Source organism: Lampetra fluviatilis, chromosome 44, assembly GCF_964198595.1.
Source record: "Lampetra fluviatilis chromosome 44, kcLamFluv1.1, whole genome shotgun sequence".
NCBI lineage: Eukaryota > Metazoa > Chordata > Hyperoartia > Petromyzontiformes > Petromyzontidae > Lampetra > Lampetra fluviatilis.
In genome coordinates, this window is record NC_136318.1 from 8769107 (window position 1) to 8913285 (window position 144179).

A 144179-nucleotide genomic window follows, 5' to 3' on the forward strand; every position below is an offset into this window, starting at 1 on the left:
CACTCATCAATCTAGTTGCTCGCTCTCAACTCGCCCATCTGCACCACTCATCTCTGCGCACTTGCCAAGCTCACAACTTGCGTGGAGGCAGGAAATCGTGGAGTGGCTCCTTCACAACCTCAGCTCCGGTTTGGGACTCGGGAGTGTACCGAGTGACCCCAGCTGAGCGAGAATGACCCCAGCTCCACTCCAGTTGTAAAAACTCCACTTGCACCTCCAGGGCATCGGAGTCAGAGCTGGAATCTGTCTGCCCATCCCAAATGTGAACCAATTAGATACAAACAACGTACACGAATAGAAATAAGACTAGATTCTGACACGCAAAATGTGATGCATTTATCGTGAACGAGAAGAATCTGTGTTGATGAAGAATCGACGCTAATGTTATGCGGTACGGTACAAAACTGAGAGACTGGGTTTTTTCCCATCAAGAAATAAAATAGAGAACATCGTGTCTTCTTGGTTCTTTCGGTAAAGTCACGTAGAAGGGAAATAATAAAATAATAATAAACATAATAAAATACAATTCTCACGACGTTTCGGCCACAATGCAAGCAGCCGTCCTCAGGTGAAGAACAGGGCTGTTGGAAAGACAGCGTCCGAATGAGACGGACGCTGTCTTTCCGACAGCCCTGTTCCGAATTAGACGGACGCTGTCTTTCCGACAGCCCTGTTCTTCACCTGAGGACGGCTGCTTGCGTTGTGGCCGAAACGTCGTGAGAATTGTATTTTATTATGTTTTATTTTTATTATTTTATTATTTCCCTTCTACGTGACTTTACCGAAAGAACCAAAAAGATGAATCCCTGCAGTTACAAAAGCTTTAAATCAAAATCGTGTCTTCTCTAAATGTGGAGTCGTGTTTTGACAACACTGGGCAACTATCATTTTCAAAGTCATTACACGTATCAAATTCACATCGCAACGGAAAAGAATAATGTTCCAGACAAACGTGGAGTTAAATCGAATGTGACAACCCGTAACCTCGTTTAGCAGTCCATTACATTTGTATTATTGTCATTGTATTACACATTTATATATTACACATACTTTTAATATCGTTGAATGGTCGGTGTGAAATCTTTCCACTAACAGCCAAAATCCGGGTATCGGATCTCAGCGCCTGGAAGCGTTAACGATAATATTTGCAGTGGCATTGAACACTCGTCCTGTGCAAGCAAAGAAGCCAACCCTTGGTCATTTGCCGACTTAAGTTTTTGGCCAGACGGTGACTGAGCCTTCGTTTAAATTAAACGCTCCCAAGTAATATGTACTAAACATACACCAAACGTAATAATGTGCTGCTTTACCACGAGACTTTCTTACGTGTTTTTTTAAATTTTGCTCTTACTTTAACCGCTCACTCTCTTGTCCTAAACACGAGTGAGCCTATTCCATCGTCGTGTTATAGCTTTGCCTCTGAGCAAGTCGCCTTGTCAGCGCCCCATCTTGTCAGACCTCAGAAGCGAATCAGGATTTTTGAGCTCGCCTCGTGCTTGGATGGGCGACCACTACGCGTGGACAGGCGTGATGGGCTGTTGCCCCGTGGATCGAAGAGGAAGGACCGTGGAACAAAACACGTTGCAATGCACATCTATGTTCCCACATCTGCACCGGCCCACCTTTACCAACCTGCATTGGCCAGCACGGTGAAATATGGTCAAACAGCCCTCCAGACCAGCAAGGTGTACGGGGAGGGGGGTCAAAGGGCTGAACTGTACACTGTTTAAACCTTTAAGCAAGTGTGTCCTCCATCTACTTTGAAGAGTGCACCTTTATATTGACGCGATCTAACCCAACAAAAACCTATTATGGATAACACTTGCCCGCTTCACATACAGTCTCTGTTATTTATATTTCTCCGTGAAATCCCCGCTATAGACGTGGTTAAAAAAAATAAAGGCAGCTCTGAAGAAATCAGTCACCAGTGTCAGGATGATTTTTTTGTTGAAGTCAAATTGCGTCGTGAATGCGAGTAATGGCCCTGCTACTCGTGTACAATATTTATTTTCCTGAATTTGCCACAACGACGTATCGCAGTTCGTATCCTATGAACAATTGTGACAACTTTACGAATCTAAGTAACGTTCACAAATGGGTGGAAATTGCTCTGGCGTGTTATACGCAGCCGGTGCTAAGTGGTCACGTGTTGCGAAGGCTCTCGGGTTGAGCCCAGAGGCCGCCCCGATTAATGCTGCGACCGAATTAACCGTGAATAGACTACACGCCGTCTGCTCCACGACGGATGTTAACGATCATGTGGCGTTATTTGAAAAGGAGTAGGCCGTCTGTTTGCTGAGTCATCGTCTAAAATCAGTGGTTCTTAACCTTTACTGCAGCTTTGCGCCAGTTTGGTTCACAATCTTTAAAAAAAGATGTATAATGTTGTTAAATACATAGGTTTGATGAAACAAAGTAGTTGTACTTACGTGCTTAATTTGTCTTTCGATGATTTACCTTCAAAAAAAATCTGGCATTTCTGCGTGATGCACCCCAGGTTAAGAACCAGTGATCTAAATTTACCAAATTAAACAGCAATATATATGCAATAAATTGGGTGAAAATACGAAGCAATTTCGTTCCCGAGCCAACATTGTACTCATCTGTGAAACATATCATCTTCGTGATAGCCCCCTGCGCTAAGAATGGCACGAATACCAAATATGTGAATCACAATAAACGTCTCTTCTTGTACCAGGCCACCTTGCAAATTCCAGAGGCTTGAAATGAAATTGCATTCGAAACTTTATAATTGCAGATTTTATTGCATTCGACTTTTTTTACAAACAGTCTGCGCTGACCGCTACAGAAGCCTTCTCACAATAGAGCCATTCATATACTACATTTAGAAGCATTAAATAGGCAAATTGTATTTCACGCAGAACATCGACCATTGACATCCCTGCACAAAGGGAACCAATTTTTCCCCCGGTAGCGATAATCATCGGTGGCTTCTCTTAGTCGAGACTGTCAGCCCGTGTTCCCATCACCATGCACAGGATATATGATGGACTTTGACGGGATAATTGCATATTCGCTGAGGAGCCGTGACTGTTCTTCACTCGGCCGTGAGTGGCACTGACTGAGCTCAATAAAAAAAATATACATTTTACGGTAACTTAATAGGAATGTAGTTACTCGAAGCCAGAATCTGTTGTGGCAACATTGAGTTTCATTCCTTTGCCCAGGTTTTTTTTTGCGGTTGTGCGGCGCAGTTCTCCGATGTGTTGACGCCGGCGTCGTACGGCACGGTGTGTGTGTGTCACGTGTGGCAGCAGCGCGTGTTGGGAGCTTCTTCAGGAACTGACATTAAAAACCGACACTCGAGAGACTCCCTCTCAGAAGGTGCAGCAGCAAAAACGTCGGACATTGTGCCAACCGAACCCGGTCCAACCGGAATACACATCGGAAAGCGATTGAGTTTCATTCAGCAGTGGACGGAACATGACCCGTGATCAATAAAATACAAGTGACCTCGGATAGTGTCTGTAGCACGAAGCTACACGTGTACCAATATGTGGATATAGATGTCTCCCGGCCATATGAATGTGGAATTTTCACCCAACGGGTTCAGGGCTGCCAAGAGAGAGAGAGATCAGCGCTGCCCCGTTGCTCACCTCGGCAAGGCAAGGCTCTTCGACTTATTCAAATTGGCTGTTGGAAACAAAAACAAACGCGAAACGAAAGAATACATTCAGCGACGCTTGGAGGAAGCGACAATGCCTGCAGATGTTTGGTTAATGCACGGCAATGCAAGGGCTCTTGCGGCTGAGTGCTGGTCACCTGATCCAAAAACAACTCTGCTGAGAATCCAGTGTCGACAAACTCATCACAGATTGCGGGGGGGGGGGGGGTAGCGGTTAGCGCGCTGCGCTACAACCCCGGAGACCCGAGTTCGATTCCCGCTCACGGCCAAACCAGTGACGATTATCTGAACCGGTCCTGGGCCTCCCCTAGGTCTACTCAGCCTCAAATGAAAACCTGGTGCGGTGTGTAAAAACATCGCCACTGGGGAGACAAAGGCGGCCGGGCGTGGTGCTGGCCACCCACCCCCTCGTGTGCAGCTCCGGCCTTCATAGGTGCTCGCAAACAGCACTTGACCCAACAGTCTGTGAAAGCTACACAGGGGATCTTTGTCTTTTGGGTGCACTTACATGGGACACTACACAAAGTCATCTTCACCGACATCTAATAATTATAATAATAATTATTATTATTGTTTAACGCATTCCATTATTAGTTGTAGCAATGCAAATCGGCCCGTGCAGAGATCGATGCTCAAGGTGAATTGTTTCACTGCAGGATCGCGAGAAATCGCTTCGCCTTAAGTCGGCCTTCATTCAGCAGTGGATTGACCAGAGCTGCTGCTGCTGATGATGATGACGATGATTATTAATCATTGGAATTTTTACAAAGTCATACATATAGTGCGTAAATACCTAAAGCATCTCGAGGCAATCTTATTAAGCAAATATCGCGTTCAGGGCAAAATTAAACAATCCAAAATATCGATAAAAAAAAGGAGTTGGGCAGATTTTGCAGCGGCACGATTCTGGGACACAAGTCAAAATCGGCTATCGGCAACCCCACCGAGACGATGATGACATTAAATATATTGGCCGGATGAAGAGCAACGTTTCAGTCTGTATCCAGATTCATTTAGCAAGAAAAATGGCTTCGGTTGTGCGGTGGATTGCTTCAATGCCTTCGTTGATTTTTTTCGAGTTCAGAGCAGTTCATTGCCATTCATGCGGTGGATGGTCCGCTCAGTGTTTCCACAATCCGTTGTGGTCCGTATGAATGCACTGTGATGTGTGTGTATGTATGCTGAACCTCTCTCGTACCGTACGAAGCCAACCGTGCTAAGACATGAACTTTCAATATAGATCATGTAAAAGTGCACGTAGCTCCAGTGGCTTCCTAATATCGGAAGGGGAGAGCGTTCCAGACGGCCGCAGAAGCGCATCTGGAAGCAGTGACCGCGTCTTTGTTCGATGGCCAGCCACAAGCCGCTGCTGCGAGGATGACCGGAGTTCACGTGATGGTCGATGCTCCTTGACGTGATCATCGAGGGGTGCAACAACGGAGGCAACAACGCCTCTAAGTTATGTAGCCAGGGTGAGAGTAACGGTGGGGGGGGGGGTGCGTTGGACGGAGACGGAAGGGCAAAGGCTTGGGGTGAAACTCGGGAGCTATTGATAGCTAACTACTCAACAACGGCGGAAGAGGAGACAATGGAAGGAGGCCTTGGGTCTGGTTGTGGAGAGGAGAAAAGATTCAGCGTTGGGGATAACCAGGAACTGGGGGGGGGGGGGGTGCATTCCATGCATCATGGGCAGCAGAGGACGTAGTTCAGGCTCGGTAAATACACATTTATACTTACGCGATCTAACCTAAAACCCTTTATAATGAACTAGCGGCAAGTACCCGACTTACACACAGACATCGACCCACACACATAGAAACACATCGACTTACACGTACACACGCACATCTGGACTCACACAGACAGACATATAATGAATAGGTAAATACATAACGCCTTTCATAGTTGTTCATGATATTCTACGCACATATCAACACGGCCAGTTAACTTTGAGCTGATGCGGCAGTCTCTGTGCATGCTTTTAACTTAACTCGTCCAGAACATGCCCCCCCGATCTCATCAGATCGCAGAAGCTAAGCAGAGTTGAGCCTGGATAGAGCTTGGATGGGAAACCGCCGTGCATGGAACAGGAATAAGAGGCTGCGGTGGAACTACATCGTGGGGAGCAGAGGAAAGTTCGGTGACACGTGTTGTTGTGTCGTACTTATATGCTCCGGTGGCTCCATATGCTCTATATCTTTAGCGTGGAGAAGTTTGGTCCAATAAATTCATGTCACCGGCGTGGAGTGGGGAGGCCCTCATCCAGCAGTGGATTGACATCCCTGTATAGATATAAATATTGTTCTTGGTCCTGAATTGTAATCGAGAAAACCCCATCGTAACAGAAGGTGAGTGCCGCTGCTGCGGCTGGAAGTTCATGGACTCAGCTGCCTCGGCTACAGAGGCAGGATGAGGATCAGGAGGCGGTCCCGGTGACGATGAACATCAGGTGCAGATCCAAGCGATTGAGAACAAAACGAAGGAGCATGGCGAGGAATACGACTCCTAGGCCGCAATCATTTCGACACCATACGCTCGACCAGGACTCGCCAACACGCGGTTCCGGAGGCGAGGCGGCTCTTTCAGGGATTGCTTCGTGACGTTCATTAAGGACCCATCGTCTCGTATTCATCGCATGCATTGGAGCTTTTGAAATATTGAGGGGTTGTTTTTTTTTTTTACCGAATTCGGAAGTCAAATGGCTCTGATTGTTATTTTTGTTGCCGAGCCCTGCGCTAGACAGACACGTAGCAATATAGACACGGCAGACAGCAGATATACATATATATATATAAAAACAATATGAAGTAATTTAAAACCCTGTGGTTTCTTTGAGGACCTCGGTTCTGGCCACCACGTGTGTGTGTTACCGAGAAGCTTTTGGCGCAGACCGTAGATTAAAGTGGGAAATCGATGACCCCAGGATGGAAGGGGGATCCGTCCCAGCATCGCGCGCACACGGATGAAGGATTGCCACGGTGTGTGTGCGTTAAGGATTAAAAACTCATTACGCGCATAATCACGGCTTAGGCACGTGGAGTCTGCGGTAGGGGGAGAGTCGGGGGGGGTGGTGTGGAGACGGAAGCACGGGTGAACATTTAAGGAAAAGTAGAGAATAAATTTGATGGTCCGATTAAGGCCAGACATTTTTAGAAATTTAAAACGGCGCGTGGAAGCTTCTGAGAGACGTGTTACTCGTTAGGGAGCGGTGCGCGTGTGCTTAGATGAGTGGACGAGGCCCTCTCGGTCATAGATTGTTACGTTTCATTTGTGCTCGAAAAGTCGCACTCAGTAGCATCACGTAACCTCGAGTGGAGGAAAACTGAGACGTGAGTGGTATCGGGATATAAAAAAATGAATGGCATTTCGCCTTTTAAAATGTAAACTGTTAGCAGCATTGGCACGCCGTGATTGTTGCCGCACTCGGCTTGCAATCCAGAGGTTGCTGGTTCGAATTTCTGCATGCATGTTGAACTTCTTTCGCGCCGTACGCAGACGACCGCGCTAAATTCTCCGCCCACCCAGCAGTAAGAAATGGGTGGGTGCACCGCAGTCGATGGGCAGAGCGCATGAGTGGGTATAGTACTCTCACCTCTTACAAGACGTCTGGCCTGGCTGGAAACGTCGGCCAATTGTTTGTACGTATGTATGTTGAACTTCTTTTGCACCGTACGTTGCCAACGGTGCTAATGGGTTTGTCCGAAATACCGTCTAGATCAGGGGTGGGGAACCTTTTTTCTGCCAAGGGCCATTTGAATATTTATAACATCATTCGCGGGCCATACAAAATTATCAACTTAAAAATGTGCCTGTTATATTTTGTCAAACATTTAATTAACTCACCCCTAATATGATGGCTGGAACTGCTTCTCTTTGGTGATGTGTGTGATGTTAGCTGGTATTGATGATGTTGCTACTCGAAACTGCTTTTCCAGGTTTGCTCCTAGATTTATTAAATTTCGAGTCCCGCCTGCGGTTGCTTTGGCAGGGCCACACCAAATGATTTCGCGGGCCTCATACGGCCCGCGGGCCGGACGTTCCCCACCCCTGGTTTAGATAGAGGGGGTCTCTTCGACCTCCCCCTAATGGGGGACCATCGCACCAGCAGTGGCGTGAGCAGGGAATTGCAGGGGCTGCGCCTTTACCTCGTAGGTGACAAGATCATTATGGGCCCTCGCCCCCTTCCAAACTAACACACCATCCCCCACCCACCCGCGCCCATCCGGCGGCGTGCTTTGTAAACATCTCGCAGCATTCATTAACAGATGGCAGTGGCATCCGATCCTCCAAACCCCCCTTTGTAATCTGCCACCTCGGCGATAAAACGGCGTGACCCTTCAGGGCCCCAGACAAACCCCCCACCCCCCTTCTACCGTGGCTGTCGTCTTTTCAGGTGATGGAGACGACGATGGGGGTGGAGAGAATCCCACAAGACAATGGCATGAGCTCATTTCTTTTCTCATAAAATACCCAGATGTCAACGTTCGATCTTAAGCCTCCGCTTTAAAAAAAAAACCTAAAAAATCTAAAACACACAGCAATCACGTTTCGTCGGCTTGACCTCCTGTGTTTTGATTTAGTGTGCTGATCTTAAAGGTGCATTGAAAAATTATAATACTCCGATTGATGCTCCTGCTGTTGTGGAGTGACTCATGCAGCCAGCTATGGCTGCAGGGTTTGGTGGTACATGTTGTTTATATCGTTTAATGTGAAAATTCCGTCACAGTTCCTATGATCACTGTTTCATTGCTTTCATGGCTTTATTTTGGTGATTTCGAAAAGTTTATTCGTTTAGCCATGTTTGTTTGTTGTAGTATGGAGTAAGACTGATGGCCTTAATCTAAGTTGTCTTGTGGTTGTTGTTGTTGTTTGACTTGCATCCCACTGGGATTTTTGCACACAGCGTTGGTGTACAGTGCTTTTTCTGCAATATGTTGCTGTCTTTTCTTGTATTTTCTGTTTGCACTTAGTCACAAATTCACTTTAAGATGTTTTCTTTTTCATGTTTTTTTTTGTTTGTTGCGGTTGCACCCGATTCAAGAGCCGAATGGCTCACAGGGCTATACCTAATACATGAACTTGAACTTGAACCTCAAACGTCGCAACGCAGCGTCAGCTCGGACGCGAGTCGAACGGCGGCTGCAAATTTGCTCCAAATTTCGCGGTCGTCAGTCGGGGTGGATCCCTGTGCCCGCCGAAGCGACGGGCATCAAATGTCACGTGGAGTGGGGCCCGCGGTGGAGAGAGCGTCGGGTTTACCGGCCCCGTCGAAATGCGGCTCAACAGAGGTGCTGCCCCCATTCTGCCAGTGATGGCGGAACACGCGTGAAGCAGTAGGTCACGTGGGTTCGTAACAAGGCTGTAATTAATATATATTGGGGACATCCTCCCCCAATATATTGCTATAAAATAAATGTCTGTTTATATGATTGTGGTTATGGTTGTACTTTATTAATCCCTAATCTCTGCCATTACATATGTAGTGGTGATACGCGCTGGGTGTGTACGTCATGTGCCAGCGCGTATGTACGTGTGTGTGTGGTGACGCGCGCTGACGGGGAGGAGCAGGCGTCAGTGCGCGGGTGGGGGTAGTGCTGCTGATTGGCTGTGTGCCGGTGACGCGCTGAGAGGGAGTGATCGGGTGGCAGCGCGGTGTGATTGGTCGGGGAGTGGAAACACGCGCTGGGCGGAACCGGATCGGAGGGATAGCGCGTGGGGATTGGGTAACTGGGGAGCGGTGCCGACGTTGAGGTCCGCATCCGCTCCGTCTCCCGGGAAGAAGAGGTATATAAGGTGATGCACAGAGGAGCAGGGGGCAGAAGTGGAACCATCTAAGAATGAAGACGAAGGTGCAGAGATAGAGCCCGGAGAGGAGAGTAATGGAGAGTAGAGGAGAGTAAGGTATAAGTGTGTAGCCAGCGAGAGAGAACGGTCTACACGAGCTGAGTAATGTATAGTGTGTAGCCAGCGAGAGAGAACGGTCTACACGAGCTGAGTAATGTATAGTGTGTAGCCAGCGAGAGAGAACGGTCTACACAAGCTGAGTAATGTATAGTGTGTAGCCAGCGAGAGAGAACGGTCTACACGAGCCGAGTATGCATACGGTGTAGCCAGCGAGAGAGGAAGGTCTACACGAGCCGAGTATGCATACGGTGTAGCCAGAGAGAGAGATGCAAAGTCTACACGAGGCGAGTGGAGAGTGTAGCAGAGGCGCAGAGTCTACACGAGGCGAGAGAGGAGTGTAGCCGAGGCGCGGAGTCTACACGAGGCACAGAGAGCCGGCAGCACAGAATCCAGAGTCAAGAGAAGCGCATTGTGAAGAAGAGAGGCCACGCGTTGTATTGTTACAAGTCAAGATTTAATAAAAGAAGTGTGTTCCCGTCAAGGAGTTTCCTGCCGTCATTTTCCAATACTTCATCTGGCGTCAGAAGTGAAACGGGCTTCCAAGTATGGAGACGAGGAAGACCCGTAGGACCCACGGGATTGACCGCGAGGAAGACCTGGACGACTCGGGGCCGCTGGTGGCGGGGGGTGAGGAAGAGGACTTGCCCACGCTGCAGGGTCCGTCGACGGCGCCGGCCGAGCGACCGGGGACAGACGCCGGGCTTCGTGAGGCGCACTCCCGACTGGCGGAGCTGCTGCTCGCCGCCGCGTCCATCTTGGCGGAGATCAGCTCGTCGGGAGGAGCGGGGACGGTGGGGGACATTTTACAAGGTCGCCCCGCAGATTCCCGCCAAAACGAATGGGGGATTCCCGCCATTGCGCCTGGGCCTACTTTTGGCGGGAACGGCGAGCGCCACGTGGTGGTGGGTTCCCAAGCGCGCGCATCGACGTCATCAGCGCGCGAGGGGGTCCGCCATCTTACGTCTGCTGCTGGAGCCGCCATCTTAGACACCGACGGACAGGCGGAGAGGAACCACGAGGCGGATGACTTCATTTTTCAGCAGCGTCTGCCCACGTTGTCAGCCTTCAAGGCGGAAGGCGGAGACTGGGGCAAATTTCAGCGAAGGTTTTTGGCGCATCAAGAGATGTCAGCGTGGTCCGATGCTACGGCGCTGCGGGCGTTGCCTGCCCTGCTGGACGACGATGCGCTCGCGGCCTTCAGGTCTGCACGGAAGTCGGACCGCTCCACGCTGAAGGATGCGCTGGGTTTGTTGGCCAGGGTCTACGGACCTCCCTCGGCGTGACGCCATCATTTCTACGCAAGACGGAAAGCGGCCATGGAGACCGCGCTGGCCTATCGCACGGCGTTGCTGGCTCTTGCTGATGCTGCGTTCCCTCGGATGGACGAGGAGGGCCAAGACGCGATGGTTTTGGAGCAGCTGCTTAAGTTGGCGCAGGACCTGGGGGTCCCTATCAACACAGCTGACGAGATTGATATTTCTTCTTTGAGAGTCGCCACGAGTATTCAAGCGCACGAGGCCCTACAACGGAAACAAGGAGTTGGTTGCAACGCTGCTGTCGTCGCAGCTCCGGGTTCGGTGGTCACCGAACCCCAAGTCGTCAGCCCACGAGAGGAGGCGTTCGCCACGGGACGACCAGGGGACTGGAGGCCGGGGGCTCGGTCGCCTCTGCGATCGGGCCGAAAGTCGGAGCAACCAAGATCTACTCCGACCCTCGTCACGTGCTATAACTGCGGCCTCCGGGGCCACGTGGCGTCCGGGTGCCGCGCTCCGCGTCGGCGCGCCATGGGTGCTCGGCTGGACGACGACCGAGATCCCAAGTCATCTCTACAATCCCCGGCAAGTCGCGGCACCTCACACGCTCGGCCTGTTTATTCGGCACACATGGGACGCCGCGTTGCGGCGGAGGAGGGCCGGTTAAGGTTCGGGGATTCGGTTCGGCGAGGGGGGTTCGGCCGGGACCAGGGAGACATTGAATGGGCGGAATTGGGGCATAGAATTGTGGCTGCTTCGGCGGGTTCGTCCGTTGTTACGGGATCTATTGATGGGGTCGAGATTAGGGTGTTAGTGGACATGGGGGCATCGGCAACTATTATATCGGACCTCATTTATGATATTCTCCCAGTCCAATGTCGTCCGCTGCTTCCAGTGGATGTGCCATTTTACGCCGCTAATGGGGGATCGTTGGGCATTATCGGTCAGATTAGGGCGTCCATTTGCATTGGAAATATCAAATTGTCGGGACCCGTTTTTATTTCGTCTTCTTTGGCGGTTCCGTGTCTTTTGGGCACTGATTTTTTGGCTAAAATGCCCATTAAAATTCTTATCGATCAACGATGCATTGAACTGCCATCGGGTCGCCGGATTGCATTTTTGACGAGCCCTACTGACATTCGGACGGCGTGCGCTACGATACAAGCGGTGGCGACACAGACCGTGCATGTGCCCCCGGGTTCACAGATGTTGATTCCCCTCCGGTTGCGGAAACCATGGGTGAGGGAGGCTTCGGAACAAAGTATGCTTTTGGGTCCTTCTAACAAGGCTGTCGGGGGTCTTGATTTATCGGTGGCTCACACTTTGGTGCGGGCTGACAGGGATCCGTTTGTGATGGTTTTGAACGCGGGGTCGCGGCCAGCTGTCATTCCACAGGGCACCGTGCTGGCTCACGCGGCGCGGGTCCCTGTGGATGATGGGTTGGTTGCGCAGGTGGGCTCGAGCCCCGCGCGGAACGTTGAGCCAAGGGAAGACCTTGAGTGGGTCCATTCGCTATGCGCCGCCTCGGACGATTTGTCGGCGGCGCAGTTGGGTGCGCTGCGCGAGTTGCTCATAGAATTCTCTGATGTGTTCAGTAAACATGAGTATGACATTGGGTGCACGGATTTGTTGCACCACCACATTGAAACGGGCGATGCGGCGCCGGTCAAGCTAAATCCCTTCCGACTGAGTCCCGTGGAGAAGGAACATGTTCAGTCGGCTGTTAACGAAATGCTAGAAGCCGATATTATTTCGCCCTCCTCTAGCCCGTGGGGAGCGCCTATTGTGCTGGTTAAGAAGCAGGACGGGTCCCTGCGATTCTGCGTTGATTTCCGTCGCCTGAATAAGATCTCTGTGGCTGACGCGTATCCGCTCCCCAGGATGGATGAGTCCCTCGATGCATTGTCTGGTGCGCGATATTTTTCGACTCTTGATTTGTTATCGGGGTTTTGGCAGTTGCCGCTCGACGAAGAGTCGAAACCTAAGACAGCATTTCGGACTTCAGGGGGGCTGTTCCAGTTTAACCGGTTACCCATGGGACTTCACTCTTCTCCAGCGACGTTTCAGCGACTTATGGAGTTGGTTTTGTCGGGCTTGCAGTGGGATACATGCTTGATTTATATGGACGATGTCATTGTTTTCAGTAAAACGTTTGAAGAACACCTCCAGCGATTGAGAGGGGTGTTCTTGCGAATGCGATCGGCTAAGCTGAAATTTAAACCGGCCAAATGTCACCTCCTTCGGAAGTCGGTTAGATACTTGGGTCACATTGTCGATTCTTCGGGGATCTCCACCGATCCCGCGAAGACGGATTGTGTCGGTTCGTGGCCGACACCTACGTCCGTTTCCGACGTGCGTAGTTTCATCGGGTTTGCTTCTTATTATCGGCGGTTCGTTGAGCACTTCGCCACTATTGCAAAACCCTTGCACGCTCTAACGGCGAAGGGAGTGAAGTTCAAATGGGGACCGGAGGAGGAGGCCGCGTTTCGCTCCCTCCGGGACGCCTTGGTGGGTGCCCCACCCTTGTGTTATCCCGATTTTGCCAGTCCCTTTTTGCTGGACACGGATGCTAGCAACACGGGCATTGGGGGGGTGCTATCCCAAGTCGTTGGGGGGGTCGAAAGAGTTGTCGCCTACGGTAGTAGGGTGTTGTCTCCGGCGGAGCAACGCTACTGTGTCACCCGTCGCGAGCTGCTTGCCATTGTTTTTTTTGTGCAGCAGTTTAGGCCATATCTCTATGGTCGTCACTTTACAGTCCGAACGGACCACGCGGCGCTACAGTATTCATTGAGGGTCGCCCAGCCCTCGGGCCAGTTGTCGCGTTGGTTGGAAGTCCTCCAGGACTATCAGTTTACGACTACGTACCGTAAGGGGTTGCGACACACGAATGCCGATTGCTTGTCGCGGTTGTTGCCTTGTGATGAATGCGCGTGTTTGTCGGGATCGGCGCGCTGTAAACCGACGCTTGCGGGGAAGATGGGGGCACTGGCTGCGACAGCGGGCGCACCGATCGGGGATGATTCCACTGCCTCTCAGGGTCGGGACTCGCTGCTCTCGCTGTCGCTCAGCGAATGGGGCCGCCTCCAGATGGCGGACAGCTCGCTGCTAGCATTGCGCCGCAAGGTTGGGGGTCCCGAGGGGGACCAGGAGCGTACCGGCTCCTATGTACTTGAGCAGGGCGTGTTATTGAGAGGGGACAGATTGTCCCGGCGGAACGCACTAGTGGTGCCTTCCGCTGTGAGGGGGAGGGTTGTCTTGGCGGCACACGAACGCCTCTTGCACTTGGGAGTTAACAAGACGCTTGCCCTGCTTCAGCGTGACTATTACTGGTCGGGAATGGGAAGTGATGTGGTACATATTCTGAAGGGGTGCGTTGAGTGCGCCAGGCGTAAACCACCGGCCGTGGCAGCTAATCCACCGCTGCAATCTATTCAGGTCTCGCGTACCAACGAGCTCGTTGCACTCGATATTTTGGGGCCCTTCCCAGTCACGCCGAGAGGGAATAAATATTTGTTAGTGGGGGTCGAATACTTTACCCGATGGCCTATGGCGTGGCCTCTCGCTAACCAGTCGGCAGCGGCTGTGACGGATGCCTTCGTCCAGGGCTATGTCCTGGACAAGGGGGCTCCCGAACGCCTGCTGACCGACCAAGGTAAAAATTTTTCGAGTAAATTGTTGCAAGAGGTGTGCGATCTGTTGGGTACCAAGAAGGTGCGTACCTCCCCGTACCACCCGCAGACAGACGGGATGGTGGAGAGACTCCACAAAACTTTGACTTCCATGCTGTGCCAGCAGGTGTGCGAGGCACATGTAGATTGGGACCTGCAGGTCCCGGGAGTCCTTGCCGCGTATAGAATGGCCCCCCATGCAGCTACGGGGTTTTCCCCATTCTATTTGATGTACGGTCGGGAAGCTGACCCGCCAATGGAAACGCAACTTGGCCTGTCCGCTCCACGAACTAATTCTAAATTGGCAGAACATATTAAGTTTAATATTCACAAGCTGACAGAGGCGAGGGAGGCCGCACGGCTTAATTCCCGGGCTCGCCAAATTGCTAATGAACGGTTGCGGGCACGGAAGGTGTCCGGGCACGATTGGAAACCAGGTGACAGGGCCTGGCTGCATTGCCCTCAGGCACCCTTGGCTACGTCGCCTAAATTGTTGAGACCGTGGAGGGGACCCGTGGAGGTCGTGCGCGTTGCACGACCCCAGTGCGTTCAGATAAAGTGGGGAAAGCGCCGTTGGTACGTTCACCCCTCCCGACTGAAACCGTTCTCGCCTCCATATGGCCTCCCCTTGTGTCGTCATGGCCGAGCGTGTGACGTGACCGGCGACCCACAGGGGGAAATGTCTCTGCCTGATCCACGCGTATTTTCGCCTGATCTGCTCCCAGGTGTCTCGGATCTGACAGCTGCCGACCACCGGCGGCCGGATCTCCGCGGCGGGGCCGGCCCTTTCAGGCCCGTTCCGCGCCGTCTGGAGCAGCCGGAACCGTCGGACGGTCGTCAGTGTCCCGCCCCATACGACGGACCAGCCAGACGGACCCGCGCCAAGTCGTGCTACTTTGCGCGACCCGCCTCGTGAGGAGTCGGGGCTGTTGGTGCGCCTCGTCACTGCGTGTAGTCGCAGGGACGTGGGGCGCGTTCGTTTTTTGGAATTTGCTCGTATCGTGTTATTGTTGACTTTTCGTGTTCATTGTCAATCTGTACATAGTTATTCTTGTTGTTGTTGTTGTTGTTGTTATGTTACGGGGCACACTCGGGGGGTTACGGGTTTTTTTTTTTTGTTGGTTGTCGTTTTATCGTCGCGGTTGGTTGTTGTTAGCAGCCGGGCCGGCTGCGAGCTATGTGGGAGGGGGTGATGTAGTGGTGATACGCGCTGGGTGTGTACGTCATGTGCCAGCGCGTATGTACGTGTGTGTGTGGTGACGCGCGCTGACGGGGAGGAGCAGGCGTCAGTGCGCGGGTGGGGGTAGTGCTGCTGATTGGCTGTGTGCCGGTGACGCGCTGAGAGGGAGTGATCGGGTGGCAGCGCGGTGTGATTGGTCGGGGAGTGGAAACACGCGCTGGGCGGAACCGGATCGGAGGGATAGCGCGTGGGGATTGGGTAACTGGGGAGCGGTGCCGACGTTGAGGTCCGCATCCGCTCCGTCTCCCGGGAAGAAGAGGTATATAAGGTGATGCACAGAGGAGCAGGGGGCAGAAGTGGAACCATCTAAGAATGAAGACGAAGGTGCAGAGATAGAGCCCGGAGAGGAGAGTAATGGAGAGTAGAGGAGAGTAAGGTATAAGTGTGTAGCCAGCGAGAGAGAACGGTCTACACGAGCTGAGTAATGTATAGTGTGTAGCCAGCGAGAGAGAACGGTCTACACGAGCTGAGTAATGTATAGTGTGTAGCCAGCGAGAGAGAACGGTCTACACGAGCTGAGTAATGTATAGTGTGTAGCCAGCGAGAGAGAACGGTCTACACGAGCCGAGTATGCATACGGTGTAGCCAGCGAGAGAGGAAGGTCTACACGAGCCGAGTATGCATACGGTGTAGCCAGAGAGAGAGATGCAAAGTCTACACGAGGCGAGTGGAGAGTGTAGCAGAGGCGCAGAGTCTACACGAGGCGAGAGAGGAGTGTAGCCGAGGCGCGGAGTCTACACGAGGCACAGAGAGCCGGCAGCACAGAATCCAGAGTCAAGAGAAGCGCATTGTGAAGAAGAGAGGCCACGCGTTGTATTGTTACAAGTCAAGATTTAATAAAAGAAGTGTGTTCCCGTCAAGGAGTTTCCTGCCGTCATTTTCCAATACTTCACATACAATGAAACAAGAAAAGGTAAAAAAAGAATAAACAGAGCAATGTAATACAATACACTATTAGACATTGTTGTAAAAAATTAAAATTAAGTCCATCCTATGTGTTAGTTATTTTTTTAATATTTTAGGTAGGAAATGGCAGGAAATTCGTTTTCAAATTTAGATTATTTTCTGGGGGGGGACCCCCACACCCCCTGGAACAATTGGTCCCTCCCAATGTTGACTCCAAGGCTCCGGCCTTGGTTCGTAACGTGTCTGTTTGGCGGACCTTCTGCAGCGTGTGTGTATGTACCTATGCTGAACTTCTTTCGCACCGTACGTAGCCAACCGTGCTACTTGGAGCCTGGCATCACCTCTGCGCGCACGGGATCTGTTTGCACCGCGTACGCGCGAGCGAGGGAGCTTGAACGCGAATCGACGACGTCTGCACAACACACTCTTCATCGAACGCCAGCAGCAGCGGCAGCAGCATGCGGGCAACCTCGCACGGTCGAGGGAGAACGTGAGCTGCTCCATTCTCAGATCCTGAAGTGGCTCCTAGCGTGTGGAGAGCGAAACGTCGGACCTCGTGCCCAACGGCAGGCGGTCACCATCATCATGATCACGACCCATGGACAGAAAGCCCGTAGGTGTTTACTGCACACTTCGTCATTTTCTTGGTTCTTTCGGTAAAGTCACGTAGAAGGGAAATAAGAAAGCAATATTTATTTATTTGTTTTATTTCATTATGTTTTATTTTTATTATTTCATTATTTCCCTTTTATGTGACTTTACCGAAAGAACCAAGAAGATGAATCCCTGCAGTCACGAAAGCTTTAAATCGAAACTTAGTCATTTGTTTTCACTTTCTTCTCCGTCTTGTGTCAAAACGCTCAAGTAGCGGCCACATCTTTCTGGCCCCAATCTCTCACGTCGTCCTCAAGCCATTCTCTGTTAGGTCTTCCTCTCCTCCCGGTCCCTTCCATGTTTTCTTTTTCCCCAAACAACACTTTGAACATTTTCCAGTCGTGGCCCATCCTAAAGCACGTGGCCAAACGGCGACGACACGCGGCACAACACGAAAACGCATCAGGAGAGTCCATTTTTGTTTTTGCCTTGAATTCATCTGCCGCACATCTTGCGGGGTTCCTGTGAAGTCAGCGACAGCAGCACCCCCTGGGGGCCACGTGGGGGCCACGTGGAGGCCTCGTGGGCCACGTGGGCCCCCACGTGCCCAGCGGAGCGGCGGTGGCCTCCACGAGACGCAGCGGCTGCATTTCTCTCGTGCCCGCTGCTGGATTGATGGGTCCCACGTCACCGAGACGAGGCCAACATCTCGACCGGGCTAATGGGATGGTGAAAATAAAATAGACCAAAGTCAACTAGAAAACGATATTTTATTTTATCAGGTAATGTCGGCTGAGCTGCTGGATGGCTCTCTTTCAGAAGCGACCTGGCTTTCACAAATGATTGCCCAGCGAGGTGGCTTATCACGTGGAAATTTAGAGCAGCCAAAATCCTCGAGACGCGTGTTTCATGAGGTCAAACGCGCATTCATTCAGTTGGTCAAACATCCCGATGCATGGCCAACCAGAAACAAGGTTCTTGAGATTAATTCGACGAGTCTTTCCTGGTTAAAGAAATACAAATAAGGATAGCCCACCATCCTACGCAGTTAGATATGTGTTCTCCTCACTCCTATAACGTTTATCCGCAAACGCTGGTAGCGAGGAGTTGAAAAAGATCCTAAATGGCAAAGGTCAAAGCTGGAACTCCTTCATTCCAACGAACGCTTAGGACCTTACATTGAATTACAGCAGCTAGAAAGGGAGCTGGGGGAAGCAGAGAGCCACGCACACACACACGTGCGCCCCTGTTGTACGTGTATACACCTACTACAAAGATCCCCCGTATAGCCTTAGCATGCTGTTGGGGCAAGTGCTGTTAGCGAATACCTATGAAGGCCGGCACGGCACACGAGAGGGTGGGTGGTCAGCACCACGCCCGACCGCTTTTGTCTCCCCAGTGGTACTCATTTGAGGCTGAGGCGACCTAGAGAACGCCCACGACCGGTTCATAAAAATCGTCGCTGGTGTTGCCCGTGAGCGGGAATCGAACTCGGGTGATCGGGTTCGTAGTGCAGCGTGCAAACCACTACACTACGGCTCCCCACACACGCACACACGTGTACACATGCTGTATGTGAACACACACACACATTACACGTGTACACATGCTGTATGTGAACACACACACAACACGTGTGCCCATGCTGTATGTGAACACACACACACGTGTACCCATGCTGTATGTGAACACACACACACATTACATGTGCACCCATGTTGTATGTGAACACACACACACATTACACGTGTACACATGCTGTATGTGAACACACACACACACATTACACGTGCACCCATGCTGTATGTGAACACACACACACACACACGTGTACCCATGCTGTATGTGAACACACACACACACGTGCTCCCATGCTGTATGTGAACACACACACACATTACACGTGCACCCATGCTGTATGTGAACACACACACACACACACGTGTACACATGCTGTATGTGAACACACACACGTGCACCCATGCTGTATGTGAACACACACACACACGTGCTCCCATGCTGTATGCTAACACACACACACAACACGTGTGCCCATGCTGTATGTGAACACACACACGTGCACCCATGCTGTATGTGAACACACACACACACGTGCACCCATGCTGTATGTGAACACACACACACACGTGCTCCCATGCTGTATGTTAACACACACACACAACACGTGTGCCCATGCTGTATGTGAACACACACACACACACACACGTGCACCCATGCTGTATGTGAACACACACACACACACACGTGTACCCATGCTGTATGTGAACACACACACACACACACGTGTACCCATGCTGTATGTGAACACACAACACACGTGTCTCCCGTGTGGGTGAGTCCTGCACCGTGAATGCGAGCCAGTGTTTAACCAGTGCGAGGAGGTGGTGGCGGCGACTGGTTTCCAACACGTTTAATTGAGGTGGATGCCGCCTGCACGGAGGGCTGTACGTCTGCACGATGACTCGATCCCACGTGTATAATTACCCCGAGCCGTGCCGCTCGAGTTATTAACGATCGCTGGAGAGCGGCGATGCAACGGGGGGGGTAGAAAATAAAATCCAAACGAAACCTCCGTCCCAGCGATTTCCCAGCCTGATTGTACGAACGATTAAAATATTTTACTTTTGCACGATGAAACGTTTGCATCATTATTACAAAAAGAAATATTAATAACACAAAATAGGTTGATTGATTTGGGAGCAACTGCAAACCTCTTTTTTACATTTGAAATTGACATTTCACGCACATTTGGCTGCACAAGAAAGACATTTTTCGTAAAGAAAATGCTATTTTTTTTGTAACTGCGAGTTTCAAAACTCAGCACTCGGTAATGCTTCATTCAACACAATGGGTCTCACGGAGCGCCAAGGGAGTTTCTCTCCATCAGCAGTGGTAATGAATTTTTTTTGCTAATTTGCTGAATGCCACGGATAAAGCGTAACAGGTAATGATATATCCAGAAAAGCCTCAACCAATCCTCAAGGCTTTTTATTGCCAGGAGGCTCTTGCTTGCGGCATTTGGTCAATACCTTACTCATGAAGCATCTTTACACGTGGACATCGACACCACAGCGCCGAATTTACAAAGGCAACGAGCCCCCCTTATAGCCTTAACAACCCTTTGGGGCAAGTGCTTTTAGCGAGACTCGAAGACTCACACTCTAGACCGGGCTACAGGAGTACTGCTAAGTTATTGGCAAAAACCCTCCATCTAAACGACGGGGCTCTATCCAACGCGCGCAGAAATATTGGATGGAAAAAAAATAATCTTGGTTTTTGTGGAGAGATGTGGGTAAAAGCCGATCGAGTGTGAGCAGATACCCACACTTTACCCCACACTGCAAGGTAATGGTGAAATGTGTCCCGTATTACAGCCACCACGAGTGCATGGGCGATAGCAGGAATTGGTACTATCAGCACAACTTTCATAGTATCACTTGTACTAACTGTATAGGACAAGGAAGAGTTAACTCTTTGACAACCTCACTCATTCCAAACGATCAACACACAATTCACAATTCTTGGCCACGTAAGGAAATTGAAACCGCTAAAGTTGGATCATCTCAGGTGGTACCGGGACGAGTCGAATGCCCCGGCTCTGGGCTCATCGACTCCATATGGTGGGATGTTGAATCCAGTGGCTCAGTGCGGTGTTTGCACCGCGGACACAATGACCTCGGTGTTTGGTGCAGTGAGACGGCTATCGTTCTTTGCAAACGCGTCCGCAGACGCCTGGCATCTTGGTGCCACTGCGAATGGACAATGAGGTGGACTGGGGTCCCGTGAGGACACGGGGCAGGCGGGGTTAAAGGTCGAAGGGCAGAGAGCAGGGAGCAGTGGGCAGAGGTGAAGGAATGGAGTAGAGCCAGGGGTAGTCTGTATCTTCTGGAATTTTTGGAAAATATGTTGAACGTTACTTTTATTATTGTTGTTGTGACTAAAAAAGACTGCCACGGACTAGAATGAATGTCTAGCGCAAACCAGACCCGTACGTTTCACAAATCACTGAAACAATCAAACATTGTATCTATAACAACAATAAAATATTAATAAAGAAAACTCACTTTTTTAAGACACACCTACACAAAGATCCCCCGTATAGTTTAAGCAGAACGTTGGGGCAAGTGCTGTTAGCGAGCACCTATGAAGGCCGGCACGGCACTCGAGGGGATGGGTGGCCAGCACCACGCCCGACCGCCTTTATCTCCCTAGTGGCAATGTTTACACACTGCACTAAATACTCATTTGAGGCTGAGTCGACCGAGGGGAGGCCTGGGACCAGTTCAGAAAAATTGTCACTGGTGTTGGCCGTGAGCGGGAATCGAACTCGGGTCACCGGGTTTGTAGCGCAGCGCGCTAACCGCTACACTACCGCTCCCTCCACGCACACATACACACACACGCACACCGGATGAATCAAATCTGTAAATGATGAGAAATCCCGTCACAACGGAAAAATCTACGCAGGCCGGAAAACCACAAGTCAATCGGTGTCATCATTTGCCAAAATTTATTGTTATGCTGTTCTTCAGAAACTGCTGATTGTCTATTGTATAAAGTAGCTAAGGCTGAGTGCTTTTCGTACACGTTTCTGTGAGTTGTTTGAAACCTACCGGATTAAGAAACGCGCCCCCTTGTCAAACAGTTTGCATTCATAGGCAGTGGGGGGCGTGGGGGGGGGGGGCAGGGGGGGATGCGTCTTATAACGGCAGAGAATAAGATAATCAGTTTGATTCAAATTCTTCCACCTGAACAGAAACACATGCGACGAAAGAACTTCAGCCATTTGTGAAACAAAAGCGAAGGGCCGCCCCCATGGGCCACGCGAAAATGTTAAATCCCTTCGGGGACCTTAAATGATTTCTTTGATACACACATAGGATTTAATTTAATTTCATCAGCGGTGTTTTTTTAAGTGGAATGTCCTGCAGGAGTGAGTCTCCTCCCATCGTAAAAGAAGCAGACGACTTCACAAGAAAGAAAACACTGCGGGGAAAAAGGCTCCACCGTTGCTTCCACCGAACATTGTCGAGGTTTTGGAATTGCAAATATGCTTCCGTTCAACAAAACAAAAAGACCTGCGAAAGAAAAATATCATTCGTAGGTCAGTAATCAATCATCATTATCAACCATCAATCATTATCCAGTTCAAATGCCGTTCAGGGAATCCCACTTTCGGTGTGGGCGCGACCGGCAGGGCACGTGTTTGTGTAGCTGATTTTGTTCTGAGCGAGCCCAAATATCAAATTACATTTGCCCTGCGAGTTAACCGCATGTCAAACCACAGGCTAGAGATAACTTATCACGCGTACTGACATCTGCGTGCCTGACCAGGGCGCAGGGCTCCCGTCTTGCTCTGTGGCACGAGGTGGTCTGCCACAGCACCGCCAACACCACACGGCATGAGATCGGACAGTTTTTAAAATGTTTATGAAATAACAACAATTAAAGTTGACAATCGTTGTTGCCAGGCTCACGGCTACTGCTGTTGACAATCTAAATGGCTGTTGGGGTTTTTTTTCGGCGCAACAAAATGTTCGTGACCTTTATTGCCAGGGTGTGCAGATTATTATTTATTTTGATCACGGAAAGGTCACGAAATAAGGTGGGAGCATTGCCACGCCGACAAATCAGCTTAATTTATTTAAAGAAAAAAACATTTGGAAAATCCGTTTCATAACCGTTTTGTACGTAAATATTTAAATTAGTACAAACATAGAGAACAAGCAGATGGGTTCTTATACTTTTTTGCCATTTCGAATCGACTTGGATAGAACCGATTAAAAAATAATCTACAACGTAGGCGCCTTCCTCCCCGCCCACCTCATAGCCTCACACCACACGTGGAATATTACAAGTCTGTATTTTCAGCGCATTGTTTAACGAAACTAACTAAAGTAAATACCTCATCGAATGTGTTTCACCAGCCGTGTCCAAGATTTCACGGACCCCGTTCCAACTCTCGCTTTGTGTGACCGTTGTGGCCTCGCTGCCGACATCGCAGCCTTGCCTGCCTCTGTCACCGTGAAGAGAAGCTAAGGGCCCCCCCCCCCGTGTTTCCACTCAATCGTCCATCGGCGCCAGACGAGATACTTCTCTTTGGCGGTTCCAATGTCTTGATGTGGTGGCCAATAACGTATGTACTGTAAGCATGTATGTATGTATGTTGAACCTCCTTCGCACAGTGCGTAGCCAAGGGGTGTATGATGGCAGTGAATTACGTGATGAGTGAGTTCTCAAGTAATTCACTCTGATTAGCCGTATAAATATATGGGCGCCACTAAAGTGGTCGACCAATTTCTGCTCTGGCCCATGGATGATAGGCAGGTCTGGCTTTGTGCCCTCTAAAATGCCAGGCCATCCGTCGAGAAACGCTGCTCCGTGTGTGCCTGTCTCAAATCACTCGGCGCGTACGGGGGTGGTTCTGTTCGAGGTGCTGCGTTATGGTGGAACCCGGCAGACGTGGTGGAAAATTAAGACGATTGGACATTGCTACTGCACGCTGCTACTCGTCGAGCGGGAGGGGGGGCTAGCTGTGGGGTGGAAGGTGGAGGGGGTGGCCCTGGGAATTGAAACTCAGCACCGTATGAGCCCGCTGTGACTCTCCCTCTGCAGAAGAAAGCATCTGTGGCCTTGTTCAGCGGTTCGGGACTTTAAAGTCGTTGCTAGGCGGCAGTCCGACAGCATTGGCATCCAAAAAAACAAAGCGTTCGTTTAGGAGCAGAAAAAAATGTCCCGCTCGTGTTTAATCAGCTGCTGCTGCTGCAGCAAGCCGAGCGAATTTATCAGCCTTTGGGGGCCCTAAGCAGAACACTCATTTTGGGCCCTACGCTTCCCTCTTTTACGAGATGCGAGTAGATGGCAGAAGAGATATCTACAAGAGACAGAGGTCTGATTAGATGAGTGAAGGGACATTCATACGAGACAGAGGCAAGGGAGAATTTAATCTTGATTTGAAGCTTTCGTAACTGCAGGAATCCATACTCTTTGGTTCTTTCGGTAAAGTCACGTAGGTAGAAAAATAATCAAAGATCACGACGTTTCGATCGCAACACAACGTCGTGATCTTTTAATTATGTTTTCTACTTACGTGACTACTTTACCGAAAAAACCAAAGAGCAAGGGAGAATGTTTATTTTATTTTAATTGGCCTGCTATGTTTATTGAAATCTTCGGTCAGTTTCTTTTTTTGGGGCGAGGACCATTGAGCCAAGATGCGTGCACGTTTCTCAATTCGAGTCGACATTCGGTGCATCCTCATTACTATCCATGATTCTGGAGGGGGCCTTGAGCCCTCTTTCGGTCCTAATCTAATCTTGGCTCGTGCCCTGCTGCCACCACTGCCGCCACATCCGCCGCGAGATGTAAAGGAACCAGGGACCCGCAAGTTGGAGGCAGAGGACGGCAGAGAGGGTTTGGGGCTGCGTTAATCCCCAAACTCTCTCTCAGCAGCTCCCCTTTCCCAGCAGCCGCTGTTGAATTCACACACGTGTCGGGTAGTCCGCCCCCCCCCCCCCACGAGCAACCCGATAGGCGGCTGGGGATTTTTTTCTTCCAGCAGATGTCTTCTCGTGCCGCCGCGAACAGACGAGTCGAGGCTTCCACAACCCGCTCCGGGGCGTGTACGATCGACCGCGACCCCGCGGCCTACGCGGCTTAGCTCGGGGCATGTGTTGCCGGAGTTGTTTTTTTTCACTACAAGCCATCTTACACGCCTTCCCATAACTCCCGTGGCAAAGGTGGGACACCTTTTATGTGGCGGTTCGGGGGGAGGCTCCCGGGGTCTTTCCCCGGGGAGGCCACGGTACCACCGCCCCGCTGCGGCTTCACGTCTTCGGAGGTCAGGTGAAGCAGCGTCCGACCCCGGCTGATGTTCGCCACCGATGGCTGCCGGGGATGAAGCGAGTTGAGGTGGCCGCGGTGGCTCAGAGGTCAGAGCGCTCAGCCTGGTTTCGAATCTGAGCTTGAAGCTGCCCAGCCGTGGTTAAACCGGGGTTTCAAGACCAGCGAGTTGACGGTTTCTAATGACCACACAAACAAGGCATCACAGTATATAGATTTTTTCTCTGAATGTGGCGAAATTGCAGCGCTGAGAATTAAGAATAATGGGTTGACTGCCGCGCAACAAACAATCTCATAGCAGAGTGCGTTTGTGTGGGTGTGTACACGAGTGTGTGTACACGTGTGTGTGTGTAGTCAATGTGTGTGTGTGTGTGGGGGGAGCGGTAGTGTAGCGGTTAGCGCGCAGCGCTACGAACCCGGCCACCCGAGTTCGACTCCCGCTCACGGCTAGCACCAGTGACGAATACCTGAATTGGTCCTGGGCTTCCCCTAGGTCGACTCAACCTTAAATGAGTACCTGGAGCGGTGTGTAAACATCACCACTGCGGGGAGACAAAGGCGGCCGGAGCATGGTGTTGGCCACCCACCCCCTCGTGTGCCGTGCCGTGCCTCGCTAACAGCACTTGCCCCTACAGTCTGCTAAGGCTATACGGGGGAATCTTTGTCTTTGATCTTGGTGACACAAGATGAAACCGCTAACACCCCGGTCTCACTCGTGAATCGATGCATCGTTGCTCGCCTTACTCACGAGGCGCGCGCGCTCTCTCCTGTGTAAGGAGCAATGCGAATTAAAGGACACCGCTACATCGATACATCAATTAATCCCACAACAGCGCGAGAGAGGGCACGGAGCCGTGAAAGCTTCCAGCTTGTTCACAGCCGCGGTGTCAAGCCGACGTTCAGGCTGCTGTCCGAACAGTTGTTAAGATCCCATCCCACGTCTGTCTTCGGTAACAGGAGAGGACGTTCATTGTTGAGTTTCAGATGAAATTCCACTTCAGCTCAGTGAGATCTCTGGCGTGGAACAGCCAATTCATGAACATGTTGTCTTCTCTGTCGGGGTTGGATGTGCCTGTAAATGATATGCATGCGCCTCCATGGGTATTTCCAGTGCAGTTTGTGTTTTGATTCCAGTAATGAGCTCCATGCGGCTTTACACTCATTACCCCCCACCCCCCAACCCGCTTTGTTAGAATTCGATTACTCCTCGTGGGTTTAGCTACTGGAAAATCCTGCAGGGCAGCCCCTGTCTCATCGCTTCTCGGAAACTTGGCAGGATTGAGCCCTCGGATGGGTGACCTCCAGAACGTACCATCTGTAATCGGCGCGGGGCTGCAAGGTGGCCAGCAGATGGCAGCACAACAATGGATCATTAAATGTATCTGTGCGACGTTTTTCGAGTGTTATCCCATCTTTAGCATGCGATGCGATTGCAACGGTCAGCCCACCGGACTTGCAACCCAGAGGTCACCGGTTCAATCGCTCTGGCGCGGTAGTTGAAGAAACGGGTGGAAGTCTTTTTTTTTTTAATCCTTTATATTAAGTTCGCTTGCTTGCTTAGGACCGTGCAAATCTTTCGGTCGTTTTTTAACCCACTTCCCGTGATCCAATCGAGCTGACATTTTCCACACAGACTCGTTGTGCGTGACAATTAATGTTCGTAAAAATGTTTTTCCAAAATTTTACACTTTTTAGGACAAAAATATTATATTTAATTACCAATTGCTTAATGGTGCTATGCAATCATCTGACCCATAGGTGGCAGTCATCTCAAGTCAGAGGACGAGAGGACTCTAGCCGCCACGCATATAAAGGATTTATAGTGAAAAACTTTGTTTTTACGGGTTATACTTGTTAAACCTCCCTGACTCTTTATCCGGCCAGCAGCGTACGTGGGTAACATCACAGTCAGTCGATTGCGAGGCCGCGCGTGGTGGGGAAAAGTGTGGGTCCTGTGGCCTCTTCCATCTGGGCCAGTGGAAAAGTAGGCCAAAATTACCCTTCAGAGGGACATCTTATCGATCCCACTAGAGCAGTGGTTCTCAAACTCGTTTGTCTACTTACCAAGTTGTTGAATTTTGTTTCAACCGAGTAACCCCCCCTTCTTGCCTTGCCTAATCCAACATGGCTCTGAGAAATAAATGTATGAAAAATGAACGTCAATATTTGAACCAATTGTCCATTTTTGTGAGGTATCATCCTAACTAGCTAAATACATAACGTCAAGCGAATAAAACTAAAATCAACGGAAGCACTGCAAGCATCACGTGATGTGTTCGCGCTCGCTGGTTACCCTTGTAAACCAACATTGTTGACGATCAATGACTTTAGAAAGGTCTTTTACATTGTTATCGGTTACCACACGGATTTAAATATGATCCTCGTCATTTTATATTGGCAGATGCATACGCGATTATTCACAAACGACTCTCTCGCGTACGAAATAATTTCAAACATTCTATAAATCACCTCGTGTAACCACCCCCCTGGGACATTGCCCCCACGTGGAATATCCCCCGGGGGTCCAGGTACCCCCGGTTGAGACCCACTGCTCTAGAGACTGTGTGGATTTACTTTAGAACACTGACTTAATATGTGCCTAGTGCGGCATTGTGTGTGTGTGGCGGTTACATCGTCCTCGGGCCACCGTACGGATTTACATCGTATCGTAGTTATTTTATATTGGCAGATTCATGCAGGACGTGATTATTCACCAGCGTCTCTCTCGTGCACGATATAATTTCACACGTTTATAAATCAGCTCGCGTAACCCTCCCTGGGACATTGCCCACGTGTACCCGCGCCTACCCCCGGCTGAGTTCCACCTCGAACACCCCTCCCGCTCCTAGTCGGGTGAGCGAATAATCGCGGCTCTGCAGATTTTACCTTCAAAAGTATTCTATAAATCATTTTCTACAGAACGTATATAATGTTCTTGCCGAGGCTGCAATAGTTCAACGAACAAAAGAGAGAGAGAGAGAAAAAAAGACAAACGGTGATAATAATTTCAAGATGAGCGCGAGAGATTTACAGTTCTCAGCGCGAACTTTATTTTCCACGAGCCCCACATATGTACACACAGTTGAAGAGTGAAGGGGAGAGATAATAAATAATTGGGCACATCTGCTGCAAAGCGTATCCTGCAGTGGGAAAACCCCCACATCATTCAATCCGCCGCAAGCCACAGCCTCTGTTGTACAGCAGCAGCACCCCCTTTGCCTTACGCACAGCGACAGAGAATATCCCGTACAAGCGCTAATCCAACATGAGAAGTCGTGTCTTTATTTTTTAAACGATATGTGAGACACGCGATGAGTTGTTTGGTGATACTCCGTTGGCAGGGGTGCACAAGTTATACAAATAAACTCAACACATTCGTCAATAACGCTGCCTTAGACGATGATAGCAATGCCCCTTCGGCTAGAACGGCAAAAACACAAAAGACAAAGACCCCCCCATTCCCCCGTGTAGCCTTAACAGACAATTCGGGCAAGTGCTGTCAGCGAGCAGCACCTATGAATGCCGGCACGGTGGCGCACGAGGTGGTCGGTGGGCAGCACCACGCCCGGCCGCCTTTGTCTCCCCGCAGTGGTGATGTTTACACACCGCACCAGGTACTCATTTGAGGCCGAGTCGACCTAGGGGAAGCCCAGGACCAATTCAGGTGTTCGTCACTGGTGCTGGCCGTGAGCGGGAGTCGAACTCGGGTGGCCGAGTTCGTAGCGCGGCACGCTAACCATGACACTACCACCGTGGCGGCATCCACTTGCATCAACATGCTCGAGAAAGTCAATGGCCTTATGAGAATGTAACACCGTTATACATATAGATGTATTCATCTTTTAACGCCACAATGTTATCGACGAATGCGTTGCGTTTTTTTTAGATGCTGTATACACTGCGAGTGAGCAATGCGGGCGAGTTGTAACGCACGGCCACGGACACCGGGATCTCGAGTTCGACTCACAGCCACGCCGAGTGACGAGTCACGAGCGATGATGACTCATTCAGCAGCCTGATGAAGTGTGGTCAAACAACCTTCCACGACCCACAGAGGCGCGGGGCAGGCCTTCAGCCAGCAGCGGATTGACAAAGCGCTGTCAATTATTCGCTCTTGTTCAGCTGCGGTTGGGGGGATTTGATGGACCCTTGCCCGTTAACTGGGTAACTTCTTCGTCCTGTGGAAATCTTTTGCACAAGGACGGGCCTCTGTGAAGCGTTACAAGCGGGGACGCCTGTCACGAGATAATCTAATAATAAAGCGCGCGGATGGATTTCTTCAAATTTCGAATTAGAGTCAAAATCTTGCAGGGGAACCAAGAATTCATTCACGAACGTTGAACAGACACCCGGCGATACAATAAAGACGTTACACAACGAGGGCTATTCATTCATTCACACGTTCCAGACCGGCCCCGGGTTTAATCCAGGTCTCCTCCTCATGCGTGGCTGCCTGTAGAATCAACACCACATCTTGTACTCCAGAGTCGGACCCCCCCCCCCAACTGGGCAAGGTTTTGTTCTCAAGCCAAGCTCAAGGAGCAGTATCGGCGGAACCCCTCTGCCAAAGTCTACAGCGGCGTTAACCGGCTGTGTGTGTGTGAGGGGGATTAAAAGTCAAAACCATGGGGGTGGAGTGGTGGTGCAGCAGAATCGTGCGCTGTGTTATGAACCTCATGACCTGAGTTGGGTTCCTCCTGGCCATGAGTAACGTGAAGTTGACCGGCGTGGTGAAGTATGGTCAAACAACCCCCCCCCCCCATGACAGAAAGGTGTCCAGAGGCCTAAGCCATGCATTGATAAATGCCCGCAAAATTGAATTAATGAGGAAAATGGTCAGTACACAGGACTTGAAATCCAGACAGCACAAGTTCAATATCCTGGCACGGCAAGTTTCTTAAATCCCCCCCCCCCCCCCACTTCTATCCAGTCCACCCAGCCGTATACATTGGATGCACCATAGTATGATGATCGGCAAGTCGTGTGCGGCGGGGTAAAGTGTGGGTAATTCCAACTCCAAGATGTCTGGCCAGCGTGCAAGTGTGGGTCACGTGACCTCTCTTAGAGAGGACCGTCTAGAGCTCCCTTTCACGAAGGCCGTTCCGCCAGCAGGAGCGTGAGCGAGCAGTTGCAGGGCTGCGCCTTGACCTTTTATATAAGTTATCTTGTGATCAGCTTAAGCCACGGTGCGTTCAATGCAGACAATACGTCATCATGTTTCGTACCATTTGTGACATTTTCCAGCGTGACGCTTCGATGTCTTGCGTTTGATTGAGAGCTGAACGATTAATCAGTAAAACAATAATAATCATGTAAAACGGGTTTAAAATAGATCAGCAACAGTACCAATTTTAAATAATAATAAAAATTAATAGCAACAACTCCCATTTAAGAAATGTCTAATCTACTGGTAGCATTTAAATAAAGTTTTAAGCATATACAAATGAGAAATAAATGCATAATGCGTACAATTTAGTTTTTTTTCAGTTTCAAAGGTCGCAGCAATTAGTAAATATGCTTGTACGTGCAATTATCTGTAATTATTTCACAATAAACTAGACGAACCCTAACAACTACGCCAGACATTCTTCTACAAAACACGAATGCTTATCTTTCAAAGTGATTTTTGTTTAGTTTTTATGACTTTCATATTCTAATAATATTATAATTGCTCTTAATTACATCCGGCTGTTTCTATTATTTTAGCCGGAAAGCAATGTCTCTAGACTCGATAGCTATCATTACTTTTAAGTTACTAGCAGACTAATGCTGGCTCTGCAGGCCTGGGGTGCTTAGCCACTTTGTGTCACCACAGGGACAGATGCCACTGGGGATGCCCGTTTGGATGTTTTGAAATGCGACGTGAGGCGCTTGTTGAAAGTAAAGCACTCCCCTTCTCTCTCTGAGACTCATCAGCTCTATCAAAACGAATCGTTCTTATCCATAAATGCACACTTACAAATTTATTTTTTTCTGTGAGCTTCAAATAACATAGTAATATTATACCGTGTGTTTCCCCCGGAATTCTGTTTTAATAAAGTAAAAAAAAAACTCCCCCATTAAAGTACGGGTAAAATATGAAACGTAAATTCAATAATCCAAGAGGCTTGGTGAATCGCAAAAAATATTGCGAAAATCCTTTCCTGAGAGCATCGAGGTGCCATACCCTGGCTCTCCAGGGGCAGGAGGTACAGCAAAATGCAGACGAAAATAATATGCGTGGAATAGTGTTCTCAATTCACTCTGAGGAGTGGGGGTTTTCTCCAGGTGCTCCGGCTTCTTTCCCACACGCATTCATTGGCCGAACGCACATCTTAACACATTCCTGCGGAGCGAGCTGGTAGGAACGTTGGGTTGCTCGGTCAATGGCCAGGGTCAACGGCGGCGTGGTGTATTCCGCAAATATGGTCGACTGTGAGGGAGGGGCACAAGCCGGCGTGAGTAGGTTAAACGTTGAGTTTTATAAGGACACCACGGGGTGACCAGCCCCTCCCCACCCAGCCCCTCCCCACCCAGCCCCAACCCTCCCATTTTTGGATGCACGACGGACGGACACAATAATCCCCTGTGGGCTGGTGTAACCAGGAGGTTCCTACCAGTATAAGACTGCAGACCTTGGACAATTGTTGTTGGCACTGGCTCACTATCTGACGACTGCCTTGCAGCTTGTCGATGCTTCCTCAGCGATCGCCAGATGCGATGTGCACAAATGACGGCGCTACATATAAAACGAAACATTGTTGCGATTGTGAACCAAATCCAAAACACTGACGGGGGAAACTTTTTTCCAGAGGATGTTTTGGTGGTTGGGCATCACTGCTCATGGGCACCGAGTCCATCGCGAGCAGGCAGAGAAACGTCGGAGAAAACGAGGGGGACGCATGGAGCCGCACGCTCGATGAATATTGCCATGGCTTTTGCAGTTCAATCACGTGGCGCCTTATCTGCACCGCAAATGACCCACAACACCCCTTACAAGACACCCCTTCACCCCCCCCAACCCCTGTGCACCGACTCTCAATGGGTTGAGTGTGAGCCGCTCCGGCAATGCGCCTCGGGGCTTCGCGAGTGAACCTTTGCGAGTTCACGCAACTTATCGCGTCGCCGGTCGCGCGCGTAACGCGAGGCCGCTCACGAGGGAGGACGACATCGCTTAAGCACTCACAATTGGCTGCAGGATTTTAAGCCTAAGACGTTGGCTGCAGAGAATCATTAGTTGCTCTCTGAGATTATCTTTTGACCAACAGCCCCCTCGCCCTCTCCCCCCCACCCTGGCGCCACTTTGTGGTGGGTCAACAACAGTCGCACACATGTAGAAAATAGCCCCAGCCATGGGAACGTGGAATTTCCACCGCGAGCTCGAGGCTGCCGGCGGAGCTAAGCGCGAGCCCACGGCTCGTTGGAGTGAGCCGGCGGACGCTGCCCTGAACAACCATCAACTCGTGCTGGCTCTGTCAGGGGCCAAGCTCACGCTGCCGCTGGCTACACTCGACTGCCGGTCAGCCACGAGGATGCCACGCGGCTGACGACGCCGCCGCTTACCGCACTGCTCGAGGTGATGCGACTGGCATAGCTTACCTCACCGACTTATCCCGTCACCAAATCGTCTCGAAGTGCCCGATCTCATCCGATCGGGCAAACCAAACAGGGTTTTAGCTTGGAGAGTGATTATATTATTCGTCATCACGAAGCATGAGACGATAGCCCGTGGGTGTCGACTGCACGTCTCGTCATTTGTTTACACTTTCTTCTCTGCCTTGTGCCAATATGTTCAAGTAGTGGCCACGTCTTTCTGGCACCAATCGCTCATGACGTCATCAAGCCATTCTCTGTGAGGTCTTCCTCTCTTTCCGGTTCCTTACATTTTTTCTGAACAACAACAACACTTTAAATGTTCCTATTGTTGTCCATCCTACATGCGTCATTATTGATGATTAATGGATTCCTGCGAACCCAATATTACAATGCTCATCTATTCCATGGTGATGTATGGAACCAATATATCCGATTATCCACATTATCACCCACGATTTTTCTCCCGTTATCCGTGGGGGCGAATTTTTCTTACAAATTGCGGATAATAGGAAGAATGGGATTGCTGGTATTTAGGAGGTTTCTCGGACTTTATAGCTTCGGCGGATAGCCGGAGTCACGGGTAATAGGGTCGTGGATTGGAGGAGCTCTGAAGAATATCTACTCAGGAGTGCAGATTTATTACAGCAAGTTAAAGGTGAAACAATAACTTTTTGAATGCTACCAATACGTCACGATGAAATGAAGAGTTAATAGAAGGTAAATGTCTAACTCGTGAGGCTGTGTATACATACAATACTATTTTTTAATGTATTAGCCTATAGCGTGCGTGCAGTGTAACACACCGAGCTGTAGCACCGGCAAGTGAACATGCAGGCATGACATCTGTATAATCAGAAGTCTACGTTTCACCAGTCACCTTTTGCAAAGGCGTCCAATTATACGCAAAGTAGATTACAAACACACAAAACATAACCGCTCGCTTATCGTAATCCCTTCATATTCCAGTTGATAGAAACTTAACGCAAGGTTGAGGCACGTGGAATGTCTTTGGCCAAATCTGATTCTTGTGCGTATTTGGCATTTAAACATGAATATTATTCGGTTATTAACTTAAAACGAATAGTTAATCAGTACTAGTGTATCACTGTTGCTCACTTTCGTGAGTCTCCTTTAAAAGGATAGCGTATAGAATATATATTGTGTCCCGTGGTCAATGACGGAATTACACTTTAACTTTTGTGCATAGAACACACGTAAAAAAATATGTTGTCATGCTTAGAAATATGTTTTTGTTCAGACACAAAAATAAAACGTGCAATTCACGAGCGTTATAAATTGAGGAGGGCCATTTCCGACCTCGTCTGAATTATCCATCAGCCTCAACAACAAACATCCTGTTGCTTACATTTAGTTTCGAAAGCACATATTGAGAGTTGACACGTGAAAGATGGGTTTGATAAGAAAAAAAACATTCCTTTTCAAATATATTGCCCAAAAGTGGCCATTTTAATTGATCTCTTTTGTTATTTATTCTCCAATTAAATTCACTAAGGCATGCTGTATCGAGATATTTATTTTGTTTACCTGTCTACGAGGGAGAAACCACTACTTCATAAAAACAGACTAATTACGAATACCATCACATTATATGTTATACAATAGAGCCAGTAAAAGCCTCTAAGCCCCCCCCTCCCCGCAAGAACATCTGCAAATTTAATCTTACGTTCCCCCCCCCCCCCCCTTATTTTCAGCATCAAAGGACTTCAGCCGCATTCATCAGTGACGTATTTTCTCTTCAAATAATTTATTTCGGAGCGCTAACCGACCCAGGCCGCCACCACCACCACCGCCGCCACACCTAACGCTGTCCGGTAGCCCCGCTCACCGCGGCAGACCTGTGCCTGTCGCGGCGATTCCTGCTCTTGATCTCTCTCTGCTTCGTCTTGCCGGCGCTGTCTCCGTCGAAGACGTCGCCGGTCACCCCCGTCGGCCCTCCTCCTCCTCCGCCGCCCCCCCCCGCCGCCGCCCCAACGGGCCTCCCCTTGACCGAGCGCTTGCGCCACAGCTGCTCGCAGTAGCCGTCGGGGCCCAGCGAGGACGGCGCCCCCAGGAGCCTCATCACGTCCTTGTACCGCGCGCGCAACGGCGGCTTGCGCTGCGGCGGCGGCGGTCCGTCGCGCCGACCTTTGACCCGACCCCCGAGCTCGTCGGGGGAGTCCGAGAGGTCGCCGGGCAGGACGCGCAGGGCGACGCGCGTCACCGTCTGCGAGAAGGACTTCTCGCGAGCGCGGCAGTAGTACTTGCCGGCGTCGCGGCGGTGCAGGCGGCGGATGAGCAGGCCGTGCTCCGTCTTGGCGACGCGGTCGTCGGACTTGACCTGCACGGCGGCGCCGTGACGACGGGAGGAGAGGGAGGAGGGAGACCGATCGCTGGGTGACCGAGAACGGCCCCGTCGTGGACGATACAAGCGACGAAAATAATAAATAAGCCTCCTATGAGAATAGGGTTTACCCTTTCTGGCAATAAAACACGTGCTAAGATGTTAAAACACAAAACTGAAACCTTTTTGCAAGGAGCCATGTCTGTATTAAGCCTCAAATAAGCCTCCTTTCATTACCTGTTCCACGCCTCCCCCATATGAAGTATAAATATATTTCAATATAAATCACATCGGCCATGCGACCTGCTGATGAGACAGTGAAATGTCGAAACTGGTCCAGCATTTTCTTACATTTTCTACTTGGAATGACAGATATGAGAAGAAAGGAGTATTGTCTGCTGGTTTATTTTGTTAATTTACTCTCCACGATGACATCAATGGTTATTTTCGTACACAGGCGCACTTTTTTCCATGCTTTCCAACATGCGTTTGTCCGCCAAAGTGTTTGGTTAGCGATAGTAAACTGCAACGCTTGCGCCAGCCACGGGAAGCTTCGCCCCCCTCCCTTAGGCCGCCACGAGACAACGGGGAGCCAGGGTAGCGGCTCCACTGAGTGAGGCACGGCGGGTAAACACTCGGATCCACGTAGCCAGAGGCTCCGTCGGCTTAGTCCCTCATAGTTGAGATGATGCTTCCGGCCATGTCGGATCTCCTTTACGGAAGTTATTGTGCCCCTTTCATACAGACGGACGGACGGACCGAGATGAGTAAACGCTTTTAACTTTAACTCGAAATGGCGCCGATTTTAATCAAATCGGCGCCAATTTTAATAAAATCGGCGCCATTTTTTGCGCAGTCTGTCACGCCGCTGCTCGATCTGCCCAACTCACCCTTTGTTTTTCTTTGGTTTGATTATTTACGTTGCCTGCATGTATATATATATACAGTATATACTGTGTGTACGAACTCCTTGAGTTCACATGGCGAATTTGTACAGCCTCTAATACTATAACAGGATGCTGGCAAGACGGTTAGCGCACTGGAACTGAAATCCAGAGGGCACCGGTTCGATCTTCCAGCGGCGGCAATCATTTTGAAGTTTCTTAAATCCCCCACCCAGCAGTACGAGCGGATGCCTCACAGTTAGTCGGAAGGTCCCGTGGCCAGTGAGGAAGAGTAGGCCAAAAATTCCCTCTATAGGAGCTTTCAAGAGGTCCCTCTAGTTTCGGTCTATTCTGCCAGCAGTGCCGTGAGCAAGCATTGCAGGGCTGCACCTTTAACACAAAGAACGTTCTAATTATTATTATTATTATTTCTGGCCATGCAGGATGTGTTCGTAAGGAACATCTGCTGAACTGTGCTGTAAGCATTACGTGTTCCCCAGGGGCACAGGTCCCTCGGGAGCGCGGTTTTCTTGCAACGTAGCGTTTGGAAGACACTTTTCAAGCAAGACGCTGATCTTGCTCTGCTAATTTGCTCATTTATGTGCCCATTACAGCCACTTTTATTATTATTATTAGAATTATTGTTGCGTGAGTACTTAACTATTGTTAGAGATAGTCCAAGTGTGTTCATTTCAGGTCGCGTTGCAGGTTGAGCACTTCTACTCTCAAGAGGTCAACTCGTGGAGGGTGCACAGGCCCAGTCGGTAGTGCGTCGCGAAAGCCGGAGATTCTCAAGACGACGCAGCCCAACCCGGATATCCACACTTGGATTACAAGCGGCTACAGAAACTTACGCGTTAAATCGTTATAGATGGTTACATAAACATTGGATTGTAATGATGTCACGTCAAACTAAACAATGTTTATGTCACCAGGTAAGGCCCACTGAGCTATGTAGCTCTTTTTCAGAAGCGACCTGGCCACAAATGATAGCTCAACGAAGTAGCTTATCATTGTGTGGAAATGTATAGCAGCCAAATATTGTAAACGCACGTCAATTCTAAACGTGGAGGGAAAACTGGAGGACCCGGAGAAAATTCAGAGGGAGAGATAACACGCAAACTCCAAATATACAACAGGCGTCAGGGTCAGGATCCAACCCACGACCTCCTGCATACCAGGCGAGGTAATTAACATCTCGCCACAGTGGCACCCACATATTCTTTAAAAGGAATAATATATTATTAAGATAAATTATTCCTTTTGAAGCCACAGGGTTATTGATGAGCGTGCTGGGTCCTTGTTGCTGTGGTTCGTGCTTTCTCGATGACCTCACCTCTTCCCACACCTCTTCACGCGGGTGCTGGACGAGCCAAGTGGTGGACGCTTGCCGGGATTTTGGCCGGCACTCCAGGAACGTGGCGTTGCTCTCTACCCCAAACACCACTTTTTCCTCCACGTGTTCTCCCTCTGTGGATGAAGCGGAGGATTTAAAAAAAGAAAAAAAGTTTATTTTACGTCTCCCTTTGTCTCTGTATCATCCGGCTGGCGATGTGGTTTTGAGCTGTGATTAGAGGGCTTAACTCACTATTGGATAACATAAAATAAACTTCACACACACACAGACTGCTGTGTGTTATTGCGCACAAAAGAATACATGGTGACGGTATTAATCATAATCATCATAATAATGCCGTTTACTTTGAATGTAAATGAAAGGTCTACAGTTCACATAACGATCAAGAATCAACCCAGCCCAATCAGCCTACCTATCCACGCCGCCAACGTCAAAACACACACACGAGTGCCACTTTGTGCAACATCAACAACAACTGCCCCCCTTCCCCCCCGTAGTAGCGTGGAATTACCACCGCTCCTGCCTCTGATCGCTCCAATGGAGATTCGCGCGCCACCAGCCCAGCGCTCGCTATGAGCTAGGGGACGCATTCGGTTGTTTAACACGAATGCCCTCGGGGTTGGAGACGCCCGGCAGGAGATGGAGCAACGAAATCAGCTTACGCGTAGCAGCTGCGATGGATTTGTTCCATCGCGAGATCCTGAGAGACAGCAATGGCTCGGAGAAGCCTTTATCCAGCAGTGGTTTGATCTTAGCTGCTGCTGATGATGAGGAAGTCCCAGTCGGTAGTCATTCGAACTAATCTGGATGGATATTGTACTGGGTCGACCCCAGAATGGGACTTGAAACACCTATGCTGTTGGTCATGAATCAACCCCACTCGAATCGTGGTGATTTTCGAACAGATTTCTCCCTTGCAATCGGTATTTACACCTGAAACTCATTAATTTTTTTGGGGGGGACACTAAACCAAATAAATAAATAAATTGCCAACTATTAAATGTTATAGACTTCAGTTTTGTTGAAATTCCAGTCTGATTGTGCAGGAATTCGCACACATTTTTTTTTCACGCCACGCTTTTAACATTCGGTAGGATTCCTTTGGATTTTAGGAAGAGGATTGTCCTCCGCGATTGTGCTGTGCTCCTGCCCAAGGGGTTGCTAATTGTGAATCATGGCAATGTGATTGCACCGTAATTTCTTAACAAAAGCGTTCCACGGCTTCCCCCGAGGAATAGGCGCGGAGTCCCGCGCGCGCGCATACCATCGGCGTATTTTCACCATTACTCATTTTCATGCAAAAGTTGCAAGACTGTGCTTGGAAAACACTTCCACTGTATAGGAAACATTTCCAGTGAAAAAAGTGTCGGGAAAAAAAAGAGGTATTTAAAGTATGCGCAGACCCACCAACGTATTTCCTTATTTATCGTAATTGCAAACAAAAACTCAACACATTCATCAATATTACTGTGACCTTAAAGGAAATAGAGCATATATACCAGGTGACGTTTTGGGCTATGGCCCTTCTTCATAACACATTGACGTTGCTATTCTTTAAGAGTTTTCGGCTGCTGTACATTCCACATAAATCTTGATGTGAAGCTTTCGTGACTGCAGGAATCCATACTCTTTGCTTCTTTCGGTACAGTCACGTAGGTAGACAAATAAAATAAATCACAACGTTTCGGGCACAACACAAGCGTCCATCATCAGGTACTTTCCCACCTGATGATGGACGCTTGTGTTGCATCCGAAACGTCGTGATTTATTTGATTTTATACCTACGTGACTTTACCGAAAGAACCAAAGAGTATGGATTCCACATAAAGCCACTTCGTTGAGCTATCATTTGTGATGGGAAGGTCACTTCTGAAAAAGCGCTACATAGTAGCTCAGTGGAGCCTTACCTGGCAAAATAAATGTAAAACAAAAGTTGATGGATGTGTTGCGTTGCGTTGTTAATCGTGATTGTGCACCACTGCCAACGCAGCACGCCCAATGAATGTGTTTAATATGTAAATAGCAGCGCCGTAAAAATGCATTTGTTGTGGGGGAGTGGTGGCGCAGTGCTTAGCGCACTTTAAGGAGCTTCATTTGGTGCCAGTCCAAGGTGACCTCATGACTCAAATGAGCTGCGAATCCTGTTTACAGCCCTGGGCCAGTGGTGAAAATTCTACATTCCTATGATGGGCGGCGGGGCAAGTAATATACCCACAGGACAACCACTGTTAACTTCCCCACAAAGAGGTCCTCGTTTTATCCATCCTGGAGAGATGATGGGTTGAGTCAACCCCACAACCCGGATTTGAACTCACAGCCTTCTAGTTGCGAGGCTCTCGCTCTACCCGGTCCGTTCATGAATTCTATTCATGTGGGGGTAGAGTGGTGGTGCAGTGGCTATCAAACCCAGCGACTTGAGTTTGAATTCCGAGCCATGGTGCTGTCTAAACTATTTTTTCTATTTAAACAATGTTTTATTTTAGCAGGTAAGGCCGACTGAGCTACATAGCTCTTTTTCAAAAACGACCTGGCCAGAAATGATAGCTCATCGAAGTGGGTGGAAATTTATAGCAGCTAAATACTGTGAACGGCCTGGTGTTGATTCTAAATGTGGAGGGAAATACCCGGAGGACCCGGAGAAAAATCCACGCGACCACGGGGAGAGAGACGCGCAAAACTTGAAATACAGGGTGTTTGAAAGAGATGGACCAGATTTGAAATCGCTATATCTCTGCAACCACGAACCGCCCATGAATGAAACTCTTACCACTAGAAAGGGCGGGGCATAGAGAGGGCGGGGCATAGAGAGGGCGGGGCATAGAGAGGGCGGGGCATAGAGAGGGCGGGGCATTGAGTTTAAAATGATTACCGCTCGATGCCTCTCCCAGCGCGCAAACAGCCCCTAGCCTCAGTCACTCGCAAGACGCGCTGCCTCAACGTTGGATAGGTCGCACGGGACCCCGAGACGTGGCGCTACACTCTTGGCCCCCAAGATCCCCAGACATCACCACACCCTGCGATTTTTTCTTGTGGGGATACGTCAAAGACGGTGTTTTTGTGCCACCATTAGCGACTAATCTGGATGAACTCAAAAACAGAATCACGGCAGCGGTGACTTCAGTGGAAGAAGACACATTGAGAGGCGTTTGGGACGAATTCAACTATCGTCTCGATGTTGTCCGTACAGGTGGAGGGCAAATAAAGCATTTATAAAATGGTTAGTAAAATGTGATAACTCATTAAACCATATGTAACTTTTTGTGCAATTGTAATATGTTGCCATCGTGAAATATACTGCTTTGAAATTGGGTCAATCTGTTTAAAACACCCTGTATACAGCAGGCATGAGGGTCACGATCAAACCGACAACCTCCTGTATACCAGGCGAGGTAGTTAACATCTCGCCACCGACCCCTGCCCTCACCAAACGCAACGCACACCGACCAGGGCGGTGAAGTATGGTTAAAAAATCCCATTGATCCCAGCATGGGGAGGCCTTCACGACGAAAGGCTGACCAAATATTCTCTCATTGCTCTGTCAACAATTCAGACCAAAAACTCTTTGACTTTGTCCGAGTTATAAATATACTGCAATTGGTAATGTTTAAATAATAGATGAAAGTAGATTCCGACAAAATCTAAGTTTGCAAAAATATCCTGTAGGATCTATATAATGTAATTTACGATTATCTACAGCGTCGTAGTTGTTTTAACAAGAAAGAGTAAAATGTGTGTTTTTTTTTATTTCGCTGGAAATGGAAGCTTTATGTATACTTCACAAGTTGTGTATTTCTTTCCGCTAGAAGAATAGTTCTCTCTAAAGTCAACATCGTCGATTGGGGGGGGGGGGGTCGGTGCAGGCGGGTAACACCCCCACTCCACTCGCAGCATTTGATATAAACAGCGGCGCAAGTATAAACGTAAGTATAAACAGTGCCTCAAGTATAAAATAGTTCTCATTCAAGGCTGCGGTGGCCACACAACGAGTCGCAGTGTTTGCCCTTTCCGAGGGGGCGGGGGGGGGCATTTCGTTGACATTTCGTTGCCTTTCGGTGTATTAACGGACGACACCACGTGCTTAGCCTGCAGAGAGTGAGACGGAGGGAGAGAATCTGGCAGCCGTTCAGCAAAATATCAACGGCCACGCGCCTCGCTCCAACGCCGCCGCATTTACGGGGACACATTTACTGGGGGGGCCAAAGACGAAAAACGAAATAAACAAAAAAAAAGGCACCTGATAAATAATTCACGGTAAAAAAAGAAGGCGCAGCCCCTGCAATAGCTGGCTCGCGTGACCCGCTAGCGGAACGTGCCTCCGCTCGAGGGAGCTCCAGACAGCCCCGTCTCGGAGGGTACCCTCTGCCCACTCTTGCACGCCGGCCAGACGCCTTGGAAGAGATGTGAGCACCCACGCGTTGGGCCACCGCACGCGCTCAACCTAATTGTGGTGAACCAATTGATGTCACTGGGTGCATAGAGGCAGCAGGGTTGGTAGAGGGGGGTGGTGGTTTATAAAATCTGCTCCAATGGTTCAACCAGGGAGCCGCACCAATAGATTGTCAGGAGGTCGTGGGTTCGATCGCGACCTTGACTGCCTGCATACTTGGAATTTGCGTGTCTTTCTCCCCCGTGGTTGTGTGGATGTTTTCCCGGCTCCTCCTGGTTTTTCCCTTCACATTTTGAAAGATGTGTTTAGAGTATTTTAGCTGCTGTTGATTTCCACGTGATAAGCCACTTCATTGAGCCATCATTTGTGGCCAGGTCGCTTCTCTAAAAGAGCTGCATAGCTCAGTGGGCATTACCTGGACAAATAAAAAAAAACGTTTTTTATTTACTCTAAAAATATTTTAGTTTACTCTAAAAATATTTTCCAGCCAATCAAACCATTAAACATTCGCAAACCTGGACAAAATAACTCAAGACAAACCTATAATCATGCTTTGAGACAATTGATCAAATGTTACACGGAGTAACGCACTCAATGATTGTTTAATCGAACAATCTAATTGTATATCCATAGAGTGCCTCCACTCAAAGGCGCTTCACATAGTTTCAAAAATGATGACAGAATTTAATTATTTAGATGGCAGGGGCGTACGAGGTACAATGTATCCAGTTCATCAAATATGTGCGCGTAATAATCGTTTATTATTAATACAAAGATCTTTGTTTGTGGTGGAAAATACAAAATTGACGTGTTTTCCACATTGGAGATATTCTGTTTTTAGGGGAACTCGAAAAAGTCGCCAGATTTGGCGACAAACACTTCTGAGTTGGCAGCGCTGCAGAGAGACCCTGGGTGGTGGTGAATGTGTGTGTGTGGTGTATGTGTGTGTAGTGCAGTGTGTGGTGAATGTGTGTGTGGTGCAGTGTGTGGTGAATGTGTGTGTGGTGCAGTGTGTGGTGAATATGTGTGTGGTGAATGTGTGTGTGGTGTAGTGTGTGGTGAATGTGTGTGTATGTGGAGTAGTGTGTGGTGAATGTGTGTGTGTGTGGTATAGTGTGTGGTGAATGTGTGTGTGTGGTGAATGTGTGTGTGTGTGGTGCAGTGTGTGGTGAATGTGTGGTGCTGTGTGTGTGTGATGCAGTGTGTGTAGGACGCACCGTTGAGATCCCAGCAGTGTGTGGCGGGGTTACCGTGACGCACGTCCTGCCTGCGTGCCCGCCTGCCCATCCACACGCACGCACGCGGTCAGTCACGAGATCATCAATTACAGGAGTATGAACAGCGCACGTGTGTATGTGTGTGCCTTTGTGTGTCGTGGGGGACAAAGACAAGAGGAGTGGTCAGCGTGTTGCACTACGAACCCGGCGACCCGAGTTCGATTCCCGCTCACGGCAAACACCAGTGACGATTGTCTGAACCAGTCTTGGGCCTCCCCTAGGTCGGCTCAGCCTTAAATGAGTCCCATCGGTTTGTAAAAATCGCCACTAGGAAGACAATGGTGTGCCTGCACGTGGTGCTGACCACCCACTCCCTCGTGTGCCATATCGGCCTTCATAGGTGCTCACTAACAGCACTTGCTCCAAATGTCTGTGAAGGCTATATGGGGGACCTTTGTCTTTGTTGGTGGTGGTGGGTAGCAAAATGCACTAAGATCCTAGTGAAGTGGGCTCAATTCCCAGCTGTGCATGACAACATTGGCGTTGATATATGGGTCTTCCCGCAAGTTCTCGCAGCCTGAAATAAGAACCCGGTGTGGTGTATCCAGTTTGGCAATGCAGATATGGAAAACACTATTTCTGTACTTTAAGAGAAAAACACACAAAAACAATATCAATACATGGGAGCACTGGAAAAACGTGTCCGTTGAAGTTGCCTTAACGACACGTGCTCCGCTAGAATCTGCATAAAGCATCATATCCATGTACTCGTGTCTGTTGAGCTGGTGAATTTTCGGGCTTAGGACTTGGTGAAGGCTGTTTTAGTCTACGTTGATTTCGTTTCCCTTTGTAAAGTGCAAAACGGCTGGTTTAGTCTGGTATGGCTTTATCTTGACTGTTTGTGATCGTGTTTGGTCTGATCAACTCTGGCCTGTCCTGAGAAAATCTGATCCAGTTTGGTCTGGTCCTATCTCGTCTGTACTGTTCTGGTCTGGGCTCATGTGGTCTCAGCTGATTTTGCCTTATTGTTGACATAATGTCGGCTGTTCTGGGCTGAGCTAGTCTGATCTAGCCTGCTTTGGTTAGATCTGCTTTTCTCTGGTTTGATCCCATCTGTTCTGTGTAGATTTGGTTTTCTCTGGTCTAATCCAGCCTGTTCTTGTTAGATTTGGTTTTCTCTGGTCTAATCCAGCCTTTTCTGGTTTGATCTGGTTTTCTCTGGTTTGATCCTGCATGTTCTGGTTTGATCTGGTTTGATCTGGTTTTATCTGGTCTGATCCAGCCTGCTCTTGTTAAATCTGGTTTTCTCTGGTTTGATCCAGCCTGCTCTGGTTAGATCTGGTTTTCTCTGGTCTGATCCAGCCTACTCTTGTTAAATCTGGTTTTCTCTGGTCTGATCCTCCGTTAGTTCTGCGCCACTCGTGGCTGGACTTACCGCTTAGCGGTGGGGAAGTATCGCGTGCAGGCGCTGCCGTCCCACGCGCAGTAGGGGTCGCGTGCCAGGCAGCACTCGGAGCAAGCTCGCCCGTAGCTGGAGCAGCGATGCAGGGATAGCTGCGCCACGCCGGTGCGGGAACCCACGTACAGCTGCTGCTGCGCTCGAGACATGATGTAACGCTCGGTTAACCGCTCGAAGCAGCGTACACGCAGTAGCAGTGGCGGTTCGTGGTTGCAGGTTAAAGAGGGCGACAAAGTCCACCTCGGAGTGCTTCCGGTCTTGGGTGATGATGCGTGCACGTGGATTCGCTAAGCAACTGGATTGAGATGGCAGCAGCTTTGCAATCAGTGTTTACTCACGCAGATACCCACAGACTGACATAGTGACCCATAGACTCGCATAGAGACCCATAGACTCGCACAGAGACCCATAGACTATCGTAGAGATCTATAGACTCACATAGAGACTCATAGACTCGCATAGAGACCCATAGACTCGCGTAGACACATATATGGACTCACTGAGAAACTAGAATGTGATGTCAGTGGATTTGTCATGGGCGTTTTCTCCCATAGTGACCCATAGACTCACATAGTGACCCATAGACTCACACGCAGCGTCCCCACAGACTAACGCCGCAGTAGCGCCTTTGCCCGCTTGCCGCAGAGATTGTTACAGAAGAGCCCACCGGTCGCCCCGGTTAATACCGCGGGTACACTGACCATGCAATAACCATACATTGACCATACATTAACCATACATTGACCATGCAATAACCATACATTGACCATACATTAACCATACATTGACCATGCAATAACCATACATTGACCATACATTAACCATACATTGACCATACATTAACCATACATTGACCATGCAATAACCATACATTGACCATACATTAACCATACATTGACCATGCAATAACCATACATTGACCATACATTAACCATACATTGACCATGCAATAACCATACATTGACCATGCATTAACCATACATTGACCGTGCAATAACCATACATTGACCATGCAATACGCGATGCCGCCGCATGCTTCACAGCAGGCGCTCAAAATCCCGCGACGTCATTGGGCCGCGTGTGTAAGCGTCATTGGGCCACAGTTGAAAATTCTTTGCAGATCGCAATGATTGGCGAAGACCACGCACGGTAACCAACATTGCCCCCTCCGTCCGTGAAACACGGCGACTCCGTTATAGCCTTGCGCTACACGAATGGTGCGAATGGGAAATGTGCTCATGATTTTATTTGATCGACTTTTCCACCTTTACATGCACGGAGCTTTGAGATCCACTTTTTACGGGTGCCTTACACATCTAAATGAGTATTTATTAGTGGAGCGCTGACTGTTCAATACAATGGCCAAATCCTTGCTGCATCCCTTGACCGTCACGGTTATTGCGAATAAAAATAAGTTGATTACCGTGTTCCGGTTAAGGGATACAGAATAAATATTTTATTATGTGCTAAAATGTTATCTTTTAGGGCTGAAAGCGAAATTATAAATACATATGGCACTTGCTTTTCTTGCTGCCTCTTAGGCATAAATGTGTCTGTTTTAAAAACGTAACCAAACGTTGAATTTTCACAGCATGAAATGTCTCAAGTGATGACAGATATTATTTGAGACAATACAATGCTCTTTCGACAGGGCTTCTTGTGAAAGCCGCCGAATAACACGATTCACATCCTGTTAACATTATCTTCATTTTAACATTACTGGAGACATCTAAAGCCCCAGTCGTGCTTTGGAAAATAACTCGGTTACATGACAATACTCTGCGTAAAACAGATCTCGCAGACGAGAGCATTATCATTCACTGCACTGAAATGTCTCACAATTTTTTTTACAACTACACATGAAGGATATTTATCATATTTGTCGCCTATTTTATTTTTTAAATGAGCTGCCCCTTGCTTCTGAACGGCACGTACGTCCAAGCAGTGCAGCCAAAAAACTGTTTTTCGTCAAGAGTGAAGGCCCTCAACAAATGTACGTGTTTAGCTAATCAAGCAGCCAACTACCGGCATGAATACAGCTCCAGCAACACCACGCACGAGAGCTCAGCCGTCGTGGATTGCTTTGCTTTAGGACGACAAAAACAGGCCCTGGCGTCCATTAAACCAATAATTGACACGCGGGGATTTGACACGTGACACCAGGGTGACTGTACTAATGTCTAGTGTCACGTGACCAGGGCGACTGTGCTACTGTCTAGAGTCACGTGACCAGGGTGACTGTGCTACTGTCTAGTGACACGTGACCAGGGTGACTGTACTACTGTCTAGTCACGTGACCAGGGTGACTGTACTACTGTCTAGTGTACGTCACCAAGGTGACTGTACTACTGTCTAGTCACGTGACCAGAGTGACTGTACTACTGTCTAGAGTCACGTGACCAGGGTGACTGCTACTGTCTAGTCACGTGACCAGGGTGACTGTACTACTGTCTAGAGTCACGTGACCAGGGTGAATGCTTGTTACTGTCTAGTGATGCTGGTGGTGGCGCTTGTGGAACTCACCCGCTTAGGCGATATTTTCAGAGACAAGATCGGAGTTGGCTCCTGCAATGTGTGCGCAACAAGAGGGGTTATGGAATAACAACAACAATAACAACAAAAACAACAACAACACATCGTCATACTGTATTAAAGCTGTGTTCGTGACTGTTTTGCCCCAATTGTTTGTTTTAATGTCTTGTCGGCTTGATGTCATGGGCAGTGGCTACTTCTTCCAAGTGTTGAGGCTCCGCAAACCCTTGCAGGACCAGCTACCTCCCCCCTCTCCCGACGATGTTGTTTGGGCTGAGGGGTTCTCGGTCCCAAAATACCTGATCCTGGGGGGTTGGATACCAGATGCCCATTCTTTCCTTTAAGGAGGTAAAAGGGCTTATACTGCTGCAAGCTACAAATTTGATCATATTGAAAGGCTGATTTAAGATGTGTGGTCTGCGGAGGCACTTTCTATCTCCTAAACAGCACGTGACCACCACTCATGAAACGCTTGGGTGTTACCTGACATGCTTCCAGAGAGGCCAGGATGGTGTAGGGGTGTCAGGGGAAGGATTCCCACCAATAGGAGGGTTAGTGTGAGGGGTAATCGAGGAGATAGAAGGAGAGAACGGACGGGAAGTAGGGGCCTTTGGCGGGAACGAGATTGGGACGGCTGGGGACAGGTGTGGATGGGAGAAAAGGATTAAAAGACGAACCCCCTGCAACCTTGTGTCGGCTCTCCTTTACAATGGTACTGATTCAGCTCCTGACAGTGGAATGGCAGCCTATCATCTCCAGCGATCACTTTCATGTTCTACGTGGACAACTCCACAGCGATCGCCTCGTGTGTCCGCGTTGAGGGGAGGGAGGGTCGGTCAGTCTTCTTCCTTTACCAAAATGGCCTTGGTCAGAGGAGGTCATAGATGGCTCCCCCATGGGACCTCCAGCACTTGATTATTTTAGTTTAGTTAAATGAAAGCGTGTAAATAAAAAAGAAGATGCACAGGATGATCCGTTTATAAATAGCCGACTAAATAGCTTTAATTATTTTCAATTTATAATTTATTAATAATTTTATCTTGAATTTTATTATTTTTATTTTTTGTTTTCTATCTACGTTACTTTACCGAAAGAACCAAGCAAATAGGTACTCTTTGGTTCTTTCGGTAAAGTCACGTAGGTATAAAATAAAATAAATCACGACATTTCGGGCGCAACACAAGCATCCATCATCAGGTGCAAAAGCCAAGAATATGAACCGAAAATATGAATTCCTGCAGTCACGAAAGTTTTAATTCAAAATTTATAATGGCCCCCTTTGAATACTGTAAGCAAATTGGGCTGGCTTTTGTTGGACAGAGTGTATTAAACGACTGAGATACAGATTTAAGGGATAGAATGTATGTATTTAGATTGTCGAGGGCATTGAAAGATTATTGGAAAAATAAGAATAGGTTTTACCCTTTCTGGCAATACTGCAGGTGTTAAGATGTTCAAACACCAAGTACCTTTTGCAAGGAATTCAGTCTGCATTAACTACACGTACACGTGGGTGAAAATGCAAACAAACACGCTCTGATAATTAAATATCCATTGTCTTTGAAACTGATTTGCCCATAGAAATATAATTTCTCTACCTTATTTTAGTGAAGTATCTATAAACGTATCACCCTCCACACTCACACGGATGAGTTCACACCGTAGTCACGCAGGCTACACACCTTGAAGACTCGCAGCTCTTCCAGGATGACCTCCTCCGCCTCCCAGCTGCTCTTACTGATGCTGATCGCCTTGAGCACCGTGCCAGCATCTTATACCAGGAAAAACGAAGACAAAGATCCCCCGTATAACTTGAACAGACTGTTGGGGCAAGTGCTGTTAGCGAGCACCGATGAAGGCCGGCATGGCGCACGAGGGGGTGGTGACCAGCAGAATGCCCGGCCGCCTTTGTCTCTCCAGTGGCGATGTTTACACACGCACACCAGATACTCATTTGAGGCTGAGTCGACCTAGGGGAGGCCCATGACCAGTACAGATAATCATCAATGGTGTTGGCCGTGAGCGTGAATTAAACCCGGGTGGCCAGGTTCGTAGCGTAGCGCACTGACCGCTACATGACCGCTCCCCGCACAGAGACACGCGCACACACAGGAAATATTTAACTACATTTAAAATGCGCACTTTATTTTCCATTCTTCTGCCCTATGGCAATATGAAGTTAGCAACTTTATATAGGTGTGGATATGGTCCGTGAATGGGAAGTGCAGGGGGCAGTGCTGGATCCATGGTCTGGCTACGCTTACTGCAGTCAATTTTTTGTATAAATACGAACATACACGCACAAAGCGAATGGCTACAATGTGCAAATGCAAGAGCTGAGTGAGAGAGACCCTTTCCTAACAGCCGCCTCTCTCATTTCCCCCACCCCCTTTGACCTTCCCTCTCTGTCCTAATAATCGCCCCCTCTCCCCGCCCTTCTTCCCAGTGTTGTATACAAGCGGACACGATGTCGCCCTCAATCGCTGTGCATCGCAGCCCCGATGACTCAGCGTCTCCATGGGGGTCACGGCGGTTCGGGAAGGCGCGCCGCTGCTCAATCTGCCCGACTCGCCACCGTGGGCGCCGCGGTGGCTAGGAGATGTTAACTAGCTCGCCTGGTGTACAGGAGGACATGGGTTCGATCTCGACCCTGACGCCTGCCGTATATTTGGGGGTTGCGTGTCTCTCTCATCATCATCATCATCACGGTGGCTAGGAGATGTTAACTACCTCGCCTCGTATACAGGAGGTCATGGGTTCGATCCCGACCCTGACGGATGGATATTTGGAGTTTGCGGGTCTCTCTTTACCAGTGGTCTTGTGGATATATCTCCGGATCCTCCGGGTTTTCCCTCCATGTTTCGAATTGACATGTGCTTACAGTATTTGGCTGCTATAAATTTCCACGTGATAAGCCACATCGTAGAGCTATTACGTGTGGCCTGGTCTTTTTTGAGGCTTTGTGGCCAAAGCCTCACAGAGTCTCAAAACTCTTTTTTCAAGAGGGTCCTGCCAAGTCTCCGCAGTAGGTGCGACGTTGTAATGTATAATGTTGCATACATTTCAAAACACTACCATTTGACACACAAACTATTTATTATACTGTACTGTCCTGATTATTAGTTTCTTTTTATGTCAAATTGTAAATTGCTTAAACTGACAAAATACCTCACCTAATGCCAGTCGTTAAATATAACTCTTTCTATGTTTTTGAAATAATGTAAATGTCACTGTGACAGAGAGGAGACCTTCATCCAGAGCAAGTGGATTCACCATGGCTGCTGCTGCTGATGATGATGAACTCCTGAGAAATTCGTCATCATCATCATCACGATCCATGGGCAGATAGCCCCGTAGGTGTCCACTGCACATTCCGTCATTTGTTTCCGCGTTCCTCTCCGTCTTGTGCCAAGCAGTGGTCACATCTTTCTGGCACAAGCCTCTTACGTCCGTCGTCGAGCTGATTCTCTGTTCGGCCTTTGTCCGACACAACAAAAAATTGTATCCAACTAAAATGAACGCGGCCGACTCCGGCATTGCGCTCGAGCCAACTGCGACTTAAACACCGACGTGACCTCACTTGACCGCGCTGGAGTCGGTGCCAAATTCTGGCGCGCTGTCTGCATTGGCAGCCAGAAACCGCCGTCCCCTGCCGTGCGGCACGGAGGCAAAATCAACACGCGTCTCTGCGTGGTGGGGGGGCTGCGGGGCTGGGAGGGGGGGGCAGCAGAGAAGACACCGGGGCTGCAGACGGCACGGAGGGGCCCAGCGGAGAGAGCAACTCATTCATAGCTCCTCAACGGAACCAGTGTGGGCCCGAAGGAGGAGGGGGGGTCTGCCCAGTGCAATGTGAAAGCAGCAATCAAGATCGCGGACGCTTGGCCCGCCAACCCATTCATGAGATCGCTTGGCTGCACGTAAAGTGTAGCTGAATAATTCTAGGTAGAAAATATATACTCTTAGGTTTTTTCGGTAAAGTCACGTAGGTAAAAAATAAATAATAAAAATATCTAATAATAAATAATAGAAAAATAATAGAAATAAAATAATAAATCACGACGTTTCGGAGGCAACACAAGCTTCCGTCTTCAGGTGGAACCGTCACAGCACAATTGCTGTATCAAGTGAAGAGAAGTCCCAAGAGACCCGACCTTGTATATATATACTGGTTGAGGGGGGAGGAGCCAGGATGGGCCGCGGGAGAGGAGTTGATGTGAGATGGTTAGTACGGCTGCGGCTGCTGCTGCTGGAACTGAGCCTTTGTAATGTAGATGGCAGAAGCAGATAAGCAAGTCAGGACTAAGCAGTCCCTTGCTATGCTGCTGGGTGGGTAAAACTCAAGGCAGGCCACCAGCGTGTGAAAAAAGAAGCTAAACATGATGAAACAAAACTGGCTGTCAATCAGTAAACTGTACGGTAACTAACGAATAGTACCTGTCAAATAAGATGGTCCAAATATGTGTAGTTAAATCTACGTGACTTTACCGAAAAAACCTAAGAGTATGAATCCTTGCAGTCATGAAAGCTTCAAATCTAGAATAGAAAATATATGTTTGAGGGATACGCTCCCAATTTTCCAGATTAATCCAACGTGAGGCTTAGATAGGAAATTTCGGACGACCCGAATTGTTTTTGTGCACGGGAGCAAAACCCACGACCTCCTGTGTACCAGGCGAGGCAGTCAACATCTCCTGGCCACGCGGCGACTGCTCCCCGCGTACCCGTGCCGAGGAAGAAGACGCTGTAGGGGCCGTCGTCGGCCTCCACGCGGTCCACGGCGATGGCGGTGACGCGGGCGGCCCCGGCGAGCGTGAAGGCCGGGCGGCCACGCGAGGGCCTCACGGCGTCGTGCAGGAGGGGGTGGGAGCGGGCGAAGGCCAGCATCTCGTCGGGGAAGTCGCGCGTCGAACGCAGCTGCGGCTCGTACGTGCGGCTCGGGCACTGGTGGAGGAGGGGCGCGCGCGGATGAGTGGAAACTGTTTTTATTGTGAACTGCTACGTTTGTTAATTAAGTACCGGCTTTAATTTGTGCGTGTGGATGCGGCCATGGTGTAAGTGGCCAGCAGCGCACATTGGATTTAAAACTATTAACTATTTTTGTTTTTCCAGGTGAGGTCCACTGAGCTGTACAGCTCTATTTCAGAAGCGACCTGGCCGCAAATGATAGCTCAACGAAGTGGATTATGATAATTGTTTTTTTACCCTTTTATCTGGAAACAAAACTGACACCTTTTTTACAAGGAGTCATGTTTGCATTGACCACAATACCTGATGTCGGAATGCAAACAAAAAACACAACTCTGATAATGTATGCACTGTCCTTGAAATTGATTGGTCCACACCCGAGACAGCTTTCCTTAGAGCCTAGTCTCACATGGTGTTGGACCAGATGACGCCCAAAGGCGCACAACTCAAAGACAATGCACCATCAGAGTTTGAGACTAGGCTCTAAGGAAAGCTGTCTCGAGTGTGGACCAATCAATTTCAAGGACAGTGCATACATTATCAGAGTTGTGTTTTTTGTTTGCATTCCGACCGCAGGTATTGTGGCCAAAGCAAACATGACTCCTTGTAAAAAAGGTGTCAGTTTTGTTGCCAGAAAAAAGGGTAAAAAACCAAATATCATATTTTGCTACTGGCAAAGGAGGTTCCAATGGTGAAGTGGCTTATCATCACGTGGAAATTGACAGCAGAAGCCAAATACTCTAAACGTGTGATGTTGATTAACTATATTATCAATGTGGAGGGAAAAACCAGAGGACCCGGGGAAAAATCCACACGAACACGGGGAGAGAGAGAGAGATGCAAACTCCATGTTTACAGCATGCGTCAGGGTCGGGATCGAACCCAAGACCTCCTGTATACCAGGCGAGGTAGCTAACATTTCGCTGCCACGGTGACTTGCAATGCAGAGGTCGCCGATTCGGCTTGACTCGATCTCCCGGCGCGGCAGCGGCAGTAGAAACGACGGTGCAAGATTCATCCCCCTGCCTCTGTGTCCACCCATCAGCATATTTAGGATAGTCGCATTTAGTCGATGGCCATGTGTGGTGGGGTAAAGTGTGGGTGCTCCAAGCCCCTTCTAAAGTTTTCTGGGCACGTGGGAAGCGACACGTCAGGCATGGTGCTGAACAACACGCTGTACAACCTGACCATGCAGCGGAGAGTGACTATCGGGACGAGATATAAACAAAAACTGTGCACTTTGTGTTGGCATTGTCCACTCTGAACCAAACCCATGCTCGCTGACAAATATTCCATCCACACATCAACACGCACATTACATTAAGCACGATTAAATTGCCTCGTAGCAGCTTTTGGCTGACCATCGAACAAAGACAGTCACTGCATCGCGCGCTTTCAGACGCGCTTCTTGCAGCAGTCTGGAACGCTCTTCCGCCCAATATTAGGACGCCACTGGAGCTATCCACTAAAAAATCTAGATTGACAACTAATTTCTTTTTGTATTTAGTTTGATGTCCTTCCCCCACACCTCCGATTAGCACAATTGGCTACATACGGTGCGAAAAAAGTAAAAAAAAAACATTCATACACACATACATGAACTCGCTAAGTCAGTCGTGATACATGTGTAGGGGTGTCAGAGGAAGGATTCCCACCAATAGGAGGGTTAGTGGGACGCTGACAGGAGAAGGGGGAGGAGTAAGCGAGGAGACATAAGGGGAGAACGGGCAGGAAGAAGGGGAACTTTGGCGTGAACGAGATTGAGACGGCTGGGGACAGGTGTGGATGGGAAAAAAGGATTAAAAGACGAACCCCTTGCAACTTTGTGTCGGCTCTCCTTTACACATGCTTGTAATGCTCACCATGCCAGGCCTCGGGTAAGGAATCTTGCCCTGGTATTTAAGCCACTGGTGGTCTGCGCCCTCCCGATGAGAGAAGGGCCCGTTGAATACGGCGCGGATGTCAGGCATGGTGTATTCGCACACTGCTGATCCGCGGAAAACAGAGCTGTATGTAACCCACACACACACAAACACACAGACACACACAATCTCTTGTATCCTGAAACGACGAATCATGCCGGCATCAGAAAGGCTAGATTTTGTTGTTTAAATGTTCTGGATCATGCTCGGCTCATGAGAAAGTTAAAGGGCTCGGGCTACCTGTGTAGTGGGCGGAGCTACCTGAGTGGTGGGCGGAGCTACCTGTGTAGTGGGCGGAGCTACCTGAGTGGTGGCCGGAGCTACCTGAGTAGTGGGCGGAGCTACCTGAGTGGTGGGCGGAGCTACCTGAGTAGTGTAGTGGGCGGAGTTATGTGAATGGTGGGCGGAGTTACCTGAGTAGTGGGCGGAGCTACCTGGGTGGTGGGCGGAGTTACCTGAGTAGTGGGCAGGGCTACAGGAGTCATGGTCAGGGTTGGCATAGGAGTGGGCAGAATTGGCATTGGAGTGGGCAGGGCAATGAGTAGTAGGTGGGGCCATTGTCACTAGTGGCCCAGTGAGTGTAGCTTTATAAAAGTGATTTGAAGCTTTCGTTACTGCAGGAATTACTCTTTGGTTCTTTCGGTAAAGCCACGTATAAAGAAAAGAAATTAAATAATAGAGTACGACGTTTCGATTGCAACACAAGCAACCGTCATCAGGTAGAACTAAATTCGAGAGAGAGACAAAACACAGACACGGAGACACACAGGCAGACACACAAGCAGAGAGAGACAACACAGACACACACAGAGTGTCTATGTTGTGTGTCTCTCTGTGTGTCTGTAGATACTGTCATCGTTGAATGTTAAGGTCCTTCAACTAATTCAAGGCGGCAGTAGACGCTGCACGGATTGCAGCGATACCGCCAGGGTGTGCGTGGATGCCGCAATTTCATATAGCCCTGCTTAATAAAAAAAAAACGTTACATTTCTTATCTTTTACAATTTTTATCGCGCTCTTTGATGCTGCCGTTTAATGTTTTGGGGTCTTTGGGCCTGTGTTCAGCAATGTGTGTCAAGTAACCAAAATGAAAACCGTCTCCGACTCGGCGAATCAAACTGTGGGTCACCAGGTTCATGGTGCACAGTGCCGGCCCGAGCCTCTTGGGGGCCCTAAGCAGAATTTGATTTGGGGGCCCCCCTCCCACCATCATTTATTCATTCATTCATTAATTCATTTATATCACTTGTTTAAGTTATTTAATTGTAAAAAAAAAAACGATTCGGGGGCCCCCTGGTGGCCAGGGGGCCCCAAGCAGCCGCTTAGTTCGCTTATGCCTCGGGCCGGCCCTGATGGTGCAGTGCACTACCCACAATGCCACCAACTCGTCCGAATCCCTAAATCACAGGGTTACTTTTACAGATGAAGAATTGACCAAATCCCCCATTTCACGGGGTCCCGTGTCTCGTCAGCCTTACCTTGACGTGGTAAAGACTCCGTACAGAATGGGGGATTTCTCATCCTTCGTTTGAAGCAGAAATACGTCTTCTGCAACAACAACAACGACACCACAAAACCGATGAATAAAGAAACGGAGTAAAGCGTTACAGAAAGAAAAACCTCGCGTCGTTTCTCTCCCCGCTTAGTCGGCGCAGAGCCCGCGCCGTGGCAGGTCTCGACGGTCGTCAAGTTGTGAGTTTGACACGCGGTCGGTCGTCGACTCCGCCATTCACACCGTTAGGGATCGACACAATGAGCACTGCTTGTGTGTGGGGGGTACGGCTGGCGGGTGCTTTTGTGGGCAAGTCATCAGCAGCTATGGAAATATCGTTCCATAGGAACGTGGAATTTCCACCACTCGCTCATTGCCGTAGACGTGACACGAGCGTGGTCCCACGCGAAACCGAATTTCGGCTTCACTTTATTTATTTTAACGAGAAACGAAGCCGTTGACAATGGAAGCCCGTAATGGCAAACGCCCGACTTTTATTATCCCACACGGGGATTGCAAATTGGAACGTTGCACGACGCGCGGAGGCAGCGTTCACCCTGGGTGGTGTCAATCCTCTTTGGGGGGCGTGGGCGCTGAACAAAGCAGTGGGGTGGAGAGGGCTCATGTAAATGTTTAAGTAATTGTCTGTTTTCAACATTAAGTCCCCAACTAAAAAAAACGAGAGCGTCCCTCTCATTCGATGTGTTTCCCTCTGGCTCGTATTTTGCCTCCTGATCCTTTCTTTAACGTCTCGGTCCATTTCGTGCACACGGCAGTGACGGCACCTTGACACTTCTTCGTTTTGTGAAAGGTGCCGAATAAAGTTCCGATTATTTAATCATTGTTACATGATGTGTGAGAGAGAGCACAAGGTTGCTTGTAGTAGCGGGAGCTGTAAGTGACATAAAGACACAGACAAAGATCCCCCATATAACCTCAGCAGACTTTTGGGGCAAGTGCTGTAAGCGACACACAGACAAAGACCCCCATATAACCTTAGTAGACTTTTTGGGCAAGTGCTGTCGGTGACACAAAGACAAATATCCCCCACATGTAGCCTCAACAGGCTTTTTGGGCAAGTGCTGTCGGTGACACAAATACACAGACAAAGATCCCCCGTATAGCCTCAACATGCTTTTGGGGCAAGTGCTGCAAGCGACAGGCGTACGCACGCGCTCACTGCTGGACTCACGCAGCTCGTCGAAGTGCGTGTCGATGCCGTTCAGCCCCGGCACGGAGCACACGATCCGGGCCTTGAGGAACGTGGTCCACTTGTTGACGAGGCTTCGCTGCCCACCCACGTCGTTCTGCACGGAAGCGTAGCAGCACTTTGTTAAGGCACGGGAGCGTGGGCTCCGTGTTAACACGTGGCAGGGGAGAGTGGGCACCGTGTTAACACGTGTGATGAGAGTGTAGGCACCGTGGTAACACGTGGCAGGGGAGTGGGCACCGTGTTAACACGTGGCAGGGGTTCGTAGGCACCGTGTGAACACGTGACACTTAACACGTGGCACGGGACCGTGAGCTACAAAGTTATTTTTGCACAGACGTCCAGTAGAGCACGGGGCAGAGGGGAGGGGGAGGTCAGCGACAAACGCTCGCGAGAGCCCTCGAGTGACGTGCGCGGGGTCGTCACCTTGCACACGCGAGCCACGCGCGTGTAGATCGCCTTGTCCTTGCCCCCCGTCTCCACGGCGACCTCGCGGAAGAAGAAGTACACCTTGTCGTCGTCGGGGCTGCTCGTCTCGGGGATGGCGAACGCTCCCACGAACTTGGGCTCTAACCGGCGCGGAACACCCCGAGCCGCGGATTGAGACGACGAGGCACAAGCGCTGCGATCGACGCGCAAGGATCTCGGCGAGAGGGGATTCCGGCGAGCCCCTCTACGGGGTGTTTTTGGCCTACTCTTCCACGCTGGCCGGACGTCGTGGAAGAGGTGGGGGTAGCAGCACTTTAACCCACGGGCCGATCGTTGGTGTCCCGATGTACACTGCTGGTTCGGGCACAGGCGTTGTTTTAGCTGCCGCGCCTGGAGATCGAACAGGCGACCTCGCGGCTGCAAGTCCAGCGGTGCTGACCCCAAGGGGTCGGCAACCAAAACAACAACAAGAACCATTTGTGTTTTCCAATTGGGTAAAAAAATCAACCCTCAATATTTCAAGAGCCACAATGTTTTTGTTTTCTTCCCACGTGAACGCGAGACGGTGGCCCTGAATAAAATAACGTCACGAGGCAGTCGTCAAAGAGCCGCTGGTTGCCGAGCCCCTGTCCTGACCGATACACAGAGGCACCAACCAAATAATCGGCACTTAAGGGACACAATTGTCTCACGTCAGGCTTGGATGCAGATTGTCATTCTGGTGAGGGGGGGGGATGGGGTGGAGGCGAGAGGGATGAACCCTCTCCTCCATTCCACTCCCAGAGACCCTGAAAATTGGTATTTTATGGATATTCACCATAGCAAATATGACGATCATATTGTTGCTGTGGTTGTTGTTGTTTTTGTTAATCTCGGGCCCTGTTTAGAAGTTTTAAATGTCGGCACCACCCCACAGGGGTTTACGTACGGTGCGAAAGAAGTCCAACGTACGTACGTACATGCATGCATAGCCCTTTCTCAATCCACTGCTAGATGATGGCCTCCCCGACCTGTGCGAGTCGTGGGAGTCTTTTGACCATCATCACGATTGTTGTAAACGTATTATTATTTATCTACACCGCGTTCCACACAGTTTTCAATCTTGATTTGAAGCTTTCGTGACTGCAGGAATCCATCCTCTTTGGCTCTTTCGGTAAAGTCACGTAGGTAGACTTTACCGACAGAACCAAAGAGTACAGTTTGAAATGCCCAGCGTGGCAACAAACAACCAAGCACTGACCGGAGGGTCACAGCTCGTGCATCCGGACAAATGACGGCTTACCCAACAACACAGGCCCTCCTTGACAATGATGCACTCCTAACAACAATGACAATCGCTGCGAAAACAAAGTTGACCTCAGCGAGGCTCGCACGAAGGTCAATCGTCGGGTCATGTTTTTGTTGCAAACATCCCCCCGGGAAACTGTTTTACATTTTTTTAGCCCGGGATTGCATCATCTAACCCAAACATACATTAAAAATAATACAACAACTAAACTCCCTTCCCTGCCTATGATTGGAGGGGAAAATTGTCAGCGGTGGGGGGTGGGGGTAGGGGGGGATGGGGGGTGATGGAGAGGACATAGCAGAGCAGCCAAACACCATGGAGTCGTTCGGCTCTTAAAGCGTGGCTTTAAAAATATACCAAGAACGGGCCCGGCACGGCCTGAGTCTGAGTTCAAATGTGCCATGAGAACGCCGCGCAAAAGTCTCCATCGTGACAGGCAACACCAGAGCAGGGATAGGGACGGGGGTTGAACGTTTCCTCTCGCGCTCCTGACCGTTGAGCCAAAGTTTCTCGTGCTGCTCCGTGCGGATGGCCGAGCGGTCCGGCCACTGGCTGAGAAATCTGGCGAAGGCGACGTCCTTCCCCATGAAGTCCCACGCGGCCGCAGAGAAGAGCTTCTCGTCTGCGGAGAATCACGCACGTGCACGCACACGCGCACACGAACACACACACGCACGCACACACGCACGCGCACACACACGCGTACACACACACATGCACGCACACACGCACGCGCACACACACACGCACGCACACACGCACGCACACACACACGCATGCACACACACACGGATCTCGCGGTCTGCCGTCTTGGATTGCAAAAACGCACGCATGGGGGCATTGAACGCTGAGTCAATGGGCATGCAGGCACAAGGGATTATTATTTCAGCAGGGGTCTCATCCACTTAACAGTTTGTAAAGGTTACATGGGGATCTTTGTACGTGCACTTATACATACAGATGGTTGACGGGAGCGGGCAGCATCTGTTCGGATATGACTCTCTGCTGACGTTAGCCGAGGACTGGGTGGGTGGTTGACCATACTTCGCCATGTTGGCCAGTACAGATTGGTGAAGGCGAGGTCAAAATCTGGTTCAGATATCCCTCACCAGGCCCGGGAATCGAACTCAGGTGGGCGGCTTCACATCGCAGTGCGACAACCGCTGCGCCACCACTCCGCCGCACGAATGAGCGGCTCGAACCGCGCGCATTTGTGAGCGGTCCCCACCGGCCATGATGGAAGCTGAGGGCTGGAGGGGGTCGAAGGGACACTTCCCCAGGCCAAGCTCCAGGCTGTGCGGCTCCAGTCGGAACACGGGATCCTGGGAGGAGGGGGGAGGGGGGAGGGGGGGTTTATGTTGGGTTAATATGGGAGGTGGATGGGTGGCTCAGGCAGACGCTGCTGTTAAGTATGGCACGGTGTGCTCATTGTCATCATCGACATTATCGTTGTCTTCATAGTAATCATTTTCGTTGTCATTTGTTGTTGTCGTCATCATTATTATTATCATCATCACTGCCATTAGCAACATCATTATCATCACTCCCGGTTGCGTTAACATCATCATCACTACCATTCGTGTCATCATCATCATTATCATCATCATCACTGCCACTAGTCTCATCATTATCATGAACACTGTCACAAGTATGGTCTTTATCATGATCACTGCCACTAGTCTCATCATCATCATCATTATTATCGTTGTATTCGACATCATCATCGTCTTCGTCATATTTATCAACAATCGTTAAACGTTCCCAAAACACAGCCCCTCGGAGCACGTTTGGAGGGGTCCGCCGTGAACCGGTGATGTGAGCTGTGCGAGAGTAAAAATGTGTCAAAAGAAAAAGCAGAACGGAAATGTTTCGCTCTAAAATAAACGTAAAGAGATCATCTGAATAACAAAGAATCAGGAGCAGTGAAATAAGGATGAACTTGTTAAAACAAAAAAAATGGCATTAGGTTTCAGGCAACATTTTAAATAGTTAATGACAAGAAGTAACCGGGTCGATCAGGGGTCAGAACGCTGAGCCGTTACCTCTGAGAAATCTGGGCAGCCACCCGCGATGAAACCGTGTTCTCAAGCGGACTGCGTTCATGGTCTCAAGCCGTCAACTATTTGATTACACCAAACTAATATAATTACATTAATATTTGTTCACCTAATCCGGCTTTTTACATCTCTGAGAATGAGCAAACTGATTGCAGCGCTCAGGAGACTGTGGCCCTCGTGTGGATACTCTCACTTCTATGCCTCTTTCCAGGCTGCACCGCGTGTCATTTGGCACGATGTCCAACGTTCCGCTCCACATCCTGGGAGCTTCTTCAGCAACCTAAGAATTCGTGTTGTTTTATTACCACCCCAGCACGTGGAAGGAAACGTCGAACAACTGCGCGGTACAATCCTAAGACAGAGCGGAGAGCTATGTAGCTATGTACGTACATATGTTGAACTTCTTTCGCACCGTACCTAGCCAACAGCGTTAATCGGAGGTGCGGGTGGAGGACAACAAACCAGACACACAAAGCGGTTCTCAGGAATTGAGTTTTCATTTCAAAATAAAAGTCCCCTTGTCGTATTGCGCTGCCCCGGTTGCTGTACCTCCACCTTCTGCCCGAGGTTGACGTAGGCGCAGATGGGATTGTACGCCCCGGTGCCGCACACGTACAGGTGCGTGCGGTTGTACGGCTGCAGGACGCGTACGAAGTTTGCACACTCCGTCTGAAATGGGAACCATTTTACACGCGCGATGTTGAGCGCGTTGCCGTATGCGAGCAGCAAAGTGGGTGGGTGCGTGGTGAATCGCTATCTTTTCCCTTGGGTTCAATGACTCTAAATGCGCCTTATCTTGTCGGCTGTCAGAATTCTAAGCAAGGTTGAGCCAAGTTGGCGCTTGGGTTGGGTGACCACCGCCCGGGTTTTTGCCGGGTTTGGTAAGCCACGAGGTGTGGTCACAATATGTTGGGAGCCGAATGCCACCCCCCCCCCCCGTAAGTTTGTGAATTCTCTGTGGCTACTCCGGCTTCCTACCACATGCCCAACACGTGTGAATGGAATTTGGCCAAAGATCCGAATTCAGCACGTGCTTGAAAAAAAACAACAGTTCTGAGACTCTGGAAGGATTTTCTGGGAAAATAAATGGCATTAAATTTAATTACTTGGATATGCTAGGTTATTTCTGTAGCACAAACATAAAACAAAAACATTTAATATTTGTAAGATTGTACATCGGCATGTATATTTATTTGATTCATTAGCTAATAAAATAACAGCATGTTCGCTCTAATAAAAACAACTCAAACCTTTGCACATTATATCAGACTTTAATCTCCCAATGTTACCCGGTAATTTATTTGCAGGAGGTTGAAATTCCTTCTAAGCTTTCATTTTAGATTTTAAGTTTCCCCGGTGAAGCAACTCACAAAGGGGTTCTTGCCAGCGTGGCGACACATCTCAGACTTGTCTCTTGAAGGTGGCCAATAAATCTGGAAGAAATGAAACGCATTTTATTTTTCACGCCATCGGCCTGCAACGTGAAGCAAGGCGATCTAAAGTTGATAATCGATTATTCGGCACTGCGCAATTATCCGGCTGCTTCCAACGTTATCCTGTGGTCTTGAGCAGATCCGGCAAAACCGCTACAAAGGCTGAAACCACTCCGACGATCGGCATAACGTGCGTTACTAAAAAACGTAGCTATGCTTGATTTAATAGTGTATACGCTACATTATACACTACATACAACTTATACAATGAAGCACATGCATCACCCTATGCAGAGTCTGCAAGATTGGAGTGGTAAGTACGGTAAACACAGTACCTTTTTTAAGGAGGATTTACATTTTTGCCTATTTGTATGCTTATTTATGCCAATTTCATATCGTAAACAAATTGAAAACGCTAAACAAATAACAACACCTTAAAACATAATGTCATGCATAGAATGTGAAAAAATAAGCAATTTTAAATAACGTTGATGAGTGATAATCGATGACCTACTGTTGATAATAGATGATCGACTGTATGTTGAAAATCGATGATATACTGCAGTGACCATTGTGTTTACACGGAGCGGGTGTACATTTGCCAGTGTGAATTTGTTCATCATTGTCAACTGGTCCACAGAAACATGTTCGACTGTAATATTTCACTTCGTCGTAAAAAAAAAATACAAATTGACCAGCACGTTTTATGAAAGATCGCCAGCGTCCATTTAGCCAGCATCTTATTTTGTAAGAATGTAGTAAGCAAAAGGGGGGTGGGGTTGGCACACGCTGAACAATTTTCAAACGCGCACACAGCAGCACACATTTATCCTCAAACAAATCAACTTCAGTGAATATTTTAGAAACTTTAGAAACTCCTTTTTAGTTTTCTACACAATGTACTAGCTTGATACAAGGTGGTTTGGGCTGTTGCAGTTCTTTATTATTAAAATTTCCCTCCCTTTATTACTGCTAATCCTACATAATACACTAGCATAATATGACTTTGAGACCCCCACCCCCTACACATTTCACAAGGAGTGACTAATCCCATATCTGCATTTGTCATCAACATGCTAAATTTCTTTGTTGATGTGTAAACTCCTTTGTCAAGGCGCTCTCCTCCTCTCACCCAGCTTAAAATACGCTGCCAAGCTTAGCAGTGTTCATTGGGACGCTGTCTTTCCGACAGCTCTGTTACTTCACCTGAGGACGGCTGCTTGCGTTGTGGCCGAAACGTCGTGAGAATTATATTTAATAATGTTTTACTTTTATTATTTTATTATTTCCCTTCTACGTGACTTTACCAAAAGAACCAATAATATGAATCCCTGCAGTCACGAAAGCTTTAAATCGAAACTTCAGTGAACGTACATCAATCTCAAAATTATTTTTGGAATTTACGCAGTTTTACGGTTTTGCGATTGTATCATATGGCCGCCTGCAGTGAAGGCGCGATACAATGAAAAAAAACGGACGCTCAATTATGTACGTGTTGACTTTGCAAACAAAAATAACTGAGCTCATTTTTACCGAGGGGCTGTGCCACGTCAAATTGTGCAAACAAAGAAGAATTTCTGGGGCGATTTCATAAAAAACAAACCAAGCACTACCCCCCCCTCTCTCTCTCACAAAAAATGACAAAGAGACCCCGTACAGCCTGAACAGACTGTCGGGGCAAGCGCTGTTCGCGAATAGCACCGATGAAGGCTACAGGCACTGTGACACACGAGTGGTCAACACCACGCCCCGGCCGTCTTTGTCTCCCCAATGGCAACGTTTACACACCGCACTCATTTGAGGCTGAGCCGACTTAGGGGAATGCCCAGGACCGGTTCAGATAATCGTCACTGGGTGTTGGTGGCCGTGAACGGGAATCGAATTCGGGTGGCCACACGAGACACGCGCACACGAGACGCACACTTTTAGCGGTAATAAAAAAAACACATCTTGCTGGGCGCTGCCAAGTTTGAGCAGGGAGAGGCATCGTCGCACGCGGGGGGCAGGGGCGGTCACGACGATGCATGCAGCTCCCTTTTCACACCGGAATATTTCACACCGGAATATTCACACCGCTGGAGAGAGAAGTTCGCTCCGTGATGGCGCGGGGCGGGGGGGGTGCTGACCGACGGTGAAATTTGACGGCGTAAAGATGGCCCAGCCACACACACACCTCTCTCTCACTCTCTCACTACGAAGTTCACCGGGGTCTCGTAATCACAGCCACGGCGAGGCCTGCGCTTTAACAATTAGCCGCGTCGATCTGCTCCCAGGCTCGAGGGCTCGTTATAGTTCGAGGGAGGAGAACCACACACACGCAAAAAAACCCAAACATGTTTTGGGAATGTGGCGTCCGAAGCCATTAGTGCATACCAGTAGTGTCCGTCCGTACGTGCGTGTGTGTGTGTTAGAGTGTTTAAGACTCGTGCGAATGCGTGTGTGAAGTGAATGTTCTAAAATAAACACACGTGCGCACGCATCTACGTGAGCGCGCGTCCGATTCGATTCTGTGTGCCCGGTTAAGACGTTTTTGTGTGTGTCCGTGTCCAGAGCAAGGGTCATTGTTGTGGTTGTCTTAATTAGGCCGTGCTTCGCTGATTGGGCTGTGTAGACAGGGCCGCATTGACTCAGGGGCTTCATGGGCTGCAGATCGGAGACTCCGTTCGGCTTTGTAACTATCGAAGCGCAAGTCTGCGGCGCGACAACACGTCCTGAGAGGGCCACTTGTGGCAATTTAAACATCCGTGGCGTCGCGACGCGCGCTACTACCTCGAGTTGCGTGCCGAAATGACAACAGTGGCGCCCGCTTTAATCGTTCGATCGGGGATTGTGCAGTTTCGCGTAACGCATTTCAGAACGCCTGACGCACAGCACGAGATTAACAGCGACTGCAAGCGTTTGGCTTCGGGCACGGGTGGTGGTAAAAAACGTTTTTAAGTGAAGTAAATTAATATCCCCCAAATACAAAAGAGGGAGCGACACCCCTCCCCCCCGACCCCCAATCCCATAACAGCCCCGCACCCCCCATCATCGAACTGAACCGGGCCCTGTTGTCTAGACTCGAGACGCCGTTCGCCTACCAGCCCACGGCGTGCAGTGACTCCGCCTGCACGTGTGGAGGTTTACTCTGGGATCTCTGGTTCCCCCCCCCCCCCCCACGTGCAAATTTACCTCGGACGACCAAAAAACATCCCCAAGCAAGAGCAGCCCGGGCCTGCCCCCAGCCCCGCACGAGTCTTGAGTGTTCGTCGTCCGAGGCTTTTTCCTCTGGGCAAACAAACTAATCACATCAACTCATTCTCGTTACGTCGTGAGAACATTCGAATAGCCACTGTGGCACAGAGGTGTACACATCCACCCCCACCACCACCACCCTCACTCTTGTAACGCGCCACGGAAGGTATCCGCAGACCGTGCGGAACTTGCGGGGCTTGCGGGGCTTGCTCTCCCCACACGCCTGGTGAACATCGGATGGATCCCGCGCCAATGTGTACGTTGAAAATACAAACCTCGCCCCCCCCCTACCTCCTCTGCCGCGATGCGCGTTGTGACGAGCCTAGTGGATTGTTTCATTTCAAATAAAAAATAAAAAATGTTGCCACTATGGCAATCGCAATGGCCCAGCTGGGATGGGCACGCTGGTCAGATTGTTCTTCTGGTAATCACCTCGGCCCATCATCAATGCCCATCATCAATGCCCATCATCAATGTCCATCATCAATGGGCATTGGGATCCTAGGATGGAATGCGAATTATAAATTTGAATTATTATATTACGAAATAGGTGCCACTTTGTGTATGTCAAATGTGGGGCCTGTCCCCCCATCATACACATGTGTATTGGACTGACCCTTATCAATTTACCACTGGATTTAGTTAAACCCGCGACTCTCATCCCGAGGGGTTTGTTTGACCATACTTCACCGCGCCAGTCGGTGATTGGTTGATGAAGGGTAGATCGATTGCTGGTTCACATATGGCTCATCGATGGGTGTTGGCGGTGGCCAGGAATCACAACTAACCACTGTGTCGCCCCTTCCCTGACACCACCCCCGTCACAGGAATGTGGAATTCCCTCCGCTGTCTGAGGGTCACCGGGAGAGGCACCACAGCTCAGTTGCAAACCGCCACGATCATAAAGACGGTGAGCTGCCATCACCGCCACTCAGAGCCACATTCAGTTCCAGGGGGCCCAGGGCTGTTATAGTTTAGGGGGCCCCAATTTTGTACATCGATTTCTGTCCCTTGACTGTTTCACCACCAACAAACACTCCGTTGTTGTTCACCCCTTGGCTGTTTCACATGAGCACGGTTCGCTACATACGGTGTGAAAGAAGTTCAAACGCACGTATATGAAGTGTGATAAGCGAATTGCAAAACGTAACTCAGAGTTAAAAGGAATTTAACTGGTCGTGACACACGTGGTCATGCTACGGCTTTAATGATCAAATTACACTATAGGATGCGTCACCGCTGCTCATTATAATCGTCATGATCCATGGGCAGATAGCCCCGTAAATGCCCACTGCATATATCATTTGTTTCCAATTTGCGATATGTCTTATGTCAACGTGCTCAAGTAGTGGCCACGCCTTTCTGGCACCAATCTCTTCTGTCGTCGTCGTCAAGCCATTCTCTGTTGCGTCTTTCCGGTTCCTTAACATTTTTCCGAACAACACACATGTTTAATTGTCATGTTGTTGTCCATCCTCGACATATGTGTCCAAACAGTGCCTCATCACTGCAACATTTGGCCAAGACATTATGAAGCAATATATATATAAACTATTTAAATTGAGGGACCTTGCAGCCACGGCCTTACTGGACATGTGTCAAAAAGAGCTTCAGAGCTCATCGGATTCCTCCTCCGGCAGTCGAGATAAAGATTGTGATTCTGAGCCGTGCACACAACGGTGGCATTTCAACAATAATCATCATCATTGTCGCCGCCATCGTCATCATCATCATCATCATCGTCCGGCCGGGGTGGTTGGCACCTTCTTAGGCGCGCGGTTGAGGTTGTCCAGCTGGAGCATGTAGAGGTGGTCCCGCGCGCCCACAAACAGCCGCCCCCGGTCCTCGTCCACAACCATCTCGCGGAACTCGGAGCTTTCCATCGCCAGGGCCAGCACCAGCGAGCTGTTGGTCGCCTGCAGCTCTGCGTCGTTGGGGTGGTGGGGCAGGGGGCGATTGAGTGGCGGAGGGGGGCGAGGGGGAGAGGGGGGTCATAAATATCGCCCAGCATTGATGGCACATAAACATCAAAGAGAAGCGTGGAGATATAAAGATGACCACCACACCTATCCCAAAACGCTCTCCACCCTCCCCCAGGTCCTGCAGACATGCGACCTCCAAGATCTACCGTGACAGCCTCCCACCATCTGGCCCCCAGTCTTCACCTTGGTGACCACTGCCTGGGTAAGCGGACCTCCTCCTGCCTGCGTGCGTGCCCTGCCCAACACATGCATCTTCTCTTTTTTGTTACTCTCCAAATAATGCCGATTTACAAGCGTGGACAGATGCGTGCTTTGAATTGCATTCCCGAGTGTTTGTAACCTTGGTCCAAAAAAGAAAGGACCGTGTCACTCTGCGTCCGTGTGCCGCCACCCCACCGGTCGATAAATTAATCTTAACGATTAGCATCGCCCGTTCCGGCCCACGGAGCGTGATGCAGGAGATGGAGCAATGGCATGGGCTCGCTCGCGATATGCCTGGTGGATCGCTACATTGCAGAACTGAAGGATGCATGGGTGGTCGGCTTGGGGAATGATTCGTCCAGCAGTGGGTTGATCACGGCTGATGCTGATGGGGTTGAATATGGGCAATCAACCGCGATGATCCTGGGCTCTCAATTTGTCGAGGGGTGATGGTCTCAGCCCAGTCGTCTTTGACTATGTGTAATTATAAAATTGCCAGAGAGGGTAAAACTTGATCTTAATTTTGATACTGGCAAAAAAAAGGTCCCGTGATATAAACGCATTACTTTACGGGGTTGTTTTTACTTGAGCAAACTCCAGCACTGCGGGCTATTTTCTCTCTCAAGTTCATTGCCATATGGGGAGATACGACTCCCAGTATGGATAATGGGTAATTGAAGGGACTTTATAATTGGTTTGTGTCATGTCAACATCCAAAAAAACAAATTCTCTCACATGGGGTGGGTGCGGTGTTTTCCGTGGCATTTCTGAATGGAAATGTCTTGCGTTGCTTGAATGGTTCATGATATGGCACGGGTGGTACAACTGGAATATAATTGTTTTTTTTAAATGCAAGATACAACAATAAAATCACTCTGATCAGTGACACTGTTGTCAAAAAATTCACATGATCGATAATTTCGGGTGAAATTCCAAGATATTTCCTTGAAGCACTCTTTAAAACATTCTCAGCCCTTCTAAAAATGTACGTCCGCTCGCTTTTAAGCGGAAGTCAGCGCGGGGTTTGTTTCCTATAAAAGAGGGAACTAAAACAAAACTGCTGTCTGACATACCAGCCATGACTGACGGAATATAGATCAAGAATAGAAAGAGCGATTAATCCAAGGATAAAAACAACAAAGATCGGAACGAAATAAAACGAAGGGTTGATCTACGCCTGACCGCTGCCACGAATCTGTCCTCAGAACATGAGGGCCCTGAAATTAACGGCGAGGGGAAATACGCGGCCTTGCAGACGTTGATAAAGAACAGATCCCCGTGGGTGTGTGTGGGGTTGCCATGTGCCATGCTGCTCTCTTGAGATCAAAGGACGAGGAGGGAGGAGGAGGAAGAGGAGGGAAAGACGGGGAAGGAAACCTCCTCTACATCACGGGGCTCGTCCCCTGCATGAGCCTGGGAGTCGCATACGTGTCGAGCGGAGAATAGGAGACGGAGAATAGGAGACGGAGAATGGAAAACAAAAAATATGAGACGGAAAATATGGAATAGAGAATGTGAGACAGATAATAGGAAATGAAGAAGAGGAGACAGAGAATAGGAAATGGAGAATTGGAGACAGAATAGCATTTGTTATAAAGGGGCCCTAAATAAAACAAACGCATATTTTAACACACAATGTGTAACTTGCATAGTAAAGTAATTGTATTTGTTCATTTGTTATACAGCCAGATAATACGGCAAATCGCTAACCTTGAACACCCAGTCGTTCATAAAAGTTGAAGGCGGTATAGTACTATAGTAATAGAGCAAGTGCAGAATCACTGAACCGGAATTGATAGCTTGAAAGCATTTAGCGCGGGGCCCTTGGAAGTGCGGGGCCCGTAGCATTTGCAGCTACTTCTGCTACTGCGATGATCCGGCACTGCCCACCCACCCCACCGCCTCCTTCGCCGTACCAGCGAGAAGAAGCCTGCGGCTGTGTGAACGGACGGCGGTGCAAATTGCAGCGGTGGTTGGGGAGCAAAAAAAAATACAAAGAGAGACGTGACATGGGACAGGCGGGGGCGCGGGCGGGAGGGGCGGTCTGTTGAGGTCTTCCTCTCCTTCTTCTTTCGTGCGGCTGCTGATGTTGTAGATGAGCAGCCGACGGCTGCAATTGTCGCCCTGAGGTGGCCGGAGCGGCGGGCGTTGTCTCGCCGCGACGTCTCCCTTCCCCGTATTTGTGGATCGGGGGGGGGGGGGCATTGCGTTGTGTTACGGTTTCTGCTGGATGACCACAGTCGCACACCGCCCGGAGAGTTTGTTTATTTGTTGTCCACATTGAGGCATCAGGGTATCCGCATCTACTTGCCGCCATGGTTTTGTGCGGTGGATGCGATTTTGGGTGGACCATGATGTCGTTGAGTGATTATTTAAGGGCCCTTTATACATTTAAACGATGAAATTAATCACGCGGCTTCTGGGGTGGGGGGGGAGGGGGAATGGCCTCGAATAGGGTGAAGGTATTTTTTGGCCTACTCTTCCACGCTGGCCGGACGTCTTGTAGGAAGTGGGAATACTCGTGGGAGTACCCAAACTTTACCCCAACACACGCGACCTGTCAGATCGAGTGCGGTGCACCAATGTGTTATCCTGCTGGGTGGACTGAGGCAAGGGGATTTCAACTAAAGCTAAACATTGTTTATCTTAATTTTACCAGGTAAGGCCCACTGAGCGGTCTGGCCACAAATGATAGCTCAATAAAGTGGCTTATCACGTGGACATTTATAGCAGTACCCAAATGCTCTAGACACGCGTTTCTAAATGTGCAGGGAAAATCGGAGGACCCGCAGAAAAACCACGCAATCACGGGGAGAGACACGCAAACTCCAAGTATACAGCAGGCGTCAGGCTTGGGATCGAATCCCCGATCTACTGTATACTTGGCAAGGTAGTTAAAATCTCGTCATTATGGCGCCATAATTGAGGAAAGCTGCATCAATGTTTCAACTGCCACACCAGGAGATCACAGCGGCGGCGGCGAGGGTTGTCCGTTTAGTTGACAAAATAAAATCCCACGAATCGACGGACCTTCTTCAACGAAATATTTTCTGAGGAGGGGAAAAAACCCTAGACCGGTTTAGACCTCTCTGAGTGCCATCAGCAGGGTGTGTGAACCGCTTAGCAAATGCATGCTGCCAGGGTCACGTGATGTTCTAGGGAAGAGCCATCAGTGAGGGGGTCATTCAGTGCAGTCCAGAAAAAATACCATTACAAAATCTGTCTACACTGCCTTGCCAGACTGTGGGTTTATACATTATCCAATTAAACACACAAACAAGCATGAATATGATTACGCAGACAAAATAAACAACTCGATCCTGCTTGTTTTGATTCTGTTCGGGACAATTGGCCAAGGCGGCCACGTCACGATGTTGTGCTCTGTGATTGCTGTTGTTATTGTCTGAGCCTCCCCCCATGTCAACTTGGTCTGAAATGAGATACGTGGTGCGCGTGTAAGCGTCAGCACTGGGGAGACAAAGGTGGACGATCGAGCGTGGCGTGCTGTTAGGTGCTCATGAACAGCACTTGCCCCCAATGGTCTGAACGAGGCTATACGGGTGCTCTTTGTCTCTGTAATGAAGAGTGGCCCAGAAACTCCATTCACTCGATCCCTCCTTCCCCCCTTGCCTCCTCAGGGAGGTAACGCAAGCCTTTTTAAGTCGTTACCTTAATTTGATCAGAATATTTCGTGGTTTTTTTTTGCTGTTGAGTGTTACATTGAACGGCAATAATCGCATTACGCAACTGTTTGTTTCGTTATTTGATTGAAAATGGTAATTCCATTAAGGATGACGGTGATAGTGATTCATATCAACAAGAGCCTTTATTTACCCAGCAAAGCACGGCCGAGTCTCAAGACGGGTCCTTAGGATGATTCTACGTTGGGATTGTATATATATTTTTTACAACTTCATTACCGTCTTAGGATTCAGGTGACAGGAAACTAAATTAGTGGAGGAAAATCCACCGTGTATGTTGAACTTCTTTCGCACCGTACGTAGCCAACAGTGCTAATCGGAGGGTGGCCACGCAAAACTCCACACAGATGCATTCAATAATGCGTTGTTAATCTGACATCCCATTGGTCAGCTCACAGCATAAGCCTACAACAGCTGACGTTTGCAGGTAGTCCAATCAAAGTATTAACTGGGCTCAACCCTGGTTCGACAATATCTATCATCATAGATTCTCAAATTATTTCATCTTGTAAGCACATAGATGATGATGATTTCGTATTGCCACTCAAGAGCAACTCATTAGAGATCCAATTCTAGTATGAATATTGATATATATATACAAGTGGATAGACACAAAGGTGAAATAATAAATATACAGGCCTCTATTTAGTCAGAAAAGCTTCACTTCGCCCCAATAATGGTTTTCAAGAGAGTCACGCTGTTGAGCGTTTGGCAATTTCCTCTTTTAAGGAGTGCTGCTTGAACATTGCTGCATGAGTGAATCCCCATTATGTGGGGCAGTGTACAGCATCATTGAGTGAGTGGGCAGCACCACACCTGCCCATCATGTGGAACTTTATCGCAGGCAAATACTCGAAAATATAGATAAGTACCTAAAGCAGCCAAATACACACTGCACAAGGTACTCATTTAAGGCTGAGTCAACCTAGGGGAGGCCCAGAAATGGTACAAATAATCGCCACTGTTACTGGTGATTTGAACTCGGGTCGCCAAGGTTGGTAGCGCAGTGCGCAAACAACTCCGTTACGACTCCCGAAGACAAATACAAAGATCCCCCGTATAGCCTTAACAGACTGTAGGGGCAAGTGCTGTTAGCGAGTAGCACCTCTGAAGATCGACACGGCACACGAGGAAGTGGGTGGCCAGCACCACACCCGGCCGCCTTTGTCTCCCAAGTGACGATGTTTGACACACCGCACCAGCTACTAATTTGAGGCTGAGTCGACCTGGGAGAGGCCCAGGAACGGTTCAAATAATCGTCACTGGAGTTGGCCGTGAGCGGGAAGCGAACTTGGGTCGCTAACACACACACACACATACACGCGCTAAAATCACATGAAGTCATGTTCCCTTTCAAGTCCTGCACTTAACGATCCCTGGATGTGTGACTGAACCCCCCTACAAGTCAAGCATCATTCCCATGTGTGGAGATCTCTGAGTGTCTCACTACTCCCAGCTTCGAGAAAGTCAATGCTCCAGGGTTGTCAGCGAATTCTACGATAAATCATTCCGTGGCAGAGTTGGGTAACGCAAAACAAGAGCGCATTAGCAGGGTGGCGAGCCTGGGTTCCATTCCTGACTCGGGCACCTTTTCTCTGCGGAGTTTTGTACATTCTGCCCCTGTTCTGCATGGATTCCCGCTGGGTTTTCTGGTTTCCTCCAACAGCTAAAGAGCAGACAACTTTGTTGTACACGATGCACAACCACGCTATACACTACTACACACTACTACACTATACACTACACTATACACTACTACGCTATACACTGTATTACTATGCACTACTATACACTACTACACTATTCACTACGACACTATACACTACTATACACGATACACGATACACTACACTATACACTACACTACTATGCGATACACTACTACACTATACACAACTATACACTACTACACACTAAATTTCGATTTAAAGCTTTCGTGACTGCAGGGATTCATCTTCTTGGTTCTTTCGGTAAAGTCACGTAGAAGGGAAGTAATAAAATAATAAAAATAAAACATAATAAAACAATTCTCACGACGTTTCGGCCACAACGCAAGCAGCCGTCCTCAGGCGAAGAATGAGAACATTATCAAGCTAGGAGCTTATATAGGTGTTGCGAGGAGGAGCGCCTTAACAAAAGAATGTGCATATGAAGAGGAATTTAGCATACCAATGGACAATGCGTAGGAGGTGGGCGGAGGGGTTTCAAAGTCCCATTATGCCCATGCATTATGCAGGATCAACAGCACCACGGGGGGGCGCAAGGAACAGCGTTAATAAAGGAAAGGAATGTTAGTGATATGTAGCTGCATTTACCAAACAACCACGTAGAAAACCAAAGTAAAAACTACATAAAAAACTAAAATATAAACTGAAACTTACTATACTCTACAATAAGCTGAGTTACTAACAACAAATAATAAATTACAATTCTACGTCGTAAGAAGTATATAATATACTTCCATCTAAACTTTATTCTCTTAGCATATACAGTACTATATACTGCCATAGATAAACCCAACATTAAATTATATACTGTATTGCTGTAAACCACTTTATACATTTTAATATAACACTATGTATTATTCAACTCACCCTAATGTGTATCGAAATGGTTTATTACGTCCTTCCAATGATTGCTAAGCCTGAATCCATCTTCTCGGTTAAAATTGTCTCTGTGTTTGTATATGTGAATCGCCTCATGAACGAATCTCTCATGATAGCCAGATGGCTTGCAGAGAACCTCCGTCTTGGAGAAGTCAATGTCATGTGAGCCCACTGAGTTGTAACAGTGGTCTGCCACGGCTGAGGTGTTTGTCCTACCGTGTTTTAGATCAGCTTTATGTTCACGAATGCGGTCTGAGACGTGTCGTTTGGTTTCCCCAATGTAACTGCTACCACAGAGGCAACTTAGTTTGTAGACGCCAGGGTACTGTATGTCTGGAATCACATCTTTTACAGATGGTACCAGATCACGGATTTTATGTACTGTGTTGAATCGGACCTGGATCTTGTGTTTAATCAGGATTTTGGAGATCTTTTTTGTGACCCCAGCAATGTAGGGTAAGGTGATGGTCTTGAAAGGCTCCTCAACAGGATCTTTCTTGATGGTTGGAGTGATGGCTTTGCGGATTGTGTAGTCGGAGTAACCATTAGCCTTAAGAGCTTGGCGTACGTGTTTGAGTTCCCTGGAAATGTGTTCATGGTCGGAGATGCATTGGGCTCTATGATATAGAGTCTTGATGAGGGAATTCTTCTGGGATGGATGGTGGTGGGAATCCGGTTTTAGATAAGCATCCGTGTGGGTGGCTTTCCTGTAGACAGAGTGGCTCATTGAACCATCAGGTCTCCTTTTGATTAGGACATCCAAAAAGGGTAGCTTGCCATCATTTTCGACTTCCATGGTGAATCTGATGGCTGGGTGTATGGAATTGATGTGGTCGAGAAATTGGTCTAGAGCAGGCCGGCCATGTGGCCAGATGACAAAAGTGTCGTCTACGTACCTCTTCCATAAGGTCGGGCGTAGAGTGGCAGTCTGGATGGCGTCCGTCTCAAATTTCTCCATGAAGATGTTGGCTACAACCGGAGATAGGGGGGAGCCCATTGGGGTGCCCTCAATTTGCTTGTAGAAGGTTCCATTCCAGGTGAAGTATGTATTGGTTAAGCAGTGTCTCACCAGGGGGGGTACCCCAGCATTTAGTCCTTGATGAACCAAGTCTTCAATGATTGCGATGGTGTCAGGCACAGGCACCTTTGTGAACAAGGAAACCACATCAAAACTGACAAGCAGGTCGTCTGGGGACAGGGCAATCCCCTTGATTGTCGATACCAGGTCAGTAGAGTTTAGTACTGCAGAGGTGGTTTTTCCAGTGAAAGGCCGTAGGATTTCGGACAAAAACTACACACTACTACACACTACTACACGATACACTACTACACTTTACACTGCATTACTATACACTACTATACACTACTATACACTACTACACTATACACTACACTATACACTACACACTACTAGACACGGATTCTAGCTCTCCCAGGGGAATTCCCAGGCGTCCCCGTGCCAGCCGAGCGACATCGTCCCGCCAGCGTGTCCCGGGCAGGCCCCGGAGTGTTCGCCCAGCAAGGGCCGAAATAAAATGTCATTGATTTTTAGAGTCGCAGTGTTGAGAAAAACACGTGACGGGTTTATGTCCACGAGTGAACTGCAGTCGATTCACGTTCAAGCAAATCTGAAACTGAGATCGCGTTGATCGTCGAATGGCGATGGTCAATATCGTATCGTCAGAAAATAACCTTCGCGAGAATCCTACCCGAGTCTATGCAATCAACATGTTCAGGAGGTGAGTATGGCAATGTCACTCCTATAAGCAACTGTAACCTCTGGTTGCCCGCCTTGCAGGCCCTTGGCCACAAAACACGTGGCAGGGCCTTGGTGGTCCCTCTGCCAAGTACAGGCCGGGCTCAGGCTTGCTTAGCATCCAAAACTTGAGAAGATCAGGTGCGTGTAGGTCGACTGTTGGGCTCAGTTGAACTATGTGGGTCGCATACATTAATCAAGCAATTAAGTAATCGATTAGTTGATTTCTTAATTAATTGATTCATTAACTCGTGTGTGAGCGCGAATTTCTGTCTCGCCGTGTTACTCGATTTGGGGCCATGCCTACGGCAGATTGTTAGCTGTGGATTTAAAAAAGGGAAATATAATTGCAACGATAAAGTTGTCATTGGTTTACCCTCGCGTGCAATTTGCGTAGGTTTCAGGCTTCAAGGGCGCAACGCGCGGAGTTTTAAACACCGCGCGTTAAAAACCTTGAGCTTCACGACCCACAGCGGCGCGTCTGAATTAAAATGTTGCATTTATTGATTTTTACAACAAATACAAAAAATAAGATTCAGCGGCTCTGCGTTTGTGCCATAACGTACACGGAGGTGCGTCACGTGCTCTCAGTGTGCGGCTGCGAAACGATGAAATTATGGCCTTTGCTGCGGACTTCATTCCACATGCGTTTGCGTGTGACTTCATTGAGTTCACAACTTCGTAAGGTAAGAGGGCTTTTGGCTTTACGCTTCAAGAAGCGCCTCACCTGTGAAGCTACGCAGGACCGGTGCCGCGTTTGCTACCGCTAAGTTACAACAAAGAAGCCCTTTCTTGGCGTGCCAAAGAATTCCGTGCGACCCTCCACCCACCCACCCACCCACACCTCCCACCCCCCACACCACACACACACTGTTTGAATTAGTCAACAAAAAACACGCATCCCCATCGCGCGTGCCGCTTACATCATTATTGTCTGACCCCGTGTCGCGCGTCTGAAAAACACAACAACAACAACAGCGAAAACGAAAAGCGTGCAAAATGAGCGTGGAGATTGTCGCGAGCGTGACTTTTACAATGAGACGCAGGAAGAGTAACTCACGGATAAGGGAATGCGCGCACAGGTTAAATTTACATTCCCTCAAACACTGTCAAGAAAAGCCAAAGTGGGCTTGGGTCGGAGCGAGAACGTCTGCGGAGGAGATGGAGCGACGACGACGACGAGAGATATTCTCGCGAGCAGCAGCTGGATGAGAAGGCCTCCCCTCAACGCGGCCGCCATCTCTCGCGATCCTCGCCATTCAACAATCCACCCAGCACGCAGCTACTGCTGCTGCTTCCAAGTCGATATCTCGTCATCGTCGTCAATCCATCTCCTCGTGATCAGCAGCAGCAGCACGGGGTGGATTGCGGCCGTTTTGGGGGGACGCCTTCTCATCCAGCAGTGGACTGACCAAGGATGATGATGATGATGACGATGACCTCATACGGACACAAATCTCTGGACACTGCGCGCACACGTGCCTTGCTGCTGATCGTCAATGACACTGTGGCCTTTAATATAATTAATGATAACCGACGTTTCGGGCAATGGCCCTTCTTCACAGCACGGTAATGAAGAAGGTGCCATTGGCTGAAACGTCACCTATTATTTGGTGCGTCAATTGCCTCTTTGTTGTTGCAGTTAATTGTATTTCTGCACCACTGCCGATGCAGCAGTAGCAATCATAATTAGTTTTTACTTCAACTAACCAAACGTAACGCAACTGCTGAAAAATGAAACAAAAACATCTGTGGTGGGGGGTGGGGTGGCGGGGGGGGGGCTGCAACAACTCATATTTTTACAATGAGAGCCGCAAAATTCCTGACAAATGCTGTTGATGGCATCGCTCGCATTTCAACGGTGGCTATTGCTGCTGCGGCTGCTGCTGCTGCTGCAGAGTTTAATTTTCGGGCTGTGTTTCCCCCCTTCCGTGCTCCATGCATCCCACGGAGCGAGTCGCGCATGCGAGACCGAGACGTGCGTGTGGACGCGCGCGCGCGCTCGCAAAATAATATTCACTCGCTTGGACAATCTTGCCCGCCGTTAATTACTCGTCGCCAGATTAGTAACATAAGCTGCGGTAGAAAATGTGTCTTTTTTTTGTTGTCGCTAATTTCCGAACAAGAGAAATATTCTCCCAATGTGCTTTACTCGTGCAAGTAAAATATTTACGTTGCAGTTATTTATTTTCCTCCCCCTGCAGCGAATTAACTCATACGTTTACGTACTTATTATATACGTGAACACACTTATACGTGAATATACTTAAATATACGCAAACTGTCATACGGACATAGTAGTAGGTTTTTACCCTTTTAAACTGGTACAAAACTGACACCTTGTGTCAGTACAAAACTGACACCTTGTGTCAGTTTTGTACCAGTTTAAAAGGGTAAAAACCTACTACTATATTTTGCCACTGGTAAAAGAGATATCATAGTGTCATACGGACAATTACTGGCACCGGATGTTGCTGTCTTCCCGCTCTGCCTGTGGCTTCAATTTACGTGAGTTACACTCCGTAAAATAAAATAGCAATTATAATAATTACCTGCAATGCTTCATGATGCATTAACGCGCAATGGGGTTGGTTGTCCCCTCCCCCCGCTGACCAGATACATACAATGAGCCACAATGAGCACGATGGGCCACATTCACACTCGCTGTGCCGCACGAGCGCCACGATCCGTCGAGAGGATCGTGGCCCCACAACTTTCCCCCGGCCATTCATCATTGCTCGATTATTCGTGCAGTCATTCACGCTTGCTCGCACCTCATTACTCAGAGCAAATTGTCGGTGTTCCGAGACTTATTTTTTTGTAATGTAATGGCGGTGGCGTGGCTTTTTGTGAATACAAGCTGTTTGTTGGAAAAGGTCCCCAAAGAAGTAGGTGATGTTATTTATTAATTTACTTTCGCTTTCTTTAAATATTTCAGCAGGATTTGAGTTTCATTCCCATGAAAATTACCCAGCTGTTTTATCTCATGGCTTGGCTTATTTAGCCTTCAAGTTACAGGTAATCACAGTATTGATACATCGATGTGTGGCAGTTGTGTATATTATATATATGAAACCATGGCAAATGTACACAACACACTTGTTATTCTTAAATCATATTCCATGTGGATGGTGAGTGGATGGTGCAGCAGGAATGATGTCAGTGTGCAGAGCCTTGAGCCAGCCCCACTGAGATCCTGGGTTTCATATCTGAGCAGCCACCCGTGGCTAAGCCGGGTGCTCTTTAAGTCTAACGAGGTTGATGGCCTTGGTCTAGAAAACCACTGTGGTGTTCCACTTCATTCAGCCGACCACCACAGTGCAGGGGAACCTGCCTTTAGAGAGCAGGGGACATGCACTGCCCGGGTGTGGAATGAGACAACCCGATTCAAATGACACCCAGCAGCGCTGACGATCTGCAGTTTGAAACTTCAGGGGGTAGTTTCACAACCTGTTGGGATCCTCCGCTGATGGGAGAAGTTCTAAAAGTAAATTTCTTTGCCTCGTAACACGACTCTGTTCAAATTGTATCTGGTGATATACGGGCAGTCCTTGACTTACAGACAGGTTTCGTTCGTGGGACTTGTTGGACTTTAATATCTCAAGAACTGCCGATACATGGGGGGAGTGGGAGGAGGGGCAGTGGTTTTCTCAAAGTGCTATTAACCCGGCAATCTGAGTTCGATTCTCGGACACAGCGAACGGCCAACATTGGCGAGGGCATCGCACCCGAACCGACCCGGGGCCTCCCCTAACCCCAACCTTCGCTGACCCAGCGCGGTAACGTACTGACAAGTCTATCCCCTGGCCGGCACACGCCATGGGAAGCTTTGGAGGGAAGGGTCGGTGGATCACGCAGATTTGTGAAATTCTCAAAACTTCCCGGGATGTGACGTGGACAGGTGATGGCAGTAGAGAAAATGTATTTTTTTTTTGTCAAATCCATCTCTGCGGATCTTTGCGCATTATTGCTTTGTATACACGGGGGGAGGTTTTTCCCGGCTACTCCATTTTCCTCCTACAGGAAGAGACGCACTCGTGACAGCACGAGTTGGTAAATCACAAGCATCGGAAATTTGTCTAAAACCCTCCAAGGTGGCAGCAACAGGACGCTCTGGAAAAATTGATTTGAGACCCAGTGAAACCCATTTCAGGATACATAGGTAATTTTTTTTTTAAAACACGCTTTAATGAAATGTACCGTACTAATAATGGAAGAACTCCACGACTCCAGGAAGTGGCCCCGAAGCTTGCCATAACGTAAGGGACCGTGGTCAATTATAGCCAACGTCAGTTTACCGTGGACAATTAAACCCAAGCCGAAACATAACATTTAAAAAAAATGTTTTAAAATATGTTATTTTTATTTTTTATGATAGAATATAGTATTGTCATCAGTATGACATAAGTATACCAAGTTTGCAGTCAATACCACATTGGGAAGTGGGTTAAAATTGAGTTACAAGATTCGAGGACACAACAACGACAACAGCAACGACAACAGACAGAGTGAGTTAAATAAAAGCGTGTAATAAAAGGGAAGCATTCGCATTGCACTTCTACAAGGAGGGAGCAGCCTGAACGGTGGCCGAGAGTTTTCTCATCGTTCCGACCGCTGCTTGCCGAATGTACAACGACTCGTGGTGGGATAAAATGTGGCCTGTCCACTTGCGTGTCTTCGCAGAAATCCGTCCAGCGCGGCGGAAACCACGGCAGTGCTTCTCGTAACCCCGCGACAGCTTCCAGCTGTCGCGGGGTTACGTAACAAGTGCAAAGTGAAGTCCCCCACCGCCTTTCCCCCTGCGAGTTCGTCTTAATGAGTGGCTGCGGGAGACATGTAATCTGCAGTCGTGCGCGCGGGCACGTGGGTTTTTTTTTGTTAAATCAAAATCATCGCGTGCCGTTTCTTGTCTCTGCACGCCCGGGCGGGGCCCCCTTCGGCTTCTGTTTTCTGTCGTGCTCTGTTACTTCGCCGCTATGGATGGAGGGGGCGGTGGGCACTTGAAACCCCCAATGTCGTTGCGCTGAATGAGGAGCAGCGCTTCAACAAACACATCGGCACGCTCATTCCTGTGACCCGCGTATTGTGCAAGCGGGTTGTACGTTATTCCACGGGCATTGTGTAATCGCGCACGCACGCACGCACACATGCGTGCACGTGCACACAGACAAAGATCCCATACCCCCGTATAGCCTTAGCAGACTGTTGGGGCAAGAGCTGTTAGCGAGCACCTATGAAGGCCGGCACGGCACACGAGCGGGTGGGTGGCCAGCACCACGCCCGGCAGCCTTTGCTTCCCCAGTGGCAATGTTTACACACCGTACCAGCTTCTCATTTGAGGCTGAGTCGACCTAGGGGAGGCGCAGGGCCGGTTCAGATAGTCGTCACATGGTGTTGGCCGTGAGTGGGATTTTAATTCGGGTCACCGGGTCTCCACCGCTGCGACCACACGTGCACGCACGCACGCACGCGCCCCTTTCGTGAGTAATGTCCCCCATGGTGTCAAGGGAGCGTGCAGGTATTTGCAACCGCAAAGACTCCACGAGAGTCGAGCCTGAGACCACGACCACCGCTGCCACCGCCGCGGAGACCTCACCACTCGGCGGCATTCCCTGGGCCCAGCCGAAAACATCGCACGGGAGAGATATAAAGGAGCGCAGACGGGGACAGGGAGGGGACCGCAGATCGTGACTGAAGGAAGCCCTCCGTGCAGCCTTCGCGAGAAGAAAAAATGAAGCCACGAACGGGGGACCAAGCGTGGCGTCTCGCGTGTCGAGGCAAGACGAGCAATAAATAAATAAAGTCCCCACTCGGCACGAGAAGTTGACTAATGTCCAGGGTGACGAGGTTAAACCGACTGCCGTCCCGCTCCCCCCCCGGCCACACAGCTGTTAACGCAATACGGGGCCCGGGGGCTTGGCATGCTGGCGTACCTTTGTAGGAGAGTTTGATTCGAGGGATGGGCGGCTTGAGGGAGCTTCCTCCGCCCAGCAGCAGCAGCAGGAGGAGGACGGGGAGCAGCAACGAGGCGTGAAGCGTCGGGCAGGACCTGGGCCCACAGCTCCGGCGAGGCGTGGCCATTGTGCGAGAGGCTTCAGCCCCGTCGGCTGAAAGACAAAACGTGCAACATCGTCGGCTTATTAGTTGTTGTTGTTGTCGTTTTTATTGTTTACCCGGCAGCTCTGCGATGTGTTTTAAAGTTGTGCCGGTGATGTTTCACGCCCCCCGGCTTGAGGTGCGAAACGTCGGACCTCACGCGGCTAAAGCCGAAAGTGCACGGGAGAGCTTCTTCAGCACATTCTGTTCCTAACTTGTGTTCTGACTGTGCTACGTCTATCGTGTCATAAGACAACAACAAAAATACACTCGGATATCTTGCAGAACGGTGCGAAATCAGTTCAACGTACATACACACAGAGCAGTGCGACCAGAAGTGGACATCACAGAACTACCCCTGATATCCCTTCAAGCTACCGCTGGTCCGCACGGTCGAGGGCAACGCTTTTCTACCCGCTCAGAGGGACGTCCGTCGCATGGGCAGTCAAACCCGACAATTTCAACGCTCGGAGATGGATTTTAGGCAACATTAAGTGCAGGAAGCAGATGTAACGTGGCGCGGTGTTTCAAGGCCGTAATTATAATATATATTGCGGGGGACACATCCCCCCCAATATTGAAGTATGCTCAAAATGTCCCCCCCAATATATTGCTATAAAAAATAATTGCTATGCTTTGCAAATAAAAACAACAATTTGCTAAACTTTGGCCACAATATCTGGACTTGTCTTCGTTTTAATCAATGCATAGATTTCTGTTTATCTGATTGTGGTTATGGTTGTACTTTATTAATCCCTAATCTCTGCCATTACATACAATGAAACAAGAAATGGTAAAAAAGTTAAAACAGAGCAATGTAATACAATACACTATTAGACATTATTGTAAAAAAATCAATGAAAAGTCCATCCTATGTGTTAGTGAATTATTTTAATATTTTGGGCAGGAAATGACTTTTCAAATTTAGATATTTTTCTGGGTTGGGACCCCCAGACAACCTGGAAGATTTGGTCCCCCCCAATGTTGACTCCATGGCTAGGGCCTTGCAGTGTTTGCTTGCGGTCACCGGTGACGGGACTGAGAGAATCCGGTTCGATTGCAGGCGGCTGAAACCTGGATTCAAACCCAGGTTCTCAGAAGTTCCGGCTCGGCGCTTCTGACCCCGGAGTCACACGGTCACCTCAATTTCTGTTCTCTCGTTAGCGTATTATTATATCAAGACGAGCATGGGCAATTGTGATCAGCAATACAATTCTCACATATCTCGCATGCCACGTGACATTGTTAATCTCCAGTGAGTACCAAAGCAAACTTTATCCTACGAAGATTTAAGGTCCACGTATCCTGGGTAACATTTCGTAGTCTAACTCTACTCGGGAGTGACTGCGTGTGTGACGTCGCCATCAGTTGATGCTAAAGTCGCCCACCTTCCACTCGGCCTCATCACCCACAGAGGGGAAACCTCATCAACACGAGGTCCCCCTTGGCCTGAAGAAGCCTTACGTACATCTGGAGCTATGCACTTTCAAATCATCTAGATTGAAAACCTAATTTCTTTAGATCTGCTTTTTGTCTTTAGTTTGTTGTGCTTCCCCCGCACCTCCGATTAACGCGATTGGCTACGTACGGTGCGAAAGAAGTTCAACATACATACACCTACATCAGGCGAATCTGATGGCAGACGAGGCTTCACGGACCATGCTGCTGCTCTTACTGCTGCAGGACATTCTGCTGCTGCTGCTGCCGTGCCAGCTGCAGCTGCAGCTGCTGTTACTGTTGCTGCTGCTGCGTATTAGTTGCTGCTGCTACACAAGCCCCCTGAGTCTGCATTAAAGTTGTTGGTGCCCAGTCACAGTCTGCGTGTATTAGATGTACCATCATCCTGTTACTCCTAATTCTACGCTGATCGGGTCGGGGAGGTGAGCGGAATTACGCCGCGACTGGCAAAGATGACGCACGCGCAGACACACCAGAATGAAGTTAAAATAAACTATTAAAACAAAAACATTTCATTACGTAAGGTTCTTTTTCAGAAGCGGCCTGGCTGTCACAAACGATAGCTCAACGAAGTGGCTTATCACGTGGAAATGTCTAGCAGCCAAATACTCGAAGCACATGTTGATTCTAAATTTGAGGGGAAAAAACGGAGGACCCTGAGGGAAATCCACGCGAACTCCAAATATACAACAGGATTTAGCGTCGGGTTGGAAACCACAGCCTCTTGTATACTAGGCGAGGTAGTTGACATCTCTCCATCGTAGCGCCTTAGATTATAATTCAACGTTGAACTTTTTTCGCACCGTACGTAGCCAACCGTGCTAATCGGAGGCGCGCAACTGAAATAAACTTGGACACACTTATCGGTGTTTTTTGTTTGTTTGATACCTCAAACGCCCCAAACACAGCACAAAATTGGCTCCCGTGATAACAGCAGAACAGCTGAGCGACGGCACACATGGCGGAGGGAAGGAGGGGGGGTGTTTATATACACCACGTATGTTTGTTTTGCTTTCTTTCTGACACATTCAGGGCGGCCCCCAACTAAATAAGTTGACAGATTGCAGAGGCGCTGCTGGCTGGCTGGTTTTTTTTTCTTGTTGGAAATTTGCAGAATCAGGGGTGTGGGGAGAGTGGTATTGTGGTAATGAGCGTAGATCGGCGAAGTAGTTAGTTGCGGGGGGGGGGGGCGAATGTGGTTCTGGGCTGCTATTCTGGCAGCAGTGGTCATGGTTCTGACGAGAGGGTTTACCAGGGGTTAACGCTACACTGCGCCACGAACCCGAGGCGCCGAGTTCGATTCCCGCTCACGGCCAACGCCAGTGACGATTATCTGAACCGGTCTTGGGCCTCCCCTAAGTCGACCCTGTCTCAAATGAGTACCTGGTGAGATGTGTAAACATCGCCACTCGGGAGACAAAGGCGGCCGGGCGTGGTGCTGGCCACCCATCCCCCACGTGTGCCGTGCCGGCCTTTATAGGTGCACGCTAACAGCATTTTCCCCAGCCCGTTCGGGGGGATCTTTGTCTTAATTGTGGTAATGAGCATGGGGCGCCGAGGTGGTGGGAGCGAATGTGGTCCTGGGTGGGTATTTTGCCAGCAGTGGTCACACTAATGGCGAGAGGTCTAACAACTGTTTCCAGGAAGAAAAAAAGCCATTTTAACCGCGCTCCAAAAACATTTTTTTTGCAAGCCCAGCATGGGGTCCCAGTGCTTTGAAACGTAACAGTTGCAGTCTTCACACATCTGCACAATAGAGTGAGCAAGTCAACGTGAGACGGCACGGTGTCTCCCCCTGCTCCGGTGAGCAATATGATGAAGGTATCTTCAGGAAGTGAGGAAGAATAAGAAGCTCCCACCCAGCATGCGGAGCGAAACGTCGAACATTACGCACAAACAAGGCACCCGGTACAGCCTACAGAGCCATCAGGGAGCGATGTAGCACGAAGATAAAGATCCCCTTCTAGCTTGAAACAGACTTTTTGTGGAAGTGCTGTTAGCGAGCACCTATGAAGGCCGGCACGGCACACGAGGGGGTGAGTGGCCAGAACCACACCCGGCCACCTTTGTCTCCCCAGTGGCGATGTTTGCTACACACTGACCCAGGTACTCATTTGGGGCTGAGTCGACCTAGGGTAAGCCCAGGACCGGTTCAGATAATCATCACCGGTGTTGGCGGCCGTGAGCGGGGAATCGAACTCGGGTCGCCGGGTTCGTAGCGCAGCGCGTTAACCACAGCACCACCGCTCCCCACATAACTGTGACCACACACGCAGTTGGGAGCTTAAATCTCTTCATCGGCCAGTACACTTCAAGAGCCGTTGTAGAGAGATAATTTTTCTCGAAAATGTTTCTCTTGTCTCAATTTTTAAGAGAAGGAAAGTATATATGTACGTGCAATTCCATCACATCTGCCGAGCGCCGAAGTGTTTAATTATAAGGGGAATTAAATATCCTTGAGTTTATTATCTTGGCGTTTTTCCCTGCACACCTGCCACAAGACCGTAGCCCAGCCTCTGTAATACGTTTTTTTTTTATTATAGAGGTTTTCAACTGCGAGGGGCAATGCAGCCAAACCCAGCAGTTCATTTTTTCCAAATTCCCAAGCTTTCTGGGTGTTTCACATCCAGCCATCCGCATCGACAATAATCACCGTAATAAGCACAGCAGCTCATAGACGCTCACGACCACGCAACTCAGTCTCTATCCATCCGCCACGGAGCCCGTGTCTGATGTCGGCGTCGGGCACCCACGATGGCCCAACGGTTATGCCGGTTCGCGGAATGTCCCGTCGGTTTAAAACCTGCGCCGCCACACCAACAATGAATGTGCACAACAAAAATGTCAACTCATCGAAGACGCCTTCGTGTCTCTCTGCATACAAATTCGCACCCACCGATTGTACGTGTGCGAGTCGACATTGCCGAAAAAACGGTGATCTTTTTTCGTTGTTGCCAGGGCTCAGGCTCAATGCTTGAAACTTCGTGCAGCTTCTTCGCCCTGGTGGCAGGCTGCGCCGCGCTTTGTTCGGCACGACGCCCGACGTATCGCTCCACGTGCCGGGAGCTTCTTCGGCTCCTGGACGGCGAAACGTCGGACATCATGCTGAGCTATAGAGCACAGCTGCGACAACACCCACCCAGTCGTTACGGCCGCACTTTCCAACAGAGGGGACGGCTGAGTAAGAAAATACAACTGTGAACGATTTTTTAAATATTCTACCAGGTCAGGCCCACTGAGAAACATATATTTCTTTCAGAAGTGGCTTGGCCACAAATCATAGGTCAACGAAAGTGGACTTATCGTGTGGAAATTTATTTCAGCCAAATACTCTGAATGCAAATTGATTCTAAATGTGGTGGGGAAAAGCGGAGGACCCGCAGAAAAATCCACGCAGTCACCGAGGCAGAGATACGCAGACTCCAAATATACAGCAGCTGGCGACAGGTTCGAGATTGAACCCACGACCTCCTGTATACCAGGTGAGGTCGTTAACATCTCTTAGCCACCGTGGCACAACGCTGAAAAACTGAGATCATGGTTGCCACAGCTTTCAGTGCTACTTTCCCATCAAACACTTAAACATTCACGTGCCAATTCTGCACAAGCACACCCTCATTATAATTCTGTTCTGAAACTGCTCACGTGTTAATAATCAGACGCCAAACTACGACTCCTCATCCTCAAATTGGTGTAATTGTAAGTAAGGCACACACACACACACATTTAATATAATGACGAGCTTCATTATGCGCACCAGAGTGACACAGTAATGCCTGCAAAGTAAAATAATTGCTCTGCATACCCCCCAAGTCACCCGCTCGCAAAGTAGGTCCACTTCCCCCAAACATCGGTCCACTCTCGAGGAAAAGGTGAGGTAGAGACGCAGCCCTGCAACCGCTCGCTCACGCCAACTGCTGGCAGAAGGGCCTCTACTCGAGGGAGCTCTGGAGAGGCCCTCTAGAGGCGATTTGGCCTACTCCTCCACGCCCCGACCTGCCGATCGATGGGCTGTTTCCGCTTTGATCCGTTTGGGCCTCTCCCAAGACATCTGGGCCAGCGTGGAAGACTAGGCCAAAGTCACCAATCTAGAGCGGTGGTTCTTCACCTTTACTGCCGCCTGCACCCCTTTGGTTCTCAATCGTAATACAAAACAATGTTCATAAATACATCGGTTTGATGAAACAATGCAGTTGTACTCAGGTGCCAGTGCTTCATTTGTGTTGTCGATGATTTACCTTCTAAAAAAAAGACCTGACCGTGTCTCGCACCCCCAGAAAGGGCATCTCACACCCCCAGGGGGTGCGTGCACCCCCCAGGTTAAGATCCTCTACTTTCGATAATGACCCTCGTGGGTATGTTGTGTGGAGGAGGAACGCTAAGTGCCTTCTCCGGGCAAGGAGATAATGCTCCGCTGTGCTACACACAGGCCCGATGCGATGTACTTCCTCGTGAGACGTGGTTGCATGAAGATGCAATATGGATCCAAACTGCGTTGTATCGTACAAGCAATGCATTTCAAGGGCGCAGGTGACGCGGTGGTAACACCCGTGCCCCACAGCAAGAAAGAGCTGGGTTCGATTCCTGACTCGGGTGTCTTTTTGCGTGGAGTTTGTCATGTCTCGACCTCCGTTCTGCAATGGGTTTCCAACAGCCTCTTCGGTTCCCTCTCATGCACTAAGTACACACACACGCACGTGCTGGACAATTATCTCCAAATTACTTAATTGGGATTACACACGGCAGCAATATCGCCTCGTTATGTGAAGAGCTGAGCAGGACCCTCCTGGTGAGCCTTTCCTCGTTAGACGAGCCTAAAATATATATATATACAAATATTGTAGAATATTGGCTGTCTAATTGCCTCTTGGAAACGAGTTCCCATCCGAACATCTGCACCTGAAATGATTGCTTGGAAAACAGAGGTTGCTTTTGCATCGTAATGCCAATTTCACCGGAGCACACGTCCAATAAGCACGGAGTTGAGCTCCATTAGGGATATACAGCGACACCAAGATGATGGTATTGATAACAATAATTACTTACAGAGCCTTTCAGCAGTCCATCCAGAGTTGGACAAAGGCCTCCCCATGGCATGCCAAGTCAGTGGTTTTTTTTGGCCATACTTTGCCATGTCGGTGAATGCAGTTTTGTCGAGGGGTAGGGGCACCCACAGGGACTACGTTGGATATCACTCACGACTGACCTTAGCCACGGTCAGCAATTAAACCCAGACCGTCGGGTTCTCATCCCGCAGCGCGCTAACTACCGCTGCACTACTGCTCCCTCCCTCCCTTCATTGCAAAAAATTAAGGAAATTGATTTTTTTGTCAGGGCCCAATTACGTGCAGCAGGCCACACGCAATAGAAAACGACAAGGCCAGTGAATGTTCAAATACTTCCCCCTTTATATTCGGGGCAAAGCTACCTCAGCCTGGGGCTTCCATCTCAAGAGACTGAAACGGTTTCTAATGCAGCACTAATTAGTTTAATTAGTTTGGCTCGACTCTATAAAACAATATATATCGTTTGGTTTCAGGCAGCTGCGATGTTGATTGAGTTAACGCGAATCGGACATGTGACTATTTGGCCAAATGTACACAAACAGAAATCCCGCTTACTAATTTCGGAGCAAATTTGTATTCCCTGTCCGGGGAAACGCGGGTATTACGTCGTCACGCCACGAACGAACTATTACGGAGTCCGCTTTATGCCCTCGACTTTTTTCTCCGGGACCCGCTTACGTCGTAATTTAATTCATGAACAAAAAAAGTCGACCTTTTTTCTGGGGCCTCTCCGAGACAAATACTCGAACACGATTCAATTTCGCTCAGAATCCGACCGCTCTTATTTAATTGAAATATCGCGACCGTTTATTGTGGCGGGGGCAAAGTTATTCGCAATTCGACTCTTTTCAAAATGTTTACGCAGAATATGAAAACACGTTGCATGATACGCACACACACACAGCGACTGCTCACACTCTACAACGCACGCGCCAGACTCTTTTACCATTTTCGTTTTTATACCTTTTTTGCAATATGTTCTTGCATCACAATCCTCACTTTAGTTCCATATTTTAAAGATAAATTAGTTATATACTCGACATGATGTGATTCGCTGCGTTTGCTTTCATTAATTATCTATTTATTTTTGTTTAAAAGTTTCACCTTTGCTATGTTTGCCAAGGAACCGATGCTTTTGTTGATGAAACCCGATTCAAGAGCTTCTTAGCTCACAGGGTGCTTCAAAATAAACTGAAAGTAAACTGCAGAAAAGTGGTGCCAGTCGAGGTTTTGAGAAAAGGGTGAAACTGTAACTTGGATGAACCAAAAATCACACCTCGGATTCGTCTTTTTAAATCCTCTGAATAATAAAAGAAAACATAAAATGCCTACACAACTCGCCACCACGTGTCACTCACACTGCCTTATAACAGAAAAAAAAACCACGAGATTGACGTTTCAAGCAATGGCCCTTCTTCAGAGCGGCTAGAGAGAGGGGGTAGAGAGATCGACTGACTTACAGCGCGAGAGTGCATGGGGTTGCCTTGGTTTTAAATTTCACGATGCCACTCTCCCTGAAATATGTTAACGTATGTTGCTTTATATGGTGACAGTGGCTTGTAGGATTGTATTTATATAAATTGTCATGATAAAATAATGAATTTCACGATATTGATTATCGCAATATCAACTTCACTTACTTTTGGAATTACATTTGGCATTAACTAACATTCTGGATTTGTGCCTTGCTGTACTTCCAACTACACATAAAGATTAGTCAACTGCAGTTCACTCAACATAAGCCTTGCCAGACTAGTCATCTAGTCATCGCAACTTTCCAACCTAAAACGCCGTTTTAAAGCGCGCATGCTGTCAGAAATGCATGGCGTCACAGATATAACCATATACTGTATAATCAATTTATCCATAAATAGTTTTACAAAGCACTGATTCAATGAGTGATACATATATATTTACCTATATAACTTGAATTTTGTCAAATATAACTCTTGTTATTGCGTTCAAATTTTCAACAGGAAATGAAAATAAACGAGACAAAATAGCAACAATTATCTCGATATGACAATATCATACTTTACTGACGCTTATCGTGGTTCTTATATCGTACAACGAATCGTATCGCCCTGTAGTGGCAACGCTACTGTGTCTATTAAATGATAAGCAAAGGCTCTATTATGTATTTTGCGTAATATCATCATCCGCTGCTGAATGAAGCCACCCGGCACCTGCCACTCCCTCATTATCCTTTTGCTATCGGCCGTAATCGCGTCAAGCATTGCGTTGCGTTCTGCCCCCCCAAGTCCAATTCCCAAATCCACGCCTCCGTGCCTCTCTGCGTCTCTCAACGTTAATCCGCGCCCGCATCTCTCCGCGGCGATCGTGTTTCTCTTGGAAATAAATTTGGGCCTGGGGCTTGCGGGGGAGCGGTCTCTCCCCGATCAAGTCTCGACTGTAAACGCGAAAATGAAACCGAGATGTAAAACGTGGTTTTTAAACTAAACAAAAAAAAAGACTTTGCCGTTTAAAAAAAATGCAACAATTGGTACAATTGTAAAGGGCACAGAATTGCAGGAACACCGGTTCATTTCACGCGTAATCGAATGCTAATGGTCTGCAGTCACGTATGATTTCCCCGAAGAAATCGCTCATGGCCCAGTAACTTGGATTCGTTTTTTTTGTTATGGCCATTGTGCAGTTTTACATTAACATTTACCAACAAAAAACGCCTTCACGTTTGTCAATATCACTGTGGCCGTTAAAGAAAAAAGTCTACGTAACGTGACTTTTGGCACAATTACCCTTTCTTCATTTGCACACAGAGGCGCCAGAGACATGGAGAAACTTAGGGTTTGAGACGATCTAACACTACAGGGCTTGTGATGAAAATTACATTCTCAAATGTTCCCTGATGACCAGTTTAAAAAAAACAGACACGTCACTAGTCACACTATTAGTAGCTATTGAGTAACAGACACACTCCTTCAATAGTCAACAAGTATGACGAAATAGACCAATTTATAATGAAAGTCAAATTATATCCACATTTGCTCATTTAACCTCGAGCTAGAATCACTGGAGGTGTATTTGTCTTACTTTCTAAGACAGTTCACAATCAAGGTTTGTGGGTTAGGTCGTGTAAGTATGGGGCCGTCCATAAATGACGTCACACGGCGTCACAAAAAGTCAGACCCCCCCCTCAAATATGACTTCACAAAGCTCTGCCCCCCCCCCTAAAAAAAAAAACATGCTTCAAATCGCTTTAAACTATTGTCATTGTAGTGCGTATTTAATGTACCGATGTACTCTGATGTTGTAGGAGAAAACATTTATTTAAAAAGTCTATTTAATTAAGTAGAACGTGTTGTCTATATTTATTTAAAGTGGCGCATGTTTTGATGTGACGTCACGCCACTTATGGACGGCCTCTATAAATGCGTCGTAACCCTCCACCACCCGACACGGCCAGCAAGGTTTGCCACGTAAACAACGCGCCGATTAGTTACTACTTCAGCCCACCGGTGTGTTGGAGAGTAAATCCACAACATTTAATCGCTGCGTTGTTGTCGTGACAAACCTGACTGGCTCTGTCGGGTGGTGGAGGGTTACGACACATTTATACTTACGCGATCTAACCCAAAAATCTTTATTATTAATAGTATTGGTCGCGAAAGCCTGCTACGTGTTAAACTGTATAAGATAGTGTTTGCTACTCAATGTTTACTAATATAAAACTGCTGGTGCATTAACTCCAAACTTTGATCAACTTCTTTTTTTAAATGTCTCAGTTTTCCCAGTGTGCAGTGCGATCCCTGCTATTAAAAAGGGCCATTGATTGAAACGTCAGCCTTCGATCTATTTTGCTATTGTAAAGCATGTTAATAACAAATGTAGTGCATTTAGATATCATGTATACAATGTAAATGTTTTGTTTTTCAGACGGCCGTAATAATTGAATTTGTATAACAAAATTATCCTGAGGTAAATTCATTTGGGGGAAAAGAAATACAAATCACATAAATAATTATTTTCCACAGCCCTTTTGTCAATCTCCTTCTGTGTGAAGGCCTCTCTATGCTGTCGGTCTTGGGGGGTTTTATTGGCCATACTTCACCAGGCTGGTCAGTGCAGATTGGTGAAGAAAGGGGTCCACTCGAGCAGGCATCACTCGCCACCGATGCTAATAGCCGTGGTCAGGAATTCCACTCAGGTCACCCGACTCGCAATGTCACTTGCACAACAGCGCACTCGATCAGCGTCAAAGCCAGCGGATGTCACCGCAACATTGCAGCAGTAAAAACAAAACTTTAATCGTGGAAGAAAAAAAAACGCGTACTTAAAAAATAGTAACAGATGCGGCCGAGCCCGTGTGTACCTTTAATATCCTGTTCTCAAAAGTTTTTTGACCCAGCCCTATGTAAACACAGCGCCCTGTATGCGTTACAATGAAAACAAGCAAGCTCCCGTCGTTACGTCTCGCGCGGGAGAGAGCTCGCGGGCAGCAGCAGCAGCAGCAGAGGTAATAATCACGCGACGTGGACGACACGAGGTGGGTGCTGGTGAAAGTTGTTTCTGGGGCCACACGGCACGGGTACCCCCCCCCCTACTGGGTGAAGGAGTCCCACAAAGGAGCCTTGGCACGGAGCCCAGATTGTGCCGGGCTCGTCAGCAGCATCAGTTAGCCCAATTCTCTCTGTCTCTCACACACACGCACACACACGCGCGTTCGCTCTCCACCCCATCTCTCTCTCTGTCGATCTCTCACGCTAACGGTGCACGTGCACGCCTCTCTCACTCTGCAAAGCTGCACTGGCTCGTCTTCGTTCCTCACACCTGTACCACCTTTACGGATGTTTGTTGTGCGTGTCGCTGTCTGTGTGGGCGGTGGTGTAGCGGTTAGCGCGCTGCGCTACGAACCCGGCGACCCGGGGTTCGATTCCCGCTCACGGTCAATACCCGTGACGATTATATGAAATGGTCCTGGGCCTCCCATAGGTCGACTCAGCCTCAAATGAGTAAAAATATATAAATGTGTCGTTAAACCCGCCACCACCCGACACATGCGATTAGTAAGGGTTGTCACGTAAGCAAAACGACACATATATATTTGCGCGATATAACCCAAATCACCCCATAATATTTAAACTTCCTAGATGTGACTCGCTAACAGCACACTACGTGTGTATAATAATAATAATAATACATCACTGCCATGTGTCAATCACAACCGTGTTGTTTATAGGGGTTGTTCGTCCGCTGGTCATTGCAACTTGGTAAAGGACCGTTTCATATGTCACTTACTAGTTGATGTTCACCGTGACCGGGGATAGACCTCGGGTTGCTGGGTTCATAGCACAGTGCGCTAACCACTGTGCCCACCACTCCACCCCTATGTGCACGTGTGCCATTGTATGCACGTGTTTTTGTGCACGTGTCTAGGATTTACTTTGCATATACGTGATTCTGCATGTCTTCTTTTTAACACACATGTGGTTATATTCGCGTGGATGAACATGTGTTCGCATGCCTATCCTTACGTGGTGTGCAAGTTTCCCCTTGCAGCTCGTTGTACGATGTGCACGCACACACGTATTGGTTGTATATGCACGCGTGGACATGAGCAAAACGGTGAGCATATTGCCTTGCGCGCAGTCACGCTTTTCCCAGCGTCAGCGCACGTGTGTAACGTACGAATGGGTCTAAGTTTCATTCTTTGTTTTATTATTAACAATTTACGATGACGGGATTGTGCTGACCCATTGGGGCCCGGAGCACAGCTACCACATCGCGCACAACTGAAGTCGTAACTCTCAGCTGTCTGCCCGTGCTCCTGCAGGGAGAGAGAGCAAACCGTGAGTGCTGACGGGAGACAGCGTCTCGGGCCTGCTGTGGATTCATTCGTCGGGTTTGATGAAACACCTCATTGAGTTTAAGAGGTTTCAATTGTGTTGTTTATCTAACCCATTATGCACTTTACAATGACGTTATATATATGTATGTATGCACTCCAAACTAGCATTCACGTGCACATCAGAATACCGTTGAGTAGGGGTGGGATCATTCACCCCCCCCCGCACACCCCCCACCGACTCCGTGGCGCGTCGTGTGCAGGCGGTGTAACTGCGCCATGGCCCACGAGTCGGTCGGGGCCCAGTGGCTGGGCTATGAAGAGGCATTGGAAGGAGGGGCCCCATTTTAGCATCAGAATATAGATTCTCTACTGGAGGAATCCGATGAGCTATAAAGTTATTTTCTCACAGATGTCATTCCTTGCGCCAGGGTCCCCGGGCCCATACACTTGGGAAATTGTTGCGATTGAGAAATGCGATTAACGAGTCAATTACTAAATACATGTTGTTGTTGTTTTACATTGCGGTAGATGGTAGCGCCTCTCGTGGCAGCAGTGGTGATATGAACCCATGACGTACCACATGTGTGATTTGAAAATAACTAACAACCATTTTTACAAACACAAGTCCATGCATGTGTCATGAATTTCATCGATATCCATCGATGACTTGATGCATTGTCTCACCTCAAGGATCAAATGATGTAAAAGCTTGTTTAACACGAAGGCTTTCGCGACCAATATCACCCATTATATGGGTTTTTTGGTTAGATCGCATAGATATAAATTCGTCGCTAAACCCGCCACCACCCGGCACGACCAATTAGTAAGGTCTATTACGTAAAGAGGACATGCCAATCCGTTACGAGTACAGCACACCGGTGTGTTGGACAGTGAACCCACAACAACATTTACAATCCGAGTGCCATGACGTTTTGCCGGTAATTACAACCAGCATCATCAGGCGACAGCCAGAGCTGTGGAGAAATCCTCCTGTTTCGGTCTTACATAGACGGGGGATGAATGTGATGTCGTCGCTGGAAGGCAAAGTGCCTCCCCTCAATTGGGTCAGCGTTCGTCTATGCTTTCAGCACTGAGCCAGTGGTGGTAATTCCACATTACTATGGTGGAGGCCAGTCAGACCGTAGCAGGACTACGATTACAAAACATTACGCTAATGTGCGTGTTTAAAATGTTGTTAAATGCACTTGTACCAGAAGTTGTTATTCAGATAACGAATACAAAAATATAGAGAACAAAAACACTACGAAAAGATGAATAATAAATAAAATGTTGCCTAATATGAAAACTAAAAAGCTAATGAAAGATACATAATCGTGTCCAGTGTGTTATATTCGACTTACAAGCTTAATCTCTTAAATATAAATGTATAATTATGCCAATTTGTGAATACTCATACATGCTTCTGTTAAACACAATATGTAAAATAACGTATACATTAACAGATTAACATCGATACTTAATAATTTTGCGTGGAAGAATAGACATAAAAAAAATTATATACATCTCGTATGTCATAGGCTCATGGGATCACTAAATCCAATCGCGGAGCCCCACATTCATGAAGAATCTAAATAAACCAATCCATTCTCGAAACGGAATTGCGACCCCAAATAGCGAAAATTCGTCCCACATCGCCTCCACGCGTTTCTATATCCACGGACAGCTGATACATTTTCACGATACGTACAAAGCACATTTTACGTATGCACTTTAGCAAACGTTTGGTACGATGCGCGTACGTATCTTCAACGCAGCAAGTGGCACATTGTACGGTGACAGGTTGACATCATCAGAACCATGCCAAGCTGCCTTTTACAAATGCCAGCACCGTGACAGATGAGTGCATTGTTATATTCGTGCTTAAGAGAGGGAGGGAAGTTTTTTTTTTCGAGGTAGCAAGTTAAGAAATAGAAAATATATAATAAGATGAATACAAAGCAATCCATAAGTCTTTAACGAGCCTGGCTTCCACTGCCGGCTAAGCACGTGCCGCGTGCCGTAAGACGGGCCCCTTCAAGCCTTGAGCCTGCCTCTCGCGTCACGCCCAACATTGCAATCAGGAAAGTGCGATGCCAGCCAGGGCCTCGTCCTTGCACCCTGTGGAGCGAAACCACGACCAGCTGTTGGGACGGACTGGCTGCAGACCAAGGAAGCTGATAGCACGCAGGGCCCCCCGTCTCTCCCCCACCACCCACTCTCGCTCTTCCCACTATTGTCGTGCCATCACGGCCGTTGTTTCTTCACTCACTCATGTCGACACCCAGGATGAACGAGAGCTGCAAAGGGAAAGCTGAGTTTTGTTTTGGCGTTCTTCCGTGGGTGCGATGCAGTTTTATTGCCGTGTCGACTTTCGGAACGTCAGCCACGCGATGGCGAGATGTTAACTCCCTCGCCTGGTATACAGGAGGTCATGGGTTCGATCTCGATCCTGACGCCTGCTTATGTATATTTGGAGTTTGTGTGTGTCTCTCTCTCCCCGTGGTCACGTGGATTTTTCTCCGGGTCTTCCGGTTTTTCTCTCCAAATTTAGAATCAACAACACGCGTTCAGAGTATATTAACTTGCAAACATTTATTCAGTTTTATATGATATATTTTTTTAATGCTAGCTGACAAAATGCATCTCTAAATGGGCCAGCGTTTCATGAAAAAGACTTGCCTGGATTATCTACTCAGTGTCAGCTTCGTTAAACCCCAACCATTCCCGCCCCACAGCAGCAAAGCCACGGAACGCAAGGTGCGTTATTATTATTACTTCAACGTTTTCAACCAACACCTCGAGCGCACGGTCAAAGAAGTACGCAGTAAAAAAAACAGACTACCTCGTGGCCGCCGAGGGAGCGACGCACCCCAGGCTTTCGGAAATATCTCGGGGGCGACTCCGAGCCCAAAAAATATGCCCGTCTGAGGTCCGTGTTGCTTGCCAAGAAGGCACTTGAATGATAAGGGTAACGTTACAGAGCAAGGGTAACTTTACAGAGGAAACAGAGGGAGGGTAACGTTGCAGAGAAACAGAGCAAGGATAACGTCACAGAGCAAGGGTAACTTTACAGAGGAAACAGAGGGAGGGTAACGTTGCAGAGCGAGAGTGGGGTACGAGTGGAAAGTGAAGGTATGGAAGGCGAGGGATGCTTCGTGTCAATGGGGCTTAGAGTTTGAGACATTTTATGGAAATATTTATCCTGCGTACTGCTTAACATCGCAAAGTTATATTTGTTTTCTGTGCGCAACGTTTCACCAACGCAGCAGTGAAGTCAGCTCGCGTGCGGGTCCTGGGTCGGTCGTGGGAGATGGCGATGATGGGTGGGTGGGGGGGGAGGGGCGGCCTTCATCCAGCAGTGGATTTGTGATGGCTTCTAACGATGACGTTGATGTTGGGGAGCGGTGGTGCAGTGGTTAGCGCACTGCACTACGAACGTGGCAGCCCAAGTTTGATTCCTGGACAATGCCAACGTTCAGGGGTGAGTTATATATCTGAGCCCAGTACCCAGGTGCTCTCAACTTCACTAACCCACACTGACCAGCGTGGTGAAGTATGGCTAATGGGTTTCATCCACCAGTGGCTTGGCAAAGAACTGAACATTATCACATTTTGTTATACATTGATATACATAGACAGTAGCATGTTTATTGTTTCATTATTGTTGACCCAGCTACATCTAATGTGTTAGAAAAAACGTAGTGTTTTATTTATACTGCAGTGGAAAAAGTAGCCCCACAATAGCGGCTGAATCTACACGCTATGGATTGAAAATGAAAAGGCTTCAAGAAATAGCAACACAATGATGGCGATTATGATCACTACCTCGTTGGGATAAATGACCATCCAGCAACTTGTTTTGTTATATGTAAACATTACTTTTGTTTGTTATTTCAATTTAGGCCGTGTAAATTTATAAAATTGGTTATTTGTGTTCTCAATTCCCAGAAATGTGTTTTTCCCCTCCTTGTCTCTAAAATGTAAGTGCATTGAAGCGAACACTCGTCTTAAAAATCAGTTTGGCAGGTACGACGCTTCGATTTACCTACTTGAGCATTCGCTCGTGTTTAATTAAAATGAAAATAAAAGGCAAAATCTAATTTCACGCTCGACTGAGCGCGCACTTCGAAAGGCAATCGAGATGCAAAGTAGGAACTTTGTGATGTCGAGCCGACTTTCAAAGAGGGAGGCACCCTTTCAAAATAATCGTCTGGGCAAGGTGCCTTACAATTTCCGTTGGAATGCCACATTTAAGGGCTCCTGTACAACCAACGCGGCGCGGCTCCAACATTGGACTTTAAGGAGCCTATTGGCTGAAAGGGACTTTCACACAAAGGCGCCCAATTTTGACTTTAAAACCCAGAGAGGCTCCAGCACTGGCATAGACTCTCACAACAGGGAGCCTGGGGCTTGACGACTATGGTTACCCCCGTGGTAAAGACTTGGGTGAGTAAAGTTTTGTTTAAGTGGACTAAAATATAATCGTCTCCACCCCCACTCCAAGCGTGCGCTCTCAAGAATTTTCGCCAGGCTTATGTCCCACCTTTCACTACGTGTGCAGTGTTCAAAATATATATTGAAAGTTTGGGCAAACAACAACAACAACAATGTTGCTATCTAAAATTAAAACAACCACGACTCTTCCCCTCGACGTTTTCAAACAAAGACGCGTTGTTAAGCCACCGCCTACTAAACTGTTGCACCTGAAGCGTCTTTGTGTGACTGCAGTGGCACGCGTTCAAAGGGGCCACAACCTCCTCCGAGCCGCTTGCGTGCGCACTCTCAACGCCGTTCACGTGGGGCAGAGAGGGCTCGTTTCTATCCTCAGTGTGGATGCACGGGCGGACCGGCCTATGGCTCGATCGTTCAGCCGCAAATGTGGACGGGGTTGTCGGTGCCGATGAAAAGCATTGCACAGATAACCGACTGCGCTTGACTGCAAAGACACACAGTGCAGACGTGAGGCTCCTTTTGTGGCGTGTTACATAAAAAAAAATCACGGTACACCAGTATACAACCTAACGTGTGTGTATGCCTTCTACTTTCCCAACAAATTAACTGTGGAAATAATTGTCTACTCAGGGAAGCCTCACTGAGTCTCAATGCTCATATTCAGGAGGATCCTGACTCGGGAGGTGTGGCCAGTCTTCTCAGTGGTAGCGCCACGGTGGCTAGGAGATGTCAACTACCTCGCCTGGTATACAGGATATCGTGGGTTTGATCCCGACCCTGACGCCTGTATTTTTGGAATTTGCATGTATCTATCTATTTGGCTGCTATGCATTTCCACGTGATTTGAGCTATCATTTGTGGCCAGGTCGCATATGAAAAGGAACTACGTAGCTCAGTGGACCTCACCTGGTAAATGAAAACGAGTGAAAGTTAGTTATAGTTAAAGTGGAGGGAAACCAAAGTGCTCGGAAATAGCGCGTGCATGTGTCAGGGATGTTGTGGGAAGGGGGGGGACACTAAAAAATCCGCACAGATAGCTTCAAGTCACAGAAAGGCCAATTGCGTTTCGTCCATGTGTGCTGCCGCTTCCTGGCAATTCCTGGTGTGCCTACAGCGCCTGGTGTGCCTACAGCGCCTGGTGTGCCTACAGCACCTGGTGTGCCTACAGCACCTGGTGTGCCTACAGCGCCAGGTGTGCCTACAGCGCCTGGTGTGCCTACAGCGCCAGGTGTGCCTACAGCGCCTGGTGTGCCTACAGCGCCTGGTGTGCCTACAGCACCTGGTGTGCCTACAGCGCCTGGTGTGCCTACAGCGCCAGGTGTGCCTACAGCGCCTGGTGTGCCTACAGCGCCAGGTGTGCCTACAGCGCCTGGTGTGCCTACAGCGCCAGGTGTGCCTACAGCGCCTGGTGTGCCTACAGCGCCTGGTGTGCCTACAGCGCCTGGTGTGCCTACAGCGCCTGGTGTGCCTACAGCGCCTGGTGTGCCTACAGCGCCAGGTGTGCCTACAGCGCCTGGTGTGCCTACAGCGCCAGGTGTGCCTACAGCGCCAGGTGTGCCTACAGCGCCTGGTGTGCCTAAAGCGCCTGGTGTGCACCTGGTGGTCAAGACACTAACCAGGCTCAGGCCTTGCTTTGCTCACGACATCCGATGGGGTCGGGCACACTCAGGAGTAGTTTAGCCATAGACAACCAATAATTACGAACTTTTATATTTGTCTATTTGGTGCGCTTTGTGTTTGATATATCATTTGGCACAATGAGGTTAACTTTATAACAACAAGGGTGAGAGTTAAGAATGATACACGATGATTTGACCGTTTCAGATTTCGTCAAAGAAACTCCCGTGAGAGGTTTGCGTGTACAATTAAAGAAACTCCCGTGAAAGATTTACGTGTACAATTAAAGAAACTCCCGTGAAAAGGTTTTGTATGCAATTAAATCAACTCTCGTCTGGGTATACAAATGCACAAGTGAATTTTATGGAGTCAGAATGTTCCACTGCTTCGAAGAAGATGATTTGGCTCTTCGTCGAACAATCCATCTCATTCAATTATTCCCAGAGCTACACGTTACATTCACTTCCTTTACCACTTCATTAGTCTGGAGCTCTCCGAGCTTTAATACGTCTTTAAGCAGAAATCATTGTGAGCACCCTCCTTTAATATATCTTTCTGGGAAGTTTTTGCAATATCTCCAAACTTATAATAAATCAGTAAAGTATTGAATCCAAGCCAACTGAAATGCCAGGAAATTCAATTTGAGGTCTCGGCTATAAAATAAATCAAATGTACCAGTTTAATAATCTTTGATGAAAGTCCATTAAAAGTTAGAGTTTTTTTCTAATCTACTTCATCATTTAGTCGTACACTCAGGAGAATAATAAATTGATTTACCACTTAAAAGTGTTTCCATAAGCATAAATCTCATAGCAAAGCACAGTTAAAAAAAACAACTTTTGTGCACCGACTCTCGAAAATTGAATACAGTTCCGCCGTGAAACCCCGAGGCATTATTTGTGTCCTTGTTTGTGGTGGCGACTCCACACATGCCTGTGGCCTCGTCAGGTGGCACTGTGGGTGCCGTGGGGGTTCCGGACAACCACCAACTTTGTCGGGCCGATAACGAGACACCCCAACCCACCCCCCCCCCCCCCACAAAATTTTGGGGGCAAAAAACGTCAAGGCATTTTTGAGTCGGCGTTCTTTCTTCCCCCAGCACCACCCCCCCCCCTCATTGAACAAGGCGACGCCAATGCCGACCAGGCTGACGACGGAGCCCCACGTACACAGTAGCGCCATGGCAGCAGGGATCACTGGCAACGCGTGGGACAGGATCCGGGGCCCACGCTTGCTTTGTTGACTCACTTCCAACCCAACTCGTTTCTCCATTGTGACCACTTTGCTTTCTTGTCCTTTCCTCTCTTGCTACTGTCTCCCGTGCCCCCCCCCGCCCCCATCTCTTGCTTGGCTCTCCTCGAGCTCTTCCTTCAACCTCCTCCTCCATCGTGGCCAAGGGACTGCAGCAGAATCTCATTCGTCCTTTATGTACGTGTGTGTTTTTACTTCTTTCGCACCGTACGTAGACAACCGTGCTAATCGGTGGTGCGGGGGAGGGACAAAAAAAATAAACAAAAGTAGTTGTAAATAAATTCGTTTTCAATCTAGATTTTTGGAAAGTGCATAGCGCGAGTGGCTTCCTAATATCGAAAGGAAGAGCGTTCCAGACAGCCACGGGAGCGCATCTGAAAGCGCGCGATGCGATGACCGACCTTGTTCGATGGCCAGCCACAAGGATGACCGCAGTACGCGTGATAGTTTATTAATTAAAAAGGTTTTTTGGGTTAGATCGCGTAAGTATAAATGTGTCGAATCCCTCCACTACCCGACAAAGCCAATTAGTAAGGGATTTGTCACGTAAACATAACGCCAAATAGTTACTAGTATAGTGTAGTGTGTAATGTAGTGTATAGTGTAGTGTATAGTGTAGTGTACTACTTGAGCCCACCGGTGTGTTGGAGAGTAAATCCACAACATTTACAATTTGAGTACGACATACTCTTTGGTTCTTTCGGTAAATAAATCAAATCAAGATGAGTACGACGTTTCGCTGGTAATTGCATCCAGTATCATCGGGCGATTTGCCAGAATAGTCACTGTTTATGCTCCTTGTGCTAATGCACGTCGCAGTCCTTGGTGTGATTGTGTTGCTGAGAAGCCTACGTACATTAAATATAAACATTAATACCAATACTATGATTAATACGCTTGTTTTTCCCCCAGGACAGACTCACTGAGTCTATTTCAGGAGGGTCCTTCTCAGTTTTCGCAGGGGGCTGGGAGGGCAGAGTGATGATTGCTACGGTCCACTCTTGCGAATGACGGCACGGGATATTTAAAGTCCATCGTGAAGCAGACGGCGCGTCGTCTTTGCCAGTTAATTCTCCCGGAGTAATGTGTGTATGTACGTTGCACTCATTTCGCATCGCGTGTAGCCAACCGTGCTGGCTGGGGCGGCCACTGGATCAAAACGTGATGGAGATAATGATACTAATAACAACAATACTACACAGTAGCCGCACAAACAGCTGGCTCAGTACCCAGTCAATCGGCCAGTATTTGCGTAGATTTAACATCGTAGCAGCGTAGTAGATCCCTTATCTGTAACAATGTAGGGTGGGCGGCAAACGCCGCAGGAAATAACTCGACTGTGATTGCACCCAACATCCGTGGCCAGAACACTGGCATGCGATGCCCATTCGCAGTTCAGGTGGCGAGTCGCCTCGTGCCACACTGGCACGGCTGTTACCTGGGGGTGCTCCCTTCAAATGCGTTGTGAGACGTGACGATGAGACGGCCCCGGTGATTAGAAGGATGGTGGCACTCTACAAAACAAAGCATGACGGTTATCCAAACTGTAATGTCACTTGCAACCAGCAGGAAACTGCTCACTAGCGCAGTGAGCCTCACTCATTATCAGAAGGGAGAGAGGGAGCGCGGGCACTTTCCCCGATACGACATCATCAGTGTGTGAGGTCCGTCACACATTTGAAACCATTGGAGGTTTGACAGCAGCACGATGATGATGATGTTGTGTATTGTCGGGGGCCGCACTTCAGTGGCCCGCGGGCCTTGCCATGAAGAACGCTGCGCTCGCAGAATAACAAAGCAAGACAAAGATTCCCCGTATAGCCTCAACCGACTGGTGGGGCAAGTGCTGCTAGCGAGCACCTGTGAAGGCCGGCACGGCACACGAGGGGGTGGGTGGCCTTTGTCTCCTAAAGAGCGATATTTTACACACCGCATCAGGTACTCATTGGAGGCTGAGTCGACTTAGGAGATGCACACGACCGTTTCAAATAATCGTCACTGGTGTTGCCGTGAGCGCGAGAATTGGACTCTGTTCGCCGTGTTGGTAGCGCAGCGTGACCCCTCCCCCAATGAACAACACAACTGAACGCGTGCGTCAGCATTCCGCACCTTCGTAGCGCGCGTCAATCGAGACGCCAGAGAGACCGAGTTGGTTCGTTCGGGTTGGAGACCGCCCCGAACACCACCACGCGGCACGATGAGAATTACGCTTTTCAACAAATGTCTTCTTCTGATGACCGATTTTTTTTATTAGGCCGACGAAAAGCTAACTGACAGCGGCTATTGAGTGACGGACAAACCCCTTTCGTATGCCAAAAAAACCTCAATAAACGCATTTATATCAAGAATAAAATTCAGATTTTAAAAATTACGTGGCAAGATGCCCCCCCCCCACACACACACCGCCTCCTCTCACCGCGGCCTCCCCCCGGCTCTAGACGCGAACAGCGGCCTCGAAGTATTCTCGAGAAGTCGTGCCGCCGGATTTAATCACGAACCCGCATCATCGGCCGTCCGCCGCTTGGAGCGAATATTATTTGATAAGCCGCGGGTCCGGCAGCGCACAGCCCGATCGCGTCGATGAACTCAAGGGCGGTGGATCTTTCCACCCCCCCCCCGCCCCCGTGTGAAATATCCAGGGCGGCCAGCTGAACGCGACCCACCAGCGCAACAAAATAAAATAAACTCAAAACTTCACACACGCCGAATCCCCGCCGGCGCGGGCGCGCGAGCGAGCGGGCACCCCCCGCCTCGCACCGCACGCGGAGCGGTTAAAGCAACGCGACTCGACTCTGTCAGGGCAGAGGAGTGGCGGCGGAGGAGAGCAAAGTGCAGGTTGATCGTGGCGGTGGCGGTGGGGGAGCGGTGGTGTAGCGGTTAGCGCCACGCTGCGCTAAGAAACGCGCCGACCGACCCGAGTTTGATTTGCTGCTCACGGCACAAACACCAGCGACGATTATTTGAACCGGTTATGGGCATCCCCTAGGTCGACTCAACATCAAATTGGTAGCCTGGGTGCGGTGTGTAAACATCGCCGCTAGGGAGACAAAGGCGGCCGGGCGTGGTGTTGGCCACACACCCGCGCGTGTGCTGTGCCGGCCTTTATAGGTGCTCGCTAACAGCACTTGCCCCAACAGTCTGTTATGTGGATGTTTGTTCGTGTGGGGAGTGTAGTGGTTAGCTCCCTGTGCTACGGGGGAGGGGGGGCGATAACATAGGTACCGCTTTGTAGGTAAGTAAACAGAAGTTGCCCTACGAGGAGACTCGCCCTCGCCATAGGATCGTGGAAATTCCAGCACTCACTCAAAAGAGAGAGAGATGAGAGCCGCCTCAATTCTCACTTGACCAGGAAATCACTTCGACCCGCTTGCTGTACTGGTACTACCCGACTCAGCAGCCACCACAACCCATCTCGCCATACATCTTCCTCTTGTCCTCTGATAATCAGCTATAAACTATTTGTATTTTACCAGGTAAAGCCCGCACTGGGCTGTGTAGTTCCTTTTTCAGAAGCGGCCTGGCTTTCACAATGATGGCGCAACGAGGTGGCTTCATCACCATCATCATCATCACGTGGACATTGATACAGCAGCCAAATGCTCTCAGCGCGTGATGCTGATTCTAAACGTGGAGGGGAAAACCGGAGGACCCGGAGAAAAATCCACGCGACCACGGGAAGAGAGAGAGACACGCAAACTCCAAATATACAGCAGCAGGCATCGTCAGGGTCGGGATCGAACCCACGACCTCCTGTGTACCAAACATGATTCTGTGGAACCCACGGGTCTCCGTGTCGCATGACGCGTTTATAAGAAAAGTCTCTTTGTACAAACGTGCAGCTTTAAACACTTATAAAACATTTTTGACACCTCCCCCCTCACAAATAAAACACCTGTACACACACTGCGTGCTGTTTAATACGAGGTGGGGGGAGAAGGGCAGGCTGGCGATATTAACAAGGAAATTAAATAAGGCATCTGGTTAGCTGTATCAAACACAGTGCCTTTGTCAACTCGTGCTCATGAGATTGTGTGTGTAGTGTGTATAGTGTGTGTGTGGTGTGTGTAGTGTGCGTGTGTAGTGTGTGTAGTGTGTGTGTAGTGTGTGTGTGTAGTGTGTGGGTAGTCTGTGTGTGTGAGATTGTGTGTGTAGTGTGTGTGTAGTGTGTGTGAGGTTGTGTGTGTAGTGTGTGTGTGTAGTGTGTGTGTAGTGTGTGTGTGTGAGATTGTGTGTGTAGTGTGTGTGTGTAGTGTGTGTAGTGTAGTGTGTGTAGTGTGTGTGTGAGGTTGTGTGTGTAGTGTGTGTGTGTAGTGTGTGTGTGTTTGTGTCTGTGTGTAGTGTGTGTAGTGTGTGTGTGTGAGATTGTGTGTGTAGTGTGTGTGTGTAGTGTGTGTGTCTGTGTTGTGTGTGTAGTGTGTGTGTGTGAGATTGTGTGTGTAGTGTGTGTGTGTAGTGTGTGTGTGTCTGTGTGTTGTGTGTGTAGTGTGTGTGTGTGTGAGATTGTGTGTGTAGTGTGTGTGTGTAGTGTGTGTAGTGTGTGTAGTGTAGTGTGTGTAGTGTGTGTGTGAGGTTGTGTGTGTAGTGTGTGTGTGTAGTGTGTGTGTGTGTCTGTGTGTTGTGTGTGTAGTGTGTGTGTGTAGTGTGTGTGTGTGTCTGTGTGTTGTGTGTGTAGTGTGTGTAGTGTAGTGTGTGTGTGAGGTTGTGTGTGTAGTGTGTGTGTGTAGTGTGTGTGTGAAGTGTGTGTGTGTGTCTGTGTGTAGTGTGTGTAGTGTGTGTGTGTGAGATTGTGTGTGTAGTGTGTGTGTGTAGTGTGTGTGTAGTGTGTGTGTGTGAGATTGTGTGTGTAGTGTAGTGTGTGTAGTGTGTGTGTGTGAGATTGTGTGTGTAGTGTGTGTGTGTAGTGTGTAGTGTGTGTGTGTGAGATTGTGTGTGTAGTGTGTGTGTGTAGTGTGTGTGTGTCTGTGTGTAGTGTGTGTGTGTGTGAGATTGTGTGTGTAGTGGGTGTGTGTAGTGTGTGTAGTGTGTGTGTGTGAGGTTGTGTGTGTGTAGTGTGTGTGTGTAGTGTGTGTGTGTGTGTCTGTGTGTAGTGTGTGTGTGTGAGATTGTGTGTGTAGTGTGTGTAGTGTGTGTGTGTGTCTGTGTGTAGTGTAGTGTGTGTGTGTAGTGTAGTGTGTGTAGTGTGTGTGTAGTGTGTGTAGTGTGTGTGTGTGAGATTGTGTGTGTAGTGTGTGTAGTGTGTGTGTGTAGTGTGTTTGTGTCTGTGTGTGTGTAGTGTGTGTAGTGTGTGTGTGTCTGTGTGTAGTGTGTGTAGTGTAGTGTGTGTAGTGTGTGTGTGAGATTGTGTGTGTGTAGTGTGTGTGTGTGTGTCTGTGTGTAGTGTGTGTGTGTAGTGTGTGTGTGAGATTGTGTGTGTAGTGTGTGTGTGTAGTGTGTGTGTGTGAGATTGTGTGTGTAGTGTGTGTAGTGTGTGTGTGTAGTGTGTGTAGTGTGTGTGTGTGAGATTGTGTGTGTGTAGTGTGTGTGTGTAGTGTGTGTGTGTGAGGTTGTGTGTGTGTGTAGTGTGTGTAGTGTGTGTGTGAGATTGTGTGTGTAGTGTGTGTGTGTGTAGTGTGTGTGTGTGAGATTGTGTGTGTAGTGTGTGTGTGTAGTGTGTGTAGTGTGTGTGTGAGATTGTGTGTGTGTAGTGTGTGTGTGTAGTGTGTGTAGTGTGTGTGTGTGAGATTGTGTGTGTGTAGTGTGTGTAGTGTGTGTGTGTCTGTGTGTAGTGTGTGTAGTGTAGTGTGTGTAGTGTGTGTGTGAGATTGTGTGTGTGTAGTGTGTGTGTGTGTGTCTGTGTGTAGTGTGTGTGTGTAGTGTGTGTAGTGTGTGTGTGAGATTGTGTGTGTAGTGTGTGTGTGTGTGTAGTGTGTGTGTGTGAGATTGTGTGTGTAGTGTGTGTAGTGTGTGTGTGTAGTGTGTGTAGTGTGTGTGTGTGAGATTGTGTGTGTGTAGTGTGTGTGTGTAGTGTGTGTGTGTAGTGTGTGTAGTGTGTGTGTGTGAGATTGTGTGTGTGTAGTGTGTGTAGTGTGTGTGTGTCTGTGTGTAGTGTGTGTAGTGTAGTGTGTGTAGTGTGTGTGTGTAGTGTGTGTGTGTGAGATTGTGTGTGTAGTGTGTGTAGTGTGTGTGTGTAGTGTGTGTAGTGTGTGTGTGTGAGATTGTGTGTGTGTAGTGTGTGTGTGTAGTGTGTGTGTGTGTGTGAGATTGTGTGTGTAGTGTGTGTAGTGTGTGTGTGTAGTGTGTGTAGTGTGTGTGTGTGAGATTGTGTGTGTGTAGTGTGTGTGTGTAGTGTGTGTGTGTGTGTGAGATTGTGTGTGTAGTGTGTGTGTGTCTGTGTGTAGTGTGTGTGTGTGTGTAGTGTGTGTGTGTAGTGTGTGTGTGTAGTGTGTGTGTGTGAGATTGTGTGTGTAGTGTGTGTGTGTAGTGTGTGTGTGTGTAGTGTGTGTAGTGTGTGTGTGTGAGATTGTGTGTGTGTAGTGTGTGTGTGTAGTGTGTGTGTGTCTGTGTGTAGTGTGTGTGTGTGAGATTGTGTGTAGTGTGTGTGTGTGTAGTGTGTGTGTGTGAGATTGTGTGTAGTGTGTGTGTGTCTGTGTGTAGTGTGTGTAGTGTGTGTAGTGTGTGTGTGTGTCTGTGTGTAGTGTGTGTAGTGTGTGTAGTGTGTGTGTGTGTCTGTGTGTAGTGTGTGTGTGTGTGTGAGATTGTGTGTAGTGTGTGTGTGTGTCTGTGTTTAGTGTGTGTAGTGTGTGTAGTGTGTGTGTGTGTCTGTGTGTAGTGTGTGTAGTGTGTGTAGTGTGTGTAGTGTGTGTGTGTGTAGTGTGTGTAGTGTGTGTGTGTAGTGTATGTGTGTGTGTGTGTGAGATAGTGTGTGTAGTGTGTGTAGTGTGTGTGTGTGAGATTGTGTGTGTAGTGTGTGTGTGTTGTGTGTGTAGTGTGTGTGTGTGAGATTGTGTGTAGTGTGTGTGTGTGTGTCTGTGTGTAGTGTGTGTAGTGTGTGTAGTGTGTGTCTGTGTGTAGTGTGTGTAGTGTGTGTAGTGTGTGTGTGTGTCTGTGTGTAGTGTGTGTTTGTGAGATTGTGTGTAGTGTGTGTGTGTGTCTGTGTGTAGTGTGTGTAGTGTGTGTAGTGTGTGTGTGTGTCTGTGTGTAGTGTGTGTAGTGTGTGTAGTGTGTGTGTAGTGTGTGTGTGTAGTGTATGTGTGTGTGTGTGAGATAGTGTGTGTAGTGTGTGTAGTGTGTGTAGTGTGTGTGTGTGAGATTGTGTGTGTAGTGTGTGTGTGTTGGGTGTGTAGTGTGTGTGTGTGAGATTGTGTGTGTAGTGTGTGTGTGTTGTGTGTGTAGTGTGTGTGTGTGAGATTGTGTGTGTGAGATTGTGTGTGTAGTGTGTGTGTGTTGTGTGTGTAGTGTGTGTGTGTGTGAGATTGTGTGTGTAGTGTGTGTGTGTTGTGTGTGTAGTGTGTGTGTGTGAGATTGTGTGTGTAGTGGGGAGCGGCAGTGTAGCGGTTAGCGCTACGCTGCGCTATGAACCCGGCGACCCGAGTTCGATTCCCGCTCACGACCAACACCAGTGACGATTATCTGAGACGGTCTTGGGCCTCCCCTCGGTCGACTCAGCCTCAAATGAGTACCTGGCGTGGTGTGTAAACTTCACCACTGGGGAGACAAAGGCGGCCGGACGTGGTGTTGGCCACCCACTCCCTCGTGTGCCGTGTCGGCCTTCATAGGTGCTCGCTAACAGCACTTGCTCCAACAGTCTGTCCAGGCTATACGGGGGATCTTTGTCTTTGTGTGTAGTGTGCTTGCGCGCGTGTTTGAAAGTTGATACGCCTGTAAGTCTGCCTCTACCGTTTGCTGCTGCAAGCAATTTGGATCAATTATTTAAAGAAAACTAAATTAAGACGAACAAAAATAAAATAATACTTCTCAAATCAGTGGGGAAGGTCTTGATTCCCTTTGAGTTGCTAACTTGCCTCTAAATTGGGCTCAAGAATTGACTTTTTGTGGTAGAAATTTTTACCTGCTTGTTGCTTGGTTGTATTGACACAATTACATACAGCAATGTAATGTGCCAGAGCATATCAGCATACAAGCGAATGTGCCGAGCATGTTTTGTGTTTAATCCGTGCGTATTCCCTTACCAATGAAGTACGGACCAAAACGTGGATACTGACAGAGAACATTTTAAGAAAAGTTCAAAAGTACGCAACGATGCATGGGAAGGTGCGTACTCGGAATTACGCTGAGATGCAATGGAAGTAAGACAAAACGTCGTTTGGTGGTGTTTTTCAAAGTATCGACACTAATTATAATAACAACAGGCCACGGTGTAACATCCAACATAAAAAAAATAAAATTATTTCCAATTAAATGACCAAATTACAGCTCATAATCCTTCATGGCTCAATATCACTTGAAGAGAAATACTGGCACTTGTCATGGGAACGCGGAATTTCCACCACTGACTCAGAGTCGTATCCCGCCCCTTTGCTGAGCAACGAGAGGGGGCGGTGTGAATGTGCGCCCCTCGGCCACAAGTGGAGGCAGTCGGCAATGACGGCTGCACCTTGCTGATGATTGCCAACAAGGTTGGATCTGGTCTACGGTTTGCATTGATGTCCTTCTACTGTACACGCTTAAACAAAACAACTATCTAAACCCACAACCTCGGCAGCTCTCTTCAGCTGGTGGGTCATCACCAGGCCAGGAGCAAAATTTGTTCATGTAAACGGTGGTTTTGCTTTGATATGCAACAAATGATGAGATCCCCGTTCAATCTTGCTTGATGAAGATGCCTGCACGCAGGCATTGTTAGTACTGTGTGTTGAAAGCCTCCACGCAAATGTTTTCATGATCGTTGAATTACTTATTCATGTTGAGGAAAATGCTGAAATTAACTTTTGTCCATTCCCTTGTTGAAACGTGACAGTACGAAAGAGGAATATCATTCAATAGACGTGTGGGTACGTGTACAAAGGAAGTATTGCAATGCTGCGTTGCTGCTTCCAGCTTAAATACTTCATGCTAACAACAATAATAAATCAATGGTGACCGTATTATTGTTTTCAAGATGACTACATCGTTCCCACAATGAGCACAGTTGGCTACGTAGGGTGCGAAAGAAGTTCAACATGACATACACCACGACTTGGGGGGAGGGGGCGGACAGCCCCGTGTCACTCAGACCAGGACAGAAACCCAACCAAACGAAACGCTCGTCATGAGAACTCTGTGGATCATTGCGCCGAATGACCACGCTCAAATGAGTCGTGACGAGCCGCGCAGGTAAGTAGCCAGCTGAGACAAAGGCTGCATTTGCACCGTGACATTTTACGAGCCACTACGCAAACAATGGAGTTGGTTTTCCCGGGTGGGCCCAGTGAAGCGGGCTCGGGGGACGGGGCATCGCCAGATCGCCCACCCTGTACCCCAACGGCACCTTGAATATTCCGTCCGTTCGTCCAGGAACAACGAATGGGGTTGAACTCAGCGACCCACGCCGAGGAGGTCACAGCAGGCGGACCGCTCAGCGATCGGGAACGCCCACTAACTCATGAGCTTAGAGTCAGCCAGACTCAACTATTTAAGATTAAGCTGCAATTGAAATTGAAGCTGCAATTTAGATTAAAGCTGTAATTTAAGACGCCTTCAAAGTGTGGTCGGTTGACCGTAGCCAGACGTCCTTTGATGTGTTCATTACAAATTCCACTTATTTAATTAGTGTCTATTGTTGGGGTTTTTTTTTCTTCCCCTTGAACGGAACAGCAGGCTGTTAATGTCATTGAGGTAGGAAATAGAGTTCGGTGCAAAAGGTGAAATATTGTAACCTGTGTGCTATTTCGCTTAGCTCCTTGGTACCACATCTGCTCCGTATAAACGTCTGCGGGTTGCAGCGGAGTCAATTGGGACGCAGTCAATTGGGACGTATTCATCGCCGCTCCTAACTGGGTTATTTGAGCGATTTCCTTTGTGAGCGGCGCGTAACGCGTCCGGATTCCACAACGGACTCGATATGCTGCAATAAAAATGAAGCGTGATCATCATCATCATTGTTGTTATTATATTCGGGTGAGTGGGGGGTTGTCGGGGTGCGCGCACTGCACTGTGAACCCTGCGACCTGAACTCTGTGGTGAGTTCCCCCCCCCCTCCCGTCACTTCCACCTCACGCCCTCCTTTCACCAACCTGCATTGACCTGCGTGGTGAAGTATGGTCAAACAACAACTATGACTGGAACAATGGGGGGGGGGGGGTCTATCCAGTAGTGAATGAATAAAGATTTGAAAATACGTATTATTACTATGTAAAGTAATATTACAATGTTTGCTAGTATTGCATACACATGAATACATCCTATATATATAAAACATATAAAAATATCACGTGAATTTAATTAACGTACTATATTCTTCCGTAAAATGTAGTTATGTTTCAAAGTACTTCAATGAAACATGATTTCTTTTGTTTGTTATAATTACACAAATGGGAGAACAAGCACAAATAACATTATAATAAACATCTAAAGAGTTCAGATACAGTTCAGCGAGCGCAGAGAGCAGCAACGGCTACTTTTATAACAACGGCAATACTTTTCGATGGCTTTTCAATGGGTATTTTTTCCCCAGCATTATAGTTGCGGGTACAAAACTCATTTAAATAGTTCTAGATTTGAAGCTTTCGTGACTGCAAGGATTCATACTCTTAGGTTTTTCGGTAAAGTCACGTAGGTAAAAAATAAATAATGTAATTGAAATAATAATAGAAATAAAATAATAAATCACGACGTTTCGGAGGCAACACAAGTCTCCGTCATCAGGTGGGACCGTCACAGCTAAATGTACTGTCTCAAGTGAGGCAAAATTCCAAGAGTCAAGCTTGAAAGCGATGGGTATTACCTTGTTATCGCGGCTTCTCTTGAGGAAGGCCAGCGTCTCGAGAAGCGGTGACTTCTTGTCTCGTTGTCTGTTAAAAACTCTAACAGATAGGTGAAATTCCTCTCCATAGAGGGTGTTAATTCTAGATTTGAAGCTTTCGTGACTGCAAGGATTCATACTCTTAGGTTTTTCGGTAAAGTCACGTAGGTAAAAAAATACATAATAAATAATATAATTGAAATAATAATAGTAATAATAGAAATAAATCACGTCGTGATTTATTATTTTATTTCTATTATTATTTCTATTTTTTATTTTAAATAGAGCAACTGCAGATTAGAGCTGGCCGAGAAGACTACTGAGAGTGTGGAGACGACGCACAGCAAGACACGGGAGGATTTGAGAACGTCTGAGACAAGGAGTGAAAGAGCGAGAATCCGAGAGAGAGCGGTGGTTGAGACACGCGCGGTGGTTCAGATGACACGTGCAGAGTTTCAGACACACGCAGAGTTTCAGACACACGCAGTGGTTCAGACACACGCGGTGGTTCAGACACACACGGTGGCTCAGACGACACGTGCAGAGTTTTAGACACACGCAGTGGTTCAGACACACGCAGTGGTTCAGACACACGCAGTGGTTCAGACACACGCAGTGGTTCAGACACACACGGTGGCTCAGACGACACGTGCAGTGGTTCAGACACACACGGTGGCTCAGACGACACGTGCAGTGGTTCAGACACACGCAGTGGTTCAGACGCGCGTCTCAAATGGATCCGGAGGGATACCGAATGTGACGTCACACGCGCACGGAGCAAGAACCAAGAGGAAGGACAGCGATGTGCTGGATTGTCGCGGGGAATGCTCTTCTCAATGTGCTGTGCAGTAGGTCCATTGGCCGAAACGTCGCCTACTGCTGCGTATACTCTTTCTTCTTTGACGAATGTGTTGAGGGTTTTTTTGTTGTTGCGTATTTCAGTTCGGCAAACGTAGGGTCAAATTCCAGCAGTTCCATCATCCCTTGAGGGTTGATAAAAACAATTAGTACCACCTGCGGAGAGGCTACACCGCTTGTTGGACTTGAACAATGATTGTCCTGTCCTCAGCCGTCAACGCCATCATCGACAGCAGCGAGCAGCCGTGGTCAATCGACTGCTGGGATTGAGGCCTCCCCAAGCCTTCACCATCTCCCATGGCTCCACGGCGCAACGATCCGTGGAGCTCCTGTCCACGAGCTCACGCCACCGCTCCATCTCCGCGGCAGACGTGCTCGCGGGCCGCGTTCGCTCCGCTGGCTCCCGCTCCGTCGCTCCTTCTTTGCAAAGCGTCCCAGCGCAAGCCCCTTGGCGAGTGTTCTCTTCGCAGAACGAGACGAGACGTCTCGAGCGAGGTTGCAAGTTCTCGAATCGGCGCGTTTTTCTTCGCGTCTCTCGGTGCCATTCCGAAGCGTTCACCCACCCGGGCTTTTTTTGCGAACGTTCCAGCCTTTATAGTCTTTGGGTCTCTCGGTAAAGCCACGTAGATAAAAAAAAACAATAAAAATAATACAATAATCACAATATCAGCAGCTCTCACCTGATGGCGATTGCTTGTGTTGCGATCGAAACGTCGTGATATTGTGATTATTATTTTTTTATTGTTTTACAATCTACGTGGCTTTACCAAAAGACCCACAGAAAATGAATTCCTGCAGTCACGAAAGCTTTAGGTCAATTTTTTTCCAGCCTTTGTTTCATTTTGTATTCCCGACCCATATGTCTTAGCAGGGAAAATTAGCTCGCTAAAAATGCGCTTCGTACGTATGTATTTACGTACCGTGTTGCACTTCTTTCGCACCGTACGTAGCCAACCGTGCTCGTCGGAGGTGCGGCCCGTTGGGATGTTTTTTTGTAATGATTTCGTTCATTTGTCATCAACACGATCCATGGGCAGATAGCCCCCGTAGGTATCCACTGCACATGTCGTCATGTCTTTCCACTCGCCTCTCTGTCTTGGGCCAATGTGCTCGAGCGGTGTGCCTCGTCGTTCTGGCACCAACCTCTTACTTCGTCGTCAAGCCATTCTCTGTGAGGTCTTCCTCTATTTCTGGGTTTCCTTCACAATTTTCCGAACAACAACAACACTTTTCATTTTCCTCTTGTCGTGTGTCCAAAAAAGTGGCAGTCTCCTTCTCATCACTGCCCGCATCATCATCATCATCAGGTCTTCTTCTACGTGAAACCTTATGCTTACTTTCTCATAAAGATGTGGAATGTTTGCCCCTGGCCAAGGCCCACCAGCATTCAGCACAATTAATACAATGACGTGGAGTAAAAATGTATGTTTTTTGACAGTGATCGACGACTGAGTCATTCGTTGCTTGAAGGCCTGGCTGTGTTGCAGCGCGCTGTCTCCACACCGCGCCGGAACTGCGTACCTCCGATGAGCACGGCTGGCTACGTATGGTGCGGAAGAAGTTCAACATTTATACAAAGAAAAGGACAAACATCTCCTCCCCCCACAACTGGTGGGGCAAGTGCTGTTAGTGAGTAGCACCTGTGAAGGCCGGAATAGTACTCGAGGGGGTGGCCAGCACCACGCCCGACCACCTTTGTCTCCCCAGTGGCGATGTTTACTACACACCGCACCAGGTACTCATTTGAGGCGGAGTCGACCTAGGGGAGGCCCAGGACCGGTTCAGAGAATCGTCACCGGTGTTGGCCGTGAGCGGGAATCGACCTCGGGTCGCCGGGTTCGTAGCGCAGCGTAGCGCTAACTGTTACGCCACCATTGTTCCAGCCATGGTTGTTGTTGTTGTTGTTCTACATGTATGTTGATACGTATACATGAAATACCTCTTGCTTGAGACCGCTTTACGTGGGATTCAGATTCGCAAGAGTCTCACCGCGTGAGTTTGGGCAACAGCTTTAACCGCGGATTGATCTTTGTTAGCGAGGGTCACGTTTACGCACAGCAAGACTTAGAGCCTCAAAGACGTGCATCATTTGTTTCGCTGCGGCCGAAATGCAGACCTTGAGAAAGAGTTGAAGGGCTGCGATAACATGTTTCTCGCTTGAAGCTCCGCCATCGAAGCCAAAGGCCTGCGCACAATCCATGTCTGTCAGCAATAAATTCTGTCCACGTGTTTCCGTCGTTCGTAAAATTATATACAACTCGTGGGGCGTATTGACCAAGAGGGTAAGATAATGTTTAAGTACGCCAATAAAGTAATCGTGAATTGTGTGTATTGTAAAACTGCAGCCTTGTGTAATGTATGGGTTATATGCTATGTAACACTATGTAACACGATTTTGTTCCTAGGTACTAAGTGTCATTTTCTGATTGCTTATGCCTCAAAAGTATAGAAAATGGTTATTATAATTCTCCACAAACTTTGCTTTTGTGACCAGGACTTTACGTTAAGGAATGACACAAATGCACACCACGTTTTCTCATTGAAAATAGGTACATTTCAAAATATCAATGTCCTCGTCACAAAAGCAAAGTTTGTGGGGAATAATAGCCATTTTATGTACTTTTGAGGCATAACCAATTAGAAAATAACACTTACTACCCAGGAACAATGTTCTTGTGACAGTGTTTTCCATGCGTGGTATGCGCTAGCGCGTCTTCTTCTTCTGTGTGACCGGTGTGGATTCACAAGCAACATCTCCAATCTCACACACAGGCGGTCGTGTCGGACCACCGCGTCGCGAGCCACAGATCGGTGTATCGCCGCTGTGGTGTCTCCTTCGCGTCTGTGCGGCTCGGGCTTTGCCTCGCGACCTGTTGCGCAGTCGCTTCTGGATGACCGCTAGTCGCTGATCCCGTTGGAACACATTGCCTGCACGGTGGGTGAGCGCGCTGGACTTGCAATCAAGAGCTCCATCACTTGTCACCCCTGTCCACCCGGCAGTATGGATGGGTGCATGCGGTGCCGTTATTATGCACGTAGAAACTGGGTCGGGGGGCGGCACATTTTTATCGCTCGCACCAGGGCACGTTCCAACCGCGCTACGCTGCCGCTAAGTGGGGCAAAGACGGTGGAGACGGTGGGACCTGATAACCGCGAACACGACGAGACGCAGCACAGAGCAGCTGCGAGATTTGTTTGTATTCACATTTGTTTAAACACCACGAAAGGGTTTTGTTGTTGTTGTTGTGTACGGTGCTGTATGCAGTGTGACGATATCCATGATGAGCAAGGAGATTAGCATCAGACTGGGGGTCGTCAAACTTGCCAGGGGGCAAAGGGGGTGGCTGGCACCAGAGCCGGATTATATCCTCGTAGCAAAAGTAGCTACACATGTAGTAGCTACATGTGTATTAGTAGCTCCACACATGTAGTAGCTACATATGTAGTAGCTACTACATGTGTAGTAGCTACGGGTCCCGCACTTTAAAGGGCTCCGCGCTAAATGCTTTCAAGCTATCGATTTCGGTTCAGTGATTCTGCACTTGCTCTATTACTATAGTACTATACCGCCTCCAACTTTTATGAACGACTGGGTGTTTAAGTTCAGCGATTTGTCGTATTTTCTGGCTGTATAGCAAATTTAAAAAATACAATTAGTTTACTGTGCAAGTATAACATTTGTGTTTTTAAATGTATGTATTTTTTTATTTAGGCCCCCTCATAACATATGCTGCAGGCCCCGCACTAGCTTAATCTGGCACTGGGACCACGGCAATTAGTCAAATCGGCAGTGTCGCGTGTGGTGGGGTAAAGTGTGGGTACTCCCCCCTGGCCCAGCGTGACGGACTAGACACTAGACCAACGAACCCCTCTCTCGGAGTCTAGAGCGGCTCCTCTCTAAGAGCTCCGTCGAATCAAACCCTTCCACAAGCAGCAGCGCGAGCAGGCAGTTTCAGGGGCTGCCGCTTTACCTCGCGCTGCAGAAACGCGTACGCTAGCTCCACTTATTTGTTCTGTTTACAATTTATGTGCTGCGCTATTATATCGTGGGTGGTGTTGCGCGGATGAGCATTTGATATCGTTGCCTGCAGCTGCGTAGGATTTGAATTCGCAGTGACATCAGCGGAGGAGAATCACAGGCGAGCAGTCGGCTCAGGACGGGCTTCTAAATCTGCAAGCCGTCCGTGTGAACATCAGCTAATCTGACCTTTGTTTAATCGGGTGAATGCCCACTGAGACACGACGTCTCCTTGTTGAGAGACGAACGTGAGTGCTGTATATTCAAGAAAACAACCGGATACTTTGAGCGCCACGGTGGCGAGATGTCAACTACCTCGCCTGGTCTACAGGAGGTCGTGAGTTCTGACGCTGACGCCTGCTGCTGTATATTTGGAGTTTGCGTGTCTCTCTCCCCGTGGTCGCGTGGATTTTTCTCCGAGTCCTCCGGTTTCCCCCTCCACATTTATAATGAACAGGCGTTTAGGGTATTAGGCTGCTATCAATTTCCAGAAGATAAACCACTTCTTTGAGCTACTATGTTGTGGCCAGGTCGCTTCTGAAAAAGAGCGATATAGCTCAGTGGGCCTTACCTGGTATAGCAACTGAGCTGGGAAATATATTCAAATCCCATGTATATCTGCATGTTGACCTTTCAGATTCACTCCTGCGGGTCGTCTTGAATGCTCAATTAATCGACTACAGCGCAAACCGTTTTAAAGTTGGGACATCGTTTTGCAACACCTTAGACGTCGGAGGATACGCGCGACATCAAGAGCAGACCGCTGCGCGTCAAAAGGTCGCATTTGTGAACACATGTGTTCAATGCCAACGGAGGCCAAGCTCAAATACTGCACGAGGTTCGGGTGGTGAATGGTCAGGGCAGATATACTATTCGGAGTCTAACTTGATATAAATAGTCAAGATGGCCCAGCTCCACTAATCATTGACTGCATTCAAACACTGAAACATTTTTGTTATTTTAAAAATTTTAAATAGTGCAAAATTCCCAAGCAGCGCTCTCGTATATATATAAAAACATATTCTTGGCTTACACAAAGAGACGTATTCATTTGGGTCACGACAAGCCACAACCTCGACGCAAGCAAGCGGCACTTTTGTTGTTGTTGTTTACTGCTGCTGCTGCTGTCACGGTGACTCAGAAGCACGCACCTTGCCGAGTGGTGCCGACGTTCAAATCCACGGAACGGATTTGACTCCGTCCCTCCCTCCATACTCACTCACTCCCTCCCTCCATACTCACTCCCTCCCTCCATCTCACTCACTCCCTCCCTCCATACTCACTCCCTCCCTCCACACTCACTCACTCCCTCCATACTCACTCACTCCCTCCCTCCATACTCACTCCCTCCCTCCATACTCACTCACTCACTCCCTCCCTCCATCTCACTCACTCCCTCCCTCCATCTCACTCACTCCCTCCATCTCACTCACTCCCTCCCTCCATCTCACTCACTCCCTCCCTCCATACTCACTCCCTCCCTCCATCTCACTCACTCCCTCCCTCCATCTCACTCACTCCCTCCCTCCATACTCACTCCCTCCCTCCATCTCACTCACTCCCTCCCTCCATCTCACTCACTCCCTCCCTCCATCTCACTCACTCCCTCCCTCCATACTCACTCCCTCCCTCCATCTCACTCACTCCCTCCATCTCACTCACTCCCTCCCTCCATCTCACTCACTCCCTCCCTCCATACTCACTCCCTCCCTCCATCTCACTCACTCCCTCCCTCCATCTCACTCACTCCCTCCCTCCATCTCACTCACTCCCTCCCTCCATCTCACTCACTCCCTCCCTCCATACTCACTCCCTCCCTCCATCTCACTCACTCCCTCCCTCCATCTCACTCACTCCCTCCCTCCACACTCACTCACTCCCTCCCTCCATACTCACTCCCTCCCTCCATCTCACTCACTCCCTCCCTCCATCTCACTCACTCCCTCCCTCCATACTCACTCCCTCCCTCCCTCCATACTCACTCCCTCCCTCCATCTCACTCACTCCCTCCCTCCATCTCACTCACTCCCTCCCTCCACACTCACTCACTCCCTCCCTCCATACTCACTCCCTCCCTCCATCTCACTCACTCCCTCCCTCCATCTCACTCACTCCCTCCCTCCATACTCACTCCCTCCCTCCACACTCACTCCCTCCCTCCATCTCACTCACTCCCTCCCTCCACACTCACTCCCTCCCTCCACACTCACTCCCTCCCTCCATACTCACTCCCTCCCTCCATCTCACTCACTCCCTCCATCTCACTCACTCCCTCCCTCCATACTCCCTCCCTCCCTCCATCTCACTCACTCCCTCCATCTCACTCACTCCCTCCCTCCATCTCACTCACTCCCTCCCTCCATCTCACTCACTCCCTCCCTCCATACTCCCTCCCTCCCTCCACACTCACTCCCTCCATCTCACTCACTCCCTCCCTCCATACTCACTCCCTCCCTCCATCTCACTCACTCCCTCCCTCCATCTCACTCACTCTCTCCCTCCATACTCACTCCCTCCCTCCATCTCACTCACTCCCTCCCTCCATCTCACTCCCTCCCTCCATCTCACTCACTCCCTCCCTCCATCTCACTCACTCCCTCCCTCCACACTCCCTCCCTCCCTCCACACTCACTCCCTCCCTCCACACTCACTCACTCCCTCCATACTCACTCCCTCCCTCCACACTCACTCACTCACTCCCTCCATACTCACTCCCTCCCTCCATACTCACTCACTCACTCCCTCCCTCCATCTCACTCACTCCCTCCCTCCATCTCACTCACTCCCTCCATCTCACTCACTCCCTCCCTCCATCTCACTCACTCCCTCCCTCCATACTCACTCCCTCCCTCCATCTCACTCACTCCCTCCCTCCATCTCACTCACTCCCTCCCTCCATACTCACTCCCTCCCTCCATCTCACTCACTCCCTCCCTCCATCTCACTCACTCCCTCCCTCCATCTCACTCACTCCCTCCCTCCATCTCACTCACTCCCTCCCTCCACACTCACTCCCTCCCTCCATCTCACTCACTCCCTCCCTCCATACTCACTCCCTCCCTCCATCTCACTCACTCCCTCCATCTCACTCACTCCCTCCCTCCATACTCACTCCCTCCCTCCATCTCACTCACTCCCTCCCTCCATACTCACTCCCTCCCTCCATCTCACTCACTCCCTCCATCTCACTCACTCCCTCCCTCCACACTCACTCCCTCCCTCCATACTCACTCACTCCCTCCATCTCACTCACTCCCTCCATCTCACTCCCTCCCTCCACACTCACTCCCTCCCTCCATCTCACTCACTCCCTCCCTCCATACTCCCTCCCTCCCTCCACACTCCCTCCCTCCATCTCACTCACTCCCTCCCTCCATCTCACTCACTCCCTCCATCTCACTCACTCTCTCCCTCCATACTCACTCCCTCCCTCCATCTCACTCACTCCCTCCCTCCATCTCACTCCCTCCCTCCATCTCACTCACTCCCTCCCTCCATCTCACTCACTCCCTCCACACTCCCTCACTCCCTCCCTCCATACTCACTCACTCCCTCCACACTCACTCCCTCCCTCCATCTCACTCACTCCCTCCCTCCATCTCACTCACTCCCTCCCTCCATCTCACTCACTCCCTCCCTCCATCTCACTCACTCCCTCCCTCCATCTCACTCACTCCCTCCCTCCATCTCACTCACTCTCTCCCTCCATACTCACTCCCTCCCTCCATCTCACTCACTCCCTCCCTCCATCTCACTCCCTCCCTCCATCTCACTCACTCCCTCCCTCCATCTCACTCACTCCCTCCCTCCACACTCCCTCCCTCCCTCCACACTCACTCCCTCCCTCCACACTCACTCCCTCCCTCCACACTCACTCACTCCCTCCATACTCACTCCCTCCCTCCATACTCACTCCCTCCCTCCATCTCACTCCCTCCCTCCACACTCACTCACTCCCTCCATACTCACTCCCTCCCTCCACACTCACTCACTCCATACTCACTCACTCCCTCCCTCCACACTCACTCCCTCCCTCCATACTCACTCCCTCCCTCCATACTCACTCCCTCCCTCCACACTCACTCACTCCCTCCCTCCCTCCACACTCACTCCCTCCCTCCATACTCACTCCCTCCCTCCATACTCACTCCCTCCCTCCACACTCACTCCCTCCCTCCACACTCACTCCCTCCCTCCATACTCACTCCCTCCCTCCACACTCACTCCCTCTCTCCATACTCACTCACTCTCTCCACACTCACTCCCTCCCTCCATACTCACTCCCTCCCTCCACACTCACTCCCTCCCTCCCTCCCTCCATACTCACTCACTCCCTCCCTCCACACTCACTCCCTCCCTCCATACTCACTCCCTCCCTCCACACTCACTCCCTCCCTCCCTCCCTCCATACTCACTCACTCCCTCCCTCCACACTCACTCCCTCCCTCCATACTCACTCCCTCTCTCCATACTCACTCCCTCCCTCCATCTCACTCACTCCCTCCCTCCATCTCACTCACTCCCTCCCTCCATCTCACTCACTCTCTCCCTCCATACTCACTCCCTCCCTCCATCTCACTCACTCCCTCCCTCCATCTCACTCCCTCCCTCCATCTCACTCCCTCCCTCCCTCCACACTCACTCACTCCCTCCATACTCACTCCCTCCCTCCACACTCACTCCCTCCCTCCCTCCACACTCACTCACTCCCTCCATCTCACTCCCTCCCTCCATCTCACTCCCTCCCTCCCTCCACACTCACTCTCTCCCTCCATACTCACTCCCTCCCTCCATCTCACTCACTCCCTCCCTCCATCTCACTCCCTCCCTCCATCTCACTCCCTCCCTCCCTCCACACTCACTCCCTCCCTCCATCTCACTCCCTCCCTCCCTCCATACTCCCTCCCTCCCTCCACACTCACTCCCTCCCTCCATCTCACTCACTCCCTCCCTCCATACTCCCTCCCTCCCTCCACACTCACTCCCTCCCTCCATCTCACTCACTCCCTCCCTCCATCTCACTCACTCCCTCCCTCCATCTCACTCACTCCCTCCCTCCACACTCACTCACTCCCTCCCTCCATACTCACTCACTCCCTCCATACTCACTCCCTCCCTCCATCTCACTCACTCCCTCCCTCCATACTCACTCACTCCCTCCATACTCACTCCCTCCCTCCCTCCACACTCACTCCCTCCCTCCACACTCACTCCCTCCCTCCACACTCACTCCCTCCCTCCACACTCACTCACTCCCTCCATACTCACTCCCTCCCTCCACACTCACTCCCTCCCTCCACACTCACTCCCTCCCTCCATACTCACTCCCTCCCTCCACACTCACTCACTCCCTCCATACTCACTCCCTCCATACTCACTCCCTCCCTCCCTCCACACTCACTCCCTCCCTCCACACTCACTCCCTCCCTCCACACTCACTCCCTCCCTCCACACTCACTCACTCCCTCCATACTCACTCCCTCCCTCCACACTCACTCCCTCCCTCCACACTCACTCCCTCCCTCCATACTCACTCCCTCCCTCCATACTCACTCCCTCCCTCCACACTCACTCACTCCCTCCATACTCACTCCCTCCCTCCATACTCACTCCCTCCCTCCACACTCACTCCCTCCCTCCACACTCACTCCCTCCCTCCATACTCACTCCCTCCCTCCATACTCACTCACTCCCTCCCTCCATACTCACTCCCTCCCTCCACACTCACTCCCTCCCTCCACACTCACTCCCTCCCTCCACACTCACTCCCTCCCTCCACACTCACTCCCTCCCTTCATACTCACTCACTCCCTCCATACTCACTCCCTCCCTCCATACTCACTCCCTCCCTCCATCTCACTCCCTCCCTCCATACTCACTCACTCCCTCCCTCCATACTCACTCCCTCCCTCCATACTCACTCACTCCCTCCCTCCACACTCACTCCCTCCCTCCATACTCACTCCCTCCCTCCATACTCACTCACTCCCTCCATACTCACTCACTCCCTCCCTCCACACTCACTCCCTCCCTCCACACTCACTCCCTCCCTCCATACTCACTCCCTCCCTCCATACTCACTCCCTCCCTCCATACTCACTCCCTCCCTCCACACTCACTCACTCCCTCCCTCCATACTCACTCCCTCCCTCCATACTCACTCCCTCCCTCCACACTCACTCACTCCCTCCATACTCACTCCCTCCCTCCCTCCATACTCACTCCCTCCCTCCCTCCATACTCACTCACTCCCTCCCTCCATCTCACTCACTCCCTCCATCTCACTCACTCCCTCCCTCCATACTCACTCACTCCCTCCCTCCACACTCCCTCACTCCCTCCCTGCCTCTCTTGGCTCGAGAGCGCGCGCGCATTCCAAGCCATCTCCGCTCTCACTCCGTCTCATCGGCTTATTAAATCTGCCGCGTCGATTCCTCCGCCACTTGCGCCGCTGGCGAGCCCTCAAGGGTCCCTCGGTGAAGCGTGAGGCCCTCGAGCAGCTGAGGAGGGCGCGGTGAGAAAGACGCCGCCCCGCGCTCGCGCCCTCCCCCCACCCCACCTGGACCACCCCGAACAAACAAGCGCAGAGACAGGGACTCACGCGTAGACACGGACGCATGCGGAGAGCTGGGCAGGTGGACATAGGTAAGTAGGCGCACAAAAGTGGGTGCTCAAATAGATGGGGCGGGCATGCGCGTGTGCACAAGCAGACAGGCGAGTGGATCGACACGCTCCAGCGCAAATAAATGGGCTGACGGAGAGACGCAGCACAAACACAAACTGACGCGTGGATATTTATGCAGCGCCGATGGGTAGACGTGTGGGCAGTCTTTTCGCACGCGGAAAATCACAATCTCGCTCGCGTACACAGACACACACAAAACAAAGATTCCCGTATAGCCTGAACAGACTGTTGGGGCAAGTGCTGTTAGCGAGCACTTATGAAGGCCGCAACGGCACACGATGGGGTGGGTGGCCATCACCACGCCCGGTCGCCTTTGTCTCCCCAGTGGTGAAGTTTAACACCGCACCAGGTACTCATTTGAGGCCGAGTCGACCTAGGGGAGGACCATGACCGGTTCAGGTAATCGTCACTGGTGCTGGCCGTGAGCGGGAATCGAACTCCGGTCGCCGCGTTCGTTGCGCGTACTCGCGCACACAAAGATCCCCCGTATAGCCTGAACAGACTGTAGGGGCAAGTGCTGTTAGCGAGCACCTATGAATGCCGCCACGGCACACGAGGGGGTGGGTGGCCAGCACCACGCCCGACCGCCTTTGTCTCCCCAGTGGCGATGTTTACACACCGCACCAGGTACTCATTAATGAAGAACATCAGGACCCCGGCTAATAAGCGCCCGCTGCCTACAGAAACAAGCCTTAACAGGCGCCAACGCGCGGTGATTTACTGCGGAATAACAGCCGCACATAATTCCCGGTGCCACCGCAAGGCCCATTGCACTACAATATCTGGGCCGTACATCACGGCGAAGACGTCGGTGCTGCGTGCGTCGTCCGGAGGCCGCCGGCGGTGGGGCTGGCGATCGCCGGTGGCCACCCCCCATCCATCAGGGGGCCACTAAAAGCCACGGGGAGCCTGCCCCGAAATCCTCCCAGCGCTGAGGTTCTGGCAAAGCGACGGCCCGCGTCTAAAGCGGTTTGCGCTGCGAGTCGATGAATTGAGCGTTCCAGACGAGACACAGAAGTGCGCCTGGAAGCTCAACGTGGCATTTGAAAATGACTCCTGCAAGAATTGCCCAGATCAGTTGCTATAATCTACAACACTTTTTTTTATAAACATTTTTTTTTTGACCAGTTAAGGCCCACTGATATATGTGGCTCATTTTTTAAGAAGCCACCTGGCCACAAATGGTTAGCTCAACCAAACGGCTTACCACGTGGAAATATATAGTGGCTAAATACTATGTGTGTATATGTATGTTTAACTTCTTTCACAAAGTACATAGCCAACCGCGCTCATCGATGAATAAGTGTCTTCCCTTGTGGTGAAGGGCATGTGAATTTAAATAGTTTGTATGTGGTGGAGTATGCATGCCAGTAATATCGTGTATCCATGCCCAGTAACCATGTATATATCTGTGTGTAAGCAAAGGTTGCGCTGTGGGGAGCGGTAGTGTAGCGGTTAGCGTGCTGCGCTACGAACCCGGCGACACGGGTTCGGGTCCCGTTCGCAATCGAAAGATCCCGGGCCTTCCCTAGGTCGACTCAGGCTCGAATGAGTACCTGGTACGGTGTGTAGTAAACATCGCCACTCGGGAGGCAAAGGCGGCCGGCGCGTTTTGTTGGCCACCTTGTGTGCCGTGCTGGCCTTCGCTGGCGTCTCGGTTAACAGCACTTGCCCCAACAGTCTGTTAAAGGCTATACGGGGGATCTTTGTCTCTCGTCTTTCCAGGGTTGTACTGGGGGCGGTAATGGGTAGGAGTGGGGGGGGGATGCAGGACTCAGGGGCCCTCACGTGGCCTCCAGCAACCTCTTGGCAGCCCTCTGCGTGTAAGTCACAACTGTTTTACAATAGCATGAATATAGTGATATTCACGGTTCCCACTGAAACTCATTTTCCAGATTGAAAACGCGTGTCTTTATAACCTCTTTTTTGTGTGTTAGTTTGTTGTCCTTACCCCCCGCTACGTACAGTGCGAAATAAGTTCAACGTGCATACGTACGTACGCACCCCACTTGGCAGTACATTGAATTGTGGAGATTCAGGGTGTGCGATTCTATGCCCTTAATTGTTCTTCTGTTTAACGTCTAAGATCGTCAAACGTCGCCGTTCTGACGTTTCCCACCCGTGCCGTGATGCCGATGGCGCAATCAGTCCCGTGCGCACGTCAGCAGGCCTTGATGTTCATTCCATAATTAAGTAATAGTCCTTGAAACCACAATTTTTTTTTAAATTGATACCCCATGTGTATTATTGGGACAATTTAGATTGTCATTTTGAGGAAGGGCCATCATGATAAATTAATTGCTGCGTTATTAATGACGTATTTACGATACGGCTTTTCAAATTCTCCACTTGTTGGTAAATCTTTAGAGATAAAGACAATTTCAGCCATTGGAGGAGGTCTTTGAAATGCCAGGGGTCTCTCAAATCTTTTTTTTTCTTTTCTTCCAATGGGCAACACTTACCAGCAAATGACCTGCACACCCTTCGTAGGAAAAAGGGGAAGACAATCACCGCCCCCCCTCCTCCCCCTAATCTAAAGCACACATTCTCGCAGGCAGAAACCAGATGATTTGTGGTCAATTGATGGAACTCTGCACGTAAATCCAGGCACCGCCGCCTTCAATGGTACATGGGAGGACAACCTTTGAACTTTCGCTGCCACTTAAACGCTGGGGCCGCTGGCTGCAGATGTCGCAATGAAAATGTCGCTCTTTAATTGATGTTTTTTCTCTCCTCTATCTTCTGTTCCCTCCTCGTGCCCTCTCCCCCACTAAGCAGAGGCCCAGATGCTTTGTCATTCCGCACGCAAAACTGAAAACAAATCGCATTAAGAAGTCCATTTAAGGTCTCGGAGGAATTACAAAAAAAGCCACTCCGAATCGCCAGGGGGCATTTGTTGAGGTCCTGCGGGGCGCGATAGCGTTACGGCGTAAAGATTTGCCAAGTGGATGTCGCGTCACCGAGGAGGTTCACAGCTGGGGGTGCGAGAAACGTAGAAGCGTGCGCACTCCGGTGGCGTCGATGTTGACCCCTCGTGAACATTCCTGACGTCATTCGCAATGAACGGGCTTTCAAACAAAGCTTTCAATTTGCCGTAACATTAATCACTCAGACAAAAAGTAAACACTCCCGACTGCCCAAATTAAACATAACGCACGTATCAATTCGTCGATATTAATCGATTATCGCGTGCACGGTAGGTGCGTCGAATTGTGCGTGAATGAACAAAATCAGAGTACGTGCAAACGATTTGCAAAATGTACACATCCGTGTCACATTGCGGGTACTCAAGTGAATAAGAATCGACACAACAACTGTGGGTAGCACGAAGGAGAGGCAATTCAAACGAGACGACCAAACAGAGACAACAGCAAAATAATATTGTTGTATCAAATTGTAATGCAGGATAATGACAATGTATAGATTCGCTGAGACTGTGCATTGGAGTCGCGGTATGAATAGTGAATGGTACCAACGCATATTTTTTGCTCATACAAAAAACAACATGAACTGGTTAAAAAAAAAGTATTTAGCTAATTATTCGCATCAATGATTTAGCTGTCACGGCATGAACAACAACAACAACTCATTTCCGTACGCCTTATTACTTCACACAATAAAAAACGGATTCAAGTCCCAAATGGCCTTGCAATGCAATGCTCACAAGACACTGGTCCAACATAGCATGTGCTTCTCATTACGGCGACCGAGTGGCTAACGATTTTTCCAGAGTAAATCGTCCCAGGCTTAAGGAAATTGCGCTCTTGCGATGCCCAACCACCGTTAGAACTGAGCCCGACGACGCAAGTGCCGTCCGTGTAAATCAGCGCAAGCGATGCGTCTTTAATCGGACGTCTCCCCACGTCGAGGCGAAGCGGTGGGTGGTGGTGAAACCAAACGACGCAGGCGACGCACGCCACAGCGAGTTATCGTCGTGAGACGCCGTCGATCGCTCGGTCTGACACGCGCGCACCGTCGCCCTCGATCGCAATCCCAAAGCATTCTCGATGCACGGTTTAGTGGTAGTAAAACAAGCAAAAATAATCTTGATTTGAAGCTTTCGTGACTGCAGGAATCCATACTCTTTGGTTCTTTCGGTAAAGTCACGTAGATATAAAATAAAATAAATCACGACGTTTCGGGCGCAACACAAGCATCCGTCATCAGGTGGACCAGCTTTTACTACGAAACCATGACGGACGCTTGTGTTGCGCCCGAAACGTCGCGATTTATTTTATTTTATACCCACGTGACTTTACCGAACAAACAAAAATTAGGGTATTCTATTTAATCTAGACCTTAGCTCGGCGGAATTTTATTTTGCACGCGAAATTGATGTTGTGCTTAGACTTGATTTGCTACACTTAAAATATGTGTGTGTTTTTTTCATGGATATTCTGTGAACATAAAATTCTGTGAACATAAAATGGTTTGATGTGAGCCAAGGTAGCGCTTGTAAAAAAGAGGTGATGGTGTGTCACGTGTGTCATGGCTTTATTTCATCTGCCGGTTAAATAAAGGAGAGCCGACTCACTGGCGGGCAGTAGCACTGGATATTGTAATGATCTCTAAACAAGTCCACTGCAGTCCTTTACCAAATTAACATTCTTACAAAGTAAAAAGGCTCCATTATCTTCCTGCATATGCCAATGCGGCTAAAGGGATAAACATCAATGTCGAGGTCTGCTACGTGCGACGAGAGGGCTTCGGGAGACAGTCCGTGTCGTTTTGCTATTCCTCCTCCTTAGAAGGAGCTTTAGAGAATCTCTTTAAATTTCGATTTATAGCTTTCGTGACTGCAGGGAATCATATTCTTGGTTCTTTCGGTAAAGTCACGCAGAAGGGAAATAATAAAATATTAATAATAAAACTATTTTTATTGTTTTAATAAAACTATTTTTATTGTTTTATTTTTAGTATTGTATTATTTCCCTTCTTTGTGATATTTTTATGTTAATTATTTCCCTTCTGCGTGACTTTACCGAAAGAACCAAGAATAAGAATCTATTTAAATAAAACGTCCAGCCAAGAGATGGCATTTCCCTAGGTGGGCAAAACATTTTTTAGTTTCGTATGGTTTGGTACGTATTTTGAACAACCGTAAATATTGTTACATGAAGCAACCTGTTTTTAGTTAACTGCATTACGTTTATATACATACACTGTAAAATAAAAAGTAATGATATAGCAGTAGCAACACTATAAATGGACCATCAGGTTTATAGCTTTATTGCGATAGTATAAACAAGTTGTGTGCCAAAGCTATGCTCGCCAATTGGTGGTTGTAAATTTCAATCGATTATCCTCCTAAAAATAAAGTCGGTAGATGACCTCCTTTTAAAATCATATATGGAAGAAAATATTAATTCGAAAAACTGCCCACTGCTCTCTACACACATATATACAAACAAATATTGGACCATGGCCCAAATTTGGTCCATCAACCCATGAATCACTCGATTGGGATCAACCACACAGCAGCAACAATCATGAAGAAGCAACGTGCAAGCCGGTAAGACTGCCATTCGTAACTAAATACATTTACGTCTGTATGTTGAACTTCTTTAGCACCGTACGTAGCCAACCCTGCTAATTGGAGGTGCGGGGGCAGCACAGCAAACTAAACACAAAAAGCAATTGTAATCAAATCAACATGATCAACAAATGCATTTCTCGTGAATGGATTTGGGCACGTGCAGAGTACGAGGGCTCCCTTGCTGTGCAAGTGGCTTCAGTCATGGTGGAGTGGCCTCACTAACACAAGCGGTGACCACGCTTCAACGGCTGCGATTATTTCAGAGGCATAGTCCAGCCAGACGAGTGCTCCTCACACAACAAGCGACGTGTCGGCAGGAGGGTGACTTGCCTCTTTTGTTCACGTCGGCGAGGAGTATTAACAGAACCGCTCACCCACGGGACAACGGCTAAGGAAGCGAGCGAGTGAACGAGTCAATGAGCCAGCAAAGTAACACATCGGTAAGTGAGTGAGCAAACAGGCAAACGAACGATCGAGCGAGTAAGCGAGCAAATTAACGAATGAGTGAGCGAGCGAGCGAGAAATGGAACAAGGGAGCGAGTAAGTGAACAAGTGGATGAGCAAGCGAACGAGCGCGTGAAAGCAAATGAGCAATTGCACGAGAGAGAGCGAGCAAGGCGAGCGGGCAATCGAAGGAAGCGGTGAGCGAGTGAGACTAGTTCTGGCGACCTGGCCACATACAGACCCTGCCACCCTCTACGCCTGCATCCATCACCGCTCATCCGGGAGTTTTGACAGCGGAGACATTCCCTCCACGCGCGTGCAACCGACGTTGAGTCAACACGGGGGCACCCTGCAAGCGCCTGCCATCAGCATCAACACTTGCCATTAATATTATTTGGGTCTTTGTGTAAAGTCACGTAGATCGGTTCAAAGAAAATAACCAAAAAATTACCAAAAATTACAAAAAACTACGACGTTTCGATCGCAACACAAGCGTTCGTCATCAGGAAAAAAACAGAGGCATTAATTAATACGGGCATTAATACGGGCAGAGAGCTGGTGTTGAGCTCTTCTTAAGCCCAGTGCTCAACAACCCCATGCAGCTCTAATCAATCACCCGCACTAGCAAGCTGTGCCTTACATATACAATATAAAAAGCAAGCTCCTAATTGTGTTTTCATTTCATCGCTGAGCGCCGGTGCTCAGCAGCATTATTCATCCGCCGCAGACGAACTGGGTACCCCCCTCACCGCCACCACTGCCGCCCCCTACTTCAGGGAAGAGGTCGCGTCGCGCGAGCGGTTCCACGACGCTCGCGCCACGCGCGGCATCAATCACGACGGACGGACGGACGACTCTGGAACAACGAGGCCCTTTCTTCTCGCCGAACCGGCGCGGCGCCGGCCATCGTGAGCTCAGCGCACCACGTCACCGCGAACTTCAATCCGCAGCCGCGTCGGAGTCAGGCTGGGTTAACTTAAACGGTTGAGCGGGCAAGCGTTGCCACTTGCACTTAAGTGGTTTTGTGAGCCCGTAAGGATGGCTGTCAGTTGTTTTTTGTTGGAGGGATGGGGGGTTTCAACAATAGTACGGGGGCAATAGAACCTGGGCAGTAACATTGTCCAAGAATGCTGACGCACGCGCACAGAATCTGAGTTTTCTCTCACTGTGATCTAGGAGATGTATGTGATGGATCGACGACAAGAGGGAGAAGGATAGGAGAAGTGGAGGAGGGGGGAAGAAAAAAAAAGGATGAGATGGCGGGAATAAATCACGTACCGAGGAAAAAGTCAGATAAGGAATTAATCAACAGAAGGGGAGTGGGTACCCCGCTAAGCCACAAGTGGTCCTTGCATGAAGAGCCACTCGGTGTTCAATGTCGGCTGTGGTGATGTTGTGGCTTGTCACGGAGTTGTGTCACTGAAACCCTCTTTCCAATTCAATGACATCTACGTCATATGCTTTTTCTTCTTCCTATTTTGCTCTGATTACGTACTGCTCGAATGACGTATTGCTGGTACATCATCTGAACGGAACCGAAAGAAAAAATGAAGTAAAATAACTTTTATCGGTACTGGGGTTCCCACAAGGCCATGCGGGAGGGTGTGTGGCACGGTTTAGCGCCAGCTCTCATACAGTGCGGATGAGTACAATGTCGTTAAAAACAATGGCGCTATTACGCCTCTCTAAATAGAATCAATACAGAGCCGCTTGCGCATCGTGAGATTCAGCGGTGAACGGGACACCCACTCTACAACTTGCAGACGTCGTGGAACGGGAGAGGGTTCGTGTCATCATCCCTCACGGCACTCTTCGTCGTCACGAGGGGTGATCACAATAATGCCTGCGGAATCTTGACGACGACGACGACGCGATTGAAACTGCGGAGCAATTTCCAACGTAAACATACCGACTGTGCTGGACGTGGACGATTACGCCTGCGGTTTATTTTCATTTTATTTTAAACAGCATTCATAAAATCCACTGTTGAATGAAGGCCTCCGCGCACTTTCGGTAACGGGGCGTTGTTTGAGCGTAAACTCGGTCACGCTGCTGGTCCCTTCACTGGCCACAGGTGGCAGCAGTTTAGATAGCGCTCACCACGACATGTTAAACGTGACTGGGACTCAAGCTCATATCGCCAAGTTAATAGCCTAATGCACTCAACCCTGCACGACCGCTCCCATCCCCACATCCTACACATAAAGATGAGTTCAATGAAATTGTGCTATTTTTACACAAAGTCACCGCGCCGTTGTGCTACGCGCGGTGCGCACAGTAGCATCCTGCAGCTAGTTTACCACTGCACCAGTTTACCACTGCACCTCAGAGACGCGTGAAGAGGCGTCGTCCGCTCGCGCTGCATGTGGCACCGTGCTAATCGCGAGGCTTTTTAAAATCAAATTTCCAAGGGGGATTCTGCGGTCAACTCATTATTTGTAAGCAACAACAAAGAGGTAAAGGTGCAGCTCTGCAATTGATCACTCAACGCCACTGTTGGCGGAAGCCCCACCCCACGAGAGGGAGCTCTGGAGAGGCCCCCCACGAGAGGGAGCTCTGGAGAGGCCCCTCTTGCGGGTAATTTTTGGCCCAATGCACCACGTTGGCCAAACGTCTGGGACGAGTGGAGCTGCGCACACTTCACCCCACCGCACGCGACCTCCCGATCGGCTGTGCTGCACTGACGCCTACTTCTGAGTAGACATCGTGGGTGGGTGGACACGGGTGGGTGGACAAGTGGGTGGGTTAGGTGGGTGGGTTAGGTGGGTGGGTGGGATGGGGGGGGGATTTAAGAAACTTGCCCCATGGTTTCTTCTACTGCCAGGAATTGGTGACCTCTGGATAGCAATTCCAGTGTGCCAACCATTACACCATGGTTGCACCAAGATGTTTTAGCACGTTAACATAAAATACGTAATTTTATTATGCATTATTATTATTTCTTATTTCTTATAATTTTTCATAAATAACTCATAATTCTTAAGAAATATTTATAATAAATAATAATACAATTACGTGTTTTTGTTTTAATGGGGCTTTTTAATCAAATTGGATTTTTCCTCAACATTTACATATTTCACAATACAAAATTATCATTGCGTGTTGTTTTGCTTTTCTTGTTATTCGCTAAAAATATTTGTTTTTGCCGCAAGGCACATTCACCAACCCCAATGACGAGTTTGCCTCATAACCGTGTCAGCGGTCACGTGCGGTGCTGGGGCACGCCACACCGGCGGTCGAACAAATCATGATCTCCTCCTCGATCTCATTCTTCCGCGACCTTTGTTGCGTGAGGCAGCCAGCAATCACTTACCCGGGTCACAACCTCCGAACCGTCGCCGGTAAACACGCGCGGTGCATTCCTACGCCGTTATTTTGGCAAATTATCAAAACCTCCCAGCCTGCAGACATTCTGGCTTCTTTATATCAAGTTGCGGGGTATTTTTTTGTGTTCGGGAGGTATCTTGGCAAATGTTCAATTTCGATTTTGTTCGTTTTTTTTGGGGGGGCACATGAAATATTATAACGTACATTTGAACTCAATTTCAAGTCACCCCCCCCCCACCCATTCATATCATCTTCTGATTCCCCCGTGATAAAAAACGACTTAAAGTTTGTTTCGCGGTATATCCTCTGCCAATTGTTAATTGTAATTGGTTGTCGGAATATTTAATTAGCTAAATGTAGTTTGTCATTCCTTACAGTTTAAAAACAAGAAACCCGACAAAAACCTCGCCAAATTCACCAAATATTATTATTAAACTAGGAAATGCCGCTATGAATGATGGGGTATTGTTGACCTATAACAAGCCCCAAAATGCCCAAGTCTGCCTCTCGTTGTAAGGGGCCGTCCATAAATGACGTCACGCGATTTTGGACGATTTTTGACCCCCCCTTCGTCACACGGCGTCACAAAAAGTCAGACCCCCCCCCCTAAAATATGACGTCTCAAAGCTCTGCCCCTCCCCCCCCCCAAAAAGAAAACATGCTTCAAATCGCCTTAAACTATTGTCATTGTAGTGCGTATTTAATGTGGCGCGGCACTCTGATGTTGTAGGAGAAAACATTTATTAAAAAGTATATTTAATTAAGTAGAACGCGTTGTCTATATTTATTTAAAGTTGCACATTTTGATGTGACGTCACATTTATCAAACCCCCCCCCCCTCGTCACCCATCGTCACAAATGTCTGACCCCCCCCCCCCCCTAGGTGCGTGACGTCATTTATGGACGCCCCCTAAGTGTATGTTAAGTATACACAGAGTATGGTACACTGCTTGTATATGCAGTTGACGGCTCATATCCACCACACTTGTTTATGGAGAATGTAACAGACAAACAACTTTACATCTCAACGGTTTGAGCAGGACCGCCTCAACCCACTAAATGCACAGCACACACACAGCCACCGACGGATCGCAGGACTGATTAGCGTCATCTCGAATATTTAATATTTTTTCTACTGCTATAATCACGTTGCCGCGTGTGTTGTTGATGGCACACCGATGTCATTTTTATTCTAGTTCGTAACAAATCTCTCAACACATTTGTTCATAGCGCTGCCTTAAAAAAGGTAAAGTGACGTTTGAAGTGATTTATGTATATAAAAAAATACCGGATTAGCAAAGTCCAACTCATCCACCAGAGCTCGCTGGCCTCTCCCTTCATGGGCTCTGAAGAAGGACCGTTGCCTGAAACGTCAATCTTTTATATTTTTCCTTCTAAGGCCACAATGGTATTGACGAATGTGTTGCATATGTTTTAGATATTTGTGCTTGTGCACCGCTGCCAATGTAGCATCACCAAATATACGTTTTAACTCAGAACGTATCGCGTAACGCTGTGTTTACCGTTGTCGCTGTTATGGCTATGCATACAAAGATGCATATTTAATGCGTTCCAGTGAAAGTTGAAAGTGTTTACGCATTGACTCTGCCCGTCTGTCCATCCTTAAAGGAGGGGGCCACTCTGGCTCTCATGGACATGATGCATTTTCAATTAAACTAAAGTTTAAAGTTGTGTTGCTATCAGGGACTAACGCTATAAAAACTGTCATATTGAATATTCGGCTTTTTCAAATATTGAGACTCAATCCAGAGCACAACGTCTCCTTTATATGCAAATATCCAGATGAGTTGTACCCTGACGGATGCCCATCAGCTCCCGCGCTGCTAAAATCCTTACAAAGGCAAACGCGTGTTGGAAAGAGTTACGCAATCAATGCATAGGCACGATTCTTCCCAGCCTGTTTAAATATTACTGGCGTTAAGATTGAGACTCTTACCGCTTCATCTAAGAAACACAAACGGTGTTTTACGTGCTCAACTACACTACGGGAGGGACACGTGTTAACAGTTTGTTTAACACGAAGTAGTCGGCTTTCGCGACCAATATTATCCAAAATAGTTTTTGTTGGGTTCGATCCCGTGAATGTAAATGTGCCCGTGAAATCCGCCACCACCCGACACAGCCAATTAGCAAGGTGTGTCACGTGAACAAAACGTGCCAATTCGTTACTAGCACAAACACGCCGCAATCTTGGAGAGCAAACACACAGCATTTACATTTCGAGTACGGACGTTTCGCCGGTAATTACACCACCAACAACAACAACCAGCTTCATGTTGACGATTTGTTTGTGACTTGAGGGCGGTGGGCAGATTGGATAAACAAAACTTGAACGTCAATAAATACTAATAACGGCGGGAATTAGAGCAGGAGAGAAACATTGCAAAATACCTCGACCCATTTCCCAATGGCCAAATAAATGGCACACGGACCACCTCCTTGAAAAACTGCACGCAAAGACAAAGATTCCCCGTATAGCCTTAACAGACTGTAGGGGCAAGTGCTGTTAGCGAGCACCTAAGAAGTCTGGAACGGTACACGAGGGGGTGGATGACCAGCGCCACGCCTGACCGCCTTTGTCTCCCGAGTGGCGATGTTTACACACCGCACCAGGTATTTATTTGAAGCTGAGTCGACCTAGGGGAGGCTCAGGACCGGTTCAGATAATCGTCACTGGTGTTGGCCGTGAGCGGGATACGAACCCGGGTCGTCCGGGTTCGTAGCGTAGCGTAGCGCGCTAACCGCTACACTACACACACACATCGGGCGTAAGGGGCATTTAGAAGGAAGCAAACGCACGGTTGTGCTGGTGGTGCCGAGACCCACGACGTGTGTAAGAGAGCCCCCGCGTGTTTGTGATTATGGGGGGGGTGGGGGTGGCGCGAGACACGGGGGTCTGCGAGTGCGGGACAATGGCCAGGCAAGACTCCTCCCCGGGCGGGTCTGGGATCCGGGCTCAGACGCATCGCCCCTCTCACCTCCATCCGCGGGGCACAGCCAACACCGCAGATGCGCGCCTCCCATTGTGGGAACTCTTCTACGTAAATAAATAAATAAACATTGACAAACGGGGGGAGGGGGTCCTTTTTTGTTTTTTACGAACGCGGAAATATTTTTTGTGAAAAAAAATACATCACCGTAGGTTTGCCTGAAGTATTAACAGACTTTTTCTTTTTTCCAGCAAGGTTTTTACGGTCATTCATTAGCGACGGCGTCAAATGTAGTTTGGGGAAAATTCTCTCACTTTCCCACTCTTGAGGCGAGCTTGCCAACAGAAAGAGGTCACATTCTTCGATGAAATATCGTCTCGTGGTATCGTTTAATCTCACTCTGTGCACTTCCCCATCGGTGGACAGGAAAAAACAAATCACATCGCCCACGTTGCACTTTCATAGCACCGGAGCTAAGTGCTTCGTGATGATTAAGACGGGGATGGATCGTGCGAAAACTCATTTGGAAGCAAGAGAGAGAGAGAGAGAAAAGCAGCGAGCGGCCGACTCAGATTTCGTGGCGTCTCTTTGCGTAGAGTTCTGCCCATTCGTGTTCACTCTGGGGTAAAAGTTAAAGAAGCAACCCTCCACTTATTGGCTCATGGCACGGGTGGAAGATAGTCCTTCACGAGAGGGAGCTCAAAAGGGCCCCGTTAGATGGTGTCTGACCCACTCTGCCTTGCTGGCCAGACATCTTGGAAGGGGTTTTGTTTTTGCTTGATTTTGTTGGACAACTCCGAGATGACTTTACTGGTGTTCAAGAGCAATAGCTCATTTGAAAGGTCTCGTTCTCATTAAAAGGTGCGTACTGAGCGAGTATTTTACCGCTCCTTTGATTTGTGTTCAAAGGAAGATTAAAAAAAAAGCCACGAGCTGTCTGGGTCACTCAGAGGTCAAATCACTAAGCCATCACCGCTGGGATGCTGAGTTCAGGTCTGGGCAGCCGCGCGTGATTATTCCGGGTTCTCGAGTGTGGACATCGGTGGAGAAGAGCTTCATAGCCCATCGGATTCATCCACTATAAATACATATTCTTGGTTCTTTCGGTAAAGTCACATAGAGAGAAAACAAAAATTTAAATTAAAAGCAAAAAACCCACGACGTTTCGATCGCAACACAAGCGGTCTTCTTTAGGTGGAGAGAAAAGAGGGGGCAAGCTTCCAAATGCAGCTGCTTATAAGGGATATACATACATATCGTGATCCTGAGTGGATGGTTCTCGGCCCGGTCACCAACGACTGCACACAACGGATGGTTTTTCGACTTAGCTTTACAACAAATTCCAGCTCTCAAAATGGAAATATTAGTTTGACTGCCAGACGACAGCGGAGAGTGTGGACAAAGCCTGAGAAAAACTAGATTCGAAGCTTTCGTGACCGCAGGAATTACTCTTTGGTTCTGTCGGTAGAGTCACGTAGAAAATAAAATAAAATTATAATAGAATACGACGTTTCGGTTGCAACACAAGCAGCCAGCATCAGGAAAAAATGAATGATAAAACACAGACACGGAAGCCTCGGCGTGAGTGATTTTCCCCACAGGGTGGGAAAAAAACCCGACGAAAGCTCAAGACGCAACGTAGCGCTGATCCCTACGACGCAGTGACCGAACTGCCCGACAGAGCAACTTTATCTCACGGGAGCGCGTGCAGCCATGATTTTGATTCACTCGGGCGGTGGATGGGGGGCGGGTGATCGCCGATTCCCTCGTTTTTCTTTGGCTCCACTCTTCGTGCTTTATTTGAGAAGGCGTGACATCTCAAATACAAAGAGGCGATAGACCGCTTTGTTTATTAAATTTCGAAGAGCCGAGCGCGTTGCGCTCACGTCAACCCAAATGTAGTGACTGCACCATCAACTGTTGAAACCCAAGTAGCTCTACCTTTCAAAAGCATCATGAATCCCATTGCACTCTGACTCGATTAAGCAAATAACACGTTACGATAATATGATAACAACAACAATAAAAGTGTCATTCATTTACCCGGCAAAGTTGAATCACAAGACTCCGAAACGCATGACGTCTCAAGACACTTCTTCAAGTTGGGTGCTGCACAGAGATTGTTGGATTGATTCCTCATTGAGAGGTTTTCATAGCGGGTACTATCAGGAGAGCATTTGCATGGTGGGTTTGGCGCTGTGCTACGAAACCAGCTACCTGAGTTCATATCCTAGCTGCGGTCAACATGGCATAGGACGTTTGGCATGGACCCTGGGCCCCCTCCTAAATTTTACCCCCCCCCCCTCTTTACAGCCCAGTGCATGAGCTCCTCCAGCCCCGTGGCCCATTGTGCAGTTACACCACCTGCACACTCGATCGCTAAAACCATTCATACAAATCCAGGCTGCGGCATGCTGCGATGTGCGATTTATTCCGCCGTAGTTGGGAGGTGTTCAGCCTTCGTGTGGCTATGCGAGCCCCAGCCGTTTCAACCAATTGCCAAGCATGCCCGAGCATTGCGTCTTAAATGCCTCTGCTCCGGTGTGGGTGACTGCGAGTGGGATAATAAAAAAAAAAGTGTGGGCATAGAGCCAGAGAAAATCACCGTGACCATAAGAGAGGCGATGTGGAGGGGGGGGGGGACATTCCATTTGTTACGCCGGCTTTGCTCGCCGCTCCTAAGCGCTCTTCCAGGCGTCGCTCGCGTCTCCGTGAGTGAGAGGTGTGCCGGAGATGGGCAGGGAGATGCCGTGGGTGGAACTCTGCCCTGCAGGCGCCACCTTTCACTAGCTGCACGGGGCCTTTTCTTTTTTAAACGAAAGCGTTGAGAATCCAGCCGCGGATTGACAAATGCATTTGAGCTATCATTTGTGGCCAGATCGCTTCTGAAAAAGAGCTACATTGCTCAGTGGACCTTACTTGGTAAAATAAAAAAATAGATATTTTATTAGTTTTACATGTGGAGTTTAAACCCAGTTCCTGTTTTAGTTTGTACCTGGGAAGTTAATGTTCGTGGGGATAATTAACTACAACGTTGCATTCATAGCACCTCACAGGATAGCCACCCACGTAGCTCGGCAGTAGAGCAAGTGGCTAGCATTTGGAAAGTTTCTAGTTCCGATTGTGGTTGGGGATTGACTCAGCCAATCATCATTCCTCACAGGGTCCATTACATAAAACCCCCCACAGATTTTCAGGGCCCTCAAAATCCGTGGCCCCAGGCTGCAGCCCCCTAAAGCCACCCCGCCCCCCCACGGCGTTAATACGGCGCTGCCCACAACGGCGAGTGTGGGCAGAGTACGGGTGCGTTCGGAACGGCGAGTCCACGAGTCGGGTTGCATCACCGCCTGCACGGACGGCCGCTCCGTTTGAAGGCGCCGGGTTTGCTCCCTCGACTGCGCCGCGCCTCTCTCTGTTGCGGTTGTTGTTGCTTGTCGAGGAGGACGCGTGACGAGCTTAACGGAGCGTGCAGCAGCGGTGAGGTGGGGGGGGGGGCTCCCTGGATCGCGTGACTTCGCACGCCTCGTGGTGCCGGGCGATCGCCGGCTCCTCTCGGTGGCACCGACCCAGCCGCGCTCGACTCGGTTCGGTCGCGTCTCGGGTTTTAGCACGAGAATGGGTGACCGTATCTGTCCAGGCATCTGCTCGTCTTCGGTGAAAACACTCGCAGAAGAGCCGCAACTTGCTGCTCGCTGAGATGGCACTCGCAGATTATGAAGCTGATGATTTGCATGTTTGTTTGTACGGTGTCGAACTTCTTTCGCACCGTGCGTAGCCAACTGTGCTAATTGGAGGTGCGGGGGAAGGACAGCATAGAAATGTACAATGTTGCGCCCAGTTCTTCATATCAAATCAAACGTTGTACCGCGAATTATAATGACACGCTACATCTATCTTGTGATTATTGTATCCTCATAATTTTTGTAAAGCTGTTCCTCGGATTATAGGAACACAGTATACGGTGGTTCAATACTATAGGAGGATTATGGGTAGGCGTACTTTGTACACAGTTGGTTTGCTGCCTTACGCCAATGACCCCTACGCCAAGCCACCCCAGTCAGTGAAGCGACTCATCTGAAGTGAGCCTGATCTCGTGAAGCTAAGCAGGGCTGAGCCCTAGACAGTGCTTGGATGGGCAAACACCTTACTTGGGACAGTTGCTATAGGCTGCTGCGGGGCTGTGTGAAGCGGATATGGCTAACATCAGTGGCGAGTGATGTGAACAATTCACCAACCCACGCTGACCATCGTGGTGAATTATGGGCAAAATAACCCCCCACGACCCACTCGCTACGGGGAGTCCCGCATCCAGCCCAGGTTTGACAAAAAGGGCTGGTACACGTACCATCACATTATGATTGTTATTATTTCTGCCGAAACATTTTGTTGCGTGCACAATCTAAGAAGAGAATCAAGCTACAGCTGGTACTTACACAGTCGCTATCTTCACGGGGTGGGCGGTGGGGGGTTTAGAAGCGCTACCCGTAACGAGCGTGGGTCTGTCTCGGGTTACAGAAACCTCCTCCGTCAGTCGGGTAGCAGCAGCAGCAGCAACAACAACAGCAACACAAACCGAAAAGCCACTTAGAAGGAGCTCACCGTCGTGTGAGGACGTTCGGAAACGACGGCGACAGTCGGGGGGGGGGGGTTGTAGGGACCCTATCGGTTGCACGGGAGACTGAGCGGAGAATGTCAATCCCGTTTCGCCCGAGGTCCCCTGGCCGGCTACCGGAGTGGAATGGATTTTAATCGGTCCATCTGATGGCCAGACGTGAACCCGAGATGGCCAAGCCGGCGGGCGGTGGGTGTCCTCGGAGTGAGATCGCCCAAAGGCAACGGCGAGCCAGCGGCTCGCAGCACTGCCGCCGGAAGGGCCTCCACTTAAGAGGCAGCTCTGGAGAGCCCGCATATGGAGGTGTTTTGGCCTACTCTTTCATGCTGGCCCAATGCCTCGGAACAGGTGGGAGTAAACCCAAAACGAATTTCTCTGGAGCTGCTCTTTCTTTCAGATGCTGCGTCAGTAGCCGATGGGTGTGTAATAATGTAACTTTGGAGCGGTAGAACTGCTGTTATCCGCGAATATTAAATCAAGATATTTGGTGACATTTGATTGGCAGGCGGTACACGAGAATACATAACGACTAAAAAACTCAACACACCTGTCAATAACACCGCGGTGGTAAAAGGAAATATATACAACATGCAACGTTTTGGGCAATGGGCCTTAGTCATTGCACATGGATCCGATTTTGTTTTACGCAATAACGTTTCTACGATTTAAAACGAAACTAAACTATTTTTTATTTTACCAGGTGAGGTCCACTGAGCTACGTAGCTCTTTTTTAGAAGCGACCTGGCCACAAATGATAGCTCAGCGAAGTTGCTCATCACGTGGAAATGTAGAGCAGCCAAAATACTCTGAATGCATCTTTCTAAAATGTGGAGGGAAAACCGGAGGACCCGGAGAAAAATCCACGCGACCACGAGGAGAGAGAGAGACACACGCAAACTCCAAATATACGTCAGGCGTCAGGGATGGGATCGAAGCCACGATCTCCCGTATACCAGGCGAGGCGGTTAACATCTCGCCACCGTGCCAGGAACCACCAGAAACCATTCGCTCGGAGTCCGTCCGTCCATCCCAGCGCCCGTTCGTCGTGGACACGAGAGGCTGCGTGAACGCTGTCCGTCCCAGCGTCAGTCCCAGCGGCCTGAACCCGACACGTCTCCCCTCATTGTGATTTGTGTGTGTGTGGCTTTTTTTGCGTGCGCACGTTTTTTTGGTATTTTCCTGCCGTGGCATTTTTTTAACGAACCTCGCAGTTTAACTGTCGGTAGCGGCGGCGGCATAAAAAGAGAGCCGGAGGAATTTATAACGCCGCCTCGTAGCCGACGAAGTAAAGGTGCAGCCCTGCAATTGTCTTGTTCACGTCACTGCTCTAGAGACCCCCTTCCCTCCCCTCTTCTACGTATGTATGTTAAGACTTATTTCGCACTGTACGTAGCCGACCGCGCTAATCTAGAGGGTTTTGTAACTTACTCTTCCATAGCGGCCCGGCATCTTGAAAGAGGTGGGAGTACGAAGGCAGACTGTTGGAACAAGTGCTATAAGAGAGTAGCACTTACAACAACAAGAGCAGCCGCCATTCGCCAGTAAGTGGCGGTGACGTTCATCACGGTGTCTGTGCCAGGCTAGGTGCACTTTGAGGCCACGTGAAGTGTTGAAGGCTCGCTGACAGATCACGGGACATACCCAGGTGTAATGGTTTGGCTGACTGAGATGACTGGCTGATGCACCACCTGTGCCCACTACTGTGTCAACTTTCTGCACTATAGCCGCCTGGGCCTCCGCTCGTTGCTGTGAGCGTCATTCCTCTGCCCTCCGTTGTTGTTGGAGAGCGACTGCCTCCAACGGCCCAGTAGTAGCAGCGTCCTTCACGAGCTTCCCCCATAGCGGCCGATCTTGACACCGCTGGTATCGGTATTTGGCAAGTCCACTGAGCTCCACATCGTTTTGTACCGCATCAGCTCCATCTCTTTTCCAGCCCGTGTCGTGCCCATTTATCCCCTTCTATTCAGCCAAACAGAAGCTGCCTGGGCATGCGGTTGCTGGGCATGCGTTCTACATAACCCAGCCAACGCAGCCTTGCCCACCGGAGGTGCTCACTCATGGGGCTGTGTCCAGATCTACCTACGCTGTACCTCTCATACCCGACCTGCCGATCGACTCGCCGTGGTGAACCCATTTATAGCCCCCGTGTGGACAGAGGCGAAAGGGGAATTTAAGAAACGGACGCCGAGGTTTCAGCTGTCACATCGCGAGGTACAACTCGCAACCTCTGGATGGCAAGTCCAGTTGTGCAAACCATTGCACCAGAGCAGCGTCCCGTAGTAAATATACACACCATTACAATAGATGACTGCACGTGCTTTTACAACCCTTGATTATCGCTGGATGAAGGCCAGGTTGGCACCGAGGAGTTGTATGACCATACTTCACCACGCCGGTCAGTGAGTGTGCTGGTGAAGTCGGTGGAGCCCAGGTCGGGTGCAGACATTCACTCGCCACGCATGTCGCAAACGGTTGGGGTTCATGGCACACTGCGCTAACCACTGCGCCACCATTCCCCCCCCCCCCCCCGCCGCACTTTCCACGAATAAAAGTCCAGCTTGGTAAAGCCTTGCTCACCCCGTAGGTGCTCCGCTAGGGGGAGCTCCAGACAGCCCCTCTACAGGGTGTTTTGTCTGACACAGGCACTGGCATTTATATTCATAAAAAAAAAATTTGGAATATGTCCAATTAACAAATTGACAAACATTTTGAACTAATACTTGGTTGAAATTGTTGCCTTTGGGCATACCACAAACGGCAACAGCCAGTATCCTAGGCCCGCTGGGGGGACATTACCCATCCATCGGTCATTTTAATTAATCACAGCTACGAGCACAACCCCGAAGCCGCGGACCCATCATAAATCCAGGCACGCCATCGCCACGACTCACCCTGGTCATCACTCCGAGGCTCATCGGGGGCTGAGTCTGGTTAGCGTTGAATGGGCGCAGTGGTGCTGCTGCCCCGTGTGGGGGGCCCGAAGCAGAAATGTGTGTTTGGACGCCCGACCGTTTAATGTATAAATTCCGAGTGAGACGCTATATATATACAAAATATGCACAAGAGACAACTGCCGATCGAGCGACATGAGAGAAATCTCGACAAAAATTAGAGCTGTATATTTAGTCGGGAGAAAAAATAGAGAGATGGCAGACAAGATGGAGAGGAGAGATATTAATTGGCGTGTTTGTGTTAATTAGCTCGGTACATTCACGAGGATCTCAATAGTGAGCTGACATTTTATTCGCTATTATAAATGTTGACTTGAGGCTTTCGTGACTGCAGGAATTCACGTAGATCTACGTGACTTTACCGAAAGACCCAAAGAGTATTATATATTTATTTTTTATCTCTTTATCAATCCAGGGACCCCCGCCCGATTGAGCGGATTGGGTTCCTGAGCTTTTGTGTGGTTTGTTTGGGGCCAAGCGCCTCCACTGAATGGGTGACCGCTGCAGAAAGGCGCTCGCTCAGGGGGCGAGGGAGTGCCCCCCCCCCCGCCCCCCTCTCTCTCCCGGGTCGAGTTCAACCGATTTATCGACTTCCACCGAAGAGGGCCCCCGTGATGTGCGAGGCGCTACCTTTGACACGAGACTTTAAATCTCAGTCGCCGTCAGGAACTCCGAGATTTACGTTCGTCTGATAAGAACAGAGGGCACCGACCTCGGCGTTCTCCCACCCCGCCCATTCAAACGTCACCGCGGTTCAACTTGCCTCGCCTCTCCTCCCCAATGCAGAGCTCACAGTGAGCGCATTGTTGGCGCCACGGTGGCGAGATGTGAACCACCTCGCCTGGTACGCAGGACGTCGTGGGTTCAATCCAGACGCTGACACCTGCATATTTGGAGTGTGTGTTTTCTCCCCGTGGTCGCGTCGATTTTTCTCCGGGTCTTCAGGTTTTCCCTCCACATTTAGAATAATGCGAATTAAGAGTCTTTAGGCTGATATAAATGTCCAC

At 49.0% G+C, this 144179-nt stretch overlaps 1 protein-coding gene across 1 annotated transcript; it reads right to left on the minus strand.

Annotated features, from left to right (window-relative positions):
* Nucleotides 1-34371: 34371 nt before the first annotated feature.
* Nucleotides 34372-81190, minus strand: LOC144947198 (semaphorin-3D-like). Its single transcript, XM_078876387.1, has 17 exons — nt 81036-81190; nt 66620-66780; nt 61560-61622; nt 60739-60858; nt 59361-59454; nt 58626-58754; nt 56842-56984; nt 56398-56512; nt 55192-55261; nt 53654-53798; nt 51548-51767; nt 48509-48597; nt 46818-46859; nt 44271-44428; nt 42836-42897; nt 37211-37344; nt 34372-34987 (listed from the first exon to the last, which is right to left on the minus strand). The coding sequence occupies exons 1-17, from the start codon at nt 81181-81183 to the stop codon at nt 34469-34471; spliced, it is 2412 nt and encodes an 803-aa protein (XP_078732513.1). The 5' UTR covers nt 81184-81190; the 3' UTR covers nt 34372-34468.
* Between the last annotated feature and the right edge of the window lie 62989 nt (nt 81191-144179).

Bases quoted from the DNA above. Each gene is read 5' to 3' on its own strand.
- LOC144947198 (XM_078876387.1), bottom strand. From the start codon at position 81,183: ATGGCCACGCCTCGCCGGAGCTGTGGGCCCAGGTCCTGCCCGACGCTT. The intron at 60,859-61,559 runs GTGAGTTGCTTC...TTCCCATTTCAG, and splicing joins ACGCTGGCAAGAACCCCTTT to ACGGAGTGTGCAAACTTCGT. The intron at 37,345-42,835 runs GTGCGTCCTACA...CTTCATCCACAG, and splicing joins ACACTGCTGGGATCTCAACG to AGGGAGAACACGTGGAGGAA.